Source organism: Lissotriton helveticus, chromosome 7 (genome assembly GCF_964261635.1).
Source record: "Lissotriton helveticus chromosome 7, aLisHel1.1, whole genome shotgun sequence".
NCBI classification, from domain to species: domain Eukaryota; kingdom Metazoa; phylum Chordata; class Amphibia; order Caudata; family Salamandridae; genus Lissotriton; species Lissotriton helveticus.
In genome coordinates this window covers 249,570,553-249,714,731 of record NC_136068.1, presented here as the reverse complement: position 1 = coordinate 249,714,731, position 144,179 = coordinate 249,570,553, and the positions used below count along the sequence as shown (strand labels likewise).

The 144,179-nt window shown below is 44.8% G+C and overlaps 1 long non-coding RNA gene across 1 annotated transcript; it reads left to right on the top strand.

The window, feature by feature from the left end:
- Nucleotides 1-24,342: 24,342 nt before the first annotated feature.
- LOC144766724 (uncharacterized) lies at nucleotides 24,343-127,379 on the top strand. The gene is made up of 3 exons (XR_013597898.1): nucleotides 24,343-24,432; nucleotides 65,979-66,119; nucleotides 126,509-127,379. It is a non-coding gene; the product is annotated as an uncharacterized LOC144766724 (long non-coding RNA).
- The last annotated feature ends 16,800 nt before the right edge of the window (nucleotides 127,380-144,179 follow it).

Below are 144,179 nucleotides of genomic sequence, written 5' to 3'. Positions count from 1 at the left end.
CAAGGGTAAACAGAGAGTCCATCTATTTTTAATCAGTTGCTAAAGAAATCTTTGGAAGATCTAGATTTACCTGGAAAATCTACGTTAGTGCAGTATATTGATGATGTCCTTGTGGCTGCAAAAACAAGAGATAATTGTGTAACAGATACCATTACTCTTTTAAATCATTTGGCAGATGAGGGACATAAAGTGTCTCCTGCGAAATTACAGTTTTGCAAACAAGAAGTGAAATATCTTGGTCACAGAATTGCAAAGGGAGTCAGAAGTGTGAGAAATGAGAGAATAAAAATGATTCAGGCAATGCAACCTCCAAAAACACAGAGACAGGTTAGAATGTTTCTAGGAATGGTAGGTTATTGTCGTCAATGGATTAGTGGATTTTCAGTAATTGCAAAGCCATTGCAGAGATTGATAAAAACAGACATAAAGGATCTGATTACCTTAACAGAAACTGAGCTAGAAGCTTTTGAACAGTTAAAGAAGGGTTTGTGTGAAGCTCCAGCATTGGGAATGCCAGACTATGAAAAAGAGTTTGAGCTGTATTGCAGTGAAAGAGAAGGATGTGCATTATCAGTTTTAATTCAGAGACATGGAAGACTGAGAAAGCCAATTGCATATTTCTCAGCAGTCCTTGACCCCGTTGCAAAAGCATTACCAGGCTGCTTAAAAGCAGTAGCTGCAACCAGTGTGAGTCTGGAACAAAGTGAAGGAATAATAATGGGATATCCTGTAAAAGTGTATGTACCACACTCAGTTGATATTCTTCTTACAAGAAGCAGAACACAACATTTGACAAACAGTAGGCTAACAAAGTATGAAAAGATTATCCTTGGTTCAGACAATGTCTCGATTACGAGATGTATGAATCTAAATCCTTCTACATTATTACCGGATGGTACAGAAACAGAAATCCGAAATGAGGTTGATCATGAATGCCTGGATGTATTAGAATATTGCACAAAACCTAGACAGGACATAAAAGATGTCCCATTAGAAGAATCAGATTATGTTTTATTTGTGGATGGTTCATGCTTAAGAACAGATGAAGGTGTTCTAGGTGAAGCATACTCTGTGTGCACAGTTGCAGAGGTGATTGAAGCTTCTTGTCTCAAGTAGCAGAATTGGTTGCTTTGATTTGTGCATGTGAATTGGGAAAAGAGCAAAAAATAACTGTAGTGACTGATAGTCAGTATGCTTATGGTGTAGTTCATGACTATGGCCAGCTCTGGTCTCAAAGAGGTTATTTGACTTCTGCGGGATCACCAATCAGAAACGCACAGTTGATCAAAAGGCTGATCGATGGATTTCAGCTTCCAGAAAAAATTGCTGTTGTAAAGTGCACAGCTCATAAAAAGGGGGAGGACTTCATTAAAAAAAAGGACATTCATATGCTGATGAGGTTGCTAAATTCTGTGCGAAAAATAATGTGTCAATCAATTGGTAAAAAAATAATGAACATGTTTTGAACTCAATTATGCTAACATCTGTAGTTGAAACCTGGCAAGGAGTAAAACAGATGCAAGATGAGACAGCATGATTTCTGACATGGCACGCATGTATCATGGTTCAGGACATATTGGCAGAGACTCAATGATTAGATTATTCAGACAAACATGGTACAATCCAAAATTCAGAGTAATTGCAGAATCTCTTTGTCAGAGGTGTTTAACATGCCAACAGATCAATCCAAACAGAAAAACCTTTGTGAGCATGGGAACCATCAGTGGCGGCTGGTGACATTTGAAAGTGGTGCGGCGTAAACTTGTCATGCTGCACCGTAGCGAGCATGGGTGCTGGTAACCAGTGAGTGAGGGCTGCGGGGAAGCAGAGACTCATTGGACAGGCTACCCAGAGAGCCGTAGAATGCTGTGGTGCTGTGGGAGCCTGAATACCAGATTTGCCCCTCTGAAGGACGAAAAAGGAGCAAGCCAATACCTTCTCTCAGGAGGTGGCAGGCCCTACTTGCCTTACGTGAAGGAGACACCTGTGATGAGACCTGGCCCCTACACCAGAGCACCCTCGCACTCCACAGGGGACGTGCCCCTACATCAATGGATTCAGTTGATAAGCAATGAGTGCGTCCTCCCAACATGCAACCTGGGCCACCCGGGGGGCACCCCTTGCGCATTCTGACAATACTGGCAGGACAAAGCATAACTCAACAAAAATCACCGAAGGTGACCATTGCACAAACAGCCAAGAAGACCTTAATGCCATCGAGGACCCAGGCTGTAACTTGCAGTATTCTGCGCATTTCTCATTGCAGAAGAACTGCGCCAGCATCAGATATGAGGGCTGTGCTGTACTTTCTAATCCTTGGTCCGAGTGGCATTTCAAACTATAGACAAGACCAAGCAAAACAAGCCCCAGCACGGAGAGCTGCACATGGAAGGGTGGGAATCACTTCAACAACAGGACGTGCTGCTTAGCTACATGGAGTGCACTCTGGACGTGCACACCAGCAGGTTTGTCAACTTCCTCCTAAGTACCATACAGGATGCCAAACTGTCTTCAGGCAAACATATCCACCATGGTGTGCAACGTAAACCTGTTATCAGCAGATCACAAACAGTTAGACTAGAGAATCGATGTTCCAGTTTCTCACATTGTGGTCCAGGTTGAATGTTTTTTTGTACCTAGCCTTTGGAGCTCGTTTCCTGAAGATGTGGCAGCCGGGATGAATAAAAACTCTCAAAATCTACAAATTCAGTTCCAGTGCGAGGGGCACGCTATGCTACTTAAATACCAAGACATGTAAGCCAACTTGGCTGCCTTCCCTTTCTTCCACCAAATGCATAGTTTGGAAGAAGGTTAGTCAGTGCCAGCGAACTAGGCCATCGTTTTAATTGAGTTATTTGACAGTGATAAGTGGGGCACCATGATGCAGAAAAGTGCAGACTCAGAGCTTGTACGATGCGGCGAAAAAAGAAAACCTGTGTCCATTTACATTTCTAAACGCTGGCTTCTAAAATAGATAACATAGTTCTGTTTATAAATCGTTATCGTCGCATGAGCAAGGAGGATGAGTCTAATTCCAAATCAATAGGGCAGTGTGTCTCAGATATCCCTAGAAGCATCGATGTTTAGCCATTTGAAAAGCTAAAGAGGGTTTCACTCTGGATGGAACCTCGCAGCCGGCATGACTCGTGGGTACGCGCGGGAGGGGGGTTGAGGGGGGGGGAATAAACCTACAAGGATAAGGCATGACTCGAGGGGGGAAATAAACATACAAGGATAAGGCATGACTCGGGGGTGGGAGGGGGGAAATAAACATACAAGGATAAGGCATGACTCGGGGGTAGGCACGGGAGGGGGGAAATAAACATACAAGGATGAGGCATGACTCGGGCGGGGTACGGGGGGGATTAAATAAACTTACAAGGATAAGGCATGACTCGGGGTAGGCGAGCGCGGGGGGTTAATTATAAAACAAACAAACTTACCAGGATGAGGCATCTCCTCAGCCGGTCCCGCGTTGCACTCCAAGTCCTCTCATGGCAAGTGGCAAATCATGAGACTGGATCCGACTGGGGGCGGCTACTCGGAGGAATCCTGCCATGTGACAGGGCATGGGGCGACTGTACGTCACCGCCCAAGCAGGATCCTATCATCAGGCTCCTGCACTACACTAGGCATGCGCAGCATGCCTTATGTAATGTGAATGGAGTAGTAGTGCTAAATAAAAAGCGCCCCTTGCAGATGCGCAGTAGGAGTGCTGGCTGCTCTCGCCTGCGTGCGTGCGTGTGCTTGTTGAATGACTGTCATGCGCAGTACAGGCTGTGAAGCAGCTGCCAGCACAGGCCAGAAATGTAAACAAACGAATTGCGTCTGCCGTCTGCTTACATTTCTTGCTGCCTGTGAGCAGTTTTTGGTGTTTATTCTGTCTAGTGGGGCGCTGCCCCGGCGCCCCTATGGACCAGCCGCCGCTGGGAACCATAGGACGGGAGGGTGGTCCTTTTACCAGATTACAGCTTGATTTCATTGACATGCCACCTCATAACAAACTTAGATATGTCTTAGTGATAGTTTGTTTGTTTTCAAGATGGGTGGAAGCTTTTCCAACACGTCACAATGACTCAATTACTGTGGCAAAATTGCTTTTGAGAGAAATCATGCCAAGGTATGGATTTCCTGTGACGGTCGAGACAGATCGTGGTACACATTTTGAAAACAGATTGCTACAATTGGTTTGTGAAGCTTTAGATATAAAGCAAAGGTTACACTGTGCTTACAGACCAGAAGCATCAGGTGTTGTTGAGCAAGTGAATGGCACAATAAAAAACAGAATAGCTAAGATGTGTTTAGCAACAGGAATGAAGTGGAGAGACACACTCCCACTTGTTTTGATATCTTTGAGAAGCATTCCAGATAGAAAAACAGGTTTGAGCCCTCATGAAATTTTAATGGGCAGGGTCATGAGGCAAGCATTTTTTCCAGCTGATAAACTGTTGACCATTAATGATAGTATCATAATGGATTACTGTAAAAATCTATCTGATGTGGTGACTTCTGTGTTCCATCAGGTGGGAACTGAGGTAATCACATAAGAAAAGGAACAAGCTCATGATCTGTTACCTGGAGACTGGGTGAGGACAAAAGTTCACCGAAGAAGAAACTTCCTAGTACCAAGGTGGCAGAAAGCAAGACAGGTGATACTTGTCACAACAAATGCAGTAAAGTGTAGAGGTTTGAAGAGATGGATTCATGCTAGTCATACCATACAAGTTCCAACTCCTGAAAATCCTGAAGAAGGTGATACAACAGCTGATTCAGATTCTGAAGAAGAAGCTGAAAGAAATCCAGATCCTGAAGATCGACAAGAAGGTCAAGAAGCAGAAAAGGAGTCTGAGCAAGAAGTAACTCAAGATCAGGAGAGTATTGAAAAGCAGATTGGAAGCTCTGGAAGAAGGAACGAAGATTCTGAAACTGGTGGATTTGAGGTAATTAAAGAAGAAGAAGAAGACGAAATTCCAAGTACCAGCTATAAGGATGATGTTCCTAACAGAGTGAAACTGCAGAGTAAAGAAGTACCTGAATCTAGAGCTGATATCACAGAAAGTGAAACAGATGAAAGTGATGAAGAATCAAGAGTGAAAAGATCAAGGAAAAGAGCTTGGAGAGCAGAGTGTAATCAAACTGAACCGAAACAGAAACTATCGAGAAAAGGAGATAATTGGCCAAATGAAAATAAAGGCCTACAATTTTAAATAGCAAAAGAGCAAGTCAATGAGGTCTCAAGTCAAAAGGGAGATAAGAAAAATCAAGCAGGAAAGAAAATTGAAGTGATAAGCAGTAGAGCAAAAAGGGTAGTAAAACCAAATCAGAAATACAAGTCCCCTGAGTGGACTTACATTATTATCCCACCAGTAGTTGAGGTGGATAGCAGTAGAATAGTTTTAGATGATACCAGTGATGATGACAATGATTGATTTTGTTCTGACACAAGGTTGAAGAAATTGTGTTAGGTGACACAAGGTCGAAGAAATTGTGTTAGCTTGAAAAATACATTGATGTAAGACATAAGGTCGAAGAAAAGCTGTTAGAGATTAAGACACTTTGTTATAAAAAAAAAGAGAGAGGGGTGTATATTTGTAATTTTTAAATTTTTTTTTTTTTTGAAAGGCTCTTGTTTATAAGTAAAGATGCCTTCTTCTCCTAATAGTAATTCGAGATGTTCTATACTTAGAAGATGTTACAAAATGTCTTCAATATGTGTGATTTTGTTAATCCTAGTTTGGTTAATTTTAGCTGTCATTTTCCCTTTTGGATTAGATAAAGAAGTGTACTTTTGAGCAGAAGTGGAAACCTTTACCACGTTGATATTATAAACAAAGAATGCAGTCTATTAATAGTGCTGAACGTGCTCTTGGAGAGACAGGCTCAAGGACAGGAAGTCAAGCGACATTGCCAAGATTAGGAAGTAATGTTCTGAACTCGAAGAAAAGTTACATTCTCGAGGAAGCTAGAAGGATGGAGAAATTTATGAACAATAGGGCTTATGATGAAGCCTGGACTTGGTCAGAATCGGATGACCTAATGGTGGACTAACATGTCTCAGCCAATGGTGAAACAGGATTTTTTAGAAAGTATGCAACATGTAGTCAATTTAGCTAGTTAGAAAGGTATAAAACCTGACCTCATGGGCAGGAGGGGGCTCGCTCTTGCCTTCCGATCCCAGATTGACGTGTCGTGCTGATGGACTTTGGCGCACATAAGGATAGCAGACTTTAATTGATTTTTCCTTTCTAGGTGAAGAGAGAATTAGACAGGGAAATAGGGTTTAGGGAATGGAAACTGTTATTTGCTAATAATTCTTGATGCTGAACTTGCTTCTTAATGTCAGTTCATTGATTTAACTCCATAATAAAAATGCTGCTTTCAAGTTATAAAATAAAGACTTTAAACCTTTTTGCTAATCTATTTTATGAATAAAGTTAATAAAAATAGATTTGAAATGACAAGCTGGTCTTGTTTATTCATGACCTAGTCACCATCAGTTGATTCAATCGCCATTAGTGGCTTGATTATAAATGATAAATGTTTTAAAAATCATGGTGAAAACAGATAAACTGCAGTTGTGTATAATAGTGTAAATAGGTTAAGAGTAGATTTATTAATCAGGCCACATGATTCAGACGCTCAAAAATTGTCTCATTGGTGTTATGGGCCTTATTTGTGTTTCATAATTAATGGTGAGTATTGTGGTAATAGGTAGCGATATTGAGACAGTTTTTCAATGGGAGCGCTGGATCACAGGCACACCTACCGGTGCCAGATGTAATTGGCTGGCTGTCCTCGATGGGTGTGTGGGAAGCTGGTGCACCATGGAGCCTGCTGCTCCTCCGTGTCTCAGCAACAGGGGGGCTTGTCTTGCTGCTCCTTCTGGTGCTTTCCTCACTCTCAGGAACATCCAGTGCAGCAGTATGTGCTGACTGTGCATTAAGCAGCACCTCTACAGCACTCGTCACCCTTGCAAGGCCCCTGGAAACCTAATTCCTGCTGTGTGCTAAGCCCTCTTGCATGTTGACACTTCGCCTGCACAGAAGGGAAGTTGCTTTGGCCAGGCGGTTAACAGCTTTGGTGTGTCGCTGTGCTTCCTGCCTGTCCTTTCTCCTTGTTGCTCTGTCCTGATCTAGTTTCGTGCACAAGAGAAGCACGGATTGTGACATGTCCCGCATCCCTGCAGCCATCTCCCTCATACCTGATGCCATCTCTTTGTTCTCATCAAGCAGTGCACTGATGCCCTTCCCAATGTATTCCATGTTTGCATTCAGGTGCCTCATCTGCCGTTGCACCGACTGGATGGCCTTCCCCTGCATTATTTGGATCTTGACCATGCTGTTCATCACTGCTGTGTCTGGGCCTGCGACATCCGGCAACTGTGCGGGCACCCTCTGCGCAGGACTGCTGTGTGGCTGTGCTTCCTTCCCCAGCCAAGGTTGGTGTCTCACCCCCCTCCATGTCACCTGCTGATGTTTCCATTTCAACTAGTGGGGCAAGGACATGCCTCTTGCTCTTTTGAGGTTCAGGTGTTGTTTGCGGCAGTGACGCAGGCAGTTCAGGTGAGGACAGTAGCAGAGGCGATCCTGAACGCTCTGGGGATGCCTGCAGCTGTGGAGACATTTCAAGCTCGTGGGATGGTGGCTGTGTTGTTGCTGTACCAGTGTCCTCAGAGACATTCCCTGCACTTGTGCCTGCCTCCTGGCTGTCGTCCCTCTGTGGTGCACTGCCTTCCTTCTCCTGGGTACGCCTGCGAGATGCCTCGCCTGTGGACATAAAAGCGTACATTAGCTATGTGTTCCTGCCTCACTGCTTATACAATTAAATTCTTCTCATTGATACACTGTACATATTGCCTCTGCTTCATTATCACTGATATGTGTTGCATCACTTGTTGCTTGGTGTGCTGTATGACATGGTAGGTCTTTACATGACTACATCTCCCATAATGCATTGCTGCTGTATACTGCTACCTCTACTGGAGTGGGGTTAACATTGCCACATAGGGGAAAGGGAAGGCGATGGGGTGGGGGTGAATGCTGTGCATGCTTCTTACCTTTTCTAGTGGCAGCTCTGGCTGAGCTGTCTGCATCTCCTAGTCCACAGACGCTCTCTGGTTCTATGGTGGACTCCACCAGCTCCTCCAGCTCAGTCAGGGGAGGTGCACGGGTATTCCCTCCTCCAGTTTGGTTTGCCTCTTTGTGGAGCTCTGCAATTTTCTTCTTAGTCAAGCTCCTGAGGTCGCACCACCTCTTTTTCAGGTCATCTATGTCCCTTGTAGTCACTCCTACAGAATTCATCTTGGACTGTATTTCCAGCCAAATCTTTCTTTTGGCATATTCAGCCACAGTCAGGGACTTCCTTCCAAACAATTTATGGTGTTCTTTCACCACCTCCTCCACGAGTACCTGCAGATCCATGGTGCTGAATTTTATTTTTCTCTTCCTCTCTGGGAGTTCCTTTTCACTGGTGTTTGCCACTTTGCTTTCACAGCCTCTCCAGAAGCTTCTAATTGCTTCCAGCTGCCTGGGTGTAGCCACTTCCTGGTTGGGAGGGGGGTGGTTGCACCTGATTGGCTGACTCCTGAGTTTTACTTTCTTTTTTGTAGCTGATTCGGTATTTACCGATTCGGTAAATCCCATTCATTCCTATGGGCCAAAAGGCCCATAGGATTGAATGGGAATTACAGATTCGGTAAATACCGAATCGGTAAATACCGATTCGGTAACTACTGAATGGCTGATACCAATTTTTACGGAATCGGTAAAAAATACTGAATTTTTACCTACATCCCATTTACCGATTCTAAAATACTAAATCGGTAAAATTTAGTATTTTAGAATCGGTAAAATCGGATTACCTACATCTGGCCCCATATTCTTAAGACAGGAGTTAATGTAAAAAATGTGTCTGCAAAATACTTTGTTGAAAAATGTAATGGAAAAGATGAGAACCTCGAGTTCAAGTTGATAACTTTGATGGCATGCCAACATGGGACCAATGAGTACTGGCGTTGTCATGGTGAGCTCAAGTGCAAAATTTTGGACCACCAACACTGAGTTGTGGAGAGTATGCATGGGATTTTCTACATGAGTTTGTAGTGTAGTTCCTATATTCCCAATAGGCTCTGCGTACTGGAATAATATATCCTATTGATGTGACATAGGACTGAGGTCAGTATTTCTCTATCGAATATACTAAACTTAATTGTGAGTGCCAGCTAGCTCAGAGGTCACTAGAAACTTTCTCAAATACACAAGAAGGGATTCTGACAACCGCATAAACATGACAACTTTGTTTCCCTAGGACTGGAACAAATATCTTCAGAGTAGTGAAAACAATTGAAAACTATTTTACTCAGTCAATCGTGCATGCTTCGTTTCTACAGACTTGCAGAGAAAATAGAGAGATGGGCGTTTCAATAGAAAGGGGTTTATTGAACAGTCTTCTTTCTCATGCAAGAGAGGTGAACTGCTACAATCGTCAGACAGAATGCAAAGTATAATGCGTACAGCAAGAATAGTATTATAAAATAATACTGTAATAGCATTGTCTTGTGTTATGACATATAAAAATACATACAAAAATAAAACAGGCTAAAATAATCAAATGGTGCTTCTAAAATACGCCTACCCCAATGTACCTGACCTAGGTCTAGTACCAGGGAAGAAGTAAGTGCTGCTTAGCATAAGTTTTAGTTCTGCCAAGAACTGCTGAAAGGTTTCTCTAGGTTCTAATCAGCTCCATACCTTAGAATGAAGGAGGTTGGTATCTCTGTCTCGGACTCGATTTCCCAATACCCCGCAAGGGGAGTCAGAAACTCTGGAGCTGGATTCTCGGCAGAGGAGGAAAGCTTCTTGTCAGTGCATCAGCTGGAGAGTCGGCTTCCTTTGGCACTTGCTGTAGCGAGCTGCGTCGGGCAAGTAGGTAGTCGAATGGCACACACCATGCTTTGCCATAGCAAGTGAAGGTATATTTATACCTTGAAGGTGTTTAGGAATGCCAGCTTTGATGTAAAGTCGGGCATATCGACGTCATGGATGAAACCCTAAGGAATAGATGTTCATACATAATAAATGAGTTCTTGGAGAAATCACTATCCAGGCAAGGGGAAGTCCCTTCAGCTTAAGAGTCTGGTTTTCCAAGAAACTCCGACTGACTTGGTCGGTTTACAATCCACCCGACCGATTACGATATTTGTGGTCGGAATATGAACCACACCATTCCGAATTAGTTCCGACTGGCTCGCAGAGAATCCGTGTTGGTCGGAACTGCATCGTACACCTCTATGGACAGCATTTCCGACCTCACAATTATGTAGCTGATTTCCAACAGCCTTTCTGACTCTGATGGAAAGTGATTTTGGGGGACTGTAACAGGGCCCCCTTCATCCTGAGGCCTCTCGTTGGGAGCTGAGGGCACACCTAAGGGACACCCCTGTAAAACCCTGCACTGTGTGGCAAGCACCATCGGTTGCCTGCGGCAGGGTGCAGGGTTTTACACACACATACCATTTTCCCATAGGAGCCTGTGTTGTCGAGCGGAATACAAGCTCCCATAGGAGAGAATGAAATCACGACTGAACAGTGTTCGTCGTATCATATTCGGGCAGACGGAACAGCTGACCACGAGTTGGTTGGTCGCAATTCAGAGACGGTGTCAGGCGGAAAGTTTCCCGCCTTCATCGTAATCAGCCCCTATATTGCTAATTGGCACTGGAGACTTCGTGTGAGTGGATAAATTACATTTCAGGTTGGACTAAAACAAATTAAATGGTTCAACTTGAGTACAGTTCATGAAAAGCAGGGGGTGGGGTAAAAGGGTTAATTTTGAGGAGAATAAGCATGACATCTGTGACGAAACGGGTTTATTACTTGATGTGGCTGTTTTACCTCATAGTGTAATAAACTCACAACTGCATTTTGGGCTCAGTCAGGCTTGTTTGCAAAACCATAGGACAACCCTGGGTAACTGTGCTTTTGAGCAGTCAAGCAGTCTCAAAGGAAAAAGTGCAAAGCATTTAAGAGTACCAAAACAGTTCAATAAGTTAAATATAAAGAAACATGAGACAAAGGAAATCTGACACTGATTTTTTTAAAATAGATCTTATTTTTACGAATTTGTAAGACACCAACATGAACAAAATCCACTGAAGGGTTACGGAGATGTAGATTAATAACAAAATGACAATTAACTGCTTTCCTTTAAAAATACAAACAAGCATTGGCAACACTTGTGGTTAGCGGTTACTTTGAACACTTTCATAAACTTGTGAACTCCCACTCTGGTCTACTTTGAGCAACCAGCTCCAGCAGGGAGTGAGTCACAGGGATCAATGAGGCTTGATTGGACAGTTACCTTACAGTTAATGCAGTCTCCTGTCCAGGCTCTATGGATAAGTCGCTATAGACTTCAACTGACCTCGCCCTAATGCAAGGGATCTAGGGCGCTGATCCAGTGAAGAGAGTCATACTGGGGCTACTCCTCAGTCCACACTCATAGTGGGTCAACTGTGGCCACATGGATCAATGTCCCTTGAAGTCTAGTTGAAGTCCAGCCAAAAAGCAGTTGCCAGTTGTCTACAGCTCTCCGGTTACAGTAAAACAGTGGTTCCCTTTAACTGGTGATAACTCCAGACTTTGGCAACCAAACTGCAATCTGATGACTCTCTTGGGTTCAGCAAACTCCGGTGCAGATTTTTCAGTCTCCCAGGCTACAATTCATCAGTCAGGAAATCTTGACTACCAACTTAACAAGGCAGGCTTCTTAGATTTTGTGGCCATGTAGATGTACCAGGACGTCGGCCACCTGACTCTCAAAGTCACCTCTTCTGTCTGAAACTACAGGATGACTTTTCCTTGAGTAGGACATCACAGGCACAGTCCTCTCTTTGCTAGCCCAAGAAGCAGTGGGTGCAGTCCAGTCTTCGTACATCCTTCATTCCTTGGTCCAAGGAACAGTGGGGCAGTCCTCCTTCAGTTCACTCGTCAATAAAAATGTGATCTGAGGCCTTGACACCAGGGCTGCCCCTTTTATGCCCAGAACTTGCCCTTAAGGATGCAGTGACTACTAGCCAGTGGACTACTATGTGCCCTCTTGCCTGATGATGAATTCCTACAAAGTGTGGCATCTAGCTATTCCACATTGAAATATTCTATCCATTCCCAAGATGGCAGGCCCCCTTCCCTGGTGTGTGGCGCTTAGTAGCCCACTGTGGTGTGGCAACCTACGTTCTACATGTCCATGGAAAAACTGGTTTTGCAATTGTTCTCCCCCTTTGTCCCCAATGCAAGCCAGTACACCAGAAAAAAAGAGTAACCACACTTGTGTGTGTCCACCATTTGCCCTTCAAAGCCTTTTGGGCTCACACCCTGTTCGGCCTTCCTACCAGTAAGGGATAACACCTCTTCCAACAGCATGCCCTTTGTGTTGCTTCCTGAGAGTTTTTCACGCCCTCCCCTGAACACTGAAAAACTTTAGGCAAATAGAGTAGCAACTTTTTAATGTTGCCATTTACTTAAAAGTCACATTGAATTCGGCTTGAGCATTAGGCTGGGCTTAATGTAATGATTCTTTTGATTCCTTGAAGTACCAACTTTAGTAGTCCTATTCAGAAGTTAGCACCCTATAGCGATCAGCGTGCAAACTAGTTCTTGCCAATGGGGCTACTGTCCATCAACTGTGTTTTTTGCAATTTTCACCCCGAGTGGGCTGGGTATGCTCAGACGTGAGTCCCAGGCTCTCCGCACCACTGGAGTCAAGCTATCCAGGCTGAATGAAGGCTGATAGCCAGAAACCGGTCCTTGGATGCTTGATTCCGGTCTGGGAAAGACATGGCTTGGTAGTTCGGACTGGACTGTTCCCATGAGGAACAGGGTCAGAGCTGATTTGCATATAGCCAGTGTCTAACCCAGGGTGGTGTGGAGTGAAAAAAACGATGGATTTAGGCCCAGATCCTTGTACTGGGGTGAATGTATGACATTGTTCTACATTCTGTCCATCAACTGTGTTTTTTGCAATTTTCACCCCGAGTGGGCTGGGTATGCTCAGACGTGAGTCCCAGGCTCTCCGCACCACTGGAGTCAAGCTATCCAGGCTGAATGAAGGCTGATAGCCAGAAACCGGTCCTTGGATGCTTGATTCCGGTCTAGGAAAGACATGGCTTGGTAGTTCGGACTGGACTGTTCCCATGAGGCACAGGGTCAGAGCTGATTTGCATATAGCCAGTGTCTAACCCAGGGTGGTGTGGAGTTAAAAAAACGATGGATTTAGGCCCAGATCCTTGTACTGGGGTGAATGTATGACATTGTTCTACATTCTGTCCATCAACTGTGTTTTTTGCAATTTACTTAAAAGTCACATTGAATTCGGCTTGAGCATTAGGCTGGGCTTAATGTAATGATTCTTTTGATTCCTTGAAGTACCAACTTTAGTAGTCCTATTCAGAAGTTAGCACCCTATAGCGATCAGCGTGCAAACTAGTTCTTGCCAATGGGGCTACTAGCCTTTCTGCAGTAAACACAATAAAATTAGATTTTACTGTTAGAACATGTAAAAACAGGGGGGCATGGCTAACGTGCCAAGTAAGATGGCCCCTTAGCAGGAGAGCTCCACCGCATCGTTCCCGGCAATTTCTCCGTTTGGGAGAATTTCTTTATTGTGGAAGGCATGAATGCTGGAATTGGGTGCCTTGCAGCGCGGTGAGCCTCTAAACAGCTTTGCATGCTGTTTTTCATTTTTTTAATGCACTTTGACGGCGCGATTTGACTCGCGTTTCGACAGCCCAATTTTGCTTTTTCGCCTCAGTGAACACATCGTATCTCACAATGTTCACTTATGCCTCAACTTATAGACTGCGAAAGGCATTGGAGCTTTTATTTTTGAGGACCTACTCTTTTCTTCTGTTATGGAGTTAAAGCAGTTGTTTCCTTGGACTTACCTGGTATATTTTGGAGCTGTTTTCATTCTTTGATATGTTCTAAAGCAGCCACCATTTTGTTTTCTGCTTACTTGCCTTTCTTTATGAGGTGAATATTTAAGCTTTTTCATGGTGGTCTCTACAGTTTTGTGATTTTATACTGCCTATCTTTGAAGAAGTTTTTCTGGATTTTGCAGACTGCAGTTAGTGTCGGTATCTTAGAATTTAATTATTATTGGTTTGGATTTATTGTTCACAAGAGTCTCCTGTCATTCACTGAAACCCACCGCACTTTTATTTTATGGGGAGGCTGAAGAATCTTAAACTATCTGCGTCTTCAAAATCTCCTAAGTGCTCAGACTCGTTCTCAAACTCCAACTGTACCGAAATGGAAGACCTCCCCTCTCAGAAATCTCAAAAACTTGATAATCTCTCAGGAACCATACAAAAAGCGCAGTTGTCAAGTAAGTTACTTGCAGTCTCCACCAAAAGACCCCAAAAAGACCCTCCTTCTCCAGAGAAATCCTCCTCGTGAGCCATGGATGTTATTCTTGAATAGATTTGAGCTTTGAAGCCCTTCATAGAAGAAACTAATAAGGCGTTGCAATTTTTGAACGATAAATGGTCTCCTTTGGATTCGCGAGTCCTCATTGTGGAACAGCGAACGGAGTCTCTCGAAACCTCATGCTCGCCTATTTCATCACTGGCCTCTGAAGTATGTCTTCTAAAAAAGCATGCAGAAGATTTGGAAAACAGAATTCGTAGGAACAATCTTAGAATTCATGGGCTTCCTGAACATATTGAATGCTCCAATCCAAACGTCTTTTTTATAAATCTTTCTTGCCCAAGCTCCTGGAATTACCTGCTACTACTTCTTTCAGCATTCAGAGGCACCATAGACTTGGTCTGAAGATTTCTGTGAGGCCTCGTGGCGTCATCATGCTTTTTCTGCAATACACTGACCTTCTTCAAGTTTTATCAGCTTCAAGACCAAAAAACAATTTTTTGGGGAGGGATACCATCTCTTCTTTTCTCAAGATGTAGTTAAGGCCACAGCAGATCGTCGGAAAAAGTTTCTTGATCTTCGTCCTCAGTTTCGTTCAATCAACGCCAGATATGTTCTTCTCCATCCCTGTCTTTTTAAGGTTACGTATAAAGAAAAGACTACAACATATGATGACCCTGCGGCGCGTCAAGAGTTCCTTTATCTTCATGGAGCTGATAATATAGATATTTCTAGACCTGCATAAATATCTTTTTTGCCACGTGCTATGCAGATGTTTTTCTGCCTAAGTTTTTCCAGTGGATATTCAAAGCCTGCTTGATTAATATCCCTGCCATGTGTTGTGTACATTTCCCCATGTTTTGGTTGTATACTGAACATTGTTTTGTTTCAACTTCAAGTTGGTGGTAATTTGCGATTTTCTTGAAAAATGCCCATTTTGGCATTTTTCAAAGTGTCATGTGATGCACATACAGCATGTATGTGCACCACATGTGCGCCCATGCTTATTTCAAGGGTGCAACAGGGTGTGATTTTTACACCCCTGCACCCTTGTAATTATTCTCAATTTGCAATTAGCAAATAGTGAATCGCAAATTGAGAATAATTTCACATTCATTCATATGGGCCTCCTGGCCCATAGCAATGAATGGGAAATTATTCCTTAATTGCGATTAGCAATTTTCTAATCGCAATTAAGGAATTTTAAGAAATCACTAAAAAATAGTGAATTTCTACATACATACCATTTTGCAATTCTCAAATAGCGATTCCTTAAAAATAGCTATTTGAGAATCGCAAAAGTGTATCTTGATACATCTGGCCCCAGGTAACCCTATCAAAAGGCAACGGGTGTTATCTCACCAAGCTAAGTTAAAAACTGACATTGCTTTACTGCAAGAGTCTCATATTTCTGAAGACGATGCTTCTAACTTTAAAAGATGCTGGGTGGGACTTGTGTTTTCTTCTCCAGCTTTGGGTAAAAAAAATGGGGTTCTGATTTTATGTCATAAAAAGTTACAGGTTTCAATTGTTCAACAAGAAATTGATGCTGAAGGTCATTGGGTTATTGTTAAACTCCTTATAGATAAGATTTCTTTAATTATTTTTAATGTATATGCCCCTCCTATGTTTGATAACGTTTTTTGGACTAATGTTTCGGACAAACTGCTTACCTATAAGGATGATTACATTATATTTGGAGGGGATTGTATCCAAGTCCTTGACCCAATACTAGATAGACATTCTAGAATTACATTTTGCCCATCTAAAATGCATTCACAATTTACTTCAACTGTTCGTTTGTAGAGCTTTGGTGGACGTCTGGAGACTTTCCTATCCTGACCTCAAAGAATACAGCTTTTGTTCAGCCCACATCATTCCCAATCCCATATTGATTATCTTTTTCTGAGCAAGTCCCTGGCTCAGCTTGACACTCACTCTGAAAGGAGTCCTATTTTAATCTCAGACCACGTTCTGTCCACGTAGACATTGACCTCATCCCCTTTTCCCCTCAACCAGGCCGTTGGCACTATAACAATTCCCTTCTCCTTGATCCAAATTTTTGACAGAGATTTAATTCCTGTGCCTATGAGTAGTTTTTTGCTATTAACAACACTCCTGACACCCCTTTTGTTATGGTTTGGGACTCCTTTAAGGCCGCTGCAAGAGGTTTTATTATTAATTTTGTTTCTCAGAAGAACAAATCGATCGAAGCCCAATACTCTCAATTACTCAACAAAATCAAACAATTAGAATATATATATATATATATTCACTCAAATGATGAATCCTCCCTCAAGAATCTCATTGATGTGAAACTTGCCTTTAACAGACTCTCTACTGATGCTGCCTCTAATATTCTTTTAAAAAGCGATTCTCATTATTATAGGGGTCCGAACAAGATAGGGAAACTATTAGACAATTATTTAAAAATCAGTAAAGAAAGAACAAGAATTGAATCCTTACAAAGTCCTGCCGGTAGTCCTATCTTTAAAGACAAAGATATTTTGAATGAATTTTTCTCTTTTTATAAGAATATATACACTCCTAAAAACCCGCCAGATCAATATGATCTCCTTTAATTTTTCCAATCCATTCCTCCCCCCTTATCCAAGCATATTGTTTTTGAGTCATTGGATGCTGATAGTTCTCTAGCAGATGTTTCCCATGCTGTATCGGTATTACGGCGGGGGAAAGCTCCAGGTTCAGATAGATTTCCCATTGAATTTTATAATTCTTTTGCGAACATACTGTTGCCATATCTTTTACTTTTATTTCAATCTTTTCTTGACAATGGTTCTTCCAGAGGCACTTTTCAATAGGTGCTAATTTGCCTGATTCCTAAAGAGGACAAAGATCATTCCCTTTATAAAAACTACCACTCAATTTCTCTAGTAAATACAGATCATAAAATCTTTGCAAAAATGTAGGCCCTCCGGATGTATCTTATTCATCCAGATCTTATTGGCCCGGAACAATTGGGTTTTGTGAAAAGACGACTTGCCTCGGATAACTCACAAGTTCTCTTCAATGTTTTAAGTAAAGCCTCTTCTTTGGATCACCCTTTTGCCGCGATTTCTTTGGACGCTGAGAAGGCATTTGATAGAATTGGTTGGGATTTTATGTTTCACGCTTTAAAATGGGCTGCTTTCTCTTCCGAACTGATTACTTTCATTTCCTAGTTGTACTTGGGCCCTAAAGCCTCAATTTTTGTCAACGGTATGACCTCTGTTGGACCTAGCCCTTTTTGGCAGGTTCACCCCGAAACTTTTTGCTTTTGCCTAGCCTGTTTCTGTGACCTGGTGTTAGGGATTTTAGGCCTCTGCGCACTTTTTCACTGTGGTACAGTGTAAAGTGTAAAGTGTGTGAGCTCTCTGTGTATGTGTGGTGAGAGTGACCTGCACTCCCATAGGAATGAATGGGGAATATGTATTACCATGGTATTTCCTAATGTGTGGGGAGTGCAGGGTCGAGTTTGGTATGTGCGAACTTGTAGAAGTTGGCATATTTGTGTAATCTGTGCCTGGCGTGTGATTGGCTGGAGCCTGGCTCCAGGAATGAGCCTGGGCCTGCTTGTGGATTGACTGTCTGGTTTGAGGATGACAGGGGCTGGGGAGCCCCCAGGAGGTTGTCTGAGTCAGCCCTTGGTTGAATGACTGCATCTGCAACTAGGGAAGTGGGAGGAGGTAGCACCTGGGAGTGAATAGGGCTGTGCCTGCCACAATTCTGGCTCCACCTCCTGCTGGACAACTGTCACCTCTGCCCCTCACACTGAAAGGAAGATGGAAGCCAGGAAGCCCAAGTGCTCCAGCAACACCCAGAACTGGTTTAGACCGGGCTCAGGGCCCACTTGCAAAAAGACTTCAAAGACTTTTAGGGGTATAAGAGAAGGACCCCTGACAACAGAAAAGGAGATTCTACAATCAAGAGGAACCTCTGCTGGAAGACGGACCGCTGGAGAACTGAAGGAAGATTGCCTTGCTGTGTGCTCTAAGGGCTGACCTGTTCTGCTGTTCATCTGGAGCTGAGGAGAAGAGGGACGTTGCTGTGTGCTGTGACCCTGCCTGCTTGACCTAACAAGACTTTGCTGTGTGCTGTGTCTTCAACTTGAATCTCCAAGGGCTTGAGAAGAGCTGGCCTCCTGTTTTGCAACCCAGGGACAGAAAGGTTGCCAAAACTTCAAGACTCTGCAAGGTCCCCCTGGGCTGCTGTGTGCTGCAGAGATCGTGGGCTGTTTTAATAGAGCTGCTATCATCTGCCCCATGTAGCGCGCTGGCTGCTCTCTGTTCTGTTCTGCTTGAGAGTGCCGCGCTGAGAATCACCTGTAAACCGGCTGCCGTGCTGTGGGATCGACGTGCTCGTCGGCACGTGTGCGGTGGTGGCGGTGATCCCGTAGGCGTCCCCAGGGCGAAATAATCCTCTGCCAGGATTTGGGACGTCTAGCACGCCCTGCTGACCCTGGGCGCATTTAAATCATCTGCCCGCAATTCACCGCCTCGACCCAGGGGCCTGATATTGACCAGAAGCTGTTTCCGCAAAGCCGCAGAGAAAGAAACCAAGGAGCTGCACGCTGATTGGTGGACAGAGACGAGCCCCTTCACCAACACCGAGGCGGGGCCCGTCCGTGCCGCGCTGGGATTGGTCGGAGGATCGACGCGTCATCACCAACGGGAGCGCCCGTTGGAGCCCGCAGCGCAGCATCATCATCCCCTTCGTGTCCTGATTGGTCGGATCATCGCGAGCCCCCAGGACGAGATCACTGAGGAGAGAGCAGCAAGAAAAGACCGACCCCCGAGTGATGGAGGCCGGCCGGAGAAGCCGAACGTAGAAGCAGCGGCGGGTGACTCAAGGTGAGCACGCACGGCGCTACGGGGGGCGTTGCCGGCTTGGTTGAAAGATAACCGGTAACCCCTGTGGCCTGCAAGGGAGTGTGGGCTGCTCCAGCCGATGTGCCTCACAGTGCGCGCGCATACACAGCTGAGGCTGCAGTTGTTTCCCCGAGTGTGCCTTTTAGGCCGCATCGTCCGGAGAACAGCTGAGCTTATTTTTTGCCATTTGTAATTGAAGACCCATTTGTTGAAGAACCCCGAGAGGCTCATAGGGGCATATTTGTTCAAGAGCCTGTGTGGCTCCTACCTTTTGGCGCAGTTCTGTATGAGGGCTAGTGAGAGCCCATGCCATAGTTTGATTGTTAACCCAGCTGCCCAGCAATTAGTGGGCAGCTGCACCGTTTAGGACCCTGACTATTGGGACACAGGGCGTCCTAGCCCCAACAAGGCCAGTTGGCCTAGGGACTGCCACAAGTAGTGGCTAATGTGAGTTTTGCGCAATGTGATGTGGTGCTAGGAAATGTAATGCATTTGAAATGATTACGCACCTTGTTCTTACACCTCTGAATGTTTTTAGGCATCATGTGTTTTTGCGCTATTAAGTTGTGTTCTGGCACCTCTGAATGTTTTTATGCATCATTTGTCTTCCTTGTTCTTACACCTCTGAATGTTTTATGCATGATGTGTTTTTCCTTGTTCTTACACCGCTGAATGTTGGTTTATGCATCATGTGTCTTCCTTCCCTGCACCTCTGAATGTGTTTTTGATGCATCATGTGCCTTGTTCTTACACCGCTGAATGTATGTCTTATGCATCATGTGTTTTCTTTCCTTACACCTCTGAATGTGTTTCTATACATCATGTTTTGTTCTTGCTGATACCCCTAAATGTACTTTATTCTTAGGTGGTTGTTCTTTCCAGTACAGGTAGTCCTAGTGAGGTCCTGGTCCCCTGCGTGACATTCTCCTAAGGTGGTTAGGGTTGCGTAGGTGGTACTTACCTGTTACCAGTAGTTACTGGTTGTGTGCTATACTTGCTAATTTGTGCTACAGAGATTTTATATCCTATATTCTATGGTCTAGAAGTGCTATTTCTACTAAGTGCTGATTCTGACAGTGGCCCATGTGGCCCTGTCTTGTAAATAATCCCTTGTGAATATTGCCCGTGCCAGTGGGCACAATGTACATGTGTGATTTCTATCTGATGTGTTTCGACAATACAGAAGTTATTTTTATATAACCTTGTATGAAGTTCCTTTTGTGGTGTGCCTAGGATGTTGTTGCTGTTGTGTGCTTGCGCAAATGCTTTACACATTGCCTCCGGGATAAGCCTGTCTGCTCGTGCCAAGCTACCAAGGGGGTGAGCAGGGGTTATCTTGGCGTGTGACTCCCTTGCCCTGACTAGAATGGTGGTTTCTGCCTGGCTTTGGCGTCAGCCTTAGCCTACCAGAAATCCCAGTTCTAACATTGTTGGTCAGCGGTGCGGATTAGGACTTGTGTTTGCGCAGTGCCACAGCGACAGCTGGCTACATTACAAAGCTCTGCATTTTTTAGATAGTCACATGTTTGGGATTATTGTTTATGATTTTGTTTTTCCTCAAGAGTGTCATTTTCAGATGGTGTTCCTGCGCTTTTATGTTTAGTGGCAGATGAGAGAAAATGACAGGGCGGGACGCCAGTAGAGGGGGAGGTTCCCATAGATCAGGAATCCCTTGCTGGGTCCAGTGCCCAATCCCTGTTCTTGTCCCTGTGTGGGTAGATGGAAGAGAGGGAGTGTGGAGGAGGAATGGCTAGCTCAGGTGGGTGGTTATTATCCCCTGAGTGTAGTGTGTGTGTCTGGATTCCCCAGTATGGTAGGATCCAGTGGTGGCAGCTAAAATGTATCCAGTGAGTGAAGTCCCATTCCCAGTTCCCAGAGTATGGTGCCTGGTGCTCAGTAAGAGGGGTACAGGTTGAGAGTCAGGGGCAATGAGGAACTGTCTCACCAGTCTGGAGGCGGAGTGTGTGGATGAGTTGTGTGTTGAACTGGAGGAGTTGGTGTGAGTTTTTTTAAAGGAGCTTGCACGGGAGGTGTACCTCTGGTGGTGTGCAGGAGGTCCTGCAGAGGCACTGGACAAGAAGGTGGATGTCTGGCGCTGTGCTAGATGTCTTGCAGAGGCATTAGGGAGTGATTCTAAAAGTAGTGGCTTGTGCATCTGATGATCCTGTATAGGGGAAGAGGTTCATGTGTAACCCAGCTAGGCCCCAGTAGGATGGTAGCGGTGTAGGGGCTCACGTCCTGTCTCAGTGGAGGTGGAGTGAGTGTGGGACGGTGTGTCCCACGTTGGCCCGAAACCCTGTCTCAGGGCCTGGAGGGTTCCCTAAGGGAGCGCCAGGTCAGGGGCCTAGGCTGTACTTACAGGTCATTTGAGGATGATCTTCCTGTGTCTAGAGGACGGGGAGTTTCTGTAATCAGGACTCCGGCGGTCCTGGTGTTGGACAGGACCGCTCCTAAGTGGAGGGTGCAGAAGTCCTGGTTCGCTGGGCATTTGACCGTCTAGTGTGCGTGACCATTTGTGGGGCCCCTGGAGGTCGTTCCCCGAGGAGGGGGGAGGCCAGGTTCAGGTTCAGCCTGACCTGGAGGGAAGGGCATCTGTAATCAGTGTCCTGACCGGTTTTTGGCTTCCAGGGGTACCGCTCCAAGGTGGGAGGGTGAAGAACTCTGGATAGGGGTGCGGAGGGACGTGCCCTTTTCGCTTACCCCGGTGCAACCTGAGGGTTTATATCCTAGGTTGGGAGATTAGGAAACTTCCAGGTCAAGAAGGAATCTCTGCCAAAGTAGATCAGCTGAAGAGACTGAGGGGGCTGCCCTTGCTGTGTGTTCTGGGGCCCACCTGCAGTTTGTTGTTTCCACTAAGGTAGAGGAAAGGGGACTTTGCTGTGTGCTGTGTCCCCCCACCTGCTTGAAGAGGAACTGTGCTGTGTGCTTTGTACCTCAGAAGTGAAATAGTTTCCAGGTGGTAGACCAGTGATGGAGTGAGGTCCTGATCTGGTAGGAGAATTGTGTTCTGGTGGGTGCTTCCCTGGGAGGGTGCGGAACCCCGGAAGTAGAGGTAGGGTGGGGCATTCTTGCCCGTGACCTCTGGTCAGCCTAAGGGTATGGTCCCTAGGTTGAAGGATCAGTGGTAGTTGTAGCTACACTGAGAGGGAGAGTGGAGAATGGCTATTGTGTGCCAGGGGTTACTGCCCCCCACTCTGTGGATTGGTCAGGACCTGTGACATTTGGATGGCCTAGGGCCTGGTCCTGGCCGTGGATGACTAGAGAGTACCAGTGGGGTATCCTAGTTGTGCCGGAGAGATCTTGTTGAGAAAAATCTATGTGGGTTCAGAGTAGCAAAAAACAGGAGGGTGTCCCTGCCGTGCGGGCCCGTGTCCGTGTTTTGTCGCCCAAAGCAGGGAAGCCCATCAGTGGAGTGATTGGTCTACCCTGCGTTTTGGCTGGAAGGGGGTTGTGTTGGACCTGGCCCTTTTTGGCAGGTACACCCCGAAACTTTTTGCTTTTGCCTAGCCTGTTTCTGTGACCTGGTGTTAGGGATTTTAGGCCTCTGTGCACTTTTTCACTGTGGTACAGTGTAAAGTGCGTGAGCTCTCTGTGTATGTGTGGTGAGAGTGACCTGCCCTCCCATAGGAATGAATGGGGAATATGTATTACCATGGTATTTCCTGATGTGTGGGGAGTGCAGGGTCGAGTTTGGTATGTGCGAACTTGTAAGATTGAATGCTGCGTAATGATGTATGCGGCATGATTGTGTCTAGTGTAGAAGTGCCACTTTTAGAAGTTGGCATATTTGTGTAATCTGTGCCTGGCGTGTGATTGGCTGGAGCCTGGCTCCAGGAGTGCGCCTGGGCCTGCTTGTGGATTGACTGTCTGGTTTGAGGATGACAGGGGCTGGGGAGCCCCCAGGAGGTTGTCTGAGTCAGCCCTTGGTTGAATGACTGCATCTGCAACTAGGGAAGTGGGAGGAGGTAGCACCTGGGAGTGAATAGGGCTGTGCCTGCCAGCCACAATGCTGGCTCCACCTCCTGCTGGGTGACTGTCACCTCTGCCCCTCACACTGAAAGGAAGAAGGAGGCCAGGAAGCCCAAGTGCTCCAGCAACACCCAGAACTGGTTTAGACCGGGCTCAGGGCCCACTTGCACAAAGACTTCAAAGACTTTTAGGGGTATAAGAGAAGGACCCTTGACAACAGAAAAGGAGATTCTACAATCAAGAGGAACCTCTGCTGGAAGAAGGACCGCTGGAGAACTGAAGGAAGATTTCCTTGCTGTGTGCTCTAAGGGCTGACCTGTTCTGCTGTTCATCTGGAGCTGAGGAGAAAAGGGACGTTGCTGTGTGCTGTGACCCTGCCTGCTTGACCTAACAAGACTTTGCTGTGTGCTGTGTCTTCAACTTGAATCTCCAAGGGCCTGAGAAGAGCTGGCCTCCTGTTTTGCAACCCAGGGACAGAAAGGTTGCCAAAACTTCAAGACTCTGCTGTGTCCCCCTGGGCTGCCGTGTGCTGCAGAGATCATGGGCTGTTTTAATAGAGCTCCTATCATCTGCCCCGTGTAGCGCGCTGGCTGATCTCTGTTCTGTTCTGCTTGAGAGTGCCGCGCTGAGAATCACCTGCAAACCGGCTGCCGTAGTGTGGGATCGACGTGCTCGGTGGCACGTGTGCTGTGGTGGCCGTGAACCCGTAGGCGTCCCCAGGGCGAAATAATCCTCTGCCAGGATTTGCGATGTCTAGCTCGCCCTGCTGACCCTGGGCGCGTTTAAATCATCTGCCCGCAATTCACCGCCGCGACCCGGGGGCCTGATATTGACCAGAAGCTGTTTTCCCCATTCCGCAAAGCCGCGGAGAAAGAAACGAAGGAGCTGCACGCTGATTGGTGGACAGAGACGAGCCCCTTCACCAACACCGAGGCGGGGCCCGTCCGTGCCGCTCTGGGATTGGTCGGAGGATTGACGCGTCATCAGCAGCGGGAGCGCCCGTTGGAGCCCGCAGCACCGCATCATCATCCCCTTCGTGTCCTGATTGGTCGGATCATCGCGAGCCCCCAGAACGAGATCACCGAGGAGAGAGCAGCAAGAAAAGACCGACCCCCGAGTGACGGAGGCTGGCCGGTGAAGCCGAACGTAGAAGCAGCTGCGGGTGACATAAGGTGAGCACGCACGGCGCTACGGGGGCGTTGCCGGCTTAGTTGAAAGATAACCGGTAACCCCTGTGGCCTGCAAGGGAGTGTAGGCTGCTCCAGCCGATGTGCCTCACAGTACGAGCGCATACACAGCTGAGGCTGCAGTTGTTTCCCCGAGTGTGCCTTTTAGGCCGCATCATCCGGAGAACAGCTGAGCTTATTTTTTGCCATTTGTATTTGAAGACCCATTTGTTGAGGAACCCCGAGAGGCTCATGGGGGCATATTTGTTCAAGAGCCTGTGTGGCTCCTACCTTTCGGCGCAGTTCAGTACGAGGGCTAGCGAGAGCCCATGCCATAGTTTGATTGTTAACCCAGCTGCCCAGCAATTAGTGGGCAGCTGCACCGTTTAGGACCCTGACTATTGGGACACAGGGCGTCCTAGCCCCAACAAGGTGAGTTGGCCTAGGGACTGCCACAGGTAGTGGCTAATGTGAGTTTTGCGCAATGTGATGTGGTGCTAGGAAATGTAATGCATTTGAAATGATTACGCACCTTGATCTTACACCTCTGAATGTTTTTAGGCATCATGTGTTTTTGCGCTATTGAGTTGTGTTCTGGCACCTCTGAATGTTTTTATGCATCATGTGTCTTCCTTGTTCTTACACCTCTGAATGTTTTATGCATGATGTGTTTTTCCTTGTTCTTACACTGCTGAATGTTGGTTTATGCATCATGTGTCTTCCTTCCCTGCACCTCTGAATGTGTTTTTGATGCATCATGTGCCTTGTTCTTACACCGCTGAATGTATGTCTTATGCATCATGTGTTTTCTTTCCTTACACCTCTGAATGTGTTTCTATACATCATGTTTGGTTCTTGCTGATACCCCTAAATGTACTTTATTCTTAGGTGGTTGTTCTTTCCAGTACAGGTAGTCCTAGTGAGGTCCTGGTCCCCTGCGTGACATTCTCCTAAGGTGGTTAGGGTTGCGTAGGTGGTACTTACCTGTTACCAGTAGTTACTGGTTGTGTGCTATACTTGCTAATTTGTGCTACAGAGATTTTATATCCTATGTTCTATGGTCTAGAAGTGATATTTCTACTAAGTGCTGATTCTGACACTGGCCCATGTGGCCCTGTCTTGTAAATAATCCCTTGTGAATATTGCCCGTGCCAGTGGGCACAATGTACATGTGTGATTTCTATCTGATGTGTTTTGACAATACAGAAGTTATTTTATATAACCTTGTGTGGAGTTCCTTTTGTGGTGTGCCTAGGATGTTGTTGCTGTTGTGTGCTTGTGCAAATGCTTTACACATTGCCTCCGGGATAAGCCTGTCTGCTCGTGCCAAGCTCCCAAGGGGATGAGCAGGGTAATGTGATCCCTAATTGCTTCTGGTGCCTCCATCCCAGTAGTGTGGAGCCCCTAGAGGATACATACACCTTCCCAACAGTATGCCTATCCTTGAAGGATATTCTCATAGTCAACATGCCCTCAAGTGGGATTTTTCCCTTGTTGTACCCCTTGGGATTGATGTCGGGGGGCATTAACTTCACGGGATGATTGGCAAATTTTTCTTCAAAGACATTTTTGTCTACCAGGGTGTAAGGGGAGCATGAATCTGCATACATACTAAACATCACACCATCTAGAAACACATCACATTTAGGGTACGTGACCTCTTCATCATTTTCCTCATCTTTGACTTGGAATATGTAAGCTTTCTCTCCTTCTACCCCTTGCGTGGACTCTTCCACAACATGTACAGCTTTGCCTGGAGTTTTACACACTTTGGAATAATGTCCCCATCTGTTGCACTTTCTGCATTGTACATTTCTAGCAGGACACTTCCAATTACTTGCTAAATGGTTAGGACTGCCACATTTAAAACACACCATTGCACCCTCCTTACTGCGAACTGCCTCTTTGTGCTTGTCCCCCAATTTACAAACAGTTTCTTGCTCTGCGCTAGACTTGTTTTCTACCCTCTCTTTGTTTGTTCCCTCGTGAGACTTAATTTCCCTAATGCACCTCGCAGTATGTTCTAGACCCTTGGCTATATTAATGGCCTCCTCCAGATTGGGGTTCTTGGTTAGCAATTCTTCTTGTGTCTTAGTGTCATTGGTGCATCTCACCAATTGGTCCCTGATAAGTGAGTCAGTGAGTTGCCCAAATTCGCATGTGGCAGACAACCCTCTCAGAGCTGCTATGTAATTACTCACTTTCTCCTCCCTTTTCTGCACCCTCTTGAAGAACTTGTGCCTCTCCATTACTACATTGATTTTTTCCTTGAAGTGAGCCCCCAGTTCCCTCAGAGTGCTCTCATATACGTTTACACCTTCCTCTACTTCTTCCACCTCATCCTCCACTAATCTACCTGTTATGTCTTCATATATCTTCCTCCCATGTGTACCTAAGTTGTGGAGAAGTATATGCTGCTTGCGAAGGTTGGTGTAATTGCTCCCTCCAATAGCAATCAGATAAGATTTGAAAATGCCTTCCCACCTCCTCCATGGAATAACTGGTTCTCCTAGCTCATTGAGGAAAGGTGGGGGTTGGCTCATACCAGCTCCCGCCATAGCCATACAGTAACCTTACTTCGCTTAGTGTAGGCTAAATCTCAGATCACATAACAAAAAAAATTGTTAAAGCATGCAGGAAATACACAGACTTGTGGAATGACCAAATTGTAAAACACTCTTGGGCCCCCTTCCACTGCTTCCAACGTTATGTATGAAGTGAAAGTTTATAATTCGAAGAACTGGCAGTCCCCTTTTTACTTCCTCAGTTCAAGTTTCAACTACCTATGAGTCATTGAGTCTCCTCCTTTAGGCGGGAACTTCCTGTGTAAGCAGTTTCCCCTCACGAACGGTGCAGACCAAAAGCGGCTGCCAGGCACCCTCAGCGCGCCGGCACACAGTCGAACCTGCACACGATGGAGTTTTTTATCAAACAGCTTGCTGTTCCTGACGTGAGGAGAACCGGCGTGAATTTCATCAAAGAGCCCCCAGGTAACGCCTGCAATCACTGCGCGCGCGCCGCCTTCAGCGCGCCCCTTACTCAGACGACAATGTAAGTCGCTCCAGCTTCCATGCGTGAGGAGATCCAGCGAGGCTGATCACGTCGCGCTCCAAGGTGCTTCCCCCTGGGCAATCCCCGTCTTCGGGTTTAACTTAAACTCGCCACAGACTCCCTCACACGTAAACTAGCGCTCACCGATCTGAGCCTCTGCGCCCTCAGTGCCCGACCAGACACCCGACAAGTACCAGCGCCGCTGGTGTCCACAACAGAGTCTAACTTTTACCAAGCTCAAGCGAGGGTGGAATGCCCGGCACGGCACCCGACAGGAGTGAGCTCACCCCGACTGTCTTTCTTCTTGTGCAGCGCAGCCCTGTTCTCAAAGCGCTTCTTACTTGGTATATTTTCGCCGTTTCAGTGTAGACTCGTCTGAAGGTTCTGTTCCCTCTCTCCTCACCGGCTCCGTTTGAGGTTCCTTTTCATCCTCACAGTAGACAGCAATCAAGTCATACCAGGGAGACGACATCCACTGTCCCTGGCACAGTGCTCCCAGTCCTCGTCGCCAGAAATGTAGTAATTAATGAAGGGAGGCAAACGTGAAAGTAAGTGTTTATTCAGAAGATCAACACTAACAGATGTCGTCAGCTGTCATTGCTTGTGCCGGGCTGCTATGTCAACATTCCATAGCGAGCGCCGGCTGTCACCAGGGCTGTACCATGTGCCAGGAAGGTAGGAGGGGGTTAACAAGGGATATGGGAAATACCATTTGCAGGTTACAACACAGGGGTTATCTTGGCGTGTGACTCCCTTGCCCTGACTAGAATGGTGGTTTCTGCCTGGCTTTCGCGTCAGCCTTAGCCTACCAGAAATCCCAGTTCTAACAACCTCTGATTATTTTTCTTTGCATAGAGGAGTACAACAAGGATGCCCCCTTTCCCCTATGCTTTTTGTTATTGTTTTGGAGCCCTTTTTAACTAACATTAGGAAAAATGAACATATTACTGGTTTTCACTTTGGTCCCCATCAAGTTAAAATGTCAGTTTATGCAGATGATATTCTTTTATATTGTTCCAATCCTGAATCTTCTCTTCCTCCTTTTTTTCAACAGGTATCGTCTTTCTCTAATGTTTCGGGTTACCGTCTTAATGTAGACAAATGTGAAGTTTTACCCTTAAACGCTCCATGTCAAAAGCATCTTTTTGACCGTTCGGGATTTTTCTGGAAGCCTCTGAAAATCAAAAACCTTGGCTTATGGTTTGCTCCTTCATTATCGGAGACACTGAAATTAAATTTTGATTATATTACAAAAAAATTGAATGATTCCATCACGCGTTGGCATCACCTCTTTCTGTCCTGGTTGGGTTGTTTACACTCAAATAAAATTATGCTATCGCCTCTTATTTTATATACCCTCTCCATGAACCCTATTCACATCCCTGAATATCATTTTTTTTAAATGTACTCAATATTAGAATTTTTTGGGGGAAAGGTAAACGATCTTGTATAGCTTTATCCTCTTTGAAAAAAGACAGACCCACAGGGGGTCTTAAGGTACCCGACTATAACATGTATCACTCTGCCTTTTCATTAAAGCAGATGGCTAGATGGTTATCTACAGATCTTACTCTCTATCTACCCCTTTGGTTAAAAATAGAAAGCGTTTCTATAGCTCCTTTCGACTTTTAAGAAATTTTAACTTTCACTTCCAACACTGCTTCTCTGCGTTCCCCTATCATTTCCCATTCTCGCAAACTCTTGATCCCTACTTTCTCCTTGTCTTATCCTTCCTATAATTCTTTACATCTACAACCTATTTGGCACAATAAACTTTTACAAATTTGTCATCGTTCTTCATACTGGAAATCTTGGCATTCTAGAGGTTTAAGCTGGATATCCCAGCTATTATCTGACACTCAGCCCCTTACTTTTTCTGAAATCCAAGCTCAATTTTCTCTCCCTTTCTCCTCTAGATCACAATATAACCTTCTTCATTCTGCACTTATCCAATATCTTAAAAATCTTCCCCAATCTCAAGATGTTCCTAGTTTATATAAAAACATATTTCAAGTTTTAGATAGTTCTCCCTCATTGTCCAATGTCTATAAATCATTGCAATCTCGTTCAGACAGAGCCAAAACAAAGGATGTGTTGGCCTGGGAAAGGGATTTCTCACAATAATGGCCAACTCTTACTTGGGATAAACTATGGTCTAAAATTAATAAAACCTCCAGACCTGCTCACACTACACAAACCCTTTTTTTCATTTATCATCGAGTGTTATTTTCTCCGTTGCTTTAGGCCTCCTTTTCATCAACTATGCCCTCCACCTGTTGGTCCTGTCCCTGTCCTGCTGCTGATTTAAAACATATGTTGTTCGAATGTCCCCCATTTCATCAATTTTGGGTACTTGTTTGGTCTCAAACTAATACAATATTTAAAGTTTCACTCCCTTTTTCCTATATACATATCTTTTTAGGCACTTTGTCCTCTCAATGGTCCCAATCTCCTTTGAGTTTTAAGCTTCTGGATTTATTATTAGCTATTGCTTACCACTTAATAAACTCTAATTGGAAACAAGCTGATAAAGTCTACTTCAAATCCTGGTGGAATGCAGTCTGTTTTCATCACTGACTGGATACTAACTACGTCTCCCCCATTTCTCTTGAAATTAAAAGGGATCTTTTATGGCTCCCTTTAACAAATTATTTATCTCTATCCACCTCTCTCCATATTGCTTCTATGAATAGTTCAGACGAGGTACGAAAACCACCTTAACTTCCCCCTTACCTTCTAATCTAGATGATTAGTTTTGTCTTTCATTATTGAATGTTTCATTCATATGCTTTTTTATACTCTCATTTAATGTTATGCTGACTTGGTTAAATATTTTTGTATAATGTGTTTCTGACCTACAATTGTTGCCTATTTTATAGCAAATCCTTTTTGCTGAATTTCCCACCTTTTTTTATTTATTTATTGTTTTATATGATGCAACTTTATCTTGATGTATCATGTGATGCCAATTTTATCATGGGCTCTCTTTCTTTTTTACCTTTTTCTATTTATGTTCAAATAACGTTTCACTCACCCTATGGTAATATTGTTCTATTTATTTTATTTGTTATTTCTTTAATAAACTCAAACTTAAAAAAAGAACATGTAAAAACACAGTTTCAGTCACTGATTCAATTATTTTCTTTGGGAGTGAATTGAAGTTCCTGTGAGTGTCCATGTGCGATGATATACTTAGTCTAAGACTGAGCTGGAGTAAATTTACTATTGTTGTGTGACTTTTGTGGCTGTAGTAGCTTTAGAATTGCAGTTTTTGAATAGCAATGGGTTTACTCTTTTATGGGTGGGTGTTTGTATTTGTATGACACTCCCTACACCCCTCATTAGCCCTCTGTAAATCCTACCCATTTAGGAGTAAGTATTTCCCATGTTTCAGCTACTTCCCAGGCTCTCTCAGATTTGCTACCAAAACTTATCTCCACATTTATGTGGAGATCTCCGAACACGTGTGGAGATCTCCACACAGAAAAGATAGGAGTAGCAAAGTCGAGATTTCAGCATGTAGGACAGTAAATAGTATTTTGTAATATATGAGTAGCACTACTGTAGTACAACTTTAAGAGACTAAACATCACACTTTTTGAATCAGGCCTTTAATGTCCCAGATTCCACTGAACATTTTACAGCAGGAAGCAGCAGTCCTTCTACAAAACTGCCCAAAAATGATAATCGGAACGGGGGCATTAGTTCTGATTCAACCAGTATTTATCGATTTTAGAGACCCTCAGGATACAGTTCGGAATACCACGGGACATATTAACAAGCGGCAGCGATAATTATCGCTGAATGCTGTTAGCGTGAGGAAATATATCGCCGGCTATTGCTGGGGATAATCTCCATGTTAGCGTTGTATTAACAACGCTTAACGCCATGGAGATAAAAATCCCAGCGATAGCGGGGATTATCGCCGTTTTCAATGGAATATCGCCGGTCTTCCAGCGATATTCCATTGAAAATGCCGATAACCTTGTTGATAGGGCCTGTGGTTTTAGCCACATAATCCACCCCCCCATTACAGGTATGCCTAAGTCGGGAATTTAAAAGATTCTATGTTCTGACTGCGCACTACTAGTTTTACAACTCTGCTCAAAAGAGAGAATCATTGGATATACTATCTACAAACTCTAAAACCCAAAGGGTTAAATGAACGGACAGAATTTAATTGCTACTTATAACATTGACTCTATGCACTCTGCATCATGTTATCTAACTTTAGAGATTGTGCACTACTGCTGAGTAACCCGCACCGAGCATCAACATGTTTAACCATCTGTAAAATAATACAATGTATATTTGTTTTATCCTTCCGCTGAATATTGCCATTTAATTTCTGCAGCTATGATTTTAGAACTATTTCGATCATGTCTTAATCTGATTGGTATTGTTTACACTTCCCCTTTAATTAAACTTAGAAAAGCAGAGCTTCCATATCTTTAGCCACCCCCCCTTTTTTGCACGTCACACGCCAATATCCAGCGACGAGGGTTTCCTAGTCGGATTACTCGGCTACACCGATGAGAACACGCACGGCATTCCGCCAGACGTGTTGATTATCATTATTCACCCATGCGGTAAGCGTCTACGAACCATCTATGTTTAAACGGTAATTAAGTACTGCGTAGCAGACCAGAACCCTAACTTCGTGTTAATGTAACGCGCACGGTACCCCACCAGGCGGGTTGAAATTTGAACCACCTCCCATGCGGGAAAGGGTACCGAACAACCATGTTTAAACGGCAGCTAAGTACCGCGCAGCAGACTAGCATTTGAAATGCGAGCAAACGTCCATATATGTCGCATCCTACGCTAGAGAAGCCATGCCATTTAATCACTGTTATGTATTATTAACAAAACGTTATCTTCATGAGTTAGAACCTCACAAGCGTTAACACTGTTTATGCTTAAGGCTCAGTTGTTCCTTTCCCTAAGTTTTTCATTACCAATTTGTGACTTTATTTTTTAAAATACCGCAGTATTGAGACTGACAGCAGTAACGGTTACACATAACCCGCAAATAGTAACATATATATGTCATAGCTTGAATCCTAGAGGTGGAATATTAGAATGTATTTTTTCTCTTGTAGATTTCCCTGATGAAGGCATAATTATGCCGAAATGCATTGGAATATTTGAATTGGAAAATTTGAACGTATGCGGTCAAACTACGGAATGACATAAATTTAATTTGTATTTGACCATGAATACAGATGTGGAACAATGAAACTGAAAAAACTTTATTTGAACATTCAATGAAGTATGAGTAAAATACTTTGAAGCTTTAACTGCTTGTTTCTACTGATTGAATTTGTAGCAGAATTGTAGCGCGTTTCTGTGCCCCAGGAGACACCCATACCGACAGTGTGGGTGCAATCTTCATTCATTTAAGTCGGGAATTTAGCAGACGTTAAATTCCTGAGTTAAGCCCCTGTCAGCGATATAAATGTAGTTATTGCCGCCTTGTTACAATGCACCCACATTATTTATGCATCCCAAAAGGCTGATACTTGCAGAACTAGTAAGTCCTGGTGCAGGGATATTAATTTTGTATTCATAACCTAAACACTTGTGTTCAGCTCAGGAAGCAGATTGTAGGTACATAGTAAAATCTTATGCCCACTTCATTCAAACATTCAATCCGGCATTCAGGGCCATATTATCAAGAATGGCGATAACGTTATCGCTGTTTTAGCGGCAGGAAACTGCTGCTAAAAAGGGAATAATGGGCTTGATAATATGCCCTTGTGAATTCCCTTGATAATATGCCCTTGTGAATAGAAGCCCAGGTTCTGGTGTGAACCTGGGCTTCTATGGGAATTCACAAGGGCATATTATCAAGCCCATTATCGCTGTTTTAGCGGCATTTTCCTGCCGCTAAAACGGCGATAATGTTATCGCCGTTTTTGATAATATGGCCCTAAGTTCGCTACTTACAATACTAAACTCCCCTTCAGCACAAGCATCTGCCTAAATATATCCTGAGAGAGAGCATCATCACCAATAAACTACAGGGGCTGTTAAAGGTGGGGAGTCATTCTATTACTTGAAGGGGCTAGTTGAGTGTTCCATTCCAAGGGGATCTTCACTGTAACGTTTAAAAGTAATGCGGGTGGCTATAGTATGGAATACACAAAAATTCATATTTTAATGCATAATTAACAATCAGAATGAACTGGTATATGTTGGGTGCGCTCCTAAATATGAAACGGAAAGGTAACCATATCTGCATTTGACATTATGCTATATTAAGAACACGTTTTAGACATTACAGCCCCTGCTTGAGTATCACTGACATTCCTAAGAGAGCCATATACTGAAAATTATCATACTATGTTTTATTTTTTATTTGAATGCATGCCTGTTTTTATCTCGCGCTTAATTCTAAATTCTCTTTAGTTTGGAATCAGTTGTTGCAGTTGGAAAACTCGTGGTAACAAAGAGCAGAAACTCAGGCAAACACACAGAAAAAGGAACACAGGCCTAGAGAGACACATACACACATGAACATCTACACATATGAATATAAACGCAGGCAGATTCTTTCTCTCTCTCTCTGTCCCGACTGCCAATAGCGGTCACAGAGTTTGAGTGTACCAGCCTCCTCCTGCTTCATTGTAATTTATCAGATCTTTTGTGCAGTGACGCAGGTATTTGGGAACACTGAATTCACGTTACCTCTTGTGCAATAGGTAAACTTACTAACTGGGGCATTAACTGTTGAGGTGAGTGAGTGTGGCTGGCAATCATTGGCAGACACTTCTGCTTCTGTTTGGTGTTTGACCTTTAGCTGTGTCCTTGAGACGGCATCTCTTTGGCAGGTGAGCTAATCATAGGTATTGGTTCATCTCCAAACTTCTGGTAAGTCGCCGCCCTGTGCGTGCGTAGGTTTATTGAGAACATAAAACAAGAGAACACAAACTGATACGGATAAAAACAGCACTTGCCTTTTATTAACCTGAAAGCAACCCAAGTTGACGTGTATCCTAAGGTGGCAGAGGCAGAGGCGATTGCAAGCCCTGGCCTCGTGGAATACCAACTTTTGTTAGTCGTTTAATTGGACAAGTCAGAAAAACAGACAGAATGCCTAATTACAAAGTACTGTATTCAAATGTTAGGGCTAGGTTTACTATGTATTCACGCAGGGCAGTATTGGAACTTGCAGCACTGTGTTGCGTGAAAAGGAGAGAGCAGAAAGGTGCTATATCTACTAAGAAATGGGACACCTATAGTCTCTTCCAACACTGGCGTACTTCAGGCAGCCTAAGGCCAATGCAGGCATGGTAGCGCCATGGTGCAAGAGTGTCGTTTTAGGGGAGGATTGTTTTTGTGCAGAAAGATATAACTGGTACTTTTCACATGAAGGGGTGAAATGCAGTGCTGCTTTCTTCATCCATGTCCATTTGAGCAAATATTACTATTTGGTGCCCCCCTGATCCAGCCCTTCAGTTTTTTACTAAGCTAAACACACGAGAAAAGACCTGTCAGCCTTAGGGTGGTCTTCCCCCCAAAGTTTTGCCTGTTCCCTTTCACTTTTTGCAGATTTTCTTTTGTTGGCCTTAGGACTCTATGTACTTTACCACTGCTGACCAGAACTAAAGTGCATGTGCTTCTCCCTTAAACATGGCTACAATTGATATATCTACAATTGTAATACTTAATTTATCTGTAAGGCCCTAGTGGAGTGCACCGTCTGTGCCCATGGCCTGTAAATTAAGTTCTACTATTGGGCCTGCAGCACTGATTGTGCCACCCACACAAGTAGCCCTTTTGAAATGTCTCAGGCCTGCCACAGCACAACCTGTGCATGCAGTTTTATTGAGACTTCGGCTTGGCATTTAAGACCATTTGCCAAGCCTTCAACTACTTTTTTATGACTCATAAGTTACCCCTATGGCAGGGCTTAGGTAGCACTTAGGGGCAGGGTGCTGTGTAAGTAAATGGTAGGACATGTACTTATATATTTTACATGGCCTGGTAGTGAAAAACACTTAAATTCGTTTTTAACTACTGTAAAGCCTAATCTTACTGGTAAAGTTGGATTTAACATTACTATTTTAGAAATGCCACTTATAGAAAGTTGAAGAAAGGAGCGCAGTAACCAGCAGTTACCAGCCGCAACCCACACAGGAAAATACAGGTATACACACACTTAGCCCAAACGGTACAGTAGAGGAATGAGGGAAATAAGGGGTCATTAAAACTTTATGTTTTTCTGCATCCTCAACAGATAATTAACAGAGCCCTGATGAGGGTTTGGGGACTTATGACCCGAACCTGAAACGCGTCGGCATATCTACCAAGAGCCAAGTATCGCATTTTGTGCCTTCTTGATTGAATGGAATGGACATTGTAGCTCTTGTTATGAAATCTTTTTCTGTTTAGGAATTGGAATTAAATAATTGATTTAGTGAATTGCACAAATTGCAAATTGATGAATTGATATGTTTTGTTGGATGTTTTTGATTTTTTGATTTGTTTGTAAATTTTTCTGTATATGTTTATGTTAGATTGAAATGTATTTTGCTAATCAAATAAGAATGTAAATACTTTCTGACATGTGTATTTTTCTCTGTCAATTGAAAAACTTTTTTCTAAAAAACAAAAGAGTAGAAGGTATAAATAAACATACCAGACCGGATTTAATGAATGTGTTTATTCGGTCGCTGCAAAAGTCATACTGGAAGTAGTGTGAGATGGGGGCATCCTTGAGTGTGTATATTGTATAACGGTCCAGCCCTCCCTCAGCCCCGCTAAGGACCTAACTCCTCTTGTGCGACTTATAGAAAGTTGGCATTTCTCTGCTCTCAAAGCGCTGTGTGCCTGCTGCTCGTCTCCAATACACAGCTGGGGTGGGTAAGAGTTTGTCTTTGTGTATTCCCTCTAGGTAACCACACACAAAGGAATGTTAGGTGTATCTGAGTGCCCATCTGCATACTGATAGTTAATCTTCGGCAATATGGGAGCAAGGTTATGACACTTACACCTAAATGGGCAGTGTCCTGGCTCCACACAAAGGGTAGATTCCCCCCTCATAGTGAGTCTGGAAGCAGGGCTGGAAAGAAAGGACCTTCATGCACTTCAAAGACCCTTCTTTGAAGTCACCCCGGCTTCAAAGGCACAACTGACTGAAAGTACTGGACACTGGCCCCATCAAATCAGACACTTTTAGACCTGTAAAGAACCTTTGTTAGAAGAACTTCTGTGCTGCTACAAGGACTGACACTATGCTGTACTTCTGCTCCGGAAGAATTGCTTTTCAGCTGTGCAGCCTTGCTGCCTGCTGCTCCCTGACCCTGCTGAGGGAGAGCTGGACTCTGCCTTGAACCCAGAGTGATCTCCAAGGGCATGTTGACTTGCCTCCTGTTTCCTGAGATTAAAGGAAAGCAACGTCTCACCACCTGCTCCTGTACCTGGTCCATTGGAATTAGACAGCGTAATTCGCCCTACTTAAAAATCCCCCTTTTTTACTGTTCGCAACCAGAGAGGTCATTAAATAAAAAAAATTCTACTAGCCAGGGAATTTTTAATTGCATTTTTTATCTTTCACTTATATAGGTCCCTACACTTTATCCTTATTTCACTGTCCTACACATCACACATAGCCTATTGTAAAAAATTAAGTGCTCCCGTGTAGTTCGTAGGTCGTAGCACGCCCAGCCCCGTAGAGGGACGGGAAGACCCCTATGATGAAGCATGACACTAAGGGATTCTTAGCCGCATCGCTGCTAGAGCGATTCCGCTGCTGTGCTGGACAGCAATAAAAACGGGTGTGGTCATGACGAGCTGAGCTCGTCATGAGCACAGGAGCACTGTACTGCATGACGAGCTGAGCTCGTCATGAGCATGGAAGGGGTTAGTGTGTGAGGGGTATTTTAAAAGCACATAGTGCTCCCCCTTTGCCATTTGCAAAGAGAGCCTTTCCCACCACCTTTAGATATAAGACCTTCACCAATAATTGAAAAACCAATAAATTATTCACTCCCTTCACATTGATAGAATCTCATTGGTTATGTATTCAATTTAGGAGGGTGATTCTATCACCACTGCCTCTACACTTCCTCGATTGTTTTTTGTATCCATTGGAATTAGACCGTAGTGCTTTATCAGGTAAAATCGACGCATCTCCAGTCTGCGTGTAGCAGATCCACCTCATCAACTCTGTTGCGGGAACAAAATTAAATCATTGCACATGGAACCAGCTCTTCGCCTCCAGAACCGCCGCATAGCCACATCTGCAGTGTGGGAAGATTGATGCATCACCTCCACTATGCAGAGAACCCGGTGCATTGTCTACAGAACTAACGCCTCTCAGCACATCATCTACAGAACCGGTGCATTGCCACCACAGCCTGAGGAAAATTGACGCATCATATAGACTCTGGGATCGACTCCGTCGCATCGTTCAGCTGCACCCAGCATCCTGCGGTTGCGACCAAAATCAAGGTACTATATTCAGCTGGCCTTACGTGGCTCCAGTATCTGGCCAACACTCTATTGCGGTCAGCCTGAACACTTGACTTTGCCACTGTCCAGTGCGACCGGATAAACCCCATATGCGCTAATTGCTTGTATGTGTAATTTTTAAATGTCATCTTTTAAAATTCATATCTCAACTTCTACCTATTGGATGTTTAACAATTTGGTCTTGTTTTATTTATAAAAAAATAATCAATTTTTTCTAAACTGATGTGGAGTATTTTTGTGGTATCTTTATTGTGTTACTGTGTGTTGATTGCACAACTACTTTACACATTGCCTCTTACATTACCCCTGACTGCTCAGTGCCCAGTTACCTGAGGGTGAGCCAGGCTAAAGTAATGTGTGAATCTGACTTACCCTGACTAGGATTGTTGTTCCTCATTGGACAGGGTGTATACCTCTGCCAACTAGAAATCAAATTTCAAACAAAGTTAATACAAGACAATATGGCAAAATGACACAAATTCAATCAGCAGAAACAGAAATATACAATCAATCAGTATTTTTAGAGCACTCTAATCACCCTGAGGAGTATTCAGGTGCTATGTGGGGAAGGGCTACTCAAACAGACAGGTCTTGAGGTAGCTACTGAATTCAGCGAGGGAGGTAGAGGTTTGGAGGTGGATGGGGTGGCCTTAGCAGCGAGGTGGGAGAAGGAGCGTCCTCCAGGTCGAGTACGATGAATGAGGGGGATGGTGGCGAGGGCCAAGGAGGCGGACCGCAGGTGTCTGGTGAGCTCCTGGAAATCAGGCAGCTATTCAGGTATTCTGGTCACATGTTGTGGAGGGCTTTGTAGGGGTGTGTGAGCAGCTTGAAGTGGCATCTCTTCTTGATGGGGAGTCAGTGCAGGCTGCGGATGTGGGGGGTGATGTGGGATTGTCTGGGTAGGTCCAGGTTGATTCTTGCTACTATGTTCTAGATTGTTTGGAGACACTTCAGGAGGAGGATGGTGGTTCCAGCATAGAGCCCGTTCCCATAGTCAAGTCGACTGGTTGTGACGGTTCTTCTGATGTCGGTTGGGATCCATCAGAATATTTTGTGGAGCATTCTGAGTGTGTTGACGCAGTTGGAGGCAACCAAGTTGACCTGTCGTCTCATGGAGAGCTCGCTATTGAGGATGATACCGAGGTGGGGGTTGTTGCTGATCAGAGGGTGGAGGGCCACCAGGAGTCATCTCACATTGAGGGGGGTCTTCCGAAGGGGAGAATGAATTGGTCATTGTTAAATTTGCAGCAGTTGGCTCTTAATGATGTCGGCGATATCAGTCATGGCATTCTGGAAGTTTGCTCTAGTGGTGTCTGTGTCTTCGATGAGGGAGAGAATGAGTTGTGTGTTGTCAGTGTAGGAGATGATATTGTAACTGTGACTGTAAGTGATGGGTGCTAGCAGAGTCATGTAGCTGTTGAACAGTGTGGCGCTTAGTAAGGAGCCCTGGGGTACACTGCAGATGATGCTCTTGGGGTCAGAGTTGGACAGCTGGAGGCAGATTCTCTGAGTGCTTCCAATGAGAAATGAGGAAAGAAGCTTGAGGGCTTTGCCTTGATGCCGATGTGGAGAAGTCTTTGGATGAGAAGGGGGTGGGGGACTGTGTCGAAGGCCATTGACAAGGTCAAGGAAAATCAGGGCTGCTGACTCGTTATGGTCAAGGATAGCTCTGACATTGTCTGTGGCAGCTATAAGGGCAGTTTCAATGCTGTGGATGGAGCAGAAGCCGGATTGGGAGATGTTGAGCAGATGGTTGGATTCCAGGTAGTCTGCGAGTTGGTGTTTGACAGGTTTCTCCAGGACCTTGGCTGACAAGGGGAGAAGCGAAATGGGGTGGTAGTTATTGAGGTTGGATGGCTCCACTTTGGGTTTGTTCAGAAGTGGTTTCACCTGAGCATGCTTCACTGTTTCAGGTAAGCCGGCACTGGTGGCTCAGTGGACTAATGCATCCACTGCAGGGGCCTGTGTTCAACCTCATGGTCACAGGTTAAAATCCTAGCATGCCCTGTCAGCCTTTCATCCATCTGAGGTCAATAAAATGAGTACCATTGAGTTAGGTAACAATAAACATCTGGTATTCAGTGCCTAGATGCGTACAGGTGAACGTGCTCTTTACAAATACACATGTTATGTTCTAAATGCGGAGTTGATGGAGCTGGACAGTGGGGGTCCGATTTCTTTATGTCCAAGGTTAAAGGTGTGGCGGGGCAGGGGTCAGTCAGGGTCCCAGAATGGATGGAAGACAAGATGGACATAGTGGTTTCAGTGCCGAGGGGTGTCCAGTCGGTCAGACAGTGATGCAGGTGGATAGTGGGAGGATCATGGAGGTCTGATTGTAGTGGTTGGGGTTCAAAGTTCTTATACATGTTGGCAATCTTAGTGTGGAAGAAGTCGGTGAGTGAGTTGCAGAGGTACTGGGAGGGCTGGATGGTGTTTTCGACGCGCCTGGGGAGGAGAATTCTCTGCCAATGTGGAATCGTTCTTAGGTACGGTTGGTAGACTAGAGGCAGGTGGTGAGTGCAGGTTTCTATGCTTCTTTGATGGAATGGTGGTAGGATTTAAGGGCCGTCTTGAAGGCTGTAAGGTCATTTGGGTCTTTGGTGGTGCGTTTGCATTTGCATTTTTCGGCCTTGAGTTCAGGGGTGAACCAGTTGACATGCTTGTTGGCTCTCCTGTTGCTGAGAGCTTTGGTGCGATAGAGTTGAAACTGCTGGTGATCCATTCAGATAGGTAGGCAGCAGCTTGATTGGCATTGTCAGATGTGTGGAGGATGGTAGTGTTGTGGTGGTCATCCATTGGGATTCAGTAATGGTGTTCCAGCTGCGGCGGGCGGTGGAGTCAGGGTAACGGTGGCCAGTCGGTTGACAGTGATGGTGAAATGGAAAATGCTGTGGTCTATCCAGGTGAGTTGTGTGGCTGAACTGGATTTTATTGTTGGATGTGAAGATGTGGTTGACGGTGTGGCCGGCGGTGTGCAGATTGGTGGTGATCTGTTTGAGGCCTAACTTGTCCATGGAGTCTAGCAGGGTGGCCAAGATGGTGTCTGAGGGGGTCTACAAGGTAGAAGGTGAGGTCACAGAGTAAGAGGTATTGTCTGGATTCCAAGGCGAGGTGGGTGATGATTTCTGGGATGGAGTTGCAGAAGGGTGGTCTGGTGGTCTGTAGGTGAGGGTACCTCTAACGGTTGAATGGGCGTTGGCTTAGAGGTGGAAGTTAAGATGTTCTATGTCGAGTGAAGGGGGTTGTCAGAGGTGGTGAGCCTGTTGATGGCTTTGTGGATGATGGCAATTTCTCCTCCGGGTCTGACTGGTCAGGTTCTGTGGGTCATTTTCATAGCCGATTGGAGTGGCTGTGGCTATGTCGGGGCTGAGAAGGACTTGAGCCTGGTCTCAGTGAGAAAAACTATGTCGGGCTGGTGGAGATGTTGGTGATGGTGTCCCAGAGTTCGATGGCATGTTTGGCCAGGAAGCAGATATTGACTAGCATGCATTATAGTTTGAGCTGGTGGTCGGTGCTCTTTGAAGGGGTCTCTGGTTCCATGGAGTTGCAGGCGAAGTGGCAGTGGCGGCAGTCAAAGGCTCCTTTTGGTGTCTATGGATGAGCAGGTGCAGCAGAGAGTGCTCTAGATCCTGGGTCCATTTCTCTGAGAGCAGATCTGAAGTAGCGCCGGAAGGTTAGTGTGCCAGGTGTTCTGGCACTGGGCGCGGTCTGGCGAGGAGAAGGTCAGTCCAATTACCCTTGGAGTCACTCTGGGTAGTCTGAGATCAAGGCAAGTAGGTCCAATCTTCTTTTTTCAGACAGTAAGGCAGTCCTTCAAGCAGTAGGTAAAGTAAGGTAAGACAGCGGCGTACTAGGGGGGTGCGGGGGGTGCGGACCGCACCGGGTGACACCATCAGTGGGGGGTGACACCAATCTGGTCACGCTGTGAACACAGCTCTCAGTGCAGCCTTGCCTCTGGAGACTGCTCTGCTTTATATTTATAAAGGAGGATTTCTTAACTCATTACTGAAAATATTCATCACGATTAGAAATCTATCTGCCAGCGTTCAAAATAGCCTCACTGCATTTCGGACCTTTTGGTCTGTCCTCTGGGGAAGATGTCCACATGGGGCTTGGCTAATGTAGGACTAGTGACGGTAATAGTGGTGGGGTACTTTGGCACATTCAGTTTGGCTGCTGAGTGACGGGATTGGATTACGAGAGGGTGAAAACGAAAGAATGTTTGAGTAGTCTTGTGGCCCAGAGACAGCAGCAATATATTTTTATATATTACCTGAATCCCAAGTATAGTTCAGTCTCCCTTATTTGATAGCCAAAGGAACGGAACTCAACCAGTGGCGTATCTGGGGGGGGGGGAGGAGGGGGTGGTGGGGCCGCGGGCAGTTATTACTGCACTGAGCAAGTGCACCTGCTGCTTAGAACAAATACTGCAGTCAGTGCACGCCACGCACGCACCACCACCTACTAGCAGTGGTGATGATGGTGCGATACGCGGCGGCGGTGCACCCAGTTTGTGGGTCCCAGTGCAATCAATGTTGCATCCAATCTGAGTGATCTTTAAACTGCGTGTCCGGCTGTGACATGTCCATCTGTCGTTACTCATCTATCCATACAATAACCTGTGCATCTTCCCTGTTTTAAGCCCCCGTCCCTGTCAGTTGTCAACAGTGTGTCTTCTCTGTTGGTCTGTGGATGTCAAAGGGGGGGGGGGAGAATGTAGGGGTCTGTGGTACAGGTCAGGCGGACTGGAAGCTGAACGTGGAGGTCGGAGGATGTTCGGCGGACATGTGCAAAGGGAGATAGAGAGAGACAGAGAGGAGAGGAGAGAGAGAGTGCCAGAGAGGTGGGGAGAGAGAAGGGGGAGAGGGAGACAGACAGACAGACAGACAGACAGAGAAGGAGAGGGAGGGGCAGATGGAAAAGGAGAGAGAGGAGTGAGAAACAGAGCCCGAGAGAGACAGAGAGGAGATAGAGAGAGAGAGAGAGAGAGACAGAGAGAGAGAGACAGGAAAGAAGCAAGACATGTGAAAAACCTGGGGGCATATTATCAAGAAATATGCCCTTGAGAATTCCAATAGAAGCCCATGTTAACACCAGAACCTGGGCTTCTATGGGAATTCTCAAATGCATATTATCAAGCCCATTATCGCAGCTTTAGCAGCAGTTTCCTGCCGCTAAAGCGGCAATAATGTTATTGTGTTTCTTGATAATATGCCCCCAGGTTTGATGGCAGTACAGGATATCCTGGTGCAGGGTATGGGGTCTTCTGAGTAAGGGATGTCCTGATTTAGGGCATGGTTGGGATTTTCATAGTTTGGGATGTCCTGGTATAGGGTATGGAGCCTTCAGATTAGGGGATGTCCTGGTATGGGGTCTTCTGGTAGGTCCCTGAAAAAGGCTTGAAGCGGTTTTATTTATTTATTTTATTTAGTGCATTTTTATAAAGCGCGGACATTACCCGAAGGTGTCAGGGCGCTGTACAATAGAGATAGTTACGTTACAAGAGAAAAGTGGTACAAAATAGAACATTACAAAGAAAAACAGGAGACTAAAAATGAAGGGCACACAAACACAAAATCCAACACAGCACGCAGGGGTGAGGAATGTACAGGAAAAGGTGAAAATTTACAATGAAGAGCGAACTTCCAAGAGGGGCCTGAGAATGAAAGCCGTGCCAGTAGTCAGTCCTAGTTTCTGCCCTCTCACTACGACGCCTCGGGTGTTGCATCTCGACTCCTCGGTGTGAAGCTGTAGCAGGTCTGACAAGAGGGCCGAGGCAGGTGCAACCTCAGAGGGTGGAGATGCAACACCCGAAGCTTCTTGCCCTCTTTGGAAAAGAGAGTATGGGGCAGTTTGGGAATGAATGGTACTGGGTGTCGTAGTGAGAAGAGAAAGCAGAACCCGGGAGAGGGAACCGCTGAAGGAGGAATGAGGAAACTTGGGGCGAACTAGAGAGAGACCCGAGACAGCAGGTATTACTGAAGAGTGGACACGTGACACCAGAAACCACGAGGGGGCCCTGTGAGGAGAAACCAGAGATCACAACAAACTGTACCCACAGGCCCTGGGGCAACAACGCCACGGGTGGTGCCGAGCTAAGACTGGGACAGGGTGGTACCCGGGACCGGGAGCAGATCCTCGGGCCAAGAGAAGCAGCAAAGGGAACTCAGGGTCGAAGGAAGGGAATGCCAACAGAGACAGCTCATGGACAGAGGAAGAAAAGCGCTAACAGGTGCCAGCTGATGCCACCCAGCAAGGTCCTGACAGCAGGAACAAGGCACGCATGCAAAGTACAAGGCAACATGAAAGGAGGGGAACAAAGGAATACTATGAGGCGAAGCCGCTCCTGACAAAGCAAACTGTCATAGAAGGGAGTCACTGCAAACAGGACAAGATGCTACAAACGCAGTGACAGGGATGCATGCTGAGCATCACAGGAGAGTAGCACCGGTCCCAAATCCCTGCTCGCATGGGCGGTGACGTCACGGTGGTCCCCTGGCCCGAGGACAAGACCCTGGCTGTGAACCTTACCTCACGCTAATGATTTGACGCCATTTGCAGCATCATTTGAACGTTTTTTTTTTTCGGTCTGTGAGATAGGGCGCCAGTGCATGCGTCTTTCTTTCTGTCTCTGTTCCACCCTAGTGATAGTTTACATGTATTGAGTGTAACTAGAGATGATTTTCTTTTTTGTTTGTCTTACTAAAACTCTGACTGAAAGTTACTTTTCTGGCCCCCATTCCAAATGCTGCGCTACTAAGATAGGGAAATAGCATAGTTACCAGCTCCAATGGAAATGCCCGACCCGCGGTATCACTGTGGGCCCGGCGGGTCTCGTGCACATCCAGCAGCCCCTGAAAACACTGTGGGCCCGGGCGGAGCGGAGGAGGTGCATGCGGTAAGTCGTGAGGGGTGACACCATGAGTTACTCGCACCGGGTGACACCAAACCTAGTGACGCCACTGAGGTAAGATAAGGTAAGTTTATTATGCATGATTAATTAAAACCTTTGCAACAACAAAATGTTATTAACGTTCATTTAAACGACTTCCTTAAAATTACACAGTTCAATTGCTAATCATCAGTAAATATCAAAGTGCAAGTGTGTCATGGTCAGGCAAACAGTTTGTGGTTGATCTTGATCGAGTTGATTGTAAGGTGCTTGAACTTCTAAAGCAGGTAAACGGTTTGTAATTGTCCTAATCCGGGCAGTGGCTTACAGAGTCAAGACAAAATTCAAAATCACTCTTGAGTTTTATTTGGGTTGCGCAGTTCGTCATGATGTTCTTCTGCTAATTTAAAGTGCTTATGCCTCATGGTCTAATGAGCTGGACGGAGTTTCTTAGTTTGGACTGCTTTTAAAGTGCTTGTGTTTCTAGAACTATAACATAGTCGTAGATGTCCTAAACTCCACTCTTTAAACATTATTTACAGTGGCACGGGACAATAAAGAAATGAATGTTTCTTGAGTGTCTGTACCAAAATGGTTCTAACTCTAGCGCAGTTGGTCTGGATACAGGCTGTTCATTTCCACGGCGTTCCATTGTTAAGTGGACACCAGAAATCCATAGGTATGACTTTCGATGTTTCAAACTAACTGCAAGCAATGCCCTGTTCAGTTATGTTTTGTTAATCCACATGCAACATACTTTTGTGCCTTTTTGCTCCTAGATCCAAATAAATTGTGATCCGGCAGTTTAGCTGTGTCTCAACTGGATTGAAGCACAGCTTTACTGCCTGCCTACAGGTCTGGATCCCGTGCTGCTTAAAAAATGGGCGTAGTAGGCTTTCCTTTGCCTAATGTACTTTAAATTGGGGCAAATGCAGACAACATGAATAATGTACTCCTTTCCGACTCCACATGAGAGGCAGAACTGCAAGCTGTCTTTCCTTTCCCAGGGTGGTAAGTGAGGGGTAATCGAGATAACTCTAAGATGTAGCGTTAAGAACTTTTCTTTTGTCTTTATTTTGATTCCAGTTTTAAAATAATATTGTGGCTGCAATATTCCGTAGTCGTTAAGCGTTATCCAGCTACATGCCCTTTTGGCAAGTGTTTCCTTGTCCTTAATGGCGGATATGATTCTTGTTGATTTTTTCATGGTTTTTTTAAAAGAAGAATGGACGGTGGGGGTACTCCAAAGATCTGACAATCCCAATACTTTGAGGGAATCAAACAGATAGCCCCTGGCTGAAGATTTACTGTGGCAGAGTAGCTCTTCCCAGAGATTGGAGTTTAAGGATCCGACCTCTGCCGTACGGATCTTGTGCCAGCTGTTTACGTACAAACCCCTTCTTCCCAAAGTTTGTTTTTGAAGGCCGAATTCCAGCCGTATTTGCGCTGGTGAGACGTATTTTGGCAGGTGGAAAATTGCACTATAAGAATTTGCTATCACTATATCCAAGACTACAGCATCCTTCCCTTGAAAGGATTCACTCCCGTATGTTAGAGATGGCTGCAGGTTTTCCACGCAGTACCTGTAACAAGGGGTCAAGTGTTAGGTTGAGCAGTTCATTCTTTATTGATTTTATCGCCAGGGACGTTGCAGTTCCCTTCCCCCGCAGGGACTCCAGTTGGGGTTTAAACGTGTTTTTATGGTCCATAAGTATTCCCAGATATTTGTAGCTGGTTACCAAGTCAAAGCCTTGCCCATTTAGATGCGAGTTGATCTTTTTCTTTTTTAAATAATGTACTGCCTTGTTCTTAGTTTTCTTAAGATTTATTTGCAGGGAGTTCCTTTATAAGAAGGTATAGGTTGTGTTTAAAAGGTGTTGAATGCCGAAAGGGGTCTGACTTATCAGCACCAAATCATCCACGTACAGCAAATTTGACAGAGATATTTTCCCCAGTTTTGGAGCATGGGATGACCATTCGTCGAGTTCCCCTGGCAAGTCTGCAAGGAAGAGATTGAATAATAACAGCACTAGCACGCAGCCTTGTTTTAGCCCTTTTGTGGTCGGAATTTGTTTAGAAAGGTGAGTTCCGGCTCCTAACTTGATCTTAATCCAGGTGTTTGTGTGCAGTAATTTCAGCTGGTCCAGAAGCAGTTTGGGTATTCCTCAATTTTCCAGTTTTCACCAGAGTTTAAATCCATCAACGTGATAGAAGGTAGCGGTGTAATCGATGAAACAAAGAAATAAACGGGATTTGGCCACTTTTGCTGCATCCATTAATAAGGTTAGTGCAATGATGTTTGGTATGGTACCTTGGCCTGGGCAGAACCCTGTTAATTGGAAGGATGGAGTTTTCGGACGCCCATGATGCTAACTCATCCAGTATAGTTCCTGCAAAGTACTTTGCCTCCACATCAAAGAGGGCAATAAGCCGGTAGGAATTTGGAAGTTTCCTGTCACCCTGTTTGAAAATTGGGCTAATGATTGATCCTTGCCAGGACTCTGGGATCAGTGTTGTATCCTTTATGTCTTTGAAGAGCGGTGATAATGCTTCACTCCCAAAATTTGTGTTGGCTTTATATAGCATTGGTGGAATGCCATTTGCACCAGGGGCACCTGTAGGTCTGCCCCTGGCTATTTGCCTCTTTATATCAGTTGGTGTTGGGCCGTGATGTTCTACTTTGGCGGAGAGAGGAGGATTTAATCCTACCGCCAATTCCCACTCCCAGGTGTGTTTCACGCATCCGTGTGGGTCTTGTGGCTCAGCTGTAGTTTGGCTGTTTCCAGTTTTTTCCCTGTTGGTTTCCCTGCTGCTCTCTGTCATATTCCCCGTTCCCTTGATGACCTTATCTTTATCTTCAGCTGTGTTATTAAAGTGGGTGAAAAGGTATCAAGCCCATGCTTCCTCCGTTATGTTGGAGTTTATTCCGGGGTGATTTGTATTCTTGATTCTTTTAATTATTTACAACATTCCGCCCATCATCTTGTGTGTTTTGCTGTTCGCCCTATGTGGGAAGGGTAGGCCCAGACGTGGGTCCCATGCTCACTACGCCACTGGAGCCAAGCTATCCTGGCTAATGAGGGCTGAAAGCCCGAAACCAGTCTTAGGATGCTTTATTCTGGTCCAGGGCAGACATTGCTTGGCAGTTCAGTCTGGACTGTTCCCAAGATGCACAAGGTCAGGACTGATTTGTATATGGCCATGTCTGAACTGGGGTGGGGTGGCGTGGTGAGCAAAATAATGATGGATTAAACACAGATCTGTGATTGGGGTGAAAATTTTGCAAATATGCAACATTCCGTTTATCATCTTGTGTGTTTTGCTGTTTGCCCTATGTGGGAAGGGTATGCCCAGACGTGGGTCCCGTGCTCACTACGCCACTGGATTCAAGCTATCCTGGCTGATGAGGGCTGAAAGCCTGAAACCGGTCCTAGGATGCTTGATTCCGGTCCAGGGAAGACATGGCTTGGAGGTTCGGTCTGGACTGTTCCCATGAGGCACAGGGTCAGGACTGATTTGTACATGGCCATGTCTGAATTGGGGTGGCGTGGAGAGCAAAATAATGATGGATTAAACCCAGATCTGTGACTGGTGGTGAATGTTTTGCCACTGTGCAACATTCCATCCATCATCTTGTGCGTTTTGTGTTTGTAGTTGTCCACAATTGGTGCACAAGAGCATACTGGTTGCGGCGTTTTGAGCATATGAACTGCTTCCTGCCTTCTCTTTATAAGCCGTTGAGCTCTGATAGTTTCCAATCAATCCCTGAGATGGAATCAGCCATGGTTTGGAGAACTGTAAGCTGAAAATCCATATTATTAGATTGGTATTGTAGTTGTTATCCAGATTGATTCTGGGATTAAACTTTCAGTGTTGTTACCTTTCTCCAACCGCAGATTGTTGGTTGCTTCTTCAGATGGATGATGCGGGGCGGGTTTTACATTGTAAGAGGCAACAAGTTACTCCCATTCCTGTGTAGTTAGGAAAGTGGTTGATGTGGGCGGGATCGGCAGGGCACGGCATGCCCCTACTTCTTTTCTTGAAAAGATTCAGTTCCCCTACTTTTTCTTTTCAAAACCGTGTTCCAGCACGGCAGAAAATAGACAAGGCCTTCAGATAAGGCTCTGCTTTTGTGGCCGTTCGGGGACGGGCGGGACTGGCAGAGAAGAAAAATCACTCTGTCTCCTTTCTGCCCAGAGAAGACACTGACAATATCCACTTCTGCTCTGCTCTGGCAACTGCCCTCCTCCCCACTCTCTCTTCCTCTTATCCCCTCTCGTTCTTTGTAGCAGCCCCTCTTCACTTACTGAAAACCGTGACTTGAAGAAACGGTTCACAACCTCTCTTTCCTTCTTTCGTTTATTTGCCTCCCTGTGAAGTGGATGCCAGAAAGAAAAAAATACTTTTGATGGAAATGCCCTCTTTTTCTCACATTTTACTATTCCAAAGTGCAGCCTCGGGACGGAGAGAAATAAAAGGTTTAAAATATGAAAATAAATGCATAACTAAAGAAAACAAGACAGAGTGGTTGAAAAGTGACCAGATTGATTTTATTCACACCCAAACACATCAGCCTCACTTTTAAGAGTTTGTCAGTGAAGCGCTACTTTTGTTTTCTTGTCTTTCTTTGAAAAACATTGTTTTCCCTGGGTGGGGAAGTGCACCATTACTGGAGGCACTGCAATACCTGGTTGATGGGTGGATTGGAAAACAAAATGTGTATATTAGCTCTGTGTTTATAGAAGTGGTCTTTTAAAACCAGACTGCTTACGTTTTGTAGGATGTAAGCAATGAACATTGAAACAGGTCCTTTCTGGGCCCTGTAGTCATGTCCTTATCTTTTCAGGTAAAAGCACTCACTAATTTCTAAGTAGTGAGTGAGAAATTGTTAAGGTAACCATGTTGTTTCTGCTTACATTTCACATGCTTTACTTAATCTTGCAAATCCCTATGAGTGTTTGCTTTTTCCGGGATTTGTTTTTTAAACAGCATATTACTCTTGTCTGGTGCGTAAATTGAATTGAGCAACATCCAGGTGTTTATAGTGGGGCTCAATTACGTTGTAGCTAAAGGCAGTGAGAGTTTCTCTCAGTGGGGCAGTATGGTGTTCATTTGGGGTGAGGATGTGGCACTATTGCCAGAGCTGCTGAATTTGTAACTGGGGAATCAAGGTTCAGCCTTCATGACCAGTCCACCAGACCACTTTCCTGAAGGAGCATATTCGCATGCTAGACCTTAGAAGCCCTGGTGTCTTAACACCAGCAAGTGGACCCTTGTGGTGGCAAGTGTGGGTTAACCTTGAAGGCTTGTCCACCACAATCAATACTGAAGTTCATCTCCTGTCTTGCTGGCAGGCCTACGAAGCATCACACCCTAGAGCAACAGTGATCCAGTCACTGTGACTCTGTCACTGAGATCACAGGAACCTTGAGCAGGCTAGGGCGGTGCGAACAGTGTGACCGCACCTGGCACCTATTTCGGGTGGGGGTGTAGTGTTTGCAAATATATTATGGTTTTTAAAAAACTTGCTGGCTTCTGCCTGGCCTCCAGCATTTTTCAGCAACAATAAAAATGTCATGATAACTCCGGTGATTAATGCTCTTCCTAGAAAGAGTTTGGAGTTTTGTCTAGTGGAAGGGTTGATTCCTAGAAAGGTAGCACAGAGGGTGAATGTTACTGCTGCAAAGGACATGTAACATGCAGATCACAAAGTGCTCATAATGTTAACTAGGTGAGTTTGTTACTGCTTTTGTCAGAGAGTTCCTTTTGTTTCTTGCAGTTTATAAGTTAAAATCCTAACATAGAATAGTGAGCTATTACACTATACTGCCTACTAGTATGGTTGTCATGTGACTTCTACACCTTGTAGTCCTTTGTCTTATGTAACATTTCCTATACAGAGATTTACACATGTATAAATGATTGTCTCTAAGTAGTGTGTGTGATGTAAAGTACTCTGACACCGTACACTGGTATGAGTGGCACTGTAAATCAAATTAAACGCATCTAAGAAAGAGTGTGGTTGTGAAGCCTTGAGGGAAACTCTCAAAGCATGGTAGTGAGGGAGTCCGAGGCGTAGGTGGTCATTGGGGTGCACCAACAAACATTGTTGCACATGGCACCACCAGCACTAAAGCTGTCTCTGCCCTCGAGGCCAGTTCACCTCACCCACTGGTACCTCCATTGGCCTTGTTTCAGCAGTAGTAGCTGCAACTCACCAGGGATCGGAAATGCAGGATTTGCACGCACACCAAACTAAGTTTGCAAACTTCAGAGTCTCTCTGTTTCATGCACAAGCACTTTTAACATGTGCTACCTGCACTGGGGCCACTTGAATTATTCAGCAGTGTTGACTAAATTATGCAGCAAAAAAAGGTTGCAGCATAATGCAATATATTTTCTCATACTTTATTATTTTAATATTTTTACACATGTTAAGTCTCTGCAAAGATTCTGCCTCATTAGTACCGGTGTAACATACAAATGCAGCAGTGAGAAAGGTTATCAGTCAACCTTTGCAAAGGGCCGTCCACTTTGCAGCAACACAGGTCACTTTTTTTAGTAACTTTTTGTCCGTTTGAGCTACAAAAATGATTAGTTAAAACTGTAAGATTATGCAGTGGATGATCTATTATGTGGCAAATATGGCAGAGCCATAATTATATAGAAAACATTTTCGAACTAGGATATTTTGCCATCATGTTTGAACTGCTCTTGTGGAAGAAGGGAGAAGTGCTGCTGACAGAAACTGAATGGCTCGGAGAGAATTGGCTTGCGATTCCACTTTTAAGCATATTTTGAACATTGTGTGATTGGAAATATATCCCACTTTGTAAATTTATTTAAATGCCAATAACTCATATTAAACCTTAAATGAACAAGTGTATCCACTGGTTGAATTAAATAACACAATAAACTGTAACTGGCCAGTGAAATGCCAAACAAATACTAAAAATTGGTGTGTTTTGAACATTCTGGCCACACCTCTGACTCCGCCCACTGATCCAATCCTTGGGTCTCCGCCCACAGTTCCCAAAATTTTGTTTACCGACTTCGACCACTGGGTGGGTCCGTAAGGACCCTAGGGTCCACCCAGTTAACAATGTCTGTTTGGTTTGAGTTTTTCACAATACGTTTATCTGACTGACTGTATGTATCCAGTTCGGGAGGTCTGCACGCCTTCAGACAGCCAAACAAACTTTTTTGCACTACAGGCCGTGTCCTTGATGTTGCAAGGTGTCCTCAACGATCGTTTGTCACCATCTCTGCCAACTCTAACCCCTCTTAGGCTGCTAGCCTCACCATTTTTCAGGATGGTTAAGTCCTCCGTTGCCGTTATTTTCCCAGGAGAATGTTGGGAGCTGTTTCTTACACATGATGAAGGCTCAGCTGGCTTGGTGTTAGTTGATGGTCTGCAATCGAGTTTGCCTGGTTGGAGAGGTGTTTGCAGCCCATATATGTTCACAGTGTTAGAGCAGATTGCTATTCCAGGGTCTTTCAGAAAGGAACCTTTTGTATAGATCTTAGATTGATAAGTACATAACTTTTTTCCTCTGGGGCATCCCTTCGAAGGTTATAAGATCTTCTGATTCTTGACCCCTAGGTGGTGGTGTACAGTCAGTTGTGGTTTGAATATTGATTGTCGCTGAACCATAGGCTTTACACATGCCACTCCTCTCCGCAGTTAGGCTTTTGGGAGCGCCCCTACTAGGTTTTGTGAGATCAGTTGTACCTGTACTTGTCTTGTCATGGTCTTTTTCATGGGCCATCCCTAATTGAAAGACTTCCTTAAGGTCGGTTTTTCTCCTTTTTTATTTGAGTTTAAGCCCTAGGAGTGGTTGCCATACTCTGCCGGTCCTCATGGTGCCACCTTGTTGTCTAATATTATCGATGCTTAATCAAGACACCAACGGAAAATGAAGGCTAGGGGGTCGGAGCAGAGAGCAGGGCACGCTGGCTGACCGCAAGCCTCAAGCCGCTCTCAACTTGGTTGGGCCGCTTCCTCAGTCTTGCAGGGCTCACACTCAGCGGCCGCTGTTAGTGATGGCCGCTCTCTCTTCCCTTACTCACTTCTTATTCACCTCTTGCTGGAGTCTCCTCCAGTTCCAGTCCTAGTTCCAGGTCTCAGATCCCAGGACCCAAGACCCCTTCCAGCACTTCCAGCACTCCCTCTCTCCCGCTCTCCCGGCCTCCTTTGGCTCATTGACTCACAGTTGCTCTCTGTTGGACACTGTTGGATGCTGTTTAGACGCTGTTGGTCAGAAGCTGCAGGTCTGCTCAGTGTGCTTAGAGCCCTCGGTGCCCCTTCAATATCCCTCAGTATCCCTCAGCAAGTTCAGCCCTGCACAATCCCACTTAGACCCACTGTGCGCTATTCTCTGCTGGCAGTGATGTCCGCTGTGGGGGCTGCACCGGCAACGGGCAACGGGACAGGAAACGCAGTGCTACCCCCGACTGGCTGGTGTGCTAAAAGGGCAAATGAGGGAGCAGCTGGTGCTCACCCGCATATGCAGGTCCTGCTGTTGGCTGGCTGTCTGGCTATTGCACTCGCGGAAGGGAGCAAAACACACAACTCTGCACGTGCCGCCATGCTGCGCCAAGCAGCACCGCACAGATCTATGCAGCACAGCGCAGGGCCGGGCCTTACCGGCAGCAAGGATGGCAAGGCAGACTGCAGGCTTCAAGCCTTTGGGTTGAGCGAGGAAACTGGGAAGCGGCCCGGCGCTCTCAGAAACTCCTGGTCAGCCGCGCAAGTCTGCAGGCTCCTCCTCCTCGGCTACATCTTGCTACATCTTGTCTCATCTACGCTAGAGAACCACTGAGCATTATAGCCATCAGGCAGTAGGGCAGTTCTTATGCTGATTCTTCCACAGGTCCAGAAGTGTTCGGATGAGTAGTTCTGAGGATTTGCTTTTTATACATGTTACCAGGCTTTGTGTGGGGGAAATCCCTGACTAGCCCCAAAACTGGTTCTGGTCACTACTTCCCTTTCCCCTGCGTTGGGCTCCAAACTGTCTAGGGTGGGAAAAGGCCATAGAAGGCCTGGTATCATTTATGTGTTTTGTGATCAAGGTTCTTTGAAATGCATTCAAGGCAGGGTACAGCTCCTCCCAAGCCATTCTGCCAGGAGGACCCTCTCCCAACTACACCGAGGTCCCATTTTTCATGATCTGGGACCAATACACATTCTTGATGGGGAACTATAGTCAGGCCTAGGCAGCTGGAAACTCCCAGAAACTCCTCAGAAACTTTGGGTCAGAAACGTTAACTTTCTTACAGTAGCATTTTAAAAATTATAATCTAAAATTCGACTTTACCATTAAACTCGATTTTAAATTACAATTCATATGAACATTAACTTCATTTTTCTTTCTGGTCCCAATCTGAAGTTAGCATTCATTTAATGTAATAAGCTAATCCAGTCTTAGCCTATGGGAGAGATAGGCCTTGGGATAGTGAAAATTACTTGAGGAGTATTTCACTGTCAGGACATTTACAACTTAAACACGTCTTCAACTTTTTAAATACCTTGCACCTTCCCCTATATGTTTTGAGGTCCTAATTTAGGGATGATTTATAAATATTAAAAAGTAGGTTTTAGACTTGGAAAAAGGTTTATTTTGCCAAGTCAAATTAACAGTTTAAAACTGCCCCACAGGATGCAGTGGAAGGCCTGAGACATGTTTTACAATGCTATTTTAGTTGGTGGCACAATGTGTGCTGCTGTTGACTCATAGCATTTAATTTACAAGTCCTAAGTACATGTAGTACTATTGACTAGGGATTTAAAAGTAAACTATATGTACCTTTTAGGTGTAGACCAATTTTATTATGTTTAAAGTAGAGATCATATGCGCCTTACCACTATTTAGTAAGGAAAATGCCCACAGAGTTCTAAAAGTCAACAGAATCTGGTTCAGCAAAAGAAGGCAGAAACAGGTAAAAATCTGGGGTTGCCTGCAGAAAGGGGCAGGTCCAAGATGACCCCCCTCCAGCCTAAATCTAGGGTACATATGAGGCAATGGGCCATTAGTTGCACAAGTAATGGGTCCACATTTGCCCTCATCTCAGAACTAAATGCTCCATTATAGTGCTTGACTCTATCAGGGTAGTGGAGCAGAGCAGTCCAAACCCTACTCATGGGAGGTGGTGTGGGCTAGTAATCACCTTTTGCTGGCACAGAATAATAATACTCAATGAATAAATGTCCAGTCTGTGTTTATTCTTTGGAAAAGGGAAAAGTACATTTCTTACAGCCACTCTACCAAATATTATGCAGCAATTTACAAATATGCGTAAAGCTGGTGCAAATAACTTTGATGACATTGCATAAACACTTTTGACCCCTTAAAGGGTCATATAAAAACATCAAGTAAGTCCATTGTCTTGGTCAGAAGTAAAAGCTCAACAAATCATATGTCAAAAACATCATCATTTTAGGTATAAAATGTGACAATCAATAATAACCATGTGTAAATGCACGTATTAGTGTTAATACAGCATATGCACTTTGATCAGTAATCACTGTCAACATTGTTATTTCAATAAAGCATTTAATAATGATCATAACATGTGTCTGTGTGTTTTTTATAGACTTTCCAATAATGAAAACACAATAAAAAAAAAACAGCCAATAGAGACCATCATTTGTTGATCACAAATGTGCAACCATTAATCTAGTCCCTGGGAGGCACTGTGCAACATGTATCTTTCTTTAGACACCTTCAGAGAACAATAACTATAACCATAGACATGGCTCCTATATGTTGCTGCACCCCCAACTGCAGAGCTCCAGCTCCAACCTGGGGAATGCTTGATAAACTAAGGAAAATCCTGGGTTGATTCTTCTTTTGAAGCGCTTACAAACATAGGGCTAGTGCATTTCAAAAGTGTCTAAATTTTTTAGCTCAAGCCCAGTAGGGCATTTTGGGGCGCCCCATCGGGAGTGTGCATATTTGATGAGTGGCTGTCCCGCAACTCCGTAGAGAGTCACTGTCTTTCTCCTTTTTCATTGTTGTTAGGCAGTCTTGTGTTGCACTGCTTTTTCTTTTTGCTTGGGGGTGCATGCTCCAACCTGGGCACCCCATGCCTCCAGCCTGCCCCGGGCTATCCCAGCGGCTCCCCACATGGGCAGCACTTCTTCCGCTGCCCACAGGAGCTGGCTGCTTTTCTTTCCTGCCCACTCCTGCAGGCAGGACACTGGATACTGTGGCAGCCGCATCCTTCCCTCAGACATAGGCCTAGGGAGCAGGACAGCACTCCCCTGCTCCTCTCATTACTGCAGGGGCACTGGAAGGGAATTCTGACTCCCTTCTCTTCTCTCTAGGGGAAGAGCAATGGAATTCCCCCATTATCCTCTGCCATTGAGGCCAGGAGTTGGGGTCCTGGGTCCCCATCTTTAAACTGGCCTGGGGGTTGGGGTCCCCAGGCCCTCTGGTCACTGGGGAGGGGGCCCCATGCAGGCACCCTTCTGGCATGAAATAAATAAATGGACTCCATGTGGTGACTCCCTGGCCCACCCTGCAGGTAATGAGGAATGCTGCAGAGAAGCTGTATGCCCTCTGATTGTGTTGTTGGGGGATCAAAGGTCATATCCTTCAGCAGAGGATATCTTTGGCCCTATTGTGCCATTTTGCTCCCTCTTAGAGTTTATTCTGATCCTGGTGGTGAGCGGTAGCCATCTCGAGCACTTTCCTGTGGCATCCTGGCCTTTCAGGTGACAGACTGTGCAGGGAGCTGGTTCCACTGGCTCCCTGTGCGAGCCTTTCTTCTTTTTCTCCTCTGGAGCTTCTCTCTTTCTTAACGCTGATCTAGTCTTTCTCCCAACTAGCCCTTAGGGATAAGGCAACCAGCCTCGGCAGTCCTGGGGAGGGAGAGAACAACTAGCCTGGGAGTAACTATAGTCAGAGTCCTTAGTCAAGATGGACATCAGTGGCTTCCTCATTCCACTTGTCCACAGCTGCTATTTCCAGTCCCAAATATACAGCAGAAAATCACAACCAAGAGATAGCTCTCACCCTTGTGCAATACCTTTTAAGTGGGGATGGAAGGTTCCAGAAGCAGGATACTCTGGCCTATGGTGGGGTGCCACATCACCTCTCTGCCCTTGCCTCAACTGTAGTGCGGAGCAAGCTAGAACAATTCAAAATTGCGGCGCCCAGGAGTTACTAGTCACATCTGCTCTGTGGGCCTCAGCTCCACTCCTTCCTGATGTCACTGCCAAGACCTTTCCCCCTAAACTTCAACGGGAGCCCCTCCTGTGTTGGCGCCAGAGATCACTGATTCCTCCTTTGTTCAGTGGGCTTTGTGCTAGCCCATTCATTATACAGGGTGACAGCTGATTGATTGATGCAGATACTTTATCTACATCCCTTTAGTCCTCCGGAGTTGAGTGAAAAACTGTTGATTACTCCATTTGTGTGGGAGGCCTTTGATCCTGCTTCTGGGAAGAATTGTAATTAATTTGGCACAGCAAGGTGAGAAAAGGCCTGGCCTCTGATCCTGAGCTAAGCTAGAGAATTTTGACAATCCAGGACAACTCATAAACTGCACAGATATGCACAGATATCATTTTGGAACTGTCATATTTGCTTCTGGTACAGATTCTACCCCAGTTTCATAAGTCACTGGACTCTGTATGCCACATGGGAAGTGAAGCTGCACTCTATGGCAGTTTTTCCCATAGGTGTATAATGGTATCACTGTAGACAGAACAGTAATCCACACTGACTTTCCCTATGAGTGTACAGTAACATTATAAAACCTACCCCAGGCCATTATGCAATCTTGCAGAGTTCCCTCTGTGCCAGGTTTCCTGTGCACGGTTACTGGGCTGCACACAATAGCAGTCTCCCACACACATCCCTGAAATGTGTCTATACACTTGTGCATGTGTGTTCATGTGAAATCAGTCAAGTGCCCCTTACTCTTGCTGCACATCACAAGCGTTATCTTTAAAAGTGGACACTGCCGGTAAACATGCGCAATCCATTTACTGTGAGTTTACCGTGCATAAGTCACTGGTTGCCAGGCTCACCCACGGTAAAAAAGATCAAAAACCAAGTGATCAAAAAGAAAATAATCTGGGTGGATTTGATGTGATTCTCTACTTTAAAAAAAAATATTTTTATTCGAGTCCCCCCCCCCCATTTTTGTTGTACAGAGCACATAAGAAAATTCAGTACAGTTTAACATGCAAGGATTGTCACAAATCATACAAAGATATGAACAAAGAACAAAAATACAGGTAAAGGCAAAACAAGGAAAAAAAATGTATTAGTTCCTAGATCCCTTTGTTTTCTATCCTACCCCGGATCTCTCTCCTTCCACCTCTGTATACGGTCCCGTAGTATCATTAGCCATTGGTGGAACGTAGGTGGTAGACGATCCAGCCATGCTGTAGCAATGCGCAGCCTTAAGACAGCCATAGCCACAAAGATGAAATACTCATGGTTGGTCTGGCTAGCATTGTCCTCTATTCCGAGGAGTACAACTGAAGGTGTTAAGATGATTTCTATCCTTAGTGATCTTTTAAGAAATACTTCAATTTCCTCCTGGGTCATTTTTAAATGGGTACAAGTAGCAAACATATGGGCTAAGTCAGCCTCAGTGCTATCACATCTTGGACACGTAATGCCAGCTACCCCTCCCCATTGTGCCATCCTGGATGGGGTATAATACAGAAAGTACAGTGTCTTAAAATGTTGTGCCTGGAGCGATGCTGAACACAGTAGTTTCTGCCCTAGTTTCAGTGATCTACGGAAATTTTCCTTCTCTACGCCCAGCTTCTGCATCCATTTACCTTCATATTTTTCCAAATCATCTGCTTGGTGCTCTAGTAATTCGAAATAAAATCTTTTACTTGTACAGTCTGTACCGGCCTGTATAGTATCCAAAATGGAATTCATTGCGAATCCCGCCGGCCCTCCAGTTTGTGTCAGGATAAAGCTTCTGATTTGCAGATACTTAAAGAAATGGGTTGCGTCTAGTCCGTATATTGCCTGTAAACTGTTAAACTGCATCACCCCCTGCGGTCCTATCAGATCACCCATTTTGCTAATCCCATGATTTCCCCATTCAGAGAATACTACTCCTGAAAATATATCTCCACGGAAATTAGGATTAGGATTATTACTCAATCTGGTGTAAGCATTATACCTGCCTAGGCCATTTCGCAAAGGAAGTCCAGATCTTATGGGTGGCCATAACCATTTTAAATTTAGTTCTCTTGAAGTAGCTATACTATGTAAACTTTAGTAAGAGGTTCTCAGCTTGATCTCCTAGTACTAGTGAATAGATTGCCAAAGTTCTGAACTCATCATGTCCTTCGCTCTCTGCCCCTCCAAGTAAGCCTGCCATGTATTGGAGGGATGCTGCCCAGTAATATAGTTTTAGATCAGGTAGGGCCCACCCCCCTCGCTCGGCAGTGCCATATATCTGAGCGCCCTTCGAGTCTTTCAATGTGTCCACACAAATCGGTTTACCATGTGCTCAAGAGCCTTAAACCACTTGGCTTCAAACAGTAAAGGTATGGCCCTGAATAAATACAGAAACTTCAGGAGAAAGATCATTTCGACTATAGTGGATCGGTCTACTATCGAGAAATGTATATTATGTAGCCTGTCTAAGTCCTTCTTGGCTTTATTTATTATCGGTGATATGTTTAACTCCACAAGGTTATCTAAGTCTGGCGTTATTGTTACCCCTAAATATACTCCACTTTGCACCACCCGGTGATCTGTGCAATCCACCTTGCTGTTTTTAATAATTTGTGTTTTTGCAGTATTGAGTACATAGCCAGACACTTCGCCAAATTGTTGCGCCTCTGCCTCAACCAAGGCTATAGCTTCTGTGGGTTTGGGTGTGACAATTGCCACGTCGTCGGCGTAGGCCAGAATTTTGCATTGGCCCCTGTAAGTCTCTACTGGGCAGGTGTTATCATTTAGATCTATACGCCTTATATATGGGTCCATGTAGATGGCGAACAGGAGCGGGGAGCAGGGGCACCCCTGTCGTGTACCCCTCTTTATCTGTAATGGTAGCATGTACCCTGCATTTACTCTTATACAAGCAGATGGTTCTGCATATAGTACCTGTAGAGCTTTCACCAGGCCCCACAAATCCCACCCTTCTCAAAATAAACGAAAAAAGAAAGTCCCAGGAGACCCGATGGAAAGCTTTTTCAGCATCTAATAACATCACTGCGAGCAGGTCTCCTGCAACCTCTGCAACATCAAATAAAGTAATGACCTTTCGGGTATGCTGAGTGGTACCCCTCCCTGGTATAAACCCATGCTGATTAATACTGACCAGAGAATCTCCCTTACTTGTCCCGTGGACACATTCTGCCTTGTGCGAATACCAAGGGTGCGGCCAACAGTTTCATTGAATTCATAACCCCTTTCTCTATTCGCTAGACATGTTTTAGCCGCCTTGTTAGCTATACTCTCCTCCGCCTCCATCTTTGCTTTCGCTATTCTAATCAATAACCACATTCTGAGTTAGTCCTCCTCTGCCTCTGCCACCACTTGGACGAGCTCTGCCTCCCTTTGTCTATCCCTCCTTCGGCTCGCTACGCTAAAGCTTATCGTCTCCCCTCGTACGGCCGCCTTAAAGGAGTCCCACATATTCCCAGTTGCCGTACTACCTCTATTAATGTCCAAAAAGCTCCTAATCCAGATATTCATATGCGTAATATAAGCATCATCTTTTAACAACCCTCTCTCGAATGTCCAGACGCGAGCCGGACCCGTAATCACACCAACATTTAACGTTAAAATCAAGGGGTTGTGGTCGGAGATTATACGAGGAAGTCTCTCAATTTTAACTTTGGATTGTAAGGAATTTGAAACAAAAAAATAATCTAGTGTGGCACAGACTTTGGGCCCGATTATGATGGCGGTTTTCCCGCATCCTCCGGGCTGGCGGAAGCCACCGCTGGCCCGGAGGATGCGGGAAAACCGCTGCGGACTGAAAAAGACCCCCCGCCAGATTAGGTAGGCTGGGGGATCGTTTTTCAGTCTGCAGCTTTTCTGCCGCGGTCGCCTTCTGACCGCGGCGGAAAAGCAATAACATGGCTGGCGGTGTCTATAAGACACCGCCAGCCATATTATGATGGAATAGGAAGTATGCTTTTCCACGGCGGCTTTTCTGCCGTGGAAAAGCATACGGACCTACACTTCGGTGGCCCGTTGCGGGACCCCTGGGTGAAGGGGGGGTGGGGGGTGCACATGGGGGGTACCTATGGTACCCCCTGCATTTGTATACAGAAATCGGCAGGCACCGCACGGTGCCGGCCGCTTTTTGCATACTAACGCAATCTATGCATTTATACCATTGCGGCGGATGCAGCTTGAAGCCGCACCCGCCGCAATGGTAAATATAGAGGATGTGACCGCCAGGGTGGCGGTCACATCCTAATTGCACAGGAGGGAACTCCGCACGCCATGCAGAGGTTCCCTCCTACACTATGGTGGCGGACGGACTCAGGTCCGTCGCCATCATAATCGGCTCTGAGCCGAGTGATAGGTAAATCCCTGCTCGGCAGGCTTTAGGGCCCCCATACATCCACTAGCGCATTATTCCTTGTGAGATTATATAATGACTGCCAGACTCTCTTTTTCCTACCCTAGTACCCCCCGCCAAAGGCCATTCCCAGTCCTCCTGCCCCATTAATATTAAAATCCTCGACCAGAATGACAGTGGGGGACCAGGTGGCTAGCTCCAGATCCAAAAAGTCCAGAATATCCAGATCATCTTCCGTCGAGCCATATATGCAGCCTAAAGTGACCCACTCCTCATTGGCTTAAAAATACAGGGTTCACTACGCAAGGTGAACAAACTCTATGCAGATATGGCAGCTATGGTCACTGAGGTGGAAGCAAGAACTGAGAGACTCGAGGAGGATGTTGGGAAGTGGAATCAGTTTAAAAACGAGCAGGAAAAGATGGCGTAGGATGTGCATTGGAAACTTGAGGACTATGAAAATCGACAGCGGAGAAACAATGTCAGACTATTGGGGGTCACGGAAGGGAAAGAGGGGCAGGATGTGCGGGCATTTGTTGTTAGTTTACTTAAGGGGGCTTTCCCAGAGTTGTCTGCCTGGAATTGGGAGAATGAGATACAAAGATCTCATAGGTTTCCTATGGTGCAAAGAAAAGGACCAGCAACTGATAAACCAAGGGTGATTCTGATATATGTAGGACATTTTCTAATAAGGCAGGAAATTATGGATAAAGCTAAACCTGAGGCCAGGCGGTCCTATAATGGCACGATGTTCTTTGCCCGCCCAGATTTCTGTCATGCGACAATGGAAAGAAGGTGGCGCATGAGGCAAATGATAACCCCTTTTCAAAATATGGGCTGTGAGGCCTATCTAATGTTTCCATGCCGCCTCAAAGTCATAGATAGCGGGCAGATTAAGATCTTCTTCTCAGAAATTAAAGCTCAGGCGTATCTGGATGAGATGAAAAGAAGGAAAGGAGGCTCAAAGTCCATGACGGTGGCCCTGAGGCATCCGAAGTAACAAGGTGTAATATTAGGAAAAGGATATGGCTAAAGTTTGGATAAAACTGGCAGCGGTAGCACTTAGCAGTGTACATTACAGAGGCACGTGAAGGCTTTAATAGGAGCAGGGGTAGGAGGGGCGGGTGGCACTTGGGGCTACAGCTGTCACGCATAGGTCAGGACTGACCTATTTGCCTGTAAGGGGGGGCTGGGAGGGGGGAGGGGGTGAGGTACAAGGCATATTTTTTTTAGGTTGGGTTACTACATGCAGGGAAGCACTGAGAAAGCTGGGGTGTTTGACTGGGTGAATGCATTGCAACAAGGGAGAAATGACAAAATACTGTTTGTTACTGATCTGAGCCTGATGGGATACTTACTTGATGTGCATTAATGAGTATACATATAGTTACGGTCAATGTTTGTGGCCTAAATGATCGCACCAAAAGGCAGCGGGTTGCAACATGGTTAAGATCTTTAAATGCGGACTTGGTCTGCCTACAGGAAAACCATATAGAGGGAGAACAAGGTCCTCTATTAGAACAACTGGGATTCTCCGTATTAGCATATTCTAAGCAAGGGGCTAAAAACAGAGGAGTGGTAATACTAGCGAAACGCAGAGATGTTATAATAAGGAGAAAGCTCAAAAACCGATGGGGGAGATGGGTACTTATAGAAGATGTGAATCCCTACTAATGTGATAGAATGTGGACAATTGCCTTCTTCTCCTGCAGTGTCCTTGGCAGTTCTATGTCCTTCTGAATCTAGTTAGATCCCGCGGCCAACACTCTTCTGAGCCACTGCTCTGACCCATGGGGAACCCTTCTCCTCATCTGTGGACCCCATCTGCTAGACTCCTTACCTTAGTTTGCACACAGATGCATCCCAGTACGCAGACAAGAGCACCAACTCCAACAAGGTGATGAGGCCATTCTGCCCATGGATCAGACTTCTGTTCCCAACCCAAGGACACCTCTGCGCTTAAAAAGAATAACCAATAGAGGCCTCACTTACAGCCTTGGGGATGACAGGGAGTCCCATACTCCCACTTGAGGTGTACAGTCAGGCAGCAACATATGGATCACCTGCAGTGGACTCTGCACTCACTTCAGCGATTCTTTTAAAGCCCGGAAGCGGTTGTGGATTATGCAGCATGCTTATAAAGTACCAGTTACAGCGCTGATACCGGAGGTTCCAAAACGTTGGAACTCAACCTATTACATGCTGTAATGTCTGTTTGAACAGTACTAACAGATCAATGACTATGAGGGGGTGCAATTGGGAAAGATATGGCCTTGGAAGCAGACAAGTGGGTTCTAGTTAAATGCCTGACACACATGCTACTCCCTTTTGAGGTTTTCATATGGGAAGTTGCAAGGAGGATAGTACGATGGGCCAAGCTATCCTGTTGTTGCATCTGCTATAGGGTCGGATAAAGAAGGTGTCTAAAGGGTTTGTATTTGCAGATGTGAACGACAAACTGAAGTGAATGCCAGGGTTGAGAGCTTAATATTTCCCGTGGCTTACAATATAAGGCTGCAACAGGATATTATCTCATCCAAAGAGTTCATCTTTGCCTCACTACTTGATCAACAATACAAAACAATTCTGCCCACTTTCATTCCTTTTTCTGAAGGGGATGTTTAAAAATATAAAAAATGGATTGTTGAACAAGCCGGACACCTGGAAGAACTCTGCAGTTCTTCTAGAGAGGTTGGTCTTGTCTTGCAGCAGCCTATGCCAGCAACCAAAACACTGAAAGCAACAGCAAAAGAAGGATCAGACGCAACTTCTGTATTGGATTGGTATCAAATGGTAAGGCTTAAGTCCAGTGCAGAGGTGATGGCAAAAGATGACGAGCATGTGGCAGCACCAATTACCTTTCAGAGGATATTCCAGGAGTATCTGGAGGATCCAAAATTGGACTATGTGGATCAAAACCCATTGATGTATTGTTATGGGAAGATCAACCAATGGCCAGAGCTCAGCAGGCTAGCAATAAAATATCTGGCTTGTCCTGTAGTCAGTGTGTCTGGTAAGCATGTGTTCAGTGAAGCTGGCACATTTTTTACAGTGAGAAGGACCAGTCTCTCACCTCAAAATGTTGAGAGATTGACCATGATCAAAATTGACTGACATTTCATACCGCACAATTACACCATTCCTGAAACAGCACAGGAGGAGGATTTGTCAGATTCAAGTGTGTTAGCTGACCAACATCTGGGTGAACCACCTGAGTTTGAAGTTGAACTCTACTTCCCAGACTGAGTATGCCAGTGCCACCATAGAACTTATTAATTATTTCTCATTGAGACTTCTTTCTTTGCAAAAAAAGTAGCTAGTGGAACATTATGCTGGTGTCAGATTAATGCTGCCCCACCTTTTTTTAGTCACATATATGGCAGAATTGCAGATGGACCAGTGTGCAGTGGAGAAGCCATCACAATTCCTTTAGGAAATTGGAGACAACGTCTGCCTCCCTCGCAGGCCTATTCTTTTTTGCATCACTTAGTAGGGTTTCTCCAGAAGATAGTTGATATACAAGAGTAATAATACCAAATGTGTTGCCTGCATAAAAGATACAATTATATACCTACTACCTAACCTACCTGTGATTGAATTGGAAGAGGTAACTACAACTAGTGATGATTGATGATTTATGTGGTGGGAGACAGTGAGGGAGGATGTTAAATTAATAGAAAACTTGATTTCAATTAATTTCAATGTTTGGTGCCTGATTTGTGATTATTTTTCCTGAAGGTGATTGGCCTTTACAAACTTGCTGAGTCAAAATGTACCTGTACGTTCCACACCTATCCTTATTTTTTTCATCTCTTGGAAGGGCTGCCCCAGAAGATCATTTGATTTACAAGACTGCCAAATTCCAAGGTGTTACTTGCATCAAAGAGGAGATTCAATTGCGTACCTACCACCGTGCTTGGATGGAAACAGTTAACTATTTCACCAATGAGTGATATATATTGTTGAGTAATTGTGAGTGATGATTGATGATTCATATGGTGACAGACAGTGAGGGAGAGTGTTCAACCAATGTGTAAACTTGATTGCAATGATTTTCAGCGTTTGAGGCCTGATGGGTGGTCAGTTTCTCCTGTTGGTATTTGGCCCTTTCACACTTTGTCAGGTTTACTTGCTGGTTCCTCTCCTTTGTTCTGGTTCTTCAGAGACCAGGCCAGTCACTTTAGTTAACAAACACAAACCTATACAAAATACTGCAATTCTGTTTCTCTACTAGTTCTTCAACAGCAGTGTACTGCATGTCAATCTTGCTCTGGTCGGGACTAAGACAGAGTTACTCGAAGTCAGGAGGAGGATGAAAGGACTCAGGGTGGGAATGCCTCATCAACAGCTAGCAGAAGGAAGTTATTGACTTCAAAGGGAAACCATAACTCTGAGGTCTAGTACTCAGCTATGTGGAATGGAGAGAGATGTGTTAATTTGGGAAATGCTGCTGAGTGTGTGGGTTGCATTGGTGGCAAAAGTGAAACTCTGAGCCCCTTGTTTTTTCTCTGCCTCTTAGTCTTCTCTGTACTCTCCTCGTGAAGGTAACCTTTCTTCTGCCCTTCTCCTTGACTCTACAATACAGTTTCTGTTTTACAATCCACAGGTCTTCTTGTCTTCTGCATGAATGAAAGGCAAAGGCTGAGCTCGACACTCCTGCTTACCTACTGGACCAGTCTAGACAGGCACCCAAGAGTGAAGGTCTTTCCTAGGAGAATGCAGATGCACCACCCAATTTGGCAATATGGTACAATTTTTCTTTCAACAATTATATTTTAGAACTGGGTGGGTTCATTCCTTCATTGTTTGATTTTTTCAAATCTACAAGACAAAACATTTAGATATCTGATAACTTGGGTATCTGGGACAGATGGACTGTTTGCAAAGCATTTACCTGTACTGTGTCATACTCATTCCTTCATTTCCTTCCATAACAGATTAATGATGATGATGTGCTGCTCATTGCCCAGATGAATATTGTCCTTGTGTAATGTTTGTCTTTGTCAGACCTTTCCCCAAATACCCTTTCCCATCCATTCATCAAACCCCTAACCCCCTTCCCTCAGGCTGTGTGATTTATTGAGGTGTGACTTAATTTACACCATAAATGGATCACATACTTGTTGGGATGCATGTGGTGAAAGTGACACCAACTCATTTAAGTACCTTCTATCACCTAACCAATATCCCACACTGGCCCTATTTACCCACCCACACATAAAAGGGATCCATATTTTAGATATTGAAGAACATCATTTGTTAGCATCATCATTCAGGGCTTGTGTTGCATAAACAATTAACCTTGTCCACTCCAGACTTTGAGTCTGTGTTTCAGGAGAAAAAGAGTTTGTTACTTTAGTTTTAATTAAATACTAGCTCCCCATTGCTCAGAAGAAGTTAATATTGCTATTTTTTGCTATATTATCACTATCAGGTTTTCTTTGTTGTGTTATGTGGATGTTTGGTCTCAATTCTTTGTAAAGTTATGATATAATATATAACATACTAACTCAGTGGGTTTTTTTTCAACTTAGTTGCCTGTGATCGATAATCCTTCCGAATAATCCTACAGTTGGAGCTTACCTGGGTGGGAGTGGGACATCGCTTGTGAAGTTGTGATGCCTTCCCTGTTATTGCTTCATCCATAGTCAAGTAAGAGAACTATGGAATGAAGCGAACTAGTTAAGTTAGTAAGTAAGCAATTAGCTTCTGCTGCAGATAAGTAATCATATATCTATGGTGTTGTAAGCAATATAGGTCAAGGCAGCATCCCCCTAATGGTAAAGATGGTTACAGAGGGTAGTAACTATAACTAACCAGTATACACTTTTATAAAACGATTTAAAAAACAGGCTGCTCAAAAAGGCAGAAGTGCAAAATAAAAGTAAAACACAAACTACTTCAGGTATAAATTGTGGAAAATGGTTTTCCCCTTTATTTTTTTTACAAAAAAAAACCACCCTATTAACCCACAACATGCCCACACCTCTCCCCAAACAAATTGACCCATGCCCAACCAATTTCCCAAAAAGTCCAAGATAAAAAAAAACAGCCCCAACTTCCTTCCCACCCTCTCCACCCACAAGTCCCTCCCACCCAAAAAAAATTAAAACAGGGCATTGTCCATATGGGTCCAGAGTTGGTTCAGGTTCTGCTCTGTAATCCCTAGCCGGCTTTCAATGCGGACCTCAATCAGACTTCAGGTGACATTGACCCCTGTGGCCAAAGTCTCCCCAAAATGTTTGTGGACCGAGGAGTATCCTCAAGAAGACACTCACTGCCCCCTGACTAGACCCACATCTTCAGCATCCTCCAACCTCTTCCGCATCATGTATCTCTTCCATTAGCACCACTCTATTGAAGTCTATCAAGGTTCACCCATTATTTTTTATAACTTGGTGTCTCATTTGTATATGTTATTATAGTGCCCTGTTTAAATCTTATTCTTCTGTTTGGTACTTCTTAATGCTTTACATATGTTCCTTTCATAAAGCCTGACTATTCAGAGCCACAGCTACCCAGGGTTGAGCTAAGATTGTACAAATTAATCTAACTGGTCCAGTACAGGTAATGAGTTTTATTATACAGTGAGGTCTCACAACCCCACCATATAAGAAAGCCACTTCCCTCGCACAACCCCTGTATAGTAAGGCATATTTGAAAACTCCCTCCCAGTGCATATCAGGACCAACCCCACCTTTTTGAGGATCAAAAGACAATTAAAGAATTTTCTCCTCAACTGTCACTTCCACCCCACGGATTACAACACCTAACCCACCACACAACTCCTTTCCGCCTTTATCCTATTTTCCCTTCCACAAACTACTATAATCCTGAACCCCGCTGAGGCTTTTAAGTATAACCTATGCTCCCCAACTTGACTTTGACTACTGTCTATTGTTCTTTTGCTTGTATCTTTGCCTGTAAAGCGCTCTGATACCCCAGGGTCTTGCCCGCCCTATATAAAACGCACTAAATAAATAAACAATTGGTAAAAGACCTCAAAGTTCAAGTTAATACTGTCACCAAAAGCATATTCTACCCTCCATGTCTTCTCCTTGACATCATGCTTCTGTTGAATTGGCTTGGTCTCTATGATTTTCTCCCCTCCTTGCAGTTGTTATCATCTTCATAAAAAACGACAACAGTATATATAATGGACTACAAGCAAAGCATCTGAAAATACAAAAAATAATACTACAACCCAGCACACCTATTAGCTTAAATTAACAGAGTACAGCAATAAGGCAATATAATTGCAAAGTCTAGTGATTATGCGGTGTGTGGAATCCAACACCCACTGATAGGTGCACGCAACACCGGGTATTGCTGCACAGATGACTACCTCACAAAGATCTTCAGAAATACAAGCCAAATATACTAAAGTGAACATCCCACAACAGATGCATCCACTGGAAAGAAAGACGCACGTGTTCTGGGGAAGACCTTTCAACAAAGAAGTAAGACAACTCTTTAGACCTCTGTTACCAAGCCCACGCATCATGAAGCTGATTTGATTAAAAGGCTAAAATCTCTTGTAGTCTGGCATGACCTGAAATCACCTAGACTCCTTTTTGCTGTCAAACTAACTGTCTTCGTCTCAGCGTCCTCTTAACACATCTAGGCTACGGCAGTGCTCTGAAAAGGTCAGGTGAGGCACAGTTCTATGAAGGCAAATAAACACAGTTAACAAATATTTAGCATCAGCGTTTTTATTAAGGCCATCTTACCCCACTTTAATAAATAGGCAAATAATTCAGAAGACTGTCGAAATTGCATTTTAAGATAAACTGTCATCTTTCAACATTCAGATCACTGCAATTCAGAACAATGTGCTGCCAAGTGCAAATACACAAAGTTTCAGTTCTAGTAAATCGTTAATGAACTAGAAACCTATAACTTCACTGCTCATCTTGGCCACAAAGGAGAGCACTGTTGGCCAGTTTTAGCTACTGATTGAAATGTTGTACGTCATGGGTCTTATTTTTATCCTTGCCTAACTATTTAATGCTTTGACCAAACTAAAAATAGCTTGTTTACCAAGCTACTCGCATGAGTTTCCACTATTGATGCCAACCGGCATAAATGTGATTGCTTGACACTAATAACCTCTACAAACAGGTTCTAAATTGTTTAATTGATTACTAAGCAACTCAGGCAGGCACAAAATCTTCCTAACTAGGACTTGAAAAAATAAACGTTTTATGTCTTTTGCCTCACTGGGAAAGGATAAATGTGAAACATCGAAAAATTACCTTTGCACTTGTTGGAAACACACTGGCTCAAATTTACAATCTTTCAAGCAAAGCGATGTTGTATAATTGCTCCTTGAGTTGTGCAAAAGACAAACAAATTGTGTGGAACCATATATAGCATTAGAAACCCTCTGATAGCATCATTGGCAGTGCTGTGTGTGTATTTAAATAACAAGGACAACCGTATCTATCCAATTGGACATGGGTAGATAGGTATAATTATAACAATAATCCAGTGAGACTGATTCAAATGTGGTACCTTCGTAAGTGTCTTAGAAGGAACCCAGAGTTACTCAGACTTATTCCTCGGACCAAAATTAATTACAAAGTAAAGAAACACAGGACTGACATATTTTGCATCTTGTAATGTTTTGAATTCAATCCAGATCACTATGTCCTGAAAAACCCCAACAGTCACACTGGGTCGAAACATAGACAATCCTCCCTCCTGGCTGCTAAGTGTAATAACTTCAACTCTTAATTCATTTTGGTCTGATGAATAAGCTTGAGTAACTCTGTGTTCCTTCTAAGACATGGAAGAAGGTGCCACTTTTAAATGATTCCCATGGGGCAGTTCTTCTAATAATACATTGGGATGTCGGTGCTAAAAATGGCTTGCTGTGTGCAAAGGTGACCTAGTAGTGTCTAGCATCCGATGACTACTCAAGGTAACCTTTCAGATAAAATCCCTACATGTAGAAATCCATACAGAGGATAGAGGTGTAAAATGTTAGATGTGTGTTTTATTGTACAGCCAACAGAGTTGATGTGTTACATCATGTTACACCATTTTTTAAACTAGTTTCAATTGATTTTGTGATCCAGAAACAAACCAACCCATGTTACTTTAGAGACCTGGCTTTGAGCAAAGAAACAATGTTCTCTTGCCTGCTCCATCCCTGACACAACCATTTTACAGAAACTAACAGGGTTTCAGTATAAAATGTTTTTAGCGCTGTGCTAATAAACTTATGTAGCTATATGTTCTTTGGCCACAAAAGTTGATAATCATTGTAGTTTGTGCCACATTGCATCATGCAAGTGGTAGCAAAAACATTTTGTGAATCTGAGCCATTGTGTCCCAAACGTGCTAAAAGATGTGGCCTGGGCTTACATTAAAGATTGTGATATATCTGGCACCTCTTTTACTCAGTGGTTAATTTGTAAAACGTGCCAGGCCTCTCGTCAGGAGGCAGCTTGCACCAGTCCATTTTTCCTGGTAGCGCAGCCTAAAACAGAACCAACTACTAACCACGAAAGTGGGGAAAGGATGTGGTGTGCTGGCCAGAGCTGCTGACATCAGTGCTGGCGAACCAGGTTCAAGTCTCAACGTCTGCTCAACATCCTGTTGTTGAACCGTGAACGAAAAACCCTCGGTACGCCATTTTGTGTTGCCATGCTCTTGGCAACTAAACGAAGGCCCGTCTTCCACGTACCCGTTGAATCTTGCTCAAACCCTTGATCCCCTATGTGTTCAAACCAATTCCCAGAAACTGCCCGTATGCTTCACCACCCCCAATGGTGTCAAAAGACTTAGCCACGTCCTGTGCATCGTTGGTGACTCAGCCAGTCACGAACCAACTGGCCCGTGACCACAACGAGAAAGGGGAAACAAGGCCGATGACTCATGATAACGCCGGATGAAGCAAGGTAGCACAAGGCCGTGGCACATGATCACGCCAAATAGAGCAATGTAGCACGAAGCCATGTCACTTGATCACGCTGGTTGGGCAAGATAGCACGAGGCTGAGGACATTGTGTATACAGGGATGGATGTCCCCCGGCACGATCACACCATGCGAGGCTGACGAAGCACATGACAAAAGAAGAACTTGAAAGCAGAACTTGCATTGTGTAAATGGGCGTGGCTAGCGCTATAAATATGTGTAATGCTGTGGAGTAAATCAGCAGTCTCCGTAGAATTGTCTTTGTACCATTCTGGGACCTCTGTCCATAGCTCGAGCTAATAAATTACTTGCTTCCCTCCACGGCTGGTTGTCCTGGTCTCTTTGGTAATGTATGATTGATGCAAGAAGGACCCGTAGATTTAAGGCGTCTCCCTGCGCCACTGGCTTCGACTCTCCTAGTGGGGGAGGATCTCTGAAAAGCCGGCTCTATAATTGGCGCCCAACACGGGGCGTCTTCGGTGGTCGTCATCGAACCTGGTGGTCGTGAAGAGTCCGCAATCGAACGCTAAAGGAGGCGCGCCACTGCATTGGCTGAAAATTGTCATTGTGGTCCCGAGGTCTCCGATTGCGTGACTACTCCCTCCAGAGGGCTACCCGACTGACGCCCCAGTTCTGGTTCCTAGTCTTTGGAGATCGAGATCCTTGTGACACCTGCCGTGCGACGGAAGATTGATACTCAGGTAAGAGTGGTAGTGGCCCACTTCTTTGGTGAATTGGTATCTTTGTTTTTGGTATTTTGATTTGACTTTTGCAAAAGCCGAAGTCGAAGGGTAAGTACAGTTCTAGGCTGTAACAATTGAATTTTGCCCTTTGACGTTTGGAACCAGGAAACACGTCTAGAGATGCCTGGGTTTATTAAGTTCCGGAAATTGTGTTGTTGTTATTGTTCGCAGGACTCCGCATTGGTGGAATCTTGTCCGATTCCCCCTTTGGGGACCCCTAACCTTGAAGTATATGCTAAACATGGTGTAGGCCCGATTATGTTTTGCTCACTTTGGCATAAGTACACGAAAGGTAATGCCGAGTTACAATGGCCCATATACGGTAGTTTTGAAACTTCTGTGCTAGATAATTTAGAAGAAAAATTGTTTCAGAGAAAAGCTATACCTGCAATGTTTGATTCCTTTCGGGTTTGGTGGAAGGAGTCCAAGCAGAAAGAAATCAAACTCAAAAAGAATGAAGCTAAAATAATGCGTATGAATGTGATCCAGAAAGCCCAGACGCATGATATTCAGAAAATAGAAGAAGATATAGTAATATGTGACAGATTGTACCGAATGCAGATAGATGGATGTTATATTACAAAGAAGGGTCCCGAAAAGGCCTGGGACAAGGAAGATGACCCTCTTATGTCTTCTATGTTGAGCACCCCTTCGCCCTATACCCCCGCCCTGTACCCGACCATTGACCCTGTACAATTGCCTCTTGCCACTGCTCCAGTTGTTGCTCTTGCCCATACCCCGGTTTGCCCGAATCCCCCGCCATCTGTTCCCGACGCCCCGACTACTCAGAACGCTGTATCCATGCAAGTACACCCTTCCTTTCTCCCTGTCACACCTTCCATCTATTCCGTGTCTGCCCCTTCAACTCCTGCCACGACTAACCCTCCCCTGTTGGCAATCATCTGACACCTTTCCCTAGTACAGGAATGATGGCGAATGCATGGTCAGTAGCCCACGATTATATCCCTTATGTAACTCCACCTAGGCCACCCACTCCCAGACGACGCACTTTGCGCAGCCTGGTAGGGGATACCACAGAACAACTAGCTATAAGCCAACAGGCCCAAAGGTGGATGGAGAATAACGCTATATACACTGCCCAAGATATAAGGATGACGATGGATCAGTGGACACGCATCCAACAGATTGATAACTTTTGTGAAATGTGCGACATACTAATCTAAATGTGGGAAGATTTTGTAGAGTCAGGTCCACCACCGGGTCTGTCTGAGCTTCGCCAGAGGGTTAAGAGAGGGGACATACAGGGCCCAGAACTATTATGTGACCTAATCACACTAGTGGCCTACAGAGACTCCTTGTCTGGTGTTGCGCTAAATAAGGGTCTTCCCATGAGGGAGGTACAGCCCGTTTGGAGGGACCGTGTTGCCGGCGTGTATGGTCAACCTGAAATAACGGCAGGTTTTTGACAAATGTGGGTCCATGTCCCTTGGAAAAGGTCTGACGTCCTCCAACTTAAAAGCCAATTGCCTGACCCGGGTAAAAATCCTGCAGGTTACTACAAAGAATTAACTCAGACACTCCAATCTTGCGTAATGACCTTAGCAGACAAAGACATGTTAATGGGACAAGTAGTACCGACTGAGGTATGGTCAAAAATACGCCATACTGATCAGAAAGAATTTGGCCATACATGGAAAGAACTTGAGGGAGCTGACAGAGCTCGAACTGGTGGGGGGAACCTGACCCTATGATTCTAGCCCTTCCAGTCAGATACTTACTGCCATGAAGAAAATATTGACACCTCACCGTATTAATTGGGACAGATTAGCAGCTTGAAAACAAAAGAAAGACGAAAGCGTATCTGACTTTTTCACACGATTTGAGAGTACCTTCACAGACTATAGTGGACAGGACATGACTTCGGAGGGGGTACAGCGACTGTTTGTAGATAAATTTGTGTCCAATCTGTAACAGGAACTTGGGACTAAACAAAAAATGTCAGAAAGCGCATGGCCCATCCCCACCCAGTCCGGCATTTTGACAATGACTCAGTACTATGAGAATAGGGAAAATGAAGAGCGAGACAGAACAGACAAAAAGACTAAAGACTTAAAAAAGAAGGTTTTGCTACAGCGAGCATAACCCGGCCCGACTCTAAACAGAGATAACCCCAAGTTTCAGCAAATAGTTCAGAGACCTGCCAATGTGACTCCTCGCCCGCCGCTGGGATCTAACCAGTGTGCTTATTGTCGCCAGGAGGGTCATTAGCGCGATGAGTGTCCCTTGTTGGCCCGAAACAACTCTGCCTTGAAAGACCATTTCACAGGCCCATGTCCCCAGAGAGGACAAGGGCGAGATGGACCTAGGCCACAAATGCAAGACAGGCGAACGCTTATGCGAGAGAATAAATTTGATACCGCTAACAATAGGAGCCGTAATTACTTTACTGAGGATTACAAGCCTGAAGAGGGAACGGGATTTCTGCCCCGCTAGGATTGCCTAAGACAAAAGAAGGGACCTGTACCTATTCCTGTTGACCAGGAGGGACCGTATGTCCATGTTACAACATTGGGCTCCACGGAGAAATATTTGGTCGATACTACGGAAGTCACTACACAGGGGAAGTAATTACAAAAAAAAGAGGGTCTGTGTAGAGATGGGGATCAGACAAAAAGTTCCCCGCCGCCAACCACCCCCAGCCAGCAGGTTTAGTTGAACGCCAAAATGGTACTTTAAAATTGAAAATGGAAAAAAATACAGGCTGACACCGGACTACCCTGGCCGGATGCCTTGCCCCTCACTCTCCTATCAACCAGAGCCACGGCACATTCTCGTACAGGACTATCTCCGTACGAGATAGTGTTTGGTCGGCCAGCGATTGTTTGGGGAGTGCCACGCCCGAAAAAATACTCTGACATTGAATACCCGATGTTGATTGAATACTTGCATGAATTGATCACTAATTTACGTCTCATTCATCGTCAGGTGCAAGATATCCTGCCACCCAAACCAGAAAGCCCAGGTCACACCATCCAACCCAGTGATTTGAGTCTGCATCCGAAACTTCCAGAGAACGAAGGACTTGGAGCCGAGGTGGAAACCGGACATTGCCTGAGCTTCATCCGAAAGGGAGGACGACGACATCCTGCAATCTGCCATTCCTCCGCATCTAACACCCCACAGCCAGAGACTTTGTTTCATGATCAGACAACGCCCAGGTCCACGCGATACAACCTCTGACCCAGAAATAAGGACTGAAGAGACAAAAGTCTCTACCCTCTGTTTGACTTGGACCAGAAATAGCCGCAGGGCTCCGATCCATCGGCATTTTGATTTTTGATTTGTTGTTTTGTTTTGTTTTTTCGGCCGGAGCCAGGATAGCAGACCGGGTCGGGCTAATAGGGCCGCCGGAATTACTGACTGGTGAAGCAACCTCCAATCACAGGCAGCACCCTAGAGGACCAAGTGAAACAGACGGTGACAAAGAAAATGAATACCGAAGAAGTAAAAAGCAAAGAAGCAAGAAAACGAAAACGCATAAAGACAATGGGGATGATTAGGATGGAGGATTTTCCGCCTCCTCCGGGCCGGCGGAAGCCACCTCCGGCCCGGAGGAGGCGGAGAATCCTCTGCGGAGTCACCAAAGACCCACCGCCGCAATACGATGGCTGGTGGGTCTTGGTTTCTGTCCGCTGCTTTTCCGCCGCGGTCGGATAACAACTGCGGCGGAAAAGCTCTCATTTGGCTGGCAGTGTCTATCAGACACCGCCAGCCAAATTAGGATGCATTTGTAAACATGCTTTTCAGCGGCGGTTTTTCCGCCGTGGAAAAGCATGTGTACCTTTGAATTTGGGGGCCCGTTGCGGGCCCCCAGGGTGTAGGCGGGTGGGGGGTGCACATGGGGGGTACCTATGGTACCCCCCAGTATTTACATGCACAAAGCGGCAGGCACCGCGCGGTGCCTGCCGCTTTGTGCATGTAAATGTTAAACATGCACTTTTAACATTGCGGCGGGTGCTGCTTGAAGCAGCACCCGCCGCAATGTTAAATATCCAGGATGTGACCGCCAGGGTGGCGGTCACATCCTAATTTGCACGGAGGGACCGCCGCAGCCCATGCGGACAGTCCCTCCACCTCTGGGATGGCGGACGTCCGCCATCCTAATCGGCCCCAATATGTGGCCCGTACCCCCTCTGTCTAATGGTACTACTGACTATATTGCTGATATTGTCCTGCATCGGGTGGGTGATACATGCTAAATCACCTGAGTCTCCTGCCTCTACAGAGACACCTCACCAGCATGTACCACCACCCACCCATGAGACAAACAGAAGGACAGGGTTCTTCAACAACACCTTCATCCAGATGCTACACCAGCACCAGCTTGTGATGAACAAAACAAACTGTTGGGTATGTGGTCTGCTGCCACATACAGCAGGCACCGGAATGGCCCTGATTCCTGCTCCATTCTCTTGAACTGGCTCTGCCTACAGCTGGTACACTGTGTTTCTTGATCCATTCTATTCAGATGCCACAATCACGAGATCTGTGGGGAAGATAAGCAGCAGACAAGCTATTCGCCACATCATGGCTGCAGAATGGCCAGGCATGGACAAAGACTCAGCAGAGAAAAATGAGTATGAAAACCATCAGGGGTCCTTTTTCCCATCAAACATATACAATGGTGGGGGAAAGAAAAGACTGCCACCCATCAAAGATCTCCCTGTCTACCCACAACCCGGAAAGTACTGTGTAAAAGGCAATGGAACAGTGTGGGTAGGGCGAAGTAACTGTGCCTACACACTACAGCTGATTGGTTCAACTTCCCCAGCTCTGGTGTCCTCGCTGAACACGTACTTTGTGTGTAGAAACAAGGCCTACACCAGACTGCCAAAATCATGGGCCGGCACCTGTTACATTGCATGGCTACTCCCTCCCACCTACACAGCTGATGCAACACACCACATCCAGAAGAGAGGTGTGGTTGACGCAGATGACACAGCTGGCCAAGAGTTTGGGTACTTTGCTAAAGGGTTCCTCCCCTTCTGGGGCCCTATGATCAACAGCCGCAATCTGCAACACCTCACGAGAGTGGTAGAAGCCACTATCAATGCAACTGCCGGCGCACTTGGTAACATCACAGCTGAACGTCAAGCAGACCGCCTCATGACTTTGCAGAATAGGATGGCGCTTGACATTGTACTGGCAGATCGTGGGGGGTTTGCACATTGATCAAAACAAGTTGTTGCATCTTCATCCCTGACAACGCACCAACAGTTTACCAAGCAATCCAGAAGCTTCACAAGATTGCTTCCGACATCCATCCAAATGAAGGTTCATGGTCCTTGTGAGGAAAATTGAATTTTGCCCTGTCATGTGTCCCTACGTGTTCCCCATTATATGTTATATGTGCATGATCGATATGCATATGTTCCCCTTTGACCGAATAAAGACGCAATTACAGTTGTGTCCAACGTTAGTATGCCAGTTATCCAGTCCCTCGTGAAAGCAACGTGAATTAGGCTTCTAGGCCTATGTTGCCAACGTCTTTACATTGTGCAAGTTAAATCATCGAGTTGCACCCGTTTCTAGGCCTCACAGGGCCCGGACACCAGATTTAAGCCTCAAGTCTCCTGAACTACTCCGAGGAGAGATGCAGCCCCTCCCGCATCCCTGACCCTTCACTTACTTCCTGCCAAGCAGCGCGGTGCCCGGCCTGGCCTGCCTGCCAAGAATATGTTATGCTTACAGTTATCAGTTCAGCTCCCCGGCTTCACATTCCTAGCTAACGAACCGCATAAACATCTTCATCTATAGTCTAGTCTTCCTGTCTCCATGCAAGAGAATTACTGAATTAGCATCCATAGAAGATTCATAGCACACGCAATACATAAAGAAATATATGCATGCACCAGCCTTAGTGACAAGTAGCCTTTGCCCTGATGACATTTAGATTCAAGCAACATGTACTCCAAACACGAGATATCAGATATGCTATAGGTACATGTCGTCCTGACATCCCAGACTTTAGTCTCCTCTTCTAGTGCCAGAAGTCAGAGCCCCCAGCTCTCCCCAGTTACACGTCATGGCCCGTTTGCGCGCACCAGTAGGTTAAAGGTTCCAGCTGCCCAGGTAGCCCCCTCCATGTATCCACCCACTTATGACACTTCTGTGACGTTTACATCACATGTCTCCGTGCACGCCCTGTGCACGCCTTCTTTTTACGCCCATATGTTCTTATCTTCCGTTTGTCACTTGTTACGCCTACTGTATGCAATGCAATTGTACTGTTTTACTATATATACTGTATGATGTTAATGAGATGCTGCAGCTGCCATTTCCCCTTTGTCCTATGTCTGTCCCTTCCTGAACCTTTGTAGGTGATGGAACCCGATGGTCCATTGGCTCGAGCCATCTGATTAAAAGCCTGTATGACTCAGATACCACGGATTCTGCCTCTTATTTATTGAGCTATCCTTTTCAGTTAATGCATAGAAAAATAGTACCGGTAATTAATTATTTATTTACCACACCTGGCCGGCTGGTTTTAGAGCCTGATATCTCAATGGGGATGGAAAGTAGTAATCTTCATTGCCAACGTTGCAGCTGGACTGTTCTCTTGCTGCCTTTGTGTTCAATGCATGCCCGCACTGTGTGGGCTCTGTGCCACCTCTTTGACACCCAAGCAAACGAAGTTGAACCATCACAATGCCATGATGATGGTAGAGAAAGAGGTCCAGGAACTGATGGACATTGATGTAGGAGATGACTGGTTGTTGCCTTGGCATGGCAAAAGGAGCGTCTGTTGAAACCGTGAACGAAAAACCCTTGAGACACCATTTTGTGTTGCCATGCTCTCTGCAACTAAACGAAGGCCCGTCTTCCACGTACCGTTGAATCTTGCTCAAACCCTTGTTCCCCTATGTGTTCAAACCAATTCCCAGAAACTGCCCGTATGCTTCACCACCCCCAATGGTGTCAAAAGACTTAGCCACGTCCTGTGCATCGTTGGTGACTCAGCCAGTCACGAACCAACTGCCCTGTGACCACAACGAGAAAGGGGAAACAAGGCCGGTGACTCATGATCACGCCGGATGAAGCAAGGTAGCACAAGGCCGTGGCACATGATCAAGCCGAATGGAGCAATGTAGCACGAGGCCATGTCACTTGATCACGCTGGTTGGGCAAGATAGCACGAGGCTGAGGACATTGTGTATATAGGGACGGATGTCCCCCGGCACGAAGCACATGACAAAAGAAGAACTTGAAAGCAGAACTTGCATTGTGTAAATGGGCGTGGCTAGCGCTATAAATATGTGTAATGCTGTGGAGTAAAGCAGCAGTCTCCGTAGAATTGTCTTTGTACCATTCTGGGACCTCTGTCCTTAGCTCGAGCTAATAAATTACTTGCTTCCCTCCACGGCTGGTTGTCCTGGTCTCTTTGGTAATGTATGATTGATGCAAGAAGGACCCGTAGATTTAAGGCGTCTCTCTGCGCCACTGGCTTCGACTCTCCTAGTGGGGTAGGGTCTCTGAAAAGCCGGTTCTACACTGTGATTCTGGGCAAATCACTTAATCTCCCCATGCCTACCATAAATGTCCATGAAAAGCGCTGCTGTTGATAATTAAGTGCTGGTGCTTAGCACCGGAAACCACCGGCTCAAATTAAGCACTGCTTTTACCTCATGTAGTTGAGCATTTTGGGTAATATGATGAACATGTGCTCTGGCTCAGTGCTGTACTGTGCACTAATTTTTCACTGCTCTAACGCAGTAGTAAAACCATTAACAGCCAGTGCATGATTTCTGTAATGAACAGAAGGTGAATTCAACAGGAACAGACAAAATTGAGAACTATACAAAGACAACATTAACTTCATATGATCACAGTTTTCATCAGTTACTTTCGCAGACTATTGGGCCACACACACAAGTGTGGAAGTATTTTTATCTGCAGAAGTGTGATAAAGCCGGGTGGTGGGAATTATGTGGATCCCCACACATTCTGTAACTTTCCTTCACAGAAATGAGAGGAAAATGCAAGAGATAAGCCAATGTTTGAGGAATTTCGTTTAATTTTCAGAAATTTAATAGTTCTTCCATAGGTTTCACATGTGTTTCCACCACAAATTGCAAGTGCATATAAGCTATAAACATAGAAAAAAATTACTCCCACTTAGAAACAAATGCAAAAACTGTGGTAAAACAAATATTTGGTGATCTTAGCACAGCAAACCTTAAGTTGAATTCAATATTAGGAAATAAATATACTGTCTTGCAATGGACTTTTTCCCATTTTGAGAAAAAAAACAAATTTTGATATTTTTTGGCTAGATTCCCGGTTCCCTCAATGGGAATCCACAAACCCTGGTGGTCACTTTTATAAACCCCTAACTTGTGGATATAAAGTAAGAGGTGTTTACCACGTATTGTATGTAATACATTACAGGGTTTCTGTCTCCCAGATTCAGACCATTGCTCCTTGCTGCTCAAGTGCTACGGGTCTTAATACGAGCTCCTCTTATTTAAGTTTGGGTAGACTGGGCGTGGGGATGTCTGATTTTGGCAGGCACCCATGCACCTAAAAGTAGGGAATATGAGTCATTTTGCCTGAATGATGAATTGCACTCAGATAATAGAATACTTTGTCGAAATATCTATATATTTTCAAATCCATGCTCATTTAGCACCTGCTTAGGGCTGTTGGGAAATGGGTGTGGGGGTTTGTTGAGCTCCGTGGTGCAGATGGGGAGTGGCAGTAGAAAGGCAGAGGAAGTTTGAAAAGCATTTGGGTGAGAATTTGCTGGTCCTCTAGTGCTACAGAAAGAGGACTGGAAGGGCTCAGGCATAGCTGCTACCCATTGCCCTCTCCACTGGTGTAACAAAACTTGAGGAGGCCCCCTTGCAAGGAACGTGGAGGAGCACCCTCCGGACTCAATCAGGAGCTCTCCAGCCAGAGTATTGTGCTGAGGGGACCCCCGGAAGCTTGGGAGCTCCCTCGCACCACTGGGGCTCCGGGGGCCTCTGTTAAGGCACTGGCCCTCTCAACACCACTTACAAGTCCTGGTCGGGTGTGTCCATGCCAAGAATGATCAGATCCTTTATTTTAAGCTTGGCAAATTGGCACTAGGCACTAGGCAAATTGACATAACCCAGAAAAGTCTCCCCTGAAGGATATCACTCCTGGACACTGGCAATGAGTTAACTGTATGCACTATAGAGAGTGAAAACCCTTACAAAACTCAGGGGGATATTAGCAACAACTTGCGATAATTATCGCAAAATGCGCTTATCGCATTTTTTTCATCGCCGCCTATCGCTGGACATTATCGCGGAGATAACACGCTATTAGCAACGTTTATCTCCAATGCGATAAAATATCCAGCGATAGCGGCAAAATGCAAGAATATCACTGGAAATCCAGCGATATTCACGCATTATCATGTTTTTAGCAGATGTTAAATTCTAGCTATATTCGCGCTTAGTGCGACTTTTTTCAATGCTCCGCCTGCGTTGCTAATAGGGGGAAGTTGTGTTAGCGACTGTTTTAGTTGGGAACCCCTACCTTGCATGTCATTAGCGATAATTATCGCTGGCATGCAAGGCGACAGGAAATCCGGCCGCTATTGCCAGAAAGCTGTCGCTAATCCAGTTAGCAACAGCTTGCTGATAGGGCGATAAAAAAAATTGCCGCTTTAGCGGCAAAAAGTGCCGATAAAGGGGCGATAAGGCCCTTGTTAATATGCCCCTAAGTCCTGCTCTACCCTTCCCCAGAGCACATTTTCATGATACATCCCCAAGGGTTGTTTCATGATCCCGCTCAGTGCTGAACTAGTGCTTTATGTGCACACACCACAGAAAGAGAGAGGAGGGGTTGACTCTCTGTTTTCGAGCCATGCGGTCTGCAGCTCATGCAGTTACTTTGAGAACCTCTGCATTAAGATGCTACAAACAGTCCAACTTCAACATAAACACGTATCAAGATAAATTCTGCCCTGTGGTACGGTCTCGTTTTTGGGGTTGGGGCACACTAGTGCAAATCATTTTTTTAGCACAATTTACACCTACCCGTGCAAAACGACATTTGCACAGCTGACTGGAGCCTAACTTACAGCCAGCCGCTCAGTACACCCTTCATTTTTTCACTGAATATTTGCTACCAATGCTGGTCCTAATAGCACTCCAATGGTAGAAAATCAGGCCCATCATTTGAAAACAGTTTCCTTTATTAAATACTGTAATCTTGTGAGTGCATTAGCTTGCGTCCAAATGAGCTTCACTATCCTTTAGAATCACAGGAGGGCCTGTTTTCAGTCTGGCGTAATCAGTTTGGATAAGTGCGTGAGTAAGCAGGGCACAGGGCTGCCACACCAAACATCAATAGTGCAATGTTGCATGCACTGAACCACATACAGAAGTCCAAAAACACAGCTGAACTGACAAAAGGAACTTTATTAAAACGTTGAAAACTTTTTTCCAGTCAAAATATTTAGTATGACGTGTTGAGCAAACAAAATAAATAACATCTGTGTCCTCCCGAAGATGTAAGATGTTTTCTAAATTACCATTTACTTTAACCTTGCAAAATACAGCTCAAATTTGCAATTGGCTTATGATATTCCCAGCTCAAAGGCAGATAATGTCATTCTACAACCTAGTCAATGTATCAGTGAGTCAAAAACAGGAGAATACCACAGTTGAGACATGATGTCAGGACCGGTAAATATGATAATCATGTAGAAAATAATTTGTAAATTTGTCTTTTAATGTTGAGCATAGAAAGATCCTTAACCATACAAAAGTGCTGATGAAAACGTTGCCTTTTCGAGATGAAGTTCTTTAAACATTTCTTTTAACATTATATCTGTTTCAATGTGCCAAAAATCTTTTCTAAGCGAACCTGACCTTGCCTTCACGTTCTGATAGAAGAAAGTCACTGCAGTCGATCCAATTGCACATCCTCTTTTTAAGTAGTTTTCAGGCTTTGAAGGTGGTCGCGGACCAGCCCTGCTTCCATTCCAAACCTTCCTACTACTGAATTTTTTATTTTTATACTGATTACTCCTGATTTCTCGAGCCTTGAGTCTCTTATGTTCTGTTTTTCATTTCTATACATTTTTCAGTTTTCTGTGGTGCTGCACCACACTAGTTCAGCCATAAATATTGTACTTTAGACAACGGTAGCTACATATCACCTTCTATGGATGGTTCAGAGTTAGAGGGCCCTGTTTTAACACCCATATCTATAGGAGTCATCCTCCTCCCTCCCTTGATGAATTCACTTTTGTTGGACTTGGCCCTTTTGGCAGGTTCACCCCAAAACTTTTTGCATTTGCCTAGCCTGTTTCTGTAACCTGGTGTTGGTGATTTTAGGCCTCTGCGCACTTTTCCCTGTCGTCCAGGTGTAAAGTGCGTGCGCTCTCTGTGTATGTGTGGTGAGAGTGGCCTGCCCTCCCATAGGAATGCATGGTGAATATGTGTGTCCATGGTAGTTCCTGATGTGTGGGGAGTGCAGGGTCGAGTTTGGTATGTGCGAACTCCTGAGATTAAATGTTGCGCGATGATGTGCGCGGATTTATTGTGTCTAGTGTGGAAGTGCCACTTCTAGAAGTTGGCATGTCTGTGCAGTGAACTGTCTGGCTTGTGATTGGCTGGAGCTGGCTGGTGTGCCTGGCTCCAGGAGTCAGGATGGGTCTGCCCCGGCGGTGAATGGATAGATCTTCATGTTGATGGGAGGGAGGAGTGCACCTGGGACCTGAATAGGGCTGGGCCTTCCCTCGACAATGCTGGCTCCACCGCCTGTGGTGTGTCTGATGTCCCTGACCCATCCTGTGAATAGGCAGAGGGGCTGAGCAACACAGAGTGCTCAGGAACCAGTTGCATCTGGTTCGCCCCTTGCCTGCACCTTTGGAAACAAAGGATTTCAGTTTATAAAAGAGGGGCTGTGACCCCAAGTAAATGTTCTTGTTCCTGACTTGAATCTACCAGGGGCGTGCTGCTGCTGGGGCCCAGGGGAAGGCTTGCCTCCCTGGGGCCTGCCCAGCACCTAGATTGCTGGAGGACTTCTTTCTGGACAGCCTCCTGCCCTCTTCACCTAGGAGGACTTTGTTGCTGGGACCCTCCTTGCTGTGGGGTCATTTCTAGGGCCCGTGGTGATTTCTGGGCCACCAGCGCCTCGTGGGCGCTTTATCATGGTTTCTGGGCAGAGCGCTGTCATTCTCCCTCGGGGGGAAGAACCCCTGCCCTTTTGCTGGCAGAGCGGGTGCCACCCCGCTGAGTTTAATGCCCCAGAGTGTGCAGCTGCTCACCCTGCATCTTTGTTTCCTTGTAGAAAATATTAAGGATGCCAATCCTTTTTATATGCGACTTAACGGGTGCCCACCCCGTTTCTACTTTTATTTTGTACTTCGAGGGTGCCTACCCCTCGTTTTCTGACCTCGAGAAATCACCGCCGCAGTCGCGGGTCGAAAACAGGAAGCCAGGCAGCCCTTTGCCTTGTGGCGGGTGGGACTTCCGGTTTCACAGGAAGTCCCGCGCACGCCCCGGCAGTAGAAGAAGAGGAGCAACCAACATGGCGGCGCCAGTTCCAGCAGGGCTCCCGTGTGCTGGAGAGAGCCCTGCCGGTAGACAGTAAAGCCCCGGGTCCAAGGAGGGGGCCCAGGTGAATTGAAGGTGGCGGTCAAGGCTGCCAACGGTAGTGGGGATCTCCAAGGGATCCCGGGAATCCCCGCAGAAGAAGTGCCGCTGTCCGGAGGAGCCCCCATCAGAGGAAGACTGCCCGGTGAGTGTGGAAGGGCTGGGGGGGGGCTCCGGGTGTATGTCCTGGTGCCTGATGGAGGCACAGAGTTCTGCCATGCCCCAAGTGGCCCCGAGTTGCAGCAGGACGCTCCCACGAGGCTCCCTGATCTTTAGGGGGCATTGGTGACCACGAAGGCAGCAGGCCCATTCCTGGGGGGGCCTGCGTTCTTTCCCCAGGATCTGACGGTTGGCGGCATGTAGAGCGGCCCTGGATGGCAGCGGGCCGCTCCAACGGTTTGCACAGTGGCAAGGGGCATTTAGGGCGGCCCAGGATGGCAGTGGGCCACCCCAACGTTCTACTAGTCCTTTACCGCGCCCGAGGGCCCCAACGAAGCCCCCATTATTTTAAGAGCTTAGATGGCTCCCGGGGCACATTATTGATTTAAAGGGCCAGAGGAGCCCGTGCTGAGCCCCGTGGCTCCAACGATGGGGGCATTTATTTCTTTAAGGAGCCAAAGTGCTCCCATGCACACAGTTGTTCCAGAGCCTGTGTGGCTCTAAACTGGCCATAATTGTCTAAAGGGCCCAGGGGGGTCCTCAGGTGTCCGTGCTACCCCAGTTGGCGCAAAAGGAGTCAAGGAGCCAGAGCGCTCCAGGGGACATGTGTAGCTTTAGAGCCAGAGTGCTCCACGATGGGCATGTCTTGATTCAGAGCCTAGAGGGCTCCAGCAATTGGCGCAGTTGTTTAGAGGGCCAGTGAGGGCCCATGTTGCAGTTTGCTTCACAGCTGCCCAGCAAGTAGTGGGCAGCTGCACCATTTAGGTTTTCCTGTCAGGGGACTTGTTCTTTGTGAACCCGGGAGTGAGTCGCACTCCCTTCACCCTACCTTGGCCTCCACAGCTGCACAGCACTTAGTGCCAGCTGCAGCGTTTAGGCCCTGTGCTTGTTCTCAGCTGCCCAGCAAGTAGTGGGCAGCTGCAACGTTTAGGTTTGCGCAGGTGGCGCACCCCTGACTGGCGCTGCATTGGCACCGCGCCCTGACATTTAGGACACAGGGCATTTGAACCCCTTCTTGTGATGGCCAGTTGGCCGGGGGGGCTGGTATATGGATAGGGCGCAAGACCCTAATGTGATTTGTGTGCTTTAAATGTGGTGCTAGGAAATGTGATGCATCTAGTATGTTTTACGCACCCTGTGTTGATACTTCTACAGATGGTTTTACCTATGGAGGTTTGTGTTAGTGAGATTGTGCTTCACTGTGATTTACGCCCCTAAATGTGAGTTATGCTTAGGGGGTAGGGTCTGATGTGTTTAGACTAGTGAGGAGATTGCCTACTGTATTTATACTGGTTAGGCCTAATGTGATTTATGCGTAATGTGCAATGCCGTTATGCCTGTGATGCCTCTAAATGCGATTTCATACTTAGGAGGTTGTTTTGCCTAGTATAGATTATACTAGTGAGTTTATGTGTCCCCGCGTGATCTATGCCTATGGTGATTAGTATTGCGTAGTGGGTACCTACCTTTTACCAGTAGTTACTGGTTGTGTTCTACACTTGTTATTTTGTGCTACACTTATTCTATGTTCTAGAAGTGCTATTTCTGCTGAGTGTTTATCCTGACAGTGGCCCATGTGGCCCTGTCCTGTGTAAATAATCCTGTGTGAATATTGCCTGAGCCAGTTGGCACAATGTATATTGTGTGATTACTATCTGATGTGTTTTGACAGTACAAAAGTTATTTTTATATAACCTTGTGTGGAGTTCCTTTTGTAGTGTGCCTGGGATGTTGTTATTGTGTGCGTGCGCAAATGCTTTACACATTGCCTCCGGGATAAGCCTGTCTGCTCGTGCCAAGCTACCAAGGGGGTGAGCAGAGGTTATCTTTGGCGTGTAACTCCCTTGCCCTGACTAGAGTGTTGGTTTCTGCCTGACTTTGGCGCAAGCCTTAGCCAACCAGAAATCCCAGTTCTAACAACTTTCATGTTTACATTTTTTTTAAGTCGTTTCTATTTACAATCTTTTTATTATTCAATTTTGTTTGAATTCCTATTTTGGTTTCTGGTATCTGTTTATGGGGTCTACACTAGCACATTGGGGTCACCCCCATTTTTTACTGAATTGTATTGCTAGTTTCTACACTCTTCACACTGGGGTACTATTGTCCACTAACCACTGACCACTGTAGGTGCTCTGCCCCTTAAAACGTAGAGATTGGTTAATTGCAGATAGGCTTATTCACCTTTTCCATAAGGCCATGGTATATGGTAGGAAAATACACCCATGGCATGAAAATGTAAATGTCATTTGTTGACTTCCAAAAACAAAATGTCCCTGGAGGGACTATTTCCTATATTCTTTGCATTTCATTGGTCTTTAAAGCCAACACTATAATTAATATGCAGGCGACACCATTTACAATATAACCAATACAATTAGATTAAACTCAGGCGAACAGGTGAAACAAATATCCTCCTAACCAAATGTAGTGTCAAATACACAGTTCAATAGGGTTCGTCTTTGTGGACATATAAATGAAATGTCACTGTGACCGGTGTTAGAGAAGTGTAACCATTGATGTTTCAGTCTCTTAAGGCTAAGTGATTCACATCAAGATTGCCTGTGGACTGCAGCACATATTGTGCCATTCACTGTTGGCAAAGAAAAAACATGGCTTCAGGCCTATCACTGTAGCCTGACGGCTGAAGTGTAAAACCTCCAGTGCAACCCCTTAAAATAACCCTTTTCAACACGTAAAAACCTTAATTATAAATATCAGTAAGTCCTCCCCATGTAAGCATATAGCCCACCAGGTAGGATGCATGGTAACTACTAATGTTAACATGTCCCTATAGTGAAAAAGCTCAAAAGGTGTTTTTCACTGTGGTAGGCATCTATGTAGAAAACCAGAATACAGTTTAAAATATTAATACTGCTCAAGCATGGGACAAGCAAGCAAAACAAAGAAACCACAATGTCTAATAGTTATTTCAAATATAATCCAATGGTGATGTAGGATTATAAATAGGAAATAGGATATATATTTTAAAAAAGTAACTTCAGGAAGGGTACCCTTTACCTGTCTGAACTGTCAAAAGGCTAATTAGCATACACCTCTGTCAGCTCCCAGCCTGTGCTCAAACCCAAAAAATAGATGTGAACGAGATGTGAAAAGCCTCTCAGGAGCAAACAAAAGGCTGACCTGAATGGGAAGAGATGTCTCCTCGGAACTCAAATGCATATTCAGACTGGGGGCTGTAAGCATCCTGTTGACACAACACTGTCAAATCCTGCTTAACAGGTATGTTGATCCACATGTAACACTTGGGGTACACTTAAAAAGAAGAGAACAGCTTGCCACGGCAGTTCTTGTATATCCCCTATCTGATTGCTGAAGGACCCTGCTTTTGTCCTAACAGACTGCTATTGCTGGGTTTGTTGTTAGTATAGTGCCTGCTTCAAAAAGGATTTTAGTGTTGATGTAGGAGGACACTGGTGATTTCCCTATGACACCTTCCCCCACACGCCCACAGCCCTCAGAACCCTCGGTGACTGTGGCCAAAGAATGTCACCATCTTGAAAATGCCCTCACAAGTGGCATTTTGGGTCTGTTTTCAGTAAGGCAAACATGAACTACTGAAAATGTGGGTAGGGTTGCCCCTGTTTTTTTTTACCTCATTGGTTTGGGAGTGCCCAAGGGTCATCTACTCCCACTAGCTGACTCCAAGCAAAAATGTGGTACCCCAAGGCTCCCCATCTGAACACTGCTTGACTTGCAAAAGAATGCTAGGTAGGCTGAACCTGCTGAAATTCACATCTGTGATCTCTGAGAGGGTCATGAGGGGGGGTCAGAACCCCTCCCCCTTGAAATCTAAGGATAAAAAGATATCCAAGGATTTTTCCTGTGAAGAATCTAATCTGGCCAGCAGCAACTGGATCTGGCCTGGCTTTTGATTTTGCTCTGTGCCTCATTCCACAAGAATTTCTAAGTGCATCCCCCTAAGGCCATGAGGACCTCAGAAGTGTACTCCTGTAGTTGTTTATGCACCAAAAGAGGTGTGGGAACATCTTTAAAACTTTTGCTCCAGAGCTTCAAGGGGACTGACAACAAAAAACATTCGACTGGCAGCTCCACAAGCGATGGACTGAATTTCAGATTGAAGAGTTTATATTCAGAAAAAGGACAACATTCTTTTCCAGATTAAATTCAGAATATTTTTAACTTTCCTAATTCCATGCCCTATTGGGGCTCATCTACTTGGTGTATTAAAACCACACTCCATTGTAGTCTGCCTTAAATTTCACCTAGGTCCTGGTCTGCCACAACTGTTGACTACCATTGGTGCTTTGAACTTCTTGGTGCTTTTTTCACTTAAATCTTTTTTTAAATGTATCTTTGGTTCTCCTTATTACTTTAATGTCATTTTGCTAATATTCATGGTGTTATGTTTTCAACTGTTTAACTGCTTCAGTACTTCTAAATGCGTTACACTTTTCTCTGAATTGAGCATATCGGCTCCATATAAAGCCACCAGGGATTGAATTTAGTTTAAAATTAGAGAAACATTTGACTGAACCTAAAATAATAGTGCCTTTACTACTTATGGTAGACTACCATCCAACCCAACTAATAATTCACTTTGTCCTTCAAATTTTAAGACCTTAAATTCTAGTACTGAGAGTTGTCATCAAAAACATCTTTAATGGGTTTTTTTAATAGGGGATTACAGATGGATATGCTAATACAAGTCACCCACCCACATAAGAGTACGACAATTTCAAATCACAAAATACATTTCTAAGGACTTCATTATGAGTGGCTTAGTAATTTTTGCTTTATTTAATGCACCTGACAAAATCAGACACAGCCAAATCGAAATTTATTGAGTTCAATAAATACCACTGAATTAAGATTTTTTGGGGGGAATAACATGAGGATTTTGGTAAATAAGGGCATCTTTATCCTGTTCAATATTGGCGGATTTGACCTGCTCATATATATCTCAGAAAATTAATTAGTGCGATATGTGCAGTAGCAGTAGTTACTACATATATATCACAATTAACCAGGCCACTCATGCTGAGAGCCTAATTCTACATCCGTAATAGTGACAAAACAGGCTCAAATTTACTCCGATACAGCCTTGGAATAAGTCAAGCACCAGACATGATGAACAAAGAAACTGGAACTGCAGCAGATACCCATTAGAAAAAAGTAGAAGCAAGCTATTACATTAATACGGTATATGAAATGATGTAAAAATTACCTAAATGAACTCTAAACATTAAATATATGTTTTTAAATTCAATAATATGCATGAAAAAAAAAATTAAATGAAACATATAACTTCCTTTATAAAGTTTTAAAATTATTATAATTATTATAACTAGTTAAAAACATAACTTTTAACCATGTTTCTTACGAATGAATTAAAATGAAACTATCAGTGAGGGAGTGTGAATTAAATTTTAAAGAGTTGTTTAAATATAATGTTTAAAAAATAATATATTTGAATTACTATACAATTTAATACAGTTATTTAAATTAATTACATCTTTTTTTAATGATAAACTATATCAAATTTCCTATAGGGTTATCTCTGGCTTGGTTGTGGGGATCTCCATAAGCAAACATAAAGTTACTGATAGTAACTTTACACTGACAAGTTCAGTTGCAGGAGTCTCCACCTCCTAATTTAGAGGAGTGAAGATGCTTAAATCTACACCTAGTTGTAATTGTTCACTTGAAAATGGTGAACAGCAAAAAGTTGGAGAGTTACATCTAAGTGTTGCAGTAGATCTACATGTGAATATATCTACACATGAAAGCATGCCTTTATGAATAGGTGCCTAAGGGCCAGATTCATAAAAGTAATCTGAGACAAAATCCTAACTTTACAACTTTCGGTATTCACAAAGCACACTTAGGAGTAGTAAAGTTAGGATTTTGTCTCAGATTACTTTTGTGAATCTGGCCCTTAGGCACCTATTCATAAAGGCATGCTTAAGTTTTGGTCTTAAGATTAACTTAAGACCAAAACTGAGGTTTAACTGAGACAATGTTTTGGTCTTAAATTTAAGTTTTGGTCTTTAGTTTATCTTAAGGATAAAACTTAAATTTTACTGAGACAAGGTTTGGTGATAAGTTTAAGTGTTGGTCTTAAGTTTAACTTAAGACCAAAACGTAAGTCTAACTATGACAAAATCCTAACTTTACTACTCCTAAATGCCCTTTGTGAATACCAAAAGTCTTGTGAATACCGAAAGTCGTAAAGTTAGGATTTTGTCTTATATTACTTTTGTGAATTGGGCCCCAAGAGAGTTGTATTTCTGGCAGTTCAATGTCAGTTTTGATTTATTCTTCTGCAGTCTGGATTTGTTGCACCCTCTTTTTAAGGATAAAAATGCCTGTCCTATTCAAAATCATCAGAGAAAACATAATATATATTTGATGACAATCTGATTTATGTGATGCACGAGTCTCTGCTTTTATAATGGGAGTTAAATCTCTTTTTTGCACTTATGCCTGTAAGGACTTAAACTTAAAAAGTAAATCTAAAACCACAAAACAAAGACGCAAATATATTTCAAAACTTAAATTGAGAAAAAAAACTGAGACTGCCCGAAGACTCCCTGCCAAGTAGATATCACTATGGACAGAAGAATGACATTGTAGGAACTCAGTCTGGGATCGAGTGGGGGGGAGAGATTGCAGAGAAAGAAGGCCACAGAAAAAGTGGAAAATGTAGAAGAGTCAGAAGAGTGGGGTCCTCGCCAATCAAGAAAATAGTATCCGGACTAGTGGCTCCCTATCTGGCTACAGCCTATAGCCTGCAGCCTTGTCCAGTGTAGGAATCCGAGCTTCAAAAAGTGACTAAGTCCTAAGGTAGAAATCTTCACGAGGCGAAAGTACCATAAGTTTCCGGCTTGAGAGGGACTTTCTCAGAGCACGCTTTTCAAATTTCACCCACTTGAAGCTTTCCTGACAAAATTCAATGGCTTCACTGGGAGTTTGTCCAATGGCTATCTGATTTTGTGGAGTCCTCTTTGGCCACAGCCTGCTGCCTTACACCACTGAAGATGTTTTACTTCTATTTTAGAAACTACGGGCCTGATTTAGAGTTTCTTTGATGAATTGGGCCATCACAAACATGACGGACATCTTATTACAAGTGCCATAGGATGTAATGCACTTGTAACATAGCGAAAGTAATATCTGTCATTTTTGTGATGGAGTAGCCTATCTGCCAAAATCTAAATCAGGCCTAAGTCCAAAGGCATATATTCAGACTATGTCAAACCTGGTTTGTGTAGCCAGACCTCACTCCCTACCAGTGAGCCTGAAATTGTGCCTAAATACAAGTCTACCTTGACCAGATGACCGTGCTTGGTGCTTAATGTGTTTTGCCACTATTTTTAACCTTAAAATTTTAAACATTTCCGGTTTCCCTCATTATATTTTTCTCATTTTCATATCATGTTTTTTTCTCAAATTAGTTTGGTGTTTTTCTTTAATTGTATGTTGACTTTTACCTGTTTTGGTACTACATACATACTTTTCATATTGCCTCTAAGTTAAGCCTGCCCTCTCTGTGCCATAGCTACCAGGGCGTTGAGCTCAGGTTAGTTTAATTACTTTAGTGTTCTCCCTGACAAGAATTGTGATTATCATTTGAATTGGATTATGCCCCCCTTTTAATGAATTCCCCCAATTTATTACACCACTTCAGACAGACACAAGTTTTAAACATATCATATTTAAAGCGAACCAAATTGTACAGTACTTGTATAGCTCAGCTTATCAGTCATGAGTGTATCCAGGTGCTGGGCTGTGGGATTCAGTCAAAAAGTCAAGTCTTGAGTTTCTTCATGAAGTCTGTCACTAAAGGTTATGTTGGAATATGAAGGGGGATGGTGTTCCAGGTCTTTGTAGCAAGGTGGGAGAAGGAGCGCCCTCCGGAGCGGCAGCGTCAGATGTGCGGAGTCTGTGCTAGGGCGAGGTGGGTGGAGCGGAGGTTTCTGGATGGTTGTTGGAGGTTCAGTCGGTCGTTCATATATGCAGGTCCCTGGTCGTGGAGGGCTTTGTAGGCATGGGTCAGTAGCTTGAACTGGCATCTCTTTTGGATGATGAGCCATTGGAGGTCTCTCAGGTGCTGGGTGATGTGGGTCCTTTTGGGCAGGTTGATGACTGCTGCATTCTGTACAATCTGGAGTCTTCTCTTGAGATCGCTGGTGGGGCCTACATAGAGTGTGCTGCCGTAGTCAAGACGGCTTTTTTTGAAGGCCTGCGTCACTGTTTTTCTGCTGCTCATGGGGAGCCATTTGAAGATTCTACAGAGCATGTGGAGAGTGTAAAGCAGGCTGAGGAAACAGCAATGACCTATCATTTCATGGAGAGTTCACTGTCCAGGATGATGCAGAGATTCCAGGCTTGGGGGTGGGTCCGAGTTCTGATGGCCAGCAGGTGTCGTTCCAGGGGGAGGCGTGGATGCTGGAAATCAGCACTACGGTTTTGTCCATGTTGAGCTTCAGACTACTGCTCTAATAGGTGCAGTCCAGTTCAAAATGCCAGGCTGGTTACCCTCGAATAGGCTCACAAGCCACCCAGACTGGTCTCATCAACATTACCTAATTCATGCCCAAAGACTTGATATATATATAGGATGAATTCACATATGACAACCAGCACAAAGTTAGTGTAATGCAACAAAATAAAAGTAGTCACCGTGTACAAAACAACAAACTCACAGAAGAATAGTAGTCCCCGGTGTCTGCGATGTCAGTTAAGCAGGTTCCAATATCTTGGAACCCCTACACCATAAAATACCCGCACCAAGGTACTCTGTTACAGCAGAAAAACAGCCAATCCCCTAGCAGTTCTCATATATATATATTTATATATATATGTATATATATATATGTATATATATATAAATATACATATATATATATATATATATATATATATATATATATATATATATTATCCTTACGCTTGAGAAAGACATTATTATGCAGTTGATGTCACCTCCACCCATGTTTCTTGCAACTCCAGGTGATCCTATCATGCCTAGGAAAGACTGGCAGAAGCTTTTGAGATGTATTTAATTTTAGAGACAATTGGTGGACATGTTTATTTTAGCAAAAAGATAGCTGGCTTTCTCTAGACTTCTTTAGGGGTGGAAGGTAGAAAGGTGTTGAAAACACTTCCGCTTTGTGATTGTTGGTTGGGGGTAATGGTGATTCAGATATGGACAAAGAAATGGATGATGAATACATAGTTTGAATTAAAGCACTGGAAGAAAATTTTGGAAGGAAGGTTAGTGTGGTGGTCTAAAGTCATATATTCTTTTTTAAGGCACAATTGGCTGGTGAATCTGTAGATCAATATGTTGCTGTTTTGAAGACTTTAGTGACAGTATGCAAGTTCTGAGATCTGCAAGAAGGAATCATTAGGGATCAGTGAATTAACCAAACTTTGAATCTAAAGATCCAGGTGATACTATTGAGCATGAAGTAGCCAACACTGAAAAGGTCCATAATCGTTACAAAACATATTGAGAACACATCACATTATGTTCAAGACTTGAAAAGTAAAGAGGGCGCTTACAAAGTTAACAGTGTTTAAAAAAAATAGGACATCAAATGGAAGTGAGGGACAAATCTAAATCTGGAGTCTCGTCTGGTTCTGAAAAGAAAACATAATACAGGTGTGCAAGTAAACACTAGGTTACCTCCAACAGTTGTCCAGCTGTTAAAGTAAAGTGTTTTAAGTGCAAAAAAGTGGGTCAGTTTTCTAGTGGGTGCAAAGCTGATAGAAGAGTGTGAATTTAATGCGAGATCAATGCCCTTCATTTGAGAATATGATGAGGGAGATTGATTTCAATAATGAAGTGGAAGTGTTAGTTGTGTGCAATGCAGATGAAGCACATAATACTGATGGAAAATATACCCAGTTCTGATGTGAATGTTGCGGTACAACCATATAACCCTCCTAAATGTGAAGTGCAGATTTGTAGAAAGGTCATTACAATGTGGTCTGATTCTTATTCAACCTATACACTTCTAGAAAGAGACACATGGAAAATGTTGGGTAAGTAGGATTTGGAAACGAAAATGACATTAGAGGGGTACGGTGGGGCAAATGTATGTGTTGTAGGATTTTTCCCAGTGGAACTATCCTTTAAAGGTAGAACACCTGATGCATTTCTCTATGTCGTGTAGAGGGGTAGAGCATTATTGGGTTGGAGGGAATAAAGAACACTAGGGATAAGGTTAAATCCCAATAGTGCTGAGCAGGTCCTGTTGCTGGTATAGAGTGAATGCTTGCAATGGTTGCAGAAGTTTCCTGATCTGTTTAACAACGGGATAGGGTACTTGAAGAAGTTCATTCACAGAATTATCCTGAAAGAAACTGTGGTACCAGTAGTGCATAAAGTGCGGATTGTCCTGTTTGAGAAGTATGTTGAAGGATGACTAGGTACGATTACAGAAGATGAAGGTTATAAAAACTATTGAATCATCAGAGTGGTTGAGCCCAATTGTGATTTCCCATAAGCCAAATGGAAAAATCAGGATGTGAATAGATCTTAGGTAAATGAAATGTTGGCGAGTGTGAAAGGTGGGCAATGCTATTCCACCATTGATTTGTCTAATGCATATCACCAAAATAATGCTACATCCTCGCTCCAAAAGTTTTGCTTTATTTTTTACCCCAGAGCGAGCCTTAAGGTTCATGCAAATGCCATTTGGTTTAGCATCAGCATCAGCTGTTTTTCAACGCATAATGCAAAGGTTTTTAGGAGGTTTGAACAATGTTATGAACTTCCAGGATGATGTATTGGTGTGGGGGATGGTTTAAAGAAGATTGTGATGGATGCTTGTGTGAGGTTTTCGAAACTTTGGAAAAGGCTGGACTTACTTTAGAAAGTGAAAAGTGCAAATTTGCTGTGAAGGAAGTGGAATTTCTAGGTCACAAGGATTCAGGTGAAGGTATTAAGCCAAAGATGAAATTGTTAGAGGCATTTGAAAAGGCATCTGAGTCCGCAAGACAAGGAGATGCTTAGGTCATTCCTTGAATTAGCGGAGTACTACGAAAAGTTTTTAGATCACTTTGCTGACAGAGTGCAACCCATTAGAGAACTAATGAAGAAGGGGAAAGGTATGAATGGACACCCGAGTATCAGAAATCATTTGATGACATAAGGGGGTGTATTTTATAGCCCCAGGTGGGTAACTATGCTCTGCCAGCGGAGTTTACGTAGTTTTGCCTACTCCGCGTTCCGTTGGGAACGCAGAGTTCAGACAAAACTACGATTCCGTTGTGGAGCATAGCTAGCTGACCCCTCTACCCTCCCAAATGAATTGGGAGGGTAGTCCTGCTTCACTAATGACCTTACGTTGTACATCTTGCGAGTGCACACGGGCATGTGCAAGACGTACAACGTAGGGGTTATTGGGGAAGCAGGATGGTAAAGGAGAAGGCAGCCACAGGGCAGGTAAGTGCCTTTTAATTAATTTTAATTATTTTGGGAGGGGAGGGCATGGAGCAGAACAAAGGGAAGTTCCACAGAGCGGCTTTCTAACTCTGTGGAACTTCGCCTAGAGGCACTACTCCTGCTCCGCCCAGAGTTAGTATTATACAGGCTGTGGAGTTCAAACCCTTTAATTGTAAAAGTCTCAGCATTGTATGCACTGATACTAGTAAGTATGGACTAGGGGTTGTCCTGATGCAAGTGGAGAAGGGACTAGAAAGGATTGTGGCATTTGCTTCTCGTATGCTTAGAGATGGGGAAAAGAATTACTCCACCATAGAAAAGGAAGCGCTAGCCTGTTGGTGGGGCATTCACACTTCCAGAGCTATGTGTGGGGAACAGAATTTGAGCTTAGGATGGATCACAAACCATTGGTAGAATTGTTCACAACAAAGAGGGGAAGTAGGGATAAGCCATGGAGACAGATGAAGAGTTGCACAAGATTGTGGTACTTTTACCACAGTATATGACCTAGAAGCAGGATCTGGATCCTAGTTTGCCCAATTATAAACAAGTGCAGTTTCTGTTATCATTCCTGGATGGTGTTGTTAGGCAGGGGGACAAGTTGTTTGCACAGAGAGCTTTAATGTTGACATTGTATGAGGGGCATGATGGAAAGCCTTATTTGAAAAGAAAAGTGAGACAGACTTTTTGGTTAGTGGGTTTCAATTGAGATGTTGTGAGATTTGTGATTGTTGTTTAGTGTGTGCTTGTAGTAACAAAAGTAATGTGTGCAAGGAAATTTCCATAACTTCTTGAGTTAAGGAGTCCAAGGTGATAGTGGAGTTCTGTGAAGAAGTGTTCCATAGAAAGGGGTACCCAGAGAAGATGGTAACCGATAATGGCCCTCAGTTCGTATTGGGGGAATTTGAAGGAAGAATTTCTTGTGACGAGTGGAGTGGGACATAGGACAACTGCAATAGGACATTCTCTTGAAAATGAGCCACAGACAAGGTTCAATAGAGTATGTACAGTTGGCATTTCAGAATGGTCTTGAGTGAAAGAGTGAGATTAAAAAAAATGGTTTGGAGTTATAGAACCATGCCTCATTACAACATGGGGGTGTAACCATTTCAACTGCTGATGAGTTATGTGCCATGCTCTAAGACAGTATCTAATTGGATGTGTAGAAGAAAGGCATCGGAGGTAGATGTGGCTATGATGTCACACATTGTGAAAGGAAAACAGCAGAAGTATAGAGTTGATCAGGCAGATATACAAACATTTGAATTAAAGGATAGAGATTGGGTGTGTGTAAGGCTGTTGGGAGGTATAAAAACAGAGGCACAGCCAAATGGTCTGTACCAAAAAAGATGAAAGGAGATTAATAAATTCAAAGTAATATTAGAAGATGGAATGAAATGGAACATGAGTGATGCAGTCTAATGTAATGAAAGGGAGGTTCTGGAGTGGGGAAGAGCGCAGACATCTGTAAGCAAATGTAATCAACTCATGACACTTAGAAGGAATGTGCTGAAGAGGTGAACACCAAAAGAAATTAGCTGTGAAATTGACAGATTATGTTTTGTCTAAGTAGATAACACCACACTTGTGCCTTGGGTTATGTGTTTGGTGCCTAGTGGTACAGATTATGTTTTGTCTAAGTAGGTAACCACACACTTGTGCTGTACAGATTATGTTTTGTCTAAGTAGGTAACCACACACTTGTGCTTTGTGTTCTGTATTTATTGTATGTGATAAACTTCACGTCGCATTGTTTGATTATTGCCATTGCATATGTTAATTGTAATTTGTGTTTTGGTTTACTTATCTACATATTTCTTTTTACATTTTATTTGTTCGGTGTTTGGGATAAGGGGCTGGGTTGTATTCTGGTTATGATGTGTATCTAGTTCCATCCTAGAACTGGTATGTTTTGAAGTAGAGAGAATGTTTGTTGAGGCAGTTGCTTGTGGGATCTAGCCCCTGCTGGTCGCTGCTTTCAGTCTTGTTAAATAAAGCTTTCCTCCATCATCACAGTGTGGGGACCTTCATTTTAACACAAATAAACTGTCAAATATGATCCTTTAATTAGTCAGCTCAAGTGTGAACACAAATGCTTTAAATTGCTCAAAGGCCTAATCCCAGCTAACAGCTGCAAGACACATTTCCTCCCACTTGCACCTAAAAAAACATATAACATTGGTTCCCTGAAGTTATTCTGGCTCCTAGATTTTAGGACTGTATTTAAAAATGAAAATGAAAGCTGGATTTTCAATTGGCATGCCAGATGTCACACATTTTATAAGTTGTCTCTAAACAGGCAAAAAAGATACGTGAACAAAGGTTTAACATTCAAATCTCAGCTGTAATTGTAACCCAATATACAAGTAAAAGATAACATTGGCAGCTGCCTGTGCTTTTTGCAATGGCTGTGGAATTCTTGCATTTTAAAATACATAATTTTGTCTAAAACCCAATTTTTGCTATCATTTCCTAGGAAATAAACACAATTTTCATTTTCATAGCATGTGGATAATTACATATTACCTAAAACACAGAAACATTGGATTTTAGTTATGTCTACTGCTGATATGGCTTGTGAAAAGTTGTCTTATTACTTGGATAAACTTTAGTTAGTGTGAGCAAATGGTCTAATCCCTTTCTCCTAGAAGAGCCTCATGTGACTCAAAGATAATCGCCCATTGTTTCCAGCTCATCGTCTTGGAAGATGACTGGCCAACAGCCAATCTTCAAGGCTAATCATAAAATAGGCCACATTTCCCTATAAACATATGCAATGATACTTGATGCCGGTTAGAAGTTGGGTCTCTAGTTGACAAAGGTATGCAACCTTGTCCAAGTAGGGACACTAATCCTAGTCAAGGTATGTCCCCAACACAACCTGAACTATACTGTGCTCACCTTTTGTTAGCTTGGATTAGAGCAAGCAACCTTAATTTAGAAGACAATGTGTAAGTTATTTATGCTATAACTCATACAGTAACCCAATTAAAACACCACAAAAAGACTCCACACCAGATTAGAAAAATTGATTATGATTGTATAAATAAAACAAGATAACAATTTTAAAAATCCATCCAGTAGAAGTCGAGAAATTTATTTTTAGAGATTGAATGCAAGTATACAGCTTAAAAGGAACTAGCACACAAAGAGTTAATAGATCACGCTGGATTGGGACAAAACCAAGTGTTCAGGCCACCCGTGATGGATCGCAGGCAGGCTACAGGACCCTCACAGGGCCCGCTGATCAAAAGTATCGTAATCCTGGTTGCCACAGCGAGATGCGCTGTTAATCCCCTCTCAGGTTCTCCATGCAACCAAGGTGATGCGTTAGGTCCATGAGCAAAGAGTAGGTTTTGAAGTGCGACCATTCTAAATTTGATGTGTTGGGTTTCTCCACGTTGTAAAGGCAATGCATCGACCTTCTCGGCGCAGTGGCAGCGATTCATTGGTTTCAGAGTAGTGGTCTCCAGTGCAATGCAGCTGTTCCGAGTCCAATGCGCTGGTCTGGTTCCCGCAACAGTGGTAATGCATCGTTTGTGCTCTCGCAACAGAAGATGCAGTGGTTCCACTAGAGCAAACCCCTAGGTCCACTTCCAAAGGTCCAGGACTGTGGTGGGTCCACTTGTCAGGACAGAGTCTCAAGCAGATGAGCCTGAGAGTTGGAACAGGAGGGTTCTAACTCTTTTGTGTCCCTGAGACTTAGGCAACGGGGGCAAGCCAGCAAGCCCCTGGAGTCACTCTGGGAATCAAGTGAAACAGGTCCAGTCCTTCTCATCCAGGCAGAGGAACAGCATGCAGAAGGGCAGCTCAGCAAGGCAAGATCCAAGCAAGGCAGAGTTCAGCACAGCAGCCGTCCAGCAGGGTGGCAGCCCTTTCAGCAGCACAGCAGCTCTTCCTGGCAGAGTAGTCACAGGTCCAGAAGTGTACTGATTTGTTAGTGCCAGAGGTACAGTACTTAGTGGTGTCTTTGAAGTGGGGGAGACGTCAAGGAAAGCTATGAAGTGCACAGAGGTTCTCCCTTCCTGACCTGGCTCCAGACACACTAGAGGGGAGCAAGCAATCCTTTGTGTGGGGACAAGACCCAGCTCTTTCAGGTGCTAGTGTCAGCTCCTCCCTCTCGTTTTGCCTCACGATGATCCATTAGCATGCAGATGACAATTCAGTCACACCTACTCTTCCTATGTGTGTGGCTGTCTAAAAGGAATGCAGGAGCCAGCTGTGACCCACCCAGATGTGCATTCCAAAGAAAGGCAGCAGGCTCCAAATAGCTACTGCAAATAAATGGCAGCTACCTAAAAGTGGCATTTTCTAAACTGGAGTTTAAAATCCAACTTCACCACAAATTGTGATTTTAAATTGTAAGCTCAGTGACGCTAAACTAGAAGGGTCTATCTTTTCACAATTGGGAGGTGCACTTAAAAGATGTGAAAGGTAATCCCAATCTTATCCTGTGGGAGAGATAGGCCCACAGCCAAAGTGGCTGAGAAGAATTACAGCAAATTTGGCAAAAAGGTAGATCTTTACTTAGAAAGCATTATTTTTGTTACTTTAGTGTAATTCTGTTTTTGAGGAATGACGGTTCAAGTATTTATTGATATCTGTTGCCGTTAGACCCTTGCGAGAGTCTTGCGGGACTCTCTTACGAAAAAACAAAAAAATGTGGATTCCTATTGGCTGGGCCCACAAGAATCTAGCAGGTATAAGCATTGTGATTAGTGCTTGCAACATGAAGAAAAATGTTGAGCTTCCATTTTAGGACATGAGGACTAGGATCCCATGCCCTGAAACATAATGTTGAAACATAAATAAAAGGGCAGCGTAGGATACCCTCACCACCCTTTCCCTTCTGGGGGGTCTCATATCTGAAGAAAAAACATATTTTGGTTGCTGCAATTCTGCAAGAGCCTTACGAGAGCCAGCAAAGCCCTGTACGGTCTGGTGAGCTCCCATGAGACTCTTGCAGGAGTTCCGCGGGACGAAAAAATTAATCATATACAAACAAAAAAAAACTATGCACATCCTTCTCCCTATTAAGTAGCGTCTTTATGGAGAGGCCAGACCCTACATCAAACCATACTTTGCACAGCCTTCACTCTGTACAGCATTCTTCCTGGAGAGGCTGGTCCCTCACCAAACCCTTTATCACACAGCTTTCGCCTTGTGCATAGTTCTTCGCGTAGACTCTAGTTCCTCCCCAAACCCTACTATGTACATACTTAACCCAGTAGAGAGCTTTTTACAGATGGGTCAGTTCCACACCAAACCCTACTGTGCAGCCTTCGCCCTCTACAGATGTCTTTGTGGACAGGCCAGTCCCTCACCAAACCCTACTACGCACCGCCTTCTTCTTGTAGGGAGGTCTTTGCGGACATGCCAGTCCCCCCACCAAACACTACTATGCACAGCCTTCACTCTGTCCAGAGGTCTCTGTGAAGAGCTCAGTCCCTCACCAAACTGTACTGCAGAGTGTGTGTGTGTACAGTCCATTCCATTCAGACATCTAAGTCCCATTAGGCATACCACTTCTCTCCCCCCCCCCCCTCTCCCCCCCCCCAAATCCCCGGTCTCGCCCCTCCATCTACCCACCAGCTAACCAAGTCTCTCTTCTGGTCTGAATAGGCATGTCATGTGTCTTGAAACATCTGTCTTGGAGGTAGGCGCCTACTTGTGAGGCATCAAATCCTACCATGGCCCTTTTCCATGCAAGACCCTTGCTTTTGTGCATATTGCTAACTTGAAACAGAAAACAACTTTTACCGGTTGGTTGGTACACAGTTTAATCGTTGCTTTTCTTTTTGGGCCCAATAGGCTTTCATTGTAAAGAATTTCCCGTCAGAGCTCCACGACGTCCCTTTGCTAGCTCATTGGGAGCTATGCAAGGCCCCCTTGCTGATCAGCCATTAAAGAAGTCAAACGCGTTAATAATTCAGCGTCATTTTCCCGCCTTAACGAGAACAAAGTCAGAAGCATTTACAGCCAGATGACTGGGTTAACATTTTTAAGTGCTCATAAACTACAGTAACTTCTGTAAGTGTTTTCACGACACGGAATAATAAAAAATGAACTTGTTGACATGCGCGTTTTGCTTAATCATACCGAGGCATACCGGTTCTTTCCATAAAGAGAACATATCTCTCCCAGGAATACATTAACATTGTCCTTGACTAAATTGTGCCATAAAAAAAAGTGAATGAGTTCATTTTAACTTCCAAGGAAACAAATGGGGTTTGTTTTGGCGCTGTCAGGAACTGAGTTCATAAACTCATTTCGTTTGCTAGCATTTTTAGATTTTGAAAGTGAATTCCAATTTCACTACTGGTGCAGTTACTGAATCTAAGGGGCAGATTTATTAAGAATTCATGCAACCCAGGGCAGTAAGGCAAGTTGAGGTGCTATAACAAATGCTGACACATTTGAACCAGGGCCAGGTTTTAGCGCTAATGGCGCCCTCTGCCAAAAATGTGTTTTGCGCCCCCTCAATGACCTCCTTCCCCATGGATTCCCTCACTACCACCCTCCAACAGTGCCCCTCACCTCTCCATATATTTTTGTCACATGCATTTCATTTGTTTTAAAGCGCTGGTCGAGGTTAGCTTTACTAATAAGAATGTGAACCCAACCTTTTCAGCAACATTACAAATGGATAATGAAAGACTAGTTAAACAATATCATGTCCTAACCTATATTATATACAGTCTGCTTGCAGCTCTTCGATGCAGTTCATAAGTCATGGTTCTATATTAGGAGTGTAACTTATGAACTGCTGTAACAATGGGATCTCTGTGACAAAATAAGTAATCCAAAGCGCTATCCACAAAAAATTAACTACTGTGATCTGCATGGTATACGTTCTTTGTAGCCGGAATATTAATGCTCTGTGCTACTTTACAATGATTCAAACTGCCACTAGACAAAACTCAGATCTATCTCCAGCAGGAACATTAATCATTAGAGTTATCTTGACATTTTTATTTCTGCCTAAAAACTGCTGGACACAAAAGGAACTCTGCAGCAGGTGCTTTTGAAACCATAAGTTATTTCTAAACACAGTGCCCCCCAGGTTAGTGACAGGTGCGGCTGCACTTGCCGCACCACCCTAAAGCCAGCCCTGCCTGGCAGCAAGGTGAAAGGGTTCCTGCATTACGGGCAGGGCTGTTTTTGTGCAGGAAGGGACAGTTTCCTGCACAAAAACAATCTAGAAAGGCATTGTCCTCTTTCTATGTGTGAGATACAGAATGCATCACCAGAGATGTATCTATGTGAGATACAGGATGCATCATGCAGTACCTGGATTGAAGACCTGACACCAAAAAAGCTGATAACTGATATGCACACAACCTAGAAATGTATAGCTGCTTACCTGCACTGTAAAAATTGTTGCACATCATCTCGCTGGTTTAGCGAGAATAGATTAGAAAATCAGTGTTTTTCCTCAGCGCCATCTTGTGTGTAGGGATTGGCTGCACTTCCGGGGTTGCGCTCTAGTGGTCGGGCACTTGTCCACCTATTTAGAGCAGGCTGAGCGAGCGCGCGCTACCTGGATTGAAGACCTGACACCAAAAAAGCTCATAACTCAAATGCACACAACCTAGGGAAATACTTGCTGCCTTTTGGGTTTCGCCTGCCGAAGGCTGCGCTCTGCGCAGCTTTTCGGCGCAGGCGAAATCCTTTGTTTACAATAAGGACTTCGGGAACGTCCCCCGGCTCCCATTGGCTAGCTCCATAAATGGAGGCTAGCCATTGGGTGCCGGATCTGTCCGTCAAGGCCGGACCAGATTCGGGGGCGTTCCCGAGAATTTTTCTCTTTTGGCCACGTCATGCGGCGGTGGGCGGGGCTTTTTTTTGGGCTCGTCGAGGTTGTTTGGGCCATTTGGCGGCCGACCGCCGGCCGAGAAAGTCCAGGTGAGTGGTTCCTTTCCTGTCCCCCCTCCCGCTGTCCGTTCCTTTCCCGCCCCCCCCCCAACGTTCCTGCCCGCCCCCCCTCCCGTCCGTATGCCCGTTCCATTTTGTAAATGCTTGTTTCATCAATGTGTGCTACAGGTCTGTGTGCCAATCTATACAAATGGGACTGTGGGTCCGGAAGTGACAAGCTGCTGCCGCTGCTCGCACCAAGCACCGCCCCTTCTTCCTTCCTCCAGAATAGGGGAGGGCGGCAAACACTTGCCCGGGCCACAGTCACTCGTCATCGCCCTGGTACAATTATACTGTTAGGATGGCACCGGTCTCTCGCTCGTTGCTGTTTCGTGCCCGAAAACGGCTGTAAGTCATTAGCCTGGGCAGTATTTACACAACACCGTAGGCTGGCACATGCGGAACCCACGGCCAATCAGCGCTTCGAAATCCTTGCAACGTACTAAGATTGACTGGCGAGTTTGCGATAAATGATCCAATCGTCGGTAGTCTTCCACATTATGACCCCGTCCTCTTGTTGAATACTCCCACAATATATTCAGTAAAGGGATTGGCTCTCATGCAAACCGGAAGTACTGCACTTCATGATAGATGTTGTAAATAGCAAGATCTGTAACGGACAGTGGACTTTTGGGCTGCGTTTACAGACTGGCCATTTACAGACTGTCCATGTAAGTATCGCAAAAGAGTTACGGATTAATTGCCATTGGGCCTATGGCCACCTCCTCGTAACTGCTGCACGTGTGTAGTAGTGCTGGATAGATGTGTAGTGGGGTCTGATGCAGCTGGCAGATGTAAGTTCGGGTCACTTGTGGAGGCGGCAGGCTGGGCACGGCTGCTGTCATTGGCAGAGGCGCAGGGTAGCACCCTCCGGAACGCTGCTGGTGCAGAGAGCATGGGCGCTGGTGCAAGGACTCACCGGTGCGGGTGTGGGAGAGGCCGGGACGGGCACCAGTGCTGCAGAGTGCGGTCATCGAGTCCCAGAGACCCTGGGGTAACAGTCTAGGTGCACGGGCACTGTGGGGCACTTCATGGCTGCAGTGCAATGGGAGCTTGGGTCATTGTGAATAATTGTGCAGTGCTAATGTGACCGTGTCGGATGAGGGTCATCCGGGGAGCAGCAGTGGGTCTCCGGTGCAGCTGTCGAGGGGAGTGGACGGGGGCCCGTAGCGTATGCACAAGTTCACACGGACACGGCAGGGTCGGTGGTGCAGCTGTGCAAGTCACTGGTTGTGGGGGGGGTGTTGGTTCATTAGTGCAGCTGTGAGAGCGTTGGATGTTCACTGCTTCCGCTGTAAGAGGCTCGGTGGTGATTAGGGTGGGTGGACACTGGTGCAACGGGGGCAGACGCTGTGTTCACTAGTGCAGCTGTTGTGGGGCGGGGGACGGAGGGGCCGGCACAGCTGTGGATCTGCGCTGGGGCTGGCTGATCACCAGTGCATCCGTGAGTTTGTGGTGAATCACTGGTGCAACGAGAGCTCGGCCTTCAGTCGTGCAGCTGCAGGGAAGCCGAGGTTGGCGTGCATAGCTGTGGGGGAACCGGGCATTCAGTTGTTTTAAAAGTGGATGAATGGTGCACTAGTGCAGAGGGAGCCAAAGGTGTTCACGTATTCATCGTCCAGGAGTGCGGTGTGTGCACTGGTGCGGTTTTAAGGCTTCGCTAGTGCAGTTGTTGCTATGGTTGGGGTTCACTGGTGCAGCTGTGAGGTGATAGGTTGAGCCCTGGTGCTGCATGTGAGGGCGCGGGGTATATTGGGGTTCACTGGTGCAGCTGTGAGGTGGTGATAGGTCGAGCCCTGGTGCTGCACGTGAGGGTACGGGTTATATTGGGGTTCACTGGTGCAGCTGTGAGGTGGTGATAGGTCGAGCACTGGTGCTGCACGTGAGGGCGCGCGGTATATTGGGGTTCACCGGTGCAGCTGTGAGGTGATAGGTCGGGCACAGGGTATATTGGGGTTCACTGGTGCAGCTGTGAGGTGATAGGTCGGGCACAGGGTATATTGGGGTTCACCGATGAAGCTGTGAAGTGATAGGTCGGGCACAGGGTATATTGGGGTTCACTGGTGCAGCAGTGGGGTGATAGGTCGGGCACAGGGTATATTGGGGTTCACTGGTGCAGCTGTGAGGTGATAGGTCGAGCCCTGGTGCTGCATGTGAGGGCGCGGGGTATATTGGGGTTCACTGGTGCAGCTGTGAGGAGATAGGTCGAGCCCCGGTGCTGCATGTGAGGGCGCGGGGTATATTGGTGTTCACCGGTGCAGCTGTGAGGTGATAGGTCGGGCACAGGGTATATTGGGGTTCACTGGTGCAGCTGTGAGGTGATAGGTCGGGCACAGGGTATATTGGGGTTCACTGGTGCAGCTGTGAGGTTGCTCTGTCTGTGTGGGTGAGTTGCTCTGTCTGTGTGGGTGAGTTGCTCTGTCTGTGTGGGTGTGTTGCTCTGGCTGTGTGGGTGTGGCTTTGTCTGTGGGTGTGGCTTTGTCTGTGGCTCTGTCTCTGGGTGTGGCTCTGTGTGTGTGTGCAAATGCAATAGGTCTCGCATTTGTGAGAGATTAAGCTATTGGCATTGTAAATGACAATGCCATTTATTTATCTGCTTTCAAAACCAACACATAAATACAAAATTTGTCATTTACAATGCCAATAGCTCAAACTTTTACAAAGGCGAAACCGTTGCATTGTAAATGCTTGTTTCCTCTTGTTCTTGGGAAATTTGGGATATTAGGAGCACGCGTGTTATAACGAGCAAATATTTTTTAATATTACTCAACTGACTTTTTAAATGTATAGCTGCTTACCTGCACTGTAAAAATTGTTGCGCATCATCTTGCTGGTTTAGCGAGAATAGATTAGAAAATCCGTGTTTTTCCTCAGCGCCATCTTGTGTGTAGGGATTGGCTGCACTTCCGAGGTTGCGCTCTAGTGGTCGGGCATTAGACTGCCTATTTGGAACGGGCAATGCAAGCGCGCAGCGCACGCGCGCAGCGGGCACGCCGGAGGCAAGCTCATCTGCGCCTGTCCATGCCACGGTCGCACACAGCGCCAGCCATGCTGCCCGTGGCAGTCAAAAGCAGGACACGATAATATATTCCAGGGAACAGTTACTTGTTATAGGTAAGAAGGATGAAGGGGGGATCTGCCCACCGCCTACTGCCATGGGTCACTGTAAAGGTATTTTAAATTGCGGGATGATTAATTGCATATCCCTGGTGAAACACTATCAGGAGATGTCCGACATGTTAGAAAACATGGATCTGGACGTCCTCTTCTTAACAGAAACATGGACCAATACTGAGTCGCTGGTACAAATAGGCTTTGCCTGCCCAGATGGATATAACATATTTCATAAACCTAGGACTGTTGGGAGAGGAGGGGGGGTCGGGTGATTTTTAAGGAAAAATTAAATTTTTCACCTTTACAAGTGGGCGAGGTTACTGGGATTGAACGGCTGGGCTTCTCACTGCAAGAGGCTAAAGGTAGGCTACTCACAGGAGTGGTCTGCTACAAACCCCCGGGCGCAGAAACGCAGTACCAAGATCTATTTAACTCCATTACTGACCTGAGCCTAACCCACTCGAAAATGATCATATTAGGGGATTTTAATCTATGAAACAAAGGTAGCCTAGATAACCATTTGACAGAACTAAGGTACACCTGTGAGAACGTTAATCTACATCAAATGGTTTTAAAACCGATACATATCTAGGAGGACATGTTTTAGATCTCCTATTCGCGAACCAAGCCGAGACTGGGGTGGTCGCTGTTCTGCCTCAAAGCTCTCTTTAATCCATTTCTGTATTATGACACCCAGTGTAGAGGATAGTAATAACCAGCCATTGACCTATCGAAAAGGAAGAGAATGGGCCAAGCTGGAAAATAATAGAGCCCTGCCGATCTTTCGGGATCAGAATCTTTGTACTCTCTCTGCCCCTGTAGGTGAAAATTATCAGTCTTACTGCAATTATATAGTAAGTACTTTGGATTTAATAGCTCCAGTAAAACGTATCAAAAACAGGAAAAAAATCTCTGCTCCCTGGTATAATGATGACTTAAAACAGCTACGGGAAGACAGCAAAAAGGCAGAGAGGAAATGGCAGAGGAGCTATTTAGACTTAGATAAGAAAGCCTTGAAACTGGTACAGGCCCAGTATAAGGAATCTATTGTCAGGGCAAAAGCAGACTTTTACGCTAAAACCATACTGCAAGCTCCAAATAGCACAAAAGCGCTTTTTAATATTTTTAGGGCTTTATCTAGTCCTGCTTGTATGAGTAACGGGGTTGTCGCATCGCAGAAACTCTGCGATGAGATTCCCATTTTCTTTGAGGAAAAAATATCTAAAATTGTTGGACAATTACATCACGTTGGCCCAGATGATTTAGTCTGTACGTCAGATACAGATTCCCAAACAGATGCCTTGTTTAATTTCTTTCATGCCCCTACGGAGGATTCTTTTAACAAGCTGGCTCAAAGCATATCCTCGGGCTCCCCGTTAGACCCTCTTCCTATTAGAAAATGTTCGGTCAAGAAACCTTTCCCTGGCTATGGAAGATCTGCTGCCAGTCATTGGAGAAGGGAAAGGTACTGGAGGCATGGAAGCAAGCAGTAGTGATTCCTCTGCTAAAAAAAACATCCCTGGACCCCACAAATCCAGCAAATTTCAGACCTATTGCCCTACTGCCATACCTTTTTAAAATCTTAGAGAAGGTAGTTAGTAAAAATCTATTGTGCTACCTGGAAGATAATTCCCTGCTGGACAGGGATCAATATGGCTTTCGCCCGGGACACGTTACCGAGACTGCACTGGCAACTGTGATGAACAATCTACAAATGCGTGCTGACAATGGGAACTCCTCTGTCCTAGTGTTATTGGACATGTCAGCCGCATTCGATACGGTGAGCCATATCGTGCTAGTGGAGAGACTGAAAGGCATAGGGGTTAATGGACGGGCCAGCAAATGGCTAATATCCTACCTGTCATGAAGACAACAGGCTGTGTCTTTGACGCCGTTCACCTCAGGCATGTCCCAGTACATCATGGGGTACCACAGGGCTCAGCGATCAGCCCAATTCTTTTTAACATTTACCTGCGCCCTCTATTCCCCATCATTAAATCTTATGGGGTAGAGACCTGGTCATCTATGCAGATGATACCCAACTGGTGTTCTCCCTAGAGGGGAAACAAGCGGTATCTATGGACACCTTTCATGAGTGTATGCGCCAGACTGCTGGTTGGCTTAGGAACAATTCCCTACAGTTTAATGGGGGGAAAACAGAGGTGGTGTACTGTCCTGCCACTAGAGTGTCTCGTCATCTATCGGTGGAGTTCAAACTTACCCCTGTGGATGAACCCTTGATCCCGGCTAAAGTGGTATGTAATCTGGGGGTTATGGTGGATGGATATCTTCAAATGGTCTTGTAAGCCAATAAAATGGCTAGCGTTTGTTTCATCTTGCTGCGTATGCTACGGAAGGTCCTTCCGTTACTCCCAAAGGACACTCGATCTCTTGTAGTGGGGAGTGTAATCCTGAGTAGGCTGGATTACTGCAACTTCCTGTACCTGGGGGCGCCACAATATATTGGGCTGGGGTTGCAGAGAGTCCAGTCTATTGTGGCAAAGCTGGTGCTAGACAGACAGCGCAGGTCTTCTACGACTTTGGCTTTGAGCGACCTTCATTGGCTCCTTATCAAAGAGAGAATCTGTTTTAAATCTCTCTGCATTGTATACAGGGCAGCGCATGGTCAGGGTCCTGTCCTCCTGCAGGAGATGTTCACCTGGTACAGTCCTGAGAGGCAGCTCCGCTCTTCGAATGCAAATCTGATAACAACCACCAGATTTAAGAGATCTCGGATGGGGGCAGAGCCTTTGGTGTGACTGCCTCACGTGCATGGAATGAGTTACCTCTGGACCTTAGACGGGCCAGTTCCCTGACATGTTTTAGGAAGAGCCTGAAAACTTGGTATTTCCCAAAGGTGATCATTAGATTGTCTCATTGACAATTGATTCTGCTTTGTGGTGTCCACCTGACAATCCAAGCGCCAGGATACCCGTAGGGTGGTAGTTTGCGCTAAATAAGTGTTTAATTCAATTCAATTCTATCACCAGACAGAGTAAATAATGTGGAGAAAAAAAGATTTTTCTCCTCGCTACATCTCTCTGTGGTAGGTGCACCAATTTCACTCAATTCCTGCTTTACAAACCTAAGTAAAGCTAGAGTCCCACGAAATACATGGGTGGATGCACAGGCCTGAGTGGCTATGTAAATTCCAAATAAGCCCTTGCGTTGCCCTGCTTCACCTTGAAAGATGCAAGGACGACACAAAGGTTTAGTAAATCTAGGCTTCAATATATGTCTACCAGAGGTCTTCAAACTATGGGTTGCGCACCCCTGGGGGGGGCGTGGATGTGTTCCCAGGTGGGCGCAAATGGGTCTGCAATTACATGTAAATGAAGCTAGCCTGGAAGCGCGAAAGGGAAACAACCTTTCCAACGCAACTTTTACAACGCACTACCATTACAACGAAACTTTTACAACGCAAAAACTTTTACAACGCATACCATTACAACGCATGTTTTTACAACGCAAGTACTTTTACAACGCATGCCATTACAACGTAAGTATTGGTAAGTATATAATTATATTTAATATTTTATATGTTTTTTTTTTTTTTTTAAGTTTTCAGTTTTTGGGTAAAGGGGTATTTTTAGGGTTCAGGGTCAGTTTTCAGTTTTTGAGTAAAGGGGTATTTTTAGGGTTCAGGGTCAGTTTTCAGTTTTTGGGTAAAGGGGTATTTTTAAGGTTCAGGGTCAGTTTTCAGTTTTTGGGTAAAGGGGTATTTTTAGGGTTCAGGGTCAGTTTTCGGATTTTGGGTAAAGGGGTATTTTTAGGGTTCAGGGTCAGTTTTCAGTTTTTGGGTAAAGGGGTATTTTTAGGGTTCAGGGTCAGTTTTCAGTTTTTGGGTAAAGGGGTATTTTTAGGGTTCAGGGTCAGTTTTGGGTTTTTGGGGTACAGGGGTATTTTTAGGGTTCAGGGACAGTTTTGGGTTTTTGGGGTACAGGGGTATTTTTAGGGTTCAGGGAAAGTTTTGGGTTTTTGGGGTACAGGGGTATTTTTAGGGTTCTGGGTTAATTTGGGTTTTTTGGGGTACAGGGGTACAGGGTAAAAAAAATTAAATTAATTAAATTAAATTAAATTAAATTATATTAAATACAATTAATTTAAAAAAAAATATTATATACTTACCAATACTTACGTTGTAATGGCATGCGTTGTAAAAGTACTTTCGTTGTAATGGTATGCGTTGTAAAAGTTTTTGCGTTGTAAAAAATTCGTTGTAACGGTATGCGTTGTAAAAGTATGCGTTGTAACGTCATACATCCAGCGCGAAAGGCGTGTTTCCAGGTTGCCTTCATTTAATTGCAGCAGTTAAAGCCCATAAAAAAGTGTGAGGACAGTATGGTTTCCATATGGTCGCTCATAGATGTAGTTTTCAATGGCGACGAGTTGTTGTTTTCTGTTTTAAAAAGAGGGCTGTTTCCTGTAAAATAGAGGAAAAGATGGCGCATTCTTTAATTAGGACATGCTTAGTATATGCCTTGGAAAGCTTTATTTGGTTTAGCACAGCATTTTTTAATTTACTGCATGAGGCACTGTAAAGTAAACATTGAAAAATACTTAAATTACATGATTGAAGATTATTTATCTCACAGGTTCTAGGCCAAGTATTTAAAAATCTGATTGCACCCATATGAGAATGATTTCTCCTCCTTTGTGCCTGCCCATATATACAACCTTTACACTGCGGTAAGGAATTGTTGATTTCTCTTTTAAGGGTTGGATTTCTTTCCTCTGTATTCCAGTAGGGGGAGTGTGTTTTTTTTCTACACATTTTACTATTGAAAGTTATTTATTCTGCTTCTGATTCTTTGTCCATGCAGATGTTTGTGTGATGTTTGTGTGTATGAAAGAGAGATATATATGTAGCACGGCTGTATTATAAATGTGTGTTTGTGTGCTTATGCATGTCTCAGAGAAAGCAACATATTTGCTAGTGTTATTTCCTGTGTGCATGTAAGAGAGTCAAACATATGAAGTGGTGGAGGTGTGTGTGTGAGTGCGTGTATGTATGTGTAAGAGAGTGCTATATATGTAGAATGTTTATTACAAATGTGTGTCTGCCTGTCTGACTTTTTATTTAGTCCTATCGATGACAAGGACAGTCAAGAACTATCAAAGAGGTGAGTACGAGTGGCGTAACACAAGCCCCCACAACCCCGTCGGTGCGGAGGGCCCGGGGTCGCCCTCTAGCACTGGCACGTCTCTGGTCTGAGAGCCCCGGACTGGGTCTGGAGCATGGGGAGGGTCGTGCATGTAGTTTTCTGGGGGCCCCTCAAGTTTTGTCACGCCACTGGTGAGTACTTGCTGTGAGTATAGGGTGACTGACCGTCCATAAATTCCACGGACCATCTGTTATTTGGGCCTCTTGTCCTTTGTCCATGAGGAATTCTTTCACGGGCGCACTTTGTCTGTACTTTTGGACATTCTCACTGAAGGGGTTAGCTTGCGCTCATGCTCTGATCTTAAGGGCCTGCAGCAGCTCCTCCCTGACCTAGCACAGATTGCTATCGACACATTATCATTCTGTATGTCGGCCTAATTATCACATATAGAATGATAATGCGCCTCTCTGAGCAGTGACAGCATTTGCTGGGCCTCCTCCTGCCAGAGCCGGGGGCATGGTACCCTGCTTTTGTTTAGGGGCTCCTGTCACTGTGAAACAGCGCCTCATTGTGGACAGCATTAGAAATGGTGGCAAAGTTATAGTCAGAAAAGACGTGGGCACGCTCATCTCATGTGAATTCACACTGCCTTCATGCATACCTTACAACCCACTCCTTCTGGTAATTTTTTTTGCCAATCAAAACATGCTGGAATGGAACTTTCTCATTTTTGCATGAATGGTAAGTGAGTGTCTATAAGTGTGCAAATATTTTTTTTTTCTGTTGTATGCCTCTATGTCAGTGAGCTACCTATACAACTGGCTTATGGCACAAAAGCACAGATTCACAGTGTGTATGTCCTGTAGGAGTCCCTTCTTTTTGTTACCCTTGTGTGAGAGCCTCATCCCTTCAATCGGCCTGCACCACCTTTCAGCGTTCATTGTTGTTTTACGTTTCCCAAGGTGCTATCTTTGAAACTAGTTCCAGTGCATTAAGAAGAATTTTAATTAAATTATCCTGCATTAAACCCCTGCCATAAGAAGTAATGAGGTCCCGGTAATCAGAACAATGACTGAATCTTTAAATGCCTCTTCTAATGGAAAACAGATTGCTTCTGTAACTCTGAGACAACTGATCATCCATATGCAGAGCTCCTGCCCCTGATGATGGCATCCTAGAACCTCCTTGGGGTAAGATGACTTACAAGCTCCAGGAAATATTCAGAGTCACTGCTGCAGGGAAATATTGACGGTATTGCTTGCCGAAATTCAGATTTTCCTCCAACACCTCTCAATTTATAGTACCTCTCCGATCAAGTCTTGACAGCATCCTGTGCCTCTTTTTACTGCTAGATTGAGGTATATGCAAGAATAGTGCAGATCTTTTGAAAGTGACCAACATACCTTAACTGCCTTCCTGTAAGATTCTGGAGATTACTAGGTCGTTTTCTGGATCTTACTGCAAACAATAAAGGTTCTGCGGCAACAAATGATGAACGGAATGCGGAATAAATCGATATTTCACCCCTAGTCAAGAAGTCTGGGTTAAATGCATTGTTCTTTTGCTCAGTACTCCACCCCAGTTTGGATCCAGCCATAGGCAAATCAGTCTTGACTCTGCTCCTCATGGGAACAGTTCACTCCGAACTGCCAAGCCAGGTCCTCCCTGGACCGGCAACAAGCATCCTTAGACAGGTTACAGGGCATTATGCCTCATCAGCCAGGCTAGCTTGAATCCAGTGGCAAAGCTGTGCAACCTCCTTTGATGTGTCTCTAAACTTACCTTTTGTCCTGAAATTTTGTCCTGAATTTTGACCTTTTGTTCTGAATTTTTGTACTGAATTTTGACCCTTTGTCCTGAATTTTTACACTCACCATCCTAAATTTGCACCCATGCCAGTTGGTCACCCTATGTGAGTATCTCTATTAGCTTCAAGTACTGGTGTTTGCTGTGAGTACTGGTGTTGGCTCTCTGGGTGGATGTTCGAGCAACCAAGTTCTAGCTGAAAAGAAGTGGCTTAGGGCTAAGGCTGGCTGCAGTACAACAAAGTTATCATAGTTGCAATAACTATGTGAATGTTCAGTCAGAAATATGAGTTTTTAAGAATACATAGCTCTTTAATGAAGTTTCCTGATGTCTAACTTTATTTATAGTAGAAATGACGATTAAATGCCTACAAATCGCACAAAACATAATACATCATGAGTATGTTACCCAAGACTGTAGAGTAATATACAAAGGCAATGACTATAAATGTTATATATTGATTGTGTTCAATAACTGATCACAGACACCTGAAAACTTTGAAAACAAGAATATAAACATGATACTTATGAGTACTACTGAGTGGCATGGGGCAGGGTCAGTGAATGATTAGTCAATGTCAAAGACATGGCTAAAAAAATATATATATATATGCATTTTATTGTTTTTGTTCACCTTCAGGTAACTGCATAAAAAAACATGTACACACCTCAAATGATAAATAACTGCAGGTTAAACTAATCTAAGGGAAATAAACTCTTTTTCCTCATGAAACCTCAGTTGGCTAATCTGATCACTGCAGATGTCTGTGAGTGATGAGAGAGTCACAGAATTAATTCCTGATTGGTGCAGTGAGGAATAGTGACTTGTTTATAGTACTACGCTGTTAGAAAGGTGAACCCGGGGGAGGCAGAAGGTGTCTGACTGACCACCCCTAGGTCTACCCCTCCTTCAGAGAAGGGACCGAGCGATGTCGAGAGGCCTCCGACGTGAGGGCCCTCTCCTAGAATCGTACAGCAGAGTAACCACACCCCTACAAATTTACACCACACGTAGATAGAGTTTTCAATCTTTATCTGGCAATAAGTATCGTTTCAATATATACAGCAGATCCAGAGATCTGGAAAGTCTCGTGGCAAGGGGCAAGTTAGCGGGACAGTCTTATAGATGGTCGCTAGCAATGGGACCCTACGCACAGCTCTCAATCCTCGAGCTGGGGGATTCCGGAGGGTTGGGCCGCGGCAGCGCCAGCAGGCTCCAAGATGGTTCAGCGAGCGTGGGCCGCGGCAGCGCCAGCAGGCTCCAAGATGGTTCAGCGAGCGTGGACCGCGGCAGCGCCAGCAGGTTCCAAGGTGGTTCAGCGAGGGTGGACCGCGGCAGCGCCAGCAGGCTCCAAGATGGTTCAGCGAGCGTGGACCGCGGCAGCGCCAGCAGGCTCCAAGGTGGTTACAGCAAAGATGGACCGCGGCAGCAGGCTCCAAGGTGGTTACAGCAAAGATGGACCGCGGCAGCGCCAGCAGGCTCCAAGGTGGTTACAGCAAAGATGGACCGCGGCAGCGCCAGCAGGTTCCAGGTAGAACAGCAAGAGGAGTTCGTCTCAGGGTCAGTCGCGACAGCATCAGCAGGGCTCCTCGACTGCGGGATACAACTGCCGTCCTACTCCGGGGCTTGCCCAGATATAGGTCTGGAGTCCTTTGATGTCCGGACCCTCTCGCCTGGGGGTCAGAGGGGCCGGGGTGATGGTGTCCAGACACCCAGCAGGACGGTGGGGGCCAGCGCTCAGGGAGGCCGGAGGCCGATCGAAACCAGGCATCCGGGGACGGTTGCAAAGCCATCGAAACTCCCCTCTCCTTGTCTCTGGTTGAGTGGCCACTCTACCACCCGGAGACTCTTGGTGCCTCGATGGCGGCTCGCTGGGGTCGTGGCCGCGGCTGGGCCGGGACCATGTGTCTGTGACGTGATGGGCCCAAGATGGCGTCGGGCCTGGAATGAGGGTCCGGGGTGAGCACCGGACCGATAATGCTGGGGTGGCCCGAGTGTGCCGTGTCAGTGGTTGTGGGCCGCCGGGTGGCGGATCTGGTGGTTTGGAGGGCGTGCAGAGGTATGCCCGAGGCCGACCTGGGCTGGATGGAGGGCCGATGTCGTCCGGGGCCCGCCATGCGGGAGGGGTAGGACCACGCCACGAGGCCGGGTCCAACATACGCGGTCCCAAATTGTGACAGAACTCACTGTGAATGTCATTATTTTAAATTTGTATTACACTATATAAAACAAGTGCTGTAAAAATACACTTTTTATCAATAAGCATTCAAACTAAGTCTAGTATAAATATTTTTATGTGTCCATTTAAAGGGTGCATTTCTTTTAACGGACACGTATATTACATCTCAAACATAATAAATCTTTATCATGGAGGAGCCAAGACGGCGATGAAGATGGCCGCCCAGTCCCCCGGCTCCGTGTACCATCTCCTCCCGAGGGCGCCTTCGGCCTGATATCCTGATTCGACGGTGCACACACGGGCGCAGGAGCTGCTCCGGTACCCGCTGGCGCGTCCCCGAGGTTTGTACCACCTCTACACGGGGAGAAACGGACAGCGGCGTTTGCGGCCCGAGGCAGCTTGCAGACCGGGGACTCGCCTGGGTGGCAGGACCGGCCATCAATTGAACAACAACGGCCACCAGCTGCAGTGGGGGGCCGGTCGGCTCCGGATCGAATCGGACCGGCCGATTTTTGGATCGCTCGCTCAGCGGATGGGGGGCATGAGTTAGAGATCGACCCTTCATGGTTCCCCTGAGTCGTTGGTGCCTTTTTGGGAATTTTGCTCGCTTGCCGCCGGGGACCGTGGTGAGACCCGTCCCGCTAATTGCGGGAGAATCCCGAATTTGGCCCGGCCGCGTTTACTAGCGCAGACTCCCTCGGCGGCTGTGTTTTGGCTACGTCTCCACTGTTTGGGTGCCCTGCTGGTGATACCATGACGCCTGAAGCCCTGCTGCGCGTGCCCCGGCCCCGATCTATGATGGTGCTTCCTCGGAACGTAGCGAGGGGAACAGAGTGCTGCATCTGAGAAACTGAGTCCCGACCTGATTTGGATCCTATGGAGGCAGGGAGCTTGACAACAAAAAGGGGCACGGAGCAGAACTACATCTTGGCGATCTCCTTGCTGCCCTAGCTGACCTTCGCGATACCTTGGAGCAGGATGCCCGTTCACTGGGTGATAAGCTGGATGATGTTGTCTTTGTGGCGGAACTAATGAGCCCGGGTGGATCGTGGGCGCACACTGGTATGCCTCGTCTTACCCAGACGCGACAATATGGCGCCGGCACTGATATCCTGGAATCCGGGACACGGACTCTCGAGCCATCTCCAGTTTGTGACATTCGTGATCTAGAACTATCTGTGGGCTCCTGCTTGGCACCGAGCGATGGACTTTCTTTCCACGCCATGCTGTTGGTATCTCTGGTTCTGCTCTAACTACGTTTTAACCATGTGACGATCTTTCCCTGCTCTGCTTTGCTGATTGCGATGTGGCAGTCATGTTATTGTGTCAGGTTGGGTCCATCACGCGGGCGGGAAACGGGCTCGGATGAGGTCCGATCGCATCGCAGCACTACAGAATGGCTGCTGTCTGGGTTTGCTCTGATATTCCTATTCCTTACGGTTGCGGATTTGGAGTGCGACAATTTGGTGGGCCATTGTGATATGCGCAGGGCAGGACAAGGATAAATAGTGTTTCCTCTGTTTCGATACTTCCTGCTTGCGGGTTTATGTGGGATGTGTGGCATATTGTCTTATTTGTTTCCATGCTGGGCTGCTCCTGTGCCTCGTGCACTGTTCTTTTGTACTATTTTTAACGGAGGTGTTTTACGTCCTGTCCATATACGTTATTTGCAGAGGGAGAGGCCGGGGGACTGCTAGAGGGCTCCCCTCCGTTTTTCCATTTCTTTCCTTTCCTTCCCTCGCTTGGGTTCCCTTTTTAGTCTAGGTGGGTGGTAGTGTCCTTTCTCTCTCTTCTAAATCTCGGGTTTCATAAAATGGGCGACAGGCACTCTGCTGAGGGGGAGGCCGTAGCCGGAGGCAGGGGTGCAGGGTGGGGGGTATTCTCTGTTTTTCTTTCCCTTTTTCAGTTTCTAGGGCCTCTTTTCTCTCTTGCTCTGCTTGGCTTTTTCTTTCTTTTCTTTCTTTTCTTATCTTTGGGATTCCGAGTAGTAGGTGGTTTACCGGCTGTTCTTATGTCTCAAGCCAGTGTGGGGGATGTTATAATAGTTCCCTTTTTAGGTACTGCGGGCGTGTGCTGCATTGGGGGGCGTAATGCAAAATTTGTTGTCTATCCTGTTTAGCGCGCGTTAGTGCCTGCGCCCCGCCTGCTGTGGTCCCGAATGTGCATATCCTGATTTGTGATATCCCCCACCTCTGGTGTTATTAGATTGTATGACATCGGATCCTGTTCTATCTCTGAACTTTAAAAAAATAAAAACCTCTTTTATCCTGGTACCATTATGGTGCGACAGTATCCTGGGTGTTGATGTGGAATTGAGGAGGCGGGATGTATGTGTTTTGATTTATTGATTTGCATTGACCGTCTCTGTGATAATGGCCAGCTGTGCTCTTGCTGGCCTGCAATTGTATTTGCTTTCTGTCACAATAAAGGTTTAAAAAAAAATTAAAAAAAATAAAAATAAATAAATCTTTATCACCATTAAGCTGAGTGACTCCATTAATTACAAGCTACCCTGACTCCAAAGCAGCCTTTATATTTGGTGATTAACCATTGCACAAATTTACATTTCTTTCAGGTAGCAGGCACCTTGGTGAGAAGGCACGTTTAGTTCTCTACTGTATGTTTCACAGCACAAGAGCTCTCCCCACTGTCTGTGAGTGAGCACCGGACCCTAATTGGCAGTCTTACTGTAGTGTAGTTCCTATATGCCCAATAGGCTCCGTGCATTGGAATAGTATATCCTATAGTTTAGACATAGGACAGAGGTCGACTAGGTCTCTAACGAATATACTAAACTTGATAGTGAGTGCCAGCTAGCTCAGAGGTCACTAGAAACTTTCTCGAATTCACAAGAAGGGATTAGTTTCTGACAACCGCATAAACATGACAACTTTGTTTCCCAAGAATAAGAAATATATCTCTAGAGTCGTGGAAACAATAGATAAATATTTCACTAAGTCACTCATGCATGCTTTGTTTCTACAGAGGTGCAGAGAAATAGAGAGACGGGCGTTTTCAATAAAAGGTTTTATTGAACAGTCTTCTTTCTCATGCAAGTAAAGTGAACTGCTACAATCGTAAATCGTAATGCAGACTGCAAAGTATAATGCGTACAGCGAGAACAATATTATAAAACAATACTGTAAGAGCATGTATGGTTTCTAAACCATATATAAATACATACATAAATAACAATGGCTAAAAGTACTCAACTGGTGCTTCTAAAATATGCCTACCCCAATGTACCTAACCTAAGTCTAGAACGCTGGAAGGAGTAAGTGTGGTGTAGCATAGGTTTAGTTTTCCTTTGCCAATAATCTATCCAAGGTTTCTCTAGGTGCTAATCAGTTCCATACCTTAGTTTGAAATGAAGGAGGTCTGGTATCTCAGACTCGGGTCTCAATTTCCCAACACCCCGCAAGGGGAGCTTGGAAGCATTGGAACTGGATTCTCGCAGAGAGAAATGCAGCCTCTTGATCAGTGCGTCAGCTGGAGGGTTGGCTTCCTTCAGTACTTGCTGTAGCGATCTGCGTCGGGCAAGTAGATAGTCGAACTGCGCCGAACAACCTTGTCTTGCTAGAGCAAGTGAAGGCATATTTATACCTTGAAGGTGCGTAGTTTAACGTAAAGTCGGGCATAATAACATCAGTAAAGAACCCCAATGGAATAGTACTTCTTTGTAAAGTACATGAGTTCTTGGACAAATCAATATTCAAGCAAGGGGAGGTCCCTGACAGCTTGAGCCGATTTTCCAGAAATCGTTGTGACGTTTTGGTATGGGTGGAAGTAGCTATGCCTGTATTTGGACTGCATGGGCTATGTCTAAGTAAGGGAATTATTTCTCTGCCTATATTATGGCATTATGAATTGTACCTATATAAGGGCATAAATCGGGAAAATTCACTTCGGATCCTAAAACGCCATACAACATTAATATGAAAAAGAACATGGGTGCACTTTCCTTGTTAGCATTAGGGCCCAGGTCACCATTGTTGCGCACACACGAAATAGGGCCTAAGCAACAGTGGGGCGGGGGGCTAAATGTGCTTTTTGGGGTGTTTTTTCACACAAGGAAGCAGAAAGCTTGCTTTGGGCATCTGGCCTAATAGTAATGGCTCTGGTTTATTAGGCTGAGAAGATAGTCTGCTTCACAGAGCTTTGGGTATCATTGGTGCTGCAGTTGCAGGGAATACTTGCTGGTCCAGTGTTTCTTTGAGCCTTAAAACAATTGCCCATGGGAGGAGGAAACTTAAACAGAGGAGTCATCTTGATTTGGGCATCAGAGAGGGTGAGGCATGATGAGACATGGGAGGTAGAGAGATGGTGTGAGATGGTAGCCCATCCCATATTGTTAACAAACATCAGAGGTGACAGCAAGGAAGTACCTATCATTAGTGAAACAGACGCAGTGGCACTTTCACCCAGGGGCCAACTCCATCATAATTATGAATGTTTTGCATTACTAAGTGGGCATCGGGATTCATTTTCCTTGCTAGCATTAGGGCAGATGGCCCCCTTAGCACAAAAAAGGGGTGCAGCATGCAGGTGCTCATATAGGGGTGGTCGGACGTCCCGTTAGGGACTTACGCGGGGAGGCACGGAGATTGAAGCAATCTCCGTGCCTCTCCGCGTAAGTCTGTTACGCAATGCCCGCCTGCCACCCACCCGCCGCTGCCCGCCTCCCACCCGCAGTAAAAAGTGGTATTTCAAAGCCTAAAATAAAATTTAAATAAAACTTACCTTATGGCAGGCGCATCCTTGCCCATCGCGGCTTCTTCTTTGGAATTGTGCATGCACGGGAGCCTGCACATGCGCATTCAATGTGCATGCGCGGTCCCCACACATGCGCAGTTGCAAAGAAGAAGCCGCGATGGGCAAGGATGCGCCCGCAATAAGGTACGTTTTATTTAAATTTAATTTTAGGCTTTGAAATATCATTTATTACTGCGGGCGGGTGGCTAGTGGGCAGCGGCCGGGCAGCCAACTTCCGTTCCACCCCTGAATGTGCAGAGATTTGCCTCTTTTCTCCACCTTGTTTGCGAAAGGTGGAAGGGGCAAATCTCCGCACATTCCGTGGGTGGAACAGAGATGTTGGCCCACCCGTAATTTTCTTTCAGAAAGAGATCAGCCTTGTTTCAATATATAAGTGATGGTCACACATGATGCAGAAGGAGAGAAAAAAGAGGAGATAGCCTGCTTCTCAGGGCTACACTATCCTTAGTGCAGCAGGTGGAGTGCATTGGGGGCCACAGCACCCCAAGTATGGGCAAAAGTGTTTTTGGTCAATTCTGTTCTTGATTGATGCAGTTGCTTTTTTACAAGCTCCACATTTGGGGGCCGATTCCGATTCGGGAAAAAAAGCATCTGTCCGAATCGTATCCGGAGCCCTCTCCGTACGAATCGTACATGTCTGTCCGAATCGAGTAGTCTGATCCGTATTTCGTCGATCCGTCGGAATCGTCGCAAACCGAACGAATTGCAAGGCTGAAACCATACGACACGGACCCTGACAGTGAACCGTACGATTCGTAAACATGCCGTACAACCCGACGAGTATGATCTGGACGGGGGTCTGAGGACGTGATTCGTACGGTCCACGTCAGGTAAGGGCGTATCGTACGGACAGCCACACCATCACATACACACCGTATGGTGCATACACCCCATGATCGCAGGGGTGCGATGCGTACCCCTGCGATCATGGGGTATACGCACTGTACCCCATGATCGCAGGGTGTACGCATGGTACACCCTGCGATCATGGGGTACGGTGCGTACACCCCATGATCATGGGGTATGGTGCGTACACCCCATGATCGCAGGGGTACGCACCGTACCCCTGCAGACATGGGGTGTACTCACCGTACCCGGGGGGAGGCGTTACGTACCTGTTTCGAGGCGTACTCTGCTTCTCCGGACGTTTTGGGCTCCAGTAAAAAAAGCGTTGTACGGTGCATACCCGAAATGAATAGTACTTGCTGGGTCGGGAAAACCTGCTTCGAATCGTACGGATGTCGCGTACAGCAGGTTCCGAGGGAGAAACGTGCGGAGATTAGAGTCGTACGGTCTCTGTATGATTCGTACGGAGTCGTGCTCCTGGTACGAATCGTACTTCATCGTACGTACGGGAAGATTGCATGGTACGATTTGTACGGTAGAAACGCTCCGTACGGCTATTCGAAGTGGTTTTTCCCAAATTCGGAATTGGTCCCTTTGTGTGGACCACGAGTGACAGTATAGCACCCCCCAAAAAATGATCTCTTGATCCCCGCCCCCTGGGATCATCCTTCTTCCTGCTACTATCCAAATCCTTGCCATAAAGTGTTTTGGGGTTGTCTAGCCCCCCAAAACATTTTGCTTGGGGGGGGCTAAGAGCAAAAAGAATTACAGATTTATGGTTTAGACAATGCAAACAATCCACTATTGGGGCCATTAAGACCTGAGTGCTAAAAGAGGCACACGTGCTATTTGTGTCCATCTAACCTTGTGACTCAGCATGATTAGGGATACATTTCCTACAATTTGGAGGCAATGCAGCACATCAACGCAAGTTGCTACGCTATGTTTCGTCAAAGAGAGAGAGGAGAAATGCACCCTATATACTAAGATATGGGGCAGTTTAGCACTCTCCTTGAGCTAGCGTACTTGTGGCTGACTTGTGCCACTACAGGTACCATTCCTTCACAGTACAGGGGCACCAGCATTGTGGGCAGGATTGCTTTTCTGCAGACAGGTATACCTACCTGCACAAAAGCTATTCTTAGACGCTTATTCCTCTTTCTACATGTGCTGCAGAATTCAGCATGCATGTAAAGAGGAAGGAATATGGAGAAATAAAGATCTTTCTCCCTATTAAACCAGCCTTGGACAGGAGCACTATTGTAGTGTAAGTCCATGTTTAGTGACTCTAGTAAATATGGGGTGTGTATCAAAATTCTCGAATAGATGCACCAGAATGCCTATGTTCCACCCATGTAAATTCTCACTGTAGGAAATTTGTTTATTGGTTGACTGGGGTGTAAGTCCTGGTCAAGCAGCAACTGCAATTCTTGTCAGAGTAAGGCCCAAGTAAACCCCAAATTAATCTGTGTTCTCCCCTATGGTAGCTTGGCACCGAGCAGTCAGGCTTAACTCAGAGGCAATGTGCAAAGTATTTGTTTAAAGGGCTCCCTTGAGCCAGCAAGCTGACATGCTTTGGAAATGCATCTGTGTGCCTGTGAGTGGTACTGTGACCTGAGAGGAACTTGGCAGCATGTCCAGCAACCTCAGATGATTTTTCTTTGCTCTCTAAAACTGCTGCTCCCTACTGATGAAGGGCTCAACCCAGAAACATGTGTCTAGAATTATACAGCAATGTCTGCACCAACTTTGGTGAAAAACTCAAGCTAATTTTGAAGTAAGTTTGAACTGTATACTGCATTTACCAGGATGCAAAGGGGCGAACTGTGCTGGGACTGTGAGGCAGTGTGCCCCCAACCTCCATTCTGCAAGGTATTTGTGCAACATTTCAAACAGTAAAACTGTGAAAATACACTAGCAAAAGAAGCTGGGCTGTGGATGCGCCGCACAGTTGAAGCGAATCATCGGTTCCGAGGACTGCGGGGGCGACGCATTTCTTTGCAATGGATCTCATCCACGCACAATCAGTGATGCGTTGATTCTTCTCAGGGATGCGCCACTCAGCAACCAGATGCATTGGTTCTGCTCGGGGATGCGCTACTCAGGAGAGAAGATGTCTCGGTTCTGCTGGCAAGCACCTTAGGCCCACGTCCAAGGGTCCAAGACTGGGGTGGGAACACTTGGCAGCGTAGACTCACTAATGGCAGAGTCCAGGTGCAGGTACAGGTACAAGGAGATTTGAAGCCTGTTAGGTCCCTGAGGCTTGAGATCAAGAGGCCAACCAATCAGCCCTTGGAGTAACTCCGGGTTCTGGGTTCAAGAGATGCAGATCCAGTCCTTTCCACCCAGGCAAGAGGGCAGCAGGCAGCAGGTCAGCAAAGCAGGAATCTAACATGATGCAGTCTAGCAGAGTAGCAGCCCTTCAGCAGCACAGAAGTTCATTTTCCTGGCAGAGTATTCACAGGTCCAGAAGTGTACTGAAGTTGTAGTGTCTTTGGTCCTTCTTTTATACACAGATGTGCCTTTGAAGTAAGGAGAAGCTTCTAGGGACATGCCTTTGTAGTGCATAGATGTACTACCTTCCCTGCCCTTGCTATAGACTTACTACAGGGGATATGCAGCCCTTTGTGCGGAGACAGGACAGAGCCTATTCAAGTACAAGTGAGGCTGGTCTCAGATCCTCAATCCCATCATATCAGTGACATCCTATTCCGTCACACCTAAGCTCCCATTGTGAGTGGCTGTCTAGGAGGAATACACAAAGCCCAACTGCACCTAGTCATGTGACATGAGACAGGCTGCAGGCAACAAATTGCTAAGGCAAGAAAATGCCATCTTTCTAAAAGTGGCATTTTATGAATTGTAATTTAAAATCTGGCTCCACCATATGTTTGGATTTTAAATTGTAATCCCAGAGACACCAAACTTGAAGGGGTTATATCTTCCCATTTGGAAGTTATACTTAATAAATGTAATAAGAAAACTTCAATTTTATCCTATGGGAGAGATAGGCCTTGCAGTAGTGAAAAATGAATGTAAGGGTTTTTCACACCCAGGAAATGTAAAACTTAAAATACATGTCCTGCTTCTTAAATACATTGCACTCTGCCCTCTTGGCTGTCCAGGGCCAACCCTAGAGGTGACATATGTATTAATAAAAAGGTTTGGGCCTGGCAAAACGTTTACTTTGCCAGGTCAAAATGGCAGTTTAACCCCTTCGCTGTCGGGGGGTAATTCCCCCGCTGTGCTGGGGGGCGCGCACAACGCCCCCATGCTCATAACGAGCTCAGCTCGTCATGAGGCACAGCGCTCCGGTGCTCATGACGAGCTGAGCTCGTCAAACTGCACCCGTTCCCATGGAACACTCAGCAAAGCAGGGGAATTATCCCCCCGTGTGAGCCTTCCACGGCTCATGACGAGCTGAGCTCATCATATAGCACCGGAGCACCGTGCCTCATGACGAGCTCAGCTCGTCATGAGCATGGAAGGTGTTAAAACTAGTCCTAGGCGGAGTTTGCGAAGTTCTGCTTTGTCGAATTTCACGTAGCGGGCCAAAAACTCCTTAAGACTCTGTGGAATTACAAGGGTGGACGGAGCTGCTCAACGCACCGGTTCGCGCTATGTTTTTGACATTCAGATAGCGCGAGGCACGTTCTCGAACTTGAAACCATGCGCAAATGGCATCAGGCAGTTTGTACAGGCGCAGGCATTTTTTTTTCTTTTGTTGATGGTACGGGGCCTGCTTTTGAATCAACCCGTAATATTTTCACTCCTCTACCGTCTGACTCTTTCCCCCTAATTTTCATTTGTTGTATCAGTGTGTGTTTTTGTGTTGAAGTATTTTACATTTTTGTAAGTTTTTGTGTGTTTTGTGCTGGATTGCACTAGGTGATCCAGCTGGGCCCCAATGATAAAGCATGCCACTTACTAGGGTGAGGGGTTTCCTAAGACAACTTCCAGTTGTGTGCGCTCCTTTCTTCGAAAGTTCTGGTCAGGAAAACCACAAAAATTACTTTTGTTCATTCATGTACTACTCTAGGAAGAGGACAAGTTATTTTTTTTCCTTACTCTCTAGTTGTTTTTGTGTATTTAAGAAGTCACGCAGACTCCTCTGTCCTGTCACTAGGATAGTTGTAGCAATAGTAATATCAGCAAGTTAGCATTTTCTTTGCCTTTCTTTATTTACCTCATAGAGTTAAAAGCAATCTCCCAGTGTTTTGTAGTATAAATCTGTGCACTGAAAAAAAGAGAGAATGAGTAGGCCCATCAAAGGAGGTTGTGATTGAGAATGAGATGAGAAGCAAAGAACATTCATTGCAATGCATTAGTAGTTCCAAAATGTAGTGTAGGAAATTTGGAAAAGGGCCTAGGTTTAGGAAATTAGGAATAGGTCAACTTGATACTAGTAGTAGTATAGGTGATCGGATATAGAAAAGTACGTTACTGTGTTTTGCCTTTCCCTGTTAAAATATATTTTGAGGAGATTATTAACTGTACCACTAATTTTTCTTATTTTATTTCCTTTATTTCTTATATTAGCATCTAGGGGCAAGAAGAGGGCTAGCAGCACAGAGGTGGCCAGGGAGATGGGAGAGCCACCACCAGTGCTTCAGTGGATAGAAGTTCCACTTACACCACTACTACCAGCGTGGCGGCCGATGATGACAGATCTGCTGGCCCCAGTTACTCCCCCTGTTATATTATTTTTATTTCCCTAAACTAAGCATCTCCACGTTTAGAATAACTTTTCCTTTTTATTTATTTATTTAGTGTGCCTCTCTCCTAATTCTTTTTATCTACTCCTCTTTGTTCTACTCCTAGCTAATGTTTGTTTAATTCTCGTTATCCTTGCATTATCCTTGTTATTTTCTATATTGCAAGTTGCTGTAGTTGACTTACTCCTGTCTACACTAATCTGTCTGTAGCTTCATTTCTACTGCTTTGTCAATAAGCGTCCCCTCTCCCCTTATATATCTTGTGGACTGGTACTGTAAGACTAAGATAACTCATTTTAGGACATGTACTCTATTGTGAAGATTGCATGCCCAAGTAAGCTATTCTTATTCTACACATGTTCGTTGAGAAGGCTTTCTTTTACTTGCTTATTCTCAAAGAGTAAAGCTAAAGAGTGGCGATGGTCATAGAAAAAAACCCAATGTTGTGTATGTATTCCTTTACACAGTAGTAGTATACCATAAGTTTTGATGACAGTGCATGATGGCTGTAAACTAGTATTGCATTTGTCAGCAAAACCATACATCCTTAATTGACCAATTATTCCTCCCCTTCATTATACGCCAATGACAAAAGAGTAGTAATAGCTCTGCCCCCATTACAAAACGTTTTTGGTTGGCTTGACTACCTGACTTTTCAAACATTGCTAACAAACAAAATGCCCAATGTACTATTTCTGATAGAAGATACTGCAACCAAACTGTATTGCTTTATTGTGGTAGAATTTTATTAAAAGAAAATAATAAGGGGAAGTTTATCTGGCATCTAAAATGTGTAATGTTTTTTCCAGCCGCACAGGCCACCAGTGCCGGGGCCCGTGCCAGTGGAGCAGACGCAATGGCGGTTGAAGGGGGAGTACCAGCAGTGGCAGAGATGGGTGGTCATTAGTCACATCGCTTGATTATTGACAAATACTAGTATACTCATTGCAAGGGTGTCGTGTCTTGCTTTCTAATGAAGTAAATGTCAGAAACAAATTGTAGGGCTCTCTGCATTTGTATTATGTCCTTTAGTAAATCTCTGAGGGCTGTATTAGAAATTAACTGAAACATTTCAGATGCACTACAAATGTATTATACCGTAATCCAAAATATTTGAACTGGTGCTTACCTGGAAATATATGTACATCTTTGAGGTGACCAGTGCTCCAAACCAAATACTTGTGTATCAGCCCCACGATCTTTATTTACTTTTTCTTGCTTAAGGGAGCTAACACAGAACTATTTTACGCTATATTTTGGCTATTTGTGTATACTAAAGCTGTGGTTCCCATACTTTCCAGAACCATGACCCACCTTTTAGAAAGACAAACTTTTACGACCCACCTACCTTCAATGGACATGACGAGGGACAATTATTGAATGCAACTAAAGCATTGTGTAGTAGCGTATTGTCATTTACTGTCAGCACATTTTCCATTGAAATGGTCATTAACTTTACACAGGCATACAGCCTTGCTGAAAAAAATATATAGCAGTTAAAGGATGATGTGTTCAAATCGGGTTTCTGTGAATATTTTTCATTTGTAAGTCATCAGTAACATTTTCTTGATTTGTTTTGATCCTATTTAAGTTTCCGGTACACTAGATTTACAAAACAATGTGCTTCATTTTAACTTTCCTAACAGCTGAAGGCATACAGTTAATTTACAGGCACTTACAGTTTTGTGTGTTGCACAAAAATGACATCCTACAGTCTTTCTGTTTACAATCTTTGTACTCCAGAAAGATTATTACATAATTCACTTCAAAAACTCCTCTTAGTTTGCATGCAGAGAATGTAAAGTAAACACCAATACCATTAAAAGAACAAGCAGCAATTTTTCAGAAGACATAGCTTGATATTCTACCTCTGTCTTTGAAGCACTGCAAATGTGACAAAATAAACACATAATTTATTGGCATTTTTATCTATTAATTGACAATTTGAGAAATGCTGTACCAAAGATTTGCCCAGTATATTTTGAGAAACTGTCAGATCCAGCTCCTCAACCTAATGGCACAACCCTATGTATTTGTTAAAACACTGTCTGATGTTTCACCAACATAGTGAAAAATGTGGTCCCAGAGAGGAATCAGTAGCAATGACTATTTTTATCTTCCAATTTATCAGGGTAGAACTGGGAACGCAAACCAGGCCTGTCTTCCTACATCCCTGATCTGGTAGGGTTTTTTTTCATTACCTCCTACATTTGTATATTTTGCCTTTATTATTCGGCTCCCTGGTGTCCTACGCTCATTCAGTTTATTACGCCTAAACCAGTGCCATGGGAAAGCGCAAGCTGCAACTCCCTAAAGTCTCTGCTGCAAGGCCCACCAATGGTGCTAGCCTAGATTCTTGTTTGGCACAGGTAGTAGGTGTAATCTCAAGAGAGTTTGATCTAGCGGAACAGAGACTCGCCTCGGAGGCTAAGGAGGGCTTGAGCACCTTGATTATGCTACAACCGCTCAGAGTATTCACATTAACCCTACAACTCAAAGTGGTAGGGAGGTTATCCATAGCTCTTCAACTGCCTCCGAAGGAACCCTTGAAAGTCTGGTGGAGAAGGATCCATCGAAAAAGCTTGACTCCAGCCTCAGCGTCATGCTGCAGCTAAGCAGATATCTCATTCCCCTCATCATCATCAGCATCAGTAGAGCGCAGAGCGCCTGGTTACACCACGCTGAGCAGAAACTCAGAAATAACAGGATATAGCTAGGAGAGCCTTAGCTGCCATGTTTCAAGGTCTATTCAGGTTTATAGGTGGCAAACAACACATTTTCAGCTTTTTCCTAAAGGCAGCTTCACTTGGCTCTTTCCTCAAATCCATTGGTAATGAATTGCAATGTTTTGCTGTAAGGTATTTGAAAGAGCAGCCTCCTAGCCTGACCTTCCTAAATCTGTGCACTATAACCAATGACTTTCCTTCAGATCTTAGGCTTCTATTGGGGGTGTAGGGTGTAATCGGGTCTTGTATATTTTTTGGGGCTTTATTTGCTAGCATACGATGGCAGAAGCACATTGCCTTGAACAGGATCCTCTTGCCCACAGGCAACCAATGCAATTTGGCCAGGGCCTTTGTATTGGACGATCTTCTAGGTAGATCCAGTACTAGCCGGGCAGCGGCGTTTTAGACTGATTGCAGTTACATCAGCCTTTATTTTGCTACACCTAAGTATAGAACATTGCCGTAGTCAATCTGAGCGGTGACCAATGCATGTATTATAGTATTTCTTGCTTAAACCCTTAGTAGGTCAATGACTATCCCTAGGGTTTTCAGCGTTCCAAAACATTTTCCTGTTATTTTTCAGATTTGATTTTCATATGTCAGGTTGGGGTCAAGCCGTACTCCAAGCTTCTTGACTTCGGTTTTAGGGGTTTGGAGCTGGCCAAGTGCTTCCAGCCACCAAGCTGATGTGCAGATAAAAGGCGCTCTTCCCATTACCATCACTTTTGTCTTACTGCCATTAAGTTTTAAGCAGTGGTCTGCCATCCATGCTGTTACTTCCTCCATACATTGGGTAAATTGATGTGCGTTATGTTCTGGGTTTTGCGATAGTGTGACTATAAGCTGAGTATTATCAGCGTAAGATACAATGGACCCTTTGTCGCCTTCCACTATATTAGCAAGGGGTCCCATATATAGGTTGAACAATGTGGAGCTCAGTATTGACCCCTGGTTAACTCCTTGTAATAGGAGGGATCTCTTGCAAGTGAATGTGTCTTGTGTAAATTGGAAACCCCTTTCCGCTAGGAAGGATTTCATCCAGCTCAGAGCCATACCCCTGATTCCACAAGATTCTAATCTCTGTAGGAGGAGGCCCTGGGAGACTGTATCAAATTCTGCACTGAGGTCCAATGTTTGTAATCAGGGGATAGATTCAATTGAGGACCCTAGAGGCTGGAATCTGTAACCTTAAAGACCAAAAAAGTAATACCTCTGGGACCATAGATTCAAAGTTTAGTTAGTATCATGGGTCTATCTATTTTCCCACGGCAATTTCAATAAATGATAACTCAAATTTTCAATAATTTGACACTTAAGGTAGGCATACAACACCAGATTAAATTATCTTTATGATGATAAACAGCACAACAAGACTGGTTCTTCTTCAAATATTCTTTTTTCTTTTTTCCAAAAAAGGGATCAACCTTCAGGTTTACAAAACCACATTTTGTTTCTTTTCATGTTCTATTTATACATACATTTTTCATGCATAAATTCTCATATAACTGTTTTTCTGTAAACCATGAACAGTATTTAAAAACCAGCGCAATATGCATATATGTTTTTTATACACACAAAATCATCCCCAAATATGTCAGATTTTATGGTAATCCTACTCTTTTTTTCTCTTCCGGGATACATAAAACTGGTATTCCTCTGTGGTTTTTCACTAAGTTCTCCTATAAAAAACTAAGTTCAGGAGTGTCATTCAAACATTGTTCAAAGTTTAGACCATCTTATTTTTGCTAAACGTGTTGGGTCCTTTTTATTATCCCAATTAAGTAATGATACTCCGAGTCCTGTGAAAGGGGAGGTGAATTGTCTAGGTGCCGACGCGTTTCGACCTTCATGCTGGGGACCAGGAGGATTTCTAAGAAGGTCTTCCTCAGGGCTGGGGCTGTGAGTGTAGAATTATTGTAATCTAAAATTCATAAAAATGAAAGGTAATTAAGTGTATTGTGCTTGAAAGTTATAAAAGTGTTTGAACATGATCTCTTAAAGTATCCTTTTTATCATACCTAATGTGCACGGGATATCTGGGGTCTTGTTCCTCCATCCCTTCTTTACGGACACTTGAAGTTTTACAACCTGTGTTTCATGTCTTCCTTTTTCCTAAGGATTTAAGTACCCAGTGTTAGACAACCTCCCACTAGTCAATACATTGCCTAACCTATCACATTTTTCCTGATATTTCACCCACTAGCCACCTCTGCAGTGTTTTTAACCCCTTCAGTGCTAATGACAAGGGTAACTCGTCATGGAGTTTCCATTGATTTCAATGGAAAGTCAATGGGAAGAGGGGGATGTACCTTAGCAGCCAAGTGGTTAAAGAAAGATACATGCATTCCTCAATCTTAGGGCTTCTCCTTTGTGCTCATGTGTCTTTCAAAGTGTTTGTGAGCGCACTGTCTACATTTATAAGGCGTTTCTTGTCATGTGCTAGTTCCTTTCATGCTCAGGGGAACTTTTAGTGGCAAAACGAGGGATTACTTGTTAACTTTCATGAGTGTTTATTACTCTGCTCAAGCGTGTGCCGTTAGCGGTGAAGTGACCTGTAGTTTCACATTTTCGCTCTGTCACCAGGCCCCCGGTTGCATGCGCAGTTCCAAAGAAGAAGCCGCGATGGGCAAGGATGTGCCTGCAATAAGGTGAGTTTTATTTAAATGTCATTTTAGGCTTTGAAATATCATTTATTACTGCGGGCGGGCGGCTAGTGGGCGGCGGGCGGGCGGCCAACTTCCGTACCGCCCCCGAATGTGCGGAGATTTGCCTTGTTTCTCCGCCTTGTTTGCGAAAGGCGGAACGGAGATGTCCCCCCACCCGGAATTTTCTTTCATAAAGAGATCAGCCTTGTTTCAATATTGAAGTGATGGTCAGACATGATGCAAAAGGAGTGAAAAAAGAGGAGATAGCCGGCTTCTCAGGGCTACACCATTCTTAGTGCAGCAGGTGGAGTACATTGGGGCCCACAGCACCCCAAGTATGGGCAGTAGTGTTTTTGGTCAATTCTGTTCTTGATTGATGCAGTTGCTTTTTTACAAGCTCCACATTTGGGGGCCGACTCCGATTCGGGAAAAAAAGCATCCTTCCAAATCGTATCCGGAGCCCTCTCGGTACGAATCGTACACGTCCATCCGAATCATGTAGTCTGATCCGTATCTCGTCAATCCGTCTGAATCGTTACGAACCGTACGAATTGCAAGGCTGAAACCGTACGACACGGACCCTCACAGTGAACCGTACGATTCGTAAACATGCCGTACGACCTGATGAGTACGATCCGGACCGGGGTATGAGGACGCGATTCGTACGGTCCACGCCAGGTAAGGGCGATTCATACAGGCAACCACACAATCACATACACACCGTACGGTGCGTACACCCTATGATCGCAGGGGTACGGTGTGTACCCCAGCAATCATGAGGTATACGCACTGTACCCCATGATCGCAGGGTGTACGCACCGTACACCCTGCAATCATGGGGTACGGTGCATACACCCCATGATTGTGGGGTACGGTGCGTACACCCCATGATCGCAGGGGTATGCACCGTGCCCCTGCAGACATGGGGTGTACGCACCGTACCCGGCGGGAACTTCCATACCTGTCTTGAGGCGTAGAGTGCTTCTCCAGACCTTTTAGGCTCCCGTAAAAAAAGCGTCGTACGGTGCGTACCCGACACTAATGGTACATGCTGGGTCGGGAAAACCTGCTTCAAACCGTACGGATGTCGCGTACATCGGGTTCTGAGGGAGAATCGTGCGGAGATTAGAGTCGTACGGTCTTTGTATGATTCGTACGGAGTCCTGCTCCTGGTACGAATCGTACTTCATCGTACGTAGGGGGAGGTTGCAGGGTACGATTCGTACGGGAAAAACGCTACGTACGGCTATTCAGAGTGGTTTTTCCCGAATTGGAATCGGCCCCTTAGTGTGGACCACGAGTTACAGAAAAGCACCCCTGAAATAATCTCTTGATCCCCGCCCCTGGGATCATCCCTCTTCCTCCTACTATCCAAATCCTTGCCATAAAGTGTTTTGAGGTGGCCTAACTCCAACAAGACGGGGGAGGGCTCAGAGCAAAAAAAATTGAAGACTTCTGGTTTAGACAATGCAAACAATCCACTTTTGGGGCCATTACGACCTGAGTGCTAAAAGAGGCACAAGTGCTATTTGTGTCCATCTAACCATGTGACTCAGCATGATTAGGGATACATTTCCTACAGTTTGGAGGCAATGCAGCACATCAACGGAAGTTGCTGCGCTGTGTTTTGTCAAAGAGAGAGATGAGAAATGCACCCTATCTACTAAGATATGGGGCAGTTTAGCACTCTCCTTGACCTAGCGTACTTGTGGCTGACTTGTGCCACTGCAGGTACCATTCTGTCACAGTACAAGGGCACCAGCATTGTGGGCAGGATTGCTTTTCTACAGACAGGTATACCTACCTGCACAAAAACTATTCTTAGACGCTTATTCCTCTTTCTACATGTGCTGCAGAATTCAGCATGCATGTAAAGAGGAAGGAATATGGAGAAATAAAGATCTTTCTCCCCATTAAACCATCCTTGAACAGGAGCACTATTGGAGTATAAGTCCATGTTTAGTGACTCTAGTAATTATGGGGTGTGTATCAAAATTCTCGAATAGATGCACCAGAATGCCTATGTTCCACCTATGTAAATTCTAACAGTAGGAAATTTGTTTATTGGTTGACTGGGATGTAAGTCCTGGTCAAGCAGCAACTGCAATCCTTGTCAGAGTAAGGCACAAGTAAACCCCAAATTAACCTTTGTCTCCCCTATGGTAGCTTGGCACCGAGCAGTCAGGCTTAACTCAGAGGCAATGTGCAAAGTATTTGTTTAAAGGGCTCCCTTGAGCCAGCAAGCTGACGAGCTTTGGAAATGCATCTGTGTGCCTGTGAATGATACTGTGACCTGAGAGGAACTTGGCAGCATTTCCAGCAAACCCAGATGATTTTTCTTTGCTCTCTAAAATTGCTGCTCTCTACTGATGAAGTGCTCAACCCAGAAACACGTGTCTAGTGATATACAGCAATGTCTGCACCAACTTTGGTGAAAAACTCTAGCTAATTTTGAAGTAAGTTTGAACTGTGTACTGCATTTACCAGGATGCAAAGGGGCGTACTCTGCTGGGACTCCCTTGAGCCAGCAAGCTGACGAGCTTTGGAGATGCACCTGTGTGCCTGTGAGTGGGACTGTGACCTGAGAGGAACTTGGCAGCATGTCCATCAACCCAAGATGATTTTTCTTTGCTCTCCAAAACTGTTGCTCCCTACTGATGAAGGGATCAACCCAGAAACACGTGTCTAGAGATATACAGCAATGTCTGCACCAACTTTGGTGAAAAACTCCAGCTAATTTTGAAGTAAGTATGAACTGTTTACTGCATTTACCAGGATGCAAAGGGGCGAACTGTGCTGGGACTGTGAGGCAGTGTGCTCCCAACCCCCATTCTGTAAAGTATTTGTGCAACATTTCAAACAGTAATACTGTGAAAATACACTTGCAAAAGAAGCTGGGCTGTGGATGCGCCGCACAGTTGAAGCGAATCATCGGTTCCGAGGACTGCGGGGGCGACGCATTTCTTTGCAATGGGTCTCATCCACGCACAATCAGTGATGCGTTGATTCTTCTCAGGGATGCGCCACTCAGCAACCAGATGCATTGGTTCTGCTCGGGGATGCGCTGCTCAGGAAAGAAGATGTCTCGGTTCTGCTGACAAGCACCTTAGGCCCACGTCCAAGGGTCCAAGACTGGGGTGGGAACACTTGGCAGCATAGACTCACAAATGGCAGAGTCCAGGTGCAGGTACAGGTGCAAGGAGATTTGAAGCCTGTTAGGTCCCTGAGGCTTGAGATCAAGAGGCCAGCCAATCAGCCCTTGGAGTAACTCTGGGTTCTGGGTTCAAGAGATGCAGATCCAGTCCTTTCCACCCAGGCAAGAGGGCAGCAAGCAGCAGGCAGCAGGTCAGCAAAGCAGGAATCTAACATGGTACAGTCTAGCAGAGTAGAAGCCCTTCAGCAGCACAGAAGTTCATTTTCCTGGCAGAGTATTCACAGGTCCAGAAGTGTACTGAAGTTGTAGTGTCTTTGGTCCTTCTTTTATACACAGATGTGCCTTTGAAGTGAGGAGTAGCTTCTAGGGACATGCCTTTGTAGTGCATATATGTACTACCTTCCCTGCCCTTGCTATAGACTAACTACAGGGGATATGCAGCCCTATGTGTGGAGACAGGACAGAGCCTATTCAAGTACAAGTGAGGCTGGTCTCAGATCCTCAATCCCATCATATCAGTTACATCCTATTCTGGCACACCTAAGCTCCCATTGTGTGTGGCTGTCTAGGAGGAATACACAAAGCCCAACTGCACCTAGTCATGTGACCAGAGACAGGCTGCAGGCAACAAATTGCTAAGGCAAGAAAATGCCATCTTTCTAAAAGTCTTAATTAACAAAATAAGGAGTACCACCAGAAAAGGTGCTCAATGAGCGATTCCGGCGGGAAGATTCAATATCAAAAAGAAGACAAGTCCTTCTTTGGTTATTAATAACCCCTCACTCACCGACCTAGTGGGTGACATGCTTCATCATCGGGGCCACCTTGATGACCGAGTGCCATCAAGGTGTGCTACAACACCTGAACTACAGTAGAGCTGGTATGTGAGTGATGGGTGTGAAAAAAGAAAAAGTAAGTGAGTTAAAAATTGTCCTGGTATGACTTATTGGAAAAAACGTTATTCTTAAGACTACTGGACAATAATAAAATGTGGGTGTCGATACAATACAGGTATAATTATGACCAAACGTATCTGGAGAATATGTGGTGGGTCTACATGTTTCAAACCGTAATGGGAGTTACAGGTTTTTCTTCAGGACCAAATCAAAGAAACGGGTGGTCAGGGTACACTAACACCCAGCCATACCGACATTCCTTTGAGCCTAGGTAGCAAAATTCGTGGTACCAGGCAGAAAAAAGTAAAAAAGGTATAACCCGGTGGTGGTTATCCTGAAAAGACCTGTGGAGAAAGAAAGGTAATAATCACAATAAAACTCGTTACAAGCCTGCAACGTAGTGTAGTGACGGAGTCTCCTGTCTTTGTGCTCCATGAATCATCCCATACTGAGTTCATGCGGGCTAATATAGTGCATTAATCCTGGGGTGCACAGTGCAGCTCAAAAATATCGTATTCAATTATTGGCGCCGAGAGCCTCAATGTCTTCCTAACACACCTATCAATCGTAGTGTGCTTTGTGATCATAATTTATGATTAATTCATCATTCACACGCATCCGATATATATAGGTGCGTGACTATGCAACAATCACGTCATTATGGGTGAAGGGCATAGCGAATAGTGATAATTGTCTCTTGATTCAACACATGACAATACTGAACAAACACAACATCAAACACAAAGTAGAAGGGCTTACTCCTAATGAGGGGTCATTGGGCAGCACGGGATAAGGGAGGGAAGGCCTGTATATGGAGACATATTCTGCAAGATAAGGCGGAAAAAACGCTGAATGCCTGATCGTGGAATTTAAGGCACTCGTAAAATCGAATCAAGAGGCATAAGGTTTCGTGTTGCCCCGAGGTGCGGAGGGTCACTACTTACAGTTTCCGCAGGTTTTACAAGGCAATGTACCTAGGGAGTCCCTCCACGCGCCCGTAATCGGACAGAAGACGGGGCCGATGATAAAGTGGCACAGCTGCGAGAGTTCCTATTGTCCTTCTTTATACCTGTGACATTTACTATATCTTTCTAAAAGTGACATTTTCTGAATTGTAATTTAAAATCTGGATCAACCATATGTTTGGATTTTAAATTGTAATCCCAGAGGCACCAAACTTGAAGGGGTTATATCTTTCCATTTGGAAGTTATACTTAATAAATGTAATAAGACAACTTCAATGTTATCCTATGGGAGAGATAGGCCTTGCAGTAGTGAAAAATGAATGGAAGAGTTTTTCACAACCAGGAAATGTTAAACTTAAAAGACATGTCCTGCTTTTTAAATACATTGCACTCTGCCCTCTTGGCTGTCCAGGGCCAACCCTAGAGGTGACATATGTATTAATAAAAAGGTTTGGGCCTGGCAAAAGGTTTACTTTGCCAGGTCAAAATGGCAGTTTAACCCCTTCGCTGCTGAGGGTAATTCTCCCGCTGTGCTGGGGGGCGGGGGGCGCGCACAGCGCCCCCATGCTCATGACGAGCTCGAATTTCACGTAGTGGGCCGAAAACTCCTTAAGACTCTGTGGAATTATACGGGTGGGCGGAGCTGCTCACTGCACCGGTTTGCGCTATGTTTTTGACGTTCTCGAACTTGAAACCATGTGCAAATGGCATCAGGCAGTTTGTACAGGCCCAGGCATTTTGTTTTCTCTTTTGTTGATGGTACTGGGGCCTGTTTTTGAATCAAACCTTAATCTTTTCAATCCTCTCCCATCTGACTCTTTCCCCCTAATTTTCCTCTGTTGTATCAGTGTGTGTTTTTGTGTTTATGTATTTTACATTTTTGTAAGTTTTTGTGTGTTTTGTGCTGGATTGCACTAGGTGATCCAGCTAGGACCCAATGATGAAGCATGCCACCTACTAGGTAGGTGGGTAAGGGGTTTCCTAAAACAACTTCCAGTTGTTTGCGCTCCTTTCTTCGAAGGTTCTGGTCAGGAACTATGACCTGAAAACCTCAAAAATGACTTTTCCATTTTGTTTATTTATGTACTACTCAGGGAAGAGGACAAGTTATTTTTTTCCTTACTCTCTAGTTGTTTTTGTGTATTTAAGAAGTCATGCAGACTCCTCTGTCCTGTCACTAGGATAGTTGTAGCAATAGTAATATCAGCAAGTTAGCATTTTCTGTGCCTTTCTTTATGTACCTCATAGATTTAAAAGCAATCTCCCAGTGTTTTGTAGTATACATCCGTGCACTGAAAAAAAGAGAGAATGAGTAGGCCCATCAAAGGAGGTTGTGATTGAGAATGAGATGAGAAGCAAAGATCATTCATTGCAATGCATTAGTAGTTCCAAAATTTAGTGTAGGAAATTTGGAAAAGGGCCTAGGTTTAGCAAATTAGGAATAGGTCAACTTGATACTAGTAGTAGTATAGGTGATCGGATATAGAAAAGTACGTTACTGTGTTTTGCCTTTCCCTGTTAAAATATTTTTTGAGGAGATTATTAACTGTACCACTAATCTTTCATATTTTATTTCCTTTATTTCTTATATTAGCATCTAGGGGCAAGAAGAAGGCTAGCAGCACAGAGGTGACCAAGGAGATGTGAGAGCCACCACCAGTGCTTCAGTGGATAGAAGTTCCACTTATACCACTACCACCAGCGTGGCGGCCGATGATGACAGATAAGCTGGCCCCAGTTAGTCCTCCTGTTATATTATTGTTATTTCCCTAACTTAAACATCTCCACATTTAGAATAACTTTTCGTTTTTATTTATTTATTTAGTGTGCCTCTCTCCTAATTCTTTTTATCTACTTCTCTTTGTTCTACTTCTTGCTAATGTTTGTTAAATTCTTGTTATCCTTGCATTAACTTTGTTATTTTCTATATTTCAAGTTTCTGTAGCTGACTTACTCCTGTCTACACTAGTCTGTCTGTAGCTTCCTTTCTACTGCTTTGTCAATAAGCTTCCCCTCTCCCCTTATATATCTTGTGGACTGGTACTGTAAGACTAAGATAACTCATTTTAGGACATGTACTCTATTGTGAAGATTGCATGCCCAAGTAAGCTATTCTTATTCTACACATGTTCGTTGGGAAGGCTTTCTTTTCCTAGCTTATTCTCAAAGAGTAAAGTTAAAGAGTGGCTATGGTCATAGAAAAAAACCCAATGTTGTGTATGTATTCCTTTACACAGTAGTAGTATACCATAAGTTTTGATGACAGTGCATCATGGCTGTAAACTAGTATTGCATTTGTCAGCCAAAACCATACATCCTTCATTGACCAATTATTCCTCCCCATCATTAAATGTCAATGACAAAAGAGTAGTAATAGCTCTGCCCCCCATTTCAAAACGTTTTTGGTTGGCTTGACTACCTGACTTTTCAAACATTGCTAACAAACAAAATGCCCAATGTACTATTTCTGATAGAAGATACTGCAACCAAACTGTATTGCTGTATTGTGGTTGAATTTTATTAAAAGAAAATAATAAGGGGAAGTTTATCTGGCATCTAAAATGTGTAATGTTTTTTCCAGCCGCACAGGCCACCAGTGCTGGGGCCCGTGCCAGTGGAGCAGACGCGATGGCGATTGAAGGGGGAGTACCAGCAGTGGCAGAGATGGGTGGTCATTAATCACATCGCTTGATTATTGACAAATACTAGTATACTCATTGCAAGGGCGTCGTGTCTTGCTTTCTAATGAAGTAATTGTCAGAAAAAATTGTAGGGCTCGTGCATTTTTATTATGTCCTTTAGTAAATCTCTGAGGGCTGTATTTGCAATTAGAAATTACCTGAAACATTTCAGATGCACTACAGGTGTATTATACCGTAATACAAAATATTTGAACTGGTGCTTACCTGGAAATATATGTACATCTTTGAGGTGACCAGTGCTCCAAACCTAATATTTGTGAATCAGCCCCACGATCTTTATTTACTTTTTCTTGCTTAAGGGAGGTAACACAGAACTATTTTACGCTATATTTTGGCTATTTGTGTATACTAAAGCTGTGGTTCCCATACTTTCTAGAACCATGACCCATCTTTTAGTAAGACAAACTTTTACAACCCACCTACCTTCAATGGACATGACATGGGGCAATTATTGAATGCAACTAAAGCATTGTGTAGTAGCATTTTGTCAGCACATTTTCCATTGAAATGGTCATTAACTTTACACAGGCATACAGCTTTGCTGAAAAAAATATATAGCAGTTAAAGGATGATGTGTTCCAATCGGGTTTCTGTGAAAATTTTTATTTTTCACTTGTAAGTCATCAGTTACATTTTCTTGATTTGTTTTGATCCTATTTAAGTTTCTGGCACACTAGATTTACAAACAAATGTGCTTCATTTTAACTTTCTTAACAGCTGAAGGCATACAGTTAATTTACAGGCACTTACATTTTTGTGTGTTGCACAAAAATGACATCCTACAGTCTTTCTGTTTACAATCTTTGTACTCCAGAAAGATTATTACATAATTCACTTCAAAAACTCCTCTTACTTTGCATGCAGAGAATGTAAAGTAAACACCAATACCATTAAAAGAACAAGCAGCAATTTTTCAGAAGACATAGCTTGATATTCTACCTCTGTCTTTGCACCACTGCAAATGTGACAAAATACACACATCATTTATTGGCATTTTTATCTATTAATTGACAATTTGAGAAATGGAGTACTAAAGATTTGCCCAGTATATTTTGAGAAACTGTCAGATCCAGCTCCTCAACCTAATGGCACAACCCTATGTATTTGTTAAAACACTATCTGATGTTTCACCAAGATAGTGAAAAATGTGGTCCCAGAGAGGAATCAGTAGCAATGACTATTTTTATCTTCCAATTTATCAGGGTAGAACTGGGAACGCAAACCGGGCCTGTCTTCCTACATCCCTGATCTGGTAGGGTTTTTTTTATTACCTCCTACATTTGTATATTTTGCCTTTATTATTCGGCTCCCTGGTGTCCTACGCTCATTCAGTTTATTACGCCTAAACCAGTGCCGTGGGAAAGCGCAAGCTGCAATTCCCCAAAGTCTCTGCTGCAAGGCCCACCAATGGTGCTACCATAGATTCTTGTTTGGCACAGGTAGTAGGTGTAATCTCAAGAGAGTTTGATCTAGCGGAACAGAGACTCGCCTTGGAGGCTAAGGAGGGCTTGAGGACCTTGATTATGCTACAACCGCTCAGAGTATTCACATTAACCCTACAACTCAAAGTGGTAGGGAGGTTATCCATAGCTCTTCAACTGCCTCCGAAGGAACCCTTGAAAGTCTGGTGGAGAAGGATCCATCGAAAAAGCTTGACCCCAGCCTCAGCGTCATGCTGCAGCTAAGCAGATATCTCATTCCCCTCATCATCATCAGCATTAGTAGAGCCTGGTTACACCACGCTGAGCAGAAACTCAGAAATAACAGGAGATAGGTAGGAGAGCCTTAGCTGCCATGTTTCAAGGTCTATTCAGGTTTATAGGTGGCAAACAACACATTTTCAGCTTTTTCCTAAAGGCAGCTTCACTTGGCTCTTTCCTCAAATCCATTGGTAATGAATTCCAATGTTTTGCTGTAAGGTATTTGAAAGAGCAGCTTCCTAGCCTGACCTTCCTAAATCTGTGCACTATAATCAATGACTTTCCTTCAGATCTTAGGCTTCTATTGGGGGTGTAGGGTGTAATCATGTCTTGTATATAACTTAGGGCTTTATTTGCTAGCATACGATGGCAGAAGCACATTGCCTTGAACAGGATCCTCTTGCCCACAGGCAACCAATGCAATTTGGCCAGGGCCTTGGTGTTGGACGATCTTCTAGGTAGATCCAGCACCAGCCGGGCAGCGGCGTTTTAGACTGATTGCAGTTACATCAGCCTTTATTTTGCTACACCTAAGTATAGAACATTGCCGTAGTCAATCTGAGCGGTAACCAATGCATGTATTATAGTGTTTCTTGCTTAAACCCGTAGTAGGTCAATGACTATCCCTAGGGTTTTCAGCGTTCCAAAACATTTGCCTGTTATTTTTCAGATTTGATATTCATATGTCAGGTTGGGGTCAAGCCGTACTCCAAGCTTCTTGACTTCGGTTTTAGGGGTTTGGAGCTGGCCAAGTGCTTCCAGCCACCAAGCTGATGTGCAGATAAAAGGCGCTCTTCCCATTACCATCACTTTTGTCTTACTGCCATTAAGTTTTAAGCAGTTGTCTGCCATCCATGCTGTTACTTCCTCCATACATTCGGTAAATTGATGTGCGGTATGTTCTGCGTTTTGCGATAGTGTGACTATAAGCTGAGTATCATCAGCGTGAGATACAATGGACACTTTGTCGCCTTCCACTATATTAGCAAGGGGTCCCATATATAGGTTGAACAATGTGGAGCTCAGTATTGACCCCTGGTTAACTCCTTGTAATAGGAGAGATCTCTTGCAAGTGAATGTGTCTTGTGTAAATTGGAAACCCCTTCCGCCAGGAAGGATTTCATCCAGCTCAGAGCCATACCCCTGATTCCACAAGATTCTAATCTCTGTAGGAGGAGGCCCTGGGAGACTGTATCAAATTCTGCACTGAGTTCCAACGTTTGTAATCAGGGGATAGATTCAATTGAGGACCCTAGAGGCTGGAATCTGTAACCTTAAAGACCAAAAAAGTAATACCTCTGGGACCATAGATTCAAAGTTTACTTAGTATCATGGGTCTATCTATTTTCCCACGGCAATTTCAATAAATGATAACTCAAATTTTCAATAATTTGACACTTAAGGTAGGCATACAACACCACATTCAATTATCTTTACGATGATAAACAGCACAACAAGACTGGTTCTTCTTCAAATATTCTTTTTTCTTTTTTCCAAAAAAGGGATCAACCTTCAGTTTTACAAAACCACATTTTGTTTCTTTTTATGTTCTATTTATACATACATTTTTCATGCATAAATTCTCATATAACTGTTTTTCTGTAAACCATGAACAGTATTTAAAAACCAGCGCAATATGCATATATGTTTTTTTATACACACAAAATCATCCCCAAATATGTCAGATTTTATGGTAATCCGACTCTTTTTTCTCTTCCGGGATACATAAAACTGGTATTCCTCTGTGGTTTTTCACTAAGTTCTCCTATAAAAAACTAAGTTCAGGAGTGTCATTCAAACATTGTTCAGGTTTAGACCATCTTATTTTTGTTAAACGTGTTGGGTCCTTTTTATTATCCCAATTTAGTAATGATACTCCGAGTCCTGTGAAAAGGGAGGTGAATTGTGTAGGTGCCGACGCGTTTCGACCTTCATGCTGGGGACCAGGAGGATTTCTAAGAAGGTCTTCCTCGGGGCTGGGGCTGTGAGTGTAGGATTATTGTAATCTAAAATTCATAAAAATTAAAGGTAATTAAGTGTATGTGCTTGAAAGTTATAAAAGTGTTTGAACATGATCTCTTAAAGTATCCTTTTTATCATACCTAATGTGCACGGGATATCTGGGGTCTTGTTCCTCCATCCCTTCTTTACGGACACTTGAAGTTTTACAACTTGTGTTTCATGTCTTCCTTTTTCCTAAGGATTTAAGTACCCAGTGTTAGACATCCTCCCACTAGTCAATACATTGCCTAACCTATCGATTTTGCGTGATATTTCACCCACTAGCCACCTCTGCAGTGTTTTTATAGAAAGATACATGCATTCCTCAATCTTAGGGCTTCTCCTTTGTGCTAATGTTTCTTTCAAAGTGTTTGTGAGCGCACTGTCTACATTTATAAGGCGTTTCTTGTCATGTGCCAGTTCCTTTCATGCTCCTGTGAACTTTTAGTGGCAAAACGAGGGATTACTTGTTAACTTTCATGAGTGTTTATTACTCTGCTCAAGCGTGTGCCGTTAGCGGTGAAGTGACCTGCAGTTTCACATTTTCGCTCTGTCACCAGGCCCCCGGTTGCATTTACTCTTAAAACACCGGTCGAGTTACCTTTTATCTGTTTGCTTCCTGCCGCTGGTTGTCGGAGCGGTTTAAAATCCGGCTTCTCGAGCTCAGCTCCGGCGTTCCTTTCCGCGCTTCTCTAGTTACGTGTGC